The sequence below is a fragment of the Lepisosteus platostomus genome, chromosome 4, assembly GCF_059453375.1.
Source record: "Lepisosteus platostomus isolate fLepPlt1 chromosome 4, fLepPlt1.hap1, whole genome shotgun sequence".
Classification (NCBI taxonomy): domain Eukaryota; kingdom Metazoa; phylum Chordata; class Actinopteri; order Semionotiformes; family Lepisosteidae; genus Lepisosteus; species Lepisosteus platostomus.
Window position 1 is genome coordinate 56,751,976 of NC_142614.1, and position 144,179 is coordinate 56,896,154.

Consider the following 144,179-nt stretch of genomic DNA (forward strand, 5'->3'; position numbering starts at 1 on the left):
GTATTTCAAAAATACGGGAAAGATGGAATATATTGACACATTTAAAAATTAAAAAAGAGCAAATGTACAAGAACGTAACCTAGATTATTCAAAGCTCTGAAACCACATAAAAAGAACCAATAGTATTCAGAGACAACTGACTTCAGAAATCAGTTATAAGCTTACATAAATAAATTGGCAAAAGAAAGTTTGTGTGAAGGAAAAATGGTAGAAGATTCATTTTCCTATTTTAAATAAAAAGTCTATAGTATATTCAATTAAAAGCACACTTGCTCAAAACCATCTCACAAGTCAAATGCTTTCTGGAAGTTTTATGGCTGAAATAAGACGCCTCATAATCTGATCATATCCACACTGAATGATGAGTTAAATACTTCACCTGCTAGCTGTCCTCTAAGTCAGATGTAAGACAGTATGTGATGTTACATAAATATAAATAAATGGAATGCTGATATTAATAGTCTTTTTTTAGACATTTCTGTTTGTTTTTTTCTCTATATAAGAAATAAGAAAGGTTGTTACAAATGGCCAATTAAACGTGTGCAGCTATTGCATGGTTTCATGGAGTTTCACAATGATGTTATTGGAATCAGATAATGCTCACCTTCTGTAAACACAGAATCTTCTGTAGTAATATCATTTTTTTTTAAAGAATAGCCCTCATTTGTTGATTTTCATATTATCACTCTACTCTACTTAGAGATATTGTGTGTGGATAAAATTATTATTGTTTGTAGTAGGAGCTGGCTGTGACCCATCATCTGGGTCTATTCCATCAGCTTTGAGCTGATTATAATTACTGGCAGTTTTGTGTACTCCAGGGAGCAACAAAAGTGCATAATGCACTTTAACTCTAAACCAATTGAAAAAAAAGGGCGATGTTAATATAATATCATTGCATTTCCTGCATTTGCTGTGTCGGTACAGCTATTTCTGTATCTGTATACATGAAGTTTCCAGGTGACAAATACAATTAGAACCCCATTTCAATTAGATAACATTTTAAGCAGACTGAATTATCTACGATATAGATTGCAATAAAACTGTAATAAGAATAAATGTTGTCCCTCTTTGTACACAAATTACATACATTATCCTGCTTTGGATACAAAGAGAGCTTGTGTATTTTTCTTCGATATGCCCACAAGTATTATACAATGAAAAATACGCAGTTGCTGATATTTTGCGTCGCTACCATAAAACTATTAGTCTTTATTAATACTGTATGTAAGGGCATAAAAGAACAGTACTGAAAGCCTTGCTTCCCAAACAGAGGGCTGTGGGAGCAAGTCCCCACTGTAGAACAGTTGTTGTAAACAGAACAACCCCATAGTAGTCATTATTTTGATTTAAACATTTTGTATTCAGAACCCATTCAATGTGACCTGGCTACAATTTTCATCATGGGAGTACTGTACATGCCTCAATCAAAATGGAAAGAGCAAAGCAAAAAATAAGCTAGAATAAGACAAATTCCAAGGCTATCGGTTCCCCATTAAGTCATTAAGTAAGAAACTGTAAGAAAGATCTACAGTATGTTTTAAAAAAAGAAACATTTCAGATTGCTAAATGCTTACAATGTTCATAAGAATGCATAAGGAAGCAATGTGGATAATCAAAATATGGTGTTGTGCCTACAGCAAAATGTGTAAAGTGCGATGTGCAGGTTTGGGGCTGCTTTACTGTTCCACTAATGGAAGCTGTCATCAAATGGGATTTGTAGCTCTTTCATTCTATATTATATTTTTCGTTGGTCAGTTTATGAGTAAATAATTTGCTGTTCAACATGACAAATACCCTAAACACGCAATCAGAACAAGCATACTGTAGCTCTGTCTGTTCAAGGAAAATGCATTGGTTATACTGTACCTCCTGTCTTTGTAATTAATAGCCTGAAGCATCTGTGAGACATGGTAGCCTAACAAAAGCATCCTCAAGGTGAAGATATTTTCACATACTGTACATAACACATCTTAGTAAAATCTTTAATTCCTTTTAACATAGTTATTTCCAGCGGAAAGGTAGATTATTAAACTTCAAAATGACCTTTGCTTTATTATTGAAGTGTTTTCTGTGCTTCTAGACAAAGCAGATGTTGCAATATGGTAATTGTTTGGCTTTCTTCATGTGAAATTTCATGTGAATTCATGTGATAATTAACCCATTAAAAATTATTTCGGCATTTTTTAAATGTATAATTTTTTCACTTTTGTGTCAGGCTAGACACAAAGCACAGTACGTCTCTTTGCCCCTCATCAGACATCAGTAGACTGAATTAAGATTATGATTCCTGTATGAACATATTTTTACCCAAGCAGGACACTAGCATCTTTTGTTGCATTTCATAATATTATTTTCACTTGATTCACTTTTATTCTAACAATACTTAGATGTTTTTATGAACTCTTCAGTAACATTTTCTTCTCATTAAAGCAAGGCTACATTAACCATTAGCATTTGTCTTGATGGAATGGTGCTAAATGAATCTAATTCACGTTACACCATTTAAAGTATACTGTAGAACAGTGCAGCAGAGACTAAGAGTTAATGTGGAGATTCGTTGCTTAAAGAGAGGTCCATGCTTACTGAAAACCCATACTGTGTTTTAAAAATCTACAAGTGTACATCTAAATGACTTACATCAGAAAGAATATTGATCCATGGCCTCCTCAGATCCCTGACCTTGATCCCATTAAGATGTAACAAAATGAGGCTGAATGGAAGATGAAAAACAATACGAGTGTAATCAATGTAAATAAGGTCTAGGTGCTGATTCTGATTTAATGGACAAAATTGATAATGATACACTTCTTAAAAAGAATAACTCCTGTAATTATTAACAAAACAATATAATACTGTTACAACAATACAGTATTTAGCGAAATATGTCCAGCTGTACATTTCATGATTGATTGGTTTATACAATTTGTCTTAAATTTAGATTTCAAAATCAAAACTCTTTCTCATAGACAAAAAGTGTGTTTGAGTGTACTTATCTCTAATACCATAATTTTTTTTTTACCTTGAAGTTTAACCTTCTCTCAAGCTTTTGATTTTGAGTTTAAAATATGTTGCAGCATCTCTCTGTCAAACAGAGATCTTTAATAAAGGGCTACAAAATTGCTTTTATTTGATTAAAAGATGTATGAGTACGGATTCTTACACAGAAGTGCACTACATGATCTTATTTCAAAATCATATTAAACTGCATTTTCAGGAAAATTAAGCATTTGAAATTGACAGCACTTCAATGTGTAAAGATTGGTTTATTAATAGCTTGAGTTAATATTTACGATTTTAAAATAGCTGTCAGATACAGTAGCATTAATGAGTCAAGCTTTAATCGAATATAACACCATTATTTCTGCCCTTATCAAAGTCACATATTACCACAGTTCTATTATCCTGTGACCCACTGTTCTCTGTGTGACAATTTACAGAAGCTTTGCAAATAGACCTTAATTAGGTAGGCACCTGCACATTTTTTCTACATTGATATGGCTATAGAAATAGCGGGTACTACACTTATTAGAGAAATTTGTTCATCTTTGCAATGGCTTATATCCCAAATTCAGGTATTAAGTGCCTTTCTTATGTAAAAGACATTTTACAACAAAGTTCTATATCACGTAACATACAGTATTTACACAAACATATTTCACACATTATTAAGTATGCAGTTGAAATTGTTTTGGTTTACTCATTGATATACATTTTGTCACAACATTAGTTTTTAAATTAGTTCTGTGAAAAGGCAGGAAACTAAAAAACAATTGATCAGTATTCTCAGTCATATTCTTATACAGCTTTCTGAAATCTGGATTTGCACATTTCCTCCTGAACAGAGCTATTATCACAGTCAAGGAACACCTGTTGTATTTTTACAAAAACAAGCGTCAATGTCTTTCCAGCTGTTCTGTTATGTTTTTCTTCTGCTTTCCTTTGGTTCAGCAGAACCTTACATGCTGGAAGCCTATAGTAATCATAAGGTTTTTATCCCACTTCTCATACTGCTCATTTGAAAAACAGCATAGCAACTTCATAATGCGCAATTCTACTGGGATAGATAAGCCATTAATTTGTGACAAAAAAGGGGTCGTTTGACAGACCAAAATGGTAACCTGGCCTAAACATTTGAAAAGTCTTTGAAGACTGTCACGATTATAGTTCCCCCTCCTTAAGTGCGCTCCAGCCCTTTCACTTTAGACTTTATTCTGTGCACCTGATCCCTTTTCCCAGCCCACCTTAAAAGCCAGGCGCTGACGCTCATCCGGGCTCTGCATCTGGTTTCCGCACCATGCGAGTCCGGGACCTGGAAGCGCCTGGTCCCGTTAAGGTTTTAACCTCTGTTCCTGTTCCTAGTCCGCCGGTTCCGACCCGTTTCATGGTTTTTAATTCCTTGTTTTGATGGATCTCCTGGCTTTGAACTTACTCTTGTGTTTTTGGATACCCTCTAAGGATTACTCTCTTGGATTGTTTGCCTCGGCCACACCTCCCCCGTGCACCAGCGCACTTTGGACACGCCCCCCTGTTTTCAGCCCCGTATTCCTGCATGACATTTTCCCAGTGTTTCCCCACTTCTTTGGATTGTGTTGTCCGCATAGGGTCCGGAAAGAACTGTTCGTTACAAAGACCTTCTTATGAATTCTTCTATTTTGACTAAAAATAGATGTGATAGTTTTTTTATAAAGAAATTCAAGTACAGAATTCCATCAGTGTGCAAACCACAAAGGAACAATTACAGTTCAATTATATGTCAAATATTAAATTGAAAAATGTAGAAACATCAGGTGTGAAAAATGCACATATCTTAATCATTGCTTGGTTTTCTTTCAACTTTTTATCATGGAATTAGCCTGAAATTCTTCCTTTCATATTCATTTTGTATATCATTTTGAGAAACATATAAACTGTCCCTATTCAAAAACTGTTTAAGTATAATATTCTAGTATTGTACCAACATGAAAATGCTACATTGTTTGAATCAAAACTTGGCAAATTTCTTGAATAAACAAAGCTGCTTCCGATTTGCACCTCAGCATTGGTTGTGATATTTTTCCACCCACATTGGGTCATCAGCTTCATGGCAAAAATGGCCTGTTCACTTCTCTTGTCCAATAACTGTTTCATCAATTAACAACAAATTTGGAATCATGTTACTATTCAGTAACCGTATTATTACTGATAATAACTTACTGCCAGTTTGTTCACAAAATTCAAGTTACTATTGTCTTGGAAACCAATTGATTTGAAACTTGGCAAGTTTAATCACACCCAGATTGGCTTCAGAACTACAGTTCACATGTGGCTGTTACTTGATACACCACAGAGGTTCATCACTTGGTGAAACGCCCAATCAGAATATCGTTTCTCTTCAAAATGTGCTTGAGCGATTAACTCCAAACTTGGTGGATACCATTCTAGAGACAATATAATTAATTTAGCACAAATTGGGGTATCTGCTTAAACTCAGATGGATACCTGACTGCCATTTTGTTCTCAAACTTGTCATAATATGTCCTTACACTTACAGTATATAGCACTTTTCTGGACACTCCACTCAAACTGCTTAGCAAACTCCCTTCCACCACCTATGTGTAGCACCTACCTGGAAGATACTGTATGACTGCAGCCAAAGTGAGCCAGTACGCTTTGCTCAACACATATCTGCTGTCAGTGGAGAGGACAACAGCAATGAGGCCAATACTATTAGGAGGCCAAGACTGGTAAAGCCAGGGAGTAATGTGGACAGAACACAGGGGGTTAACACTTCTCAAGAAATGCCTTGAGATTTTTAATGACCGCGGAGAGTCAGGTCCTTGGTTTGCTAACCTTTGCTAATTTAGGAACTGCAACATTTAAGTTAAGTATTTACTGTATGTTCTTACTCAACTCACAGGACAAAGAGGAGACAGAAGAAAAAAAAATGTAAGTACTTCCTATGTAAGACATATCTCTCAACATAAAATCTTTTAAAAACACATGAATCTAATATTTAAGCTCCCAAAATGATTAGCAATTCTAAAAAGTCATACTTAGCTTCACCTTTTTATTCCTGAATTACTGGTGGAAAAACATTTAGAGTTATAGTATTTAGTGGAAATATTTTACCTGCTCCCACGTGGTGAACATTTGCTGAAGTTATGATAAGTTAATGGAGGTAACATATTGTAAGCAATAATAAAAGCAAGATAATGAGGTAATGTTTGACAGTTATATACAGCAAAAATAGGATGTGGAAAAATTTAAAAGTAAATTTGGATGATAAAGGCTGAAAGTAGACTCATCACAATAACTGGAAAAAGAAAACTGCAGTCAAGCTTGACTAATGTAGTGAAGTAATATATATTTCTATTTTTATACTCTGACTTAATTGCATCATTCTTGTCAGGCAGTTTCCAAGAAGGTGGTGTATCATTTTGATGGAGTAGTACGCCTAATAATCTCAGACATTAAAAGCAGCGGCAGGAGATTGTTTTTAAGGTACGAAATGGGGGAGCAAAGAGGTCCAAGTCTTTTTTTTTCTTTATGTCATTTATTACGCTTATTATGTGAATATGATAAAGATAAGTGAACCAAGAAGCAGTGAGCCATAAAAACTGTTTCAAGACAATGAATAATTGAAGTATCCAAAATAACTTTCTCATGGTAAGAGGCCGGTTTCTTAAGTGATATACTGTACCACTCTGAGAGGGATATAGTGTTACATAAATTAGAAGTTATCACTTCTCTGAAGTAGCTGTTCAAAGATGGATGTGGGTATTAGGCTACTTTTAAGTACAAGGTTGAAGGAGAGGCCTAAAGAGGATAGTCTAGAGGAGGTGTAGTAATACTTTAACGAAGAAGTGGAGTTATTTTTACTCAGGGTATTTCTTAGCTTTTTAATTCAGTGAAGGAGTTAGACCAAAGATGGCTACAAGATAAAAAAATGATTAAAATGCATGATCCATTATAACAATCAAATCAAGCTTATGTGCTCATTTTAAGTGCATCACGAGTGATGATGATATTATACTGTACTCCAGTGGCCTCTGGCACTGTCAAATTATCTGCACTCGGACACTGTTTGGTGATTCAGGCTGTTTGACTGGACTTTAAGATTGTGGCTGTCAGCCAAATGCTTCATTCCTAGCGTTTTTTTTTTTGTGCATAGTCATTGTCATGTTGACTGTGTGATTACTTTACTTCCAAGTGTAGAAAGTAATTGCTTGCAAGTTAAAAAAAAACTCGACTGCCACTTTTGTCAACCTTGCCTTCGATTTTGAAAACAAACAACTGTTTCTTTTTATGAATAATAAACTACTGTATATGATTAAATTTGCTTTGCTCAAACTTCACCTTGCCTGCTTCTTTCATTAACATACAGTACACATAGCACTGCATTCTACGATTGACTTAATTTATATCCAATTATGAGAGAAGTGTATGGGTTTGTTCTGTCAGTGAACTAATTTTTATATTTACAGTATATATCTTAATTTTCTATCAGGTTCTACTTCTTTTGTCTAGTTTAAAAATAATCTGGGCTTTGGTTTTTGCATGTTTCACAAGCCAGAATGGCACTTTACAAATTTCTCAAGATTAACAGCAAATATTACTAGTTTCAGCGGTTTGTCTAAGGGTTGCCATTTACTTCTTCTCTCAGCATTATGGTAGTCATGATCTGAAAAACGTTTTGCTAAACATTTGCTTGACTGTTTATTAAAATACATTTTTTCAATTTGATAATTGAAAATTAGTATTTTATATCATGTCACAAGCATAAGAAATCCTTTATTTAAAGCAGACAGGTTTTTGTGCTATTGTAATGAGGTCAGCACTGCTTTGTGGCCACTGGGATTATATGTCGGCTCTGAGGCTCAGTGGTATATGCCTTTGCTCCAAAAGATGATGTCCTCTTTCACTGCTGGAGAATTCTTGGGGGCGATGTCATTCTGTAACACTGAACCCTGTTATTCTATACCTACATAAATATTCTGTCACATCTACAGTATGTCCATTGAATTGCTTCTGGGTGGGCTACAGGGATCTACATTAGCCCAAGAAAAAAACAAAGACTCACTTTGCAACAAAATACCCTTATATCTTTATTGGTCAATCTACTGAAGGCCAGTTTTTGTTCAGTTTCAATGATCTTCTCCCCTATTGCTTTTTTCCTGCCACTATGGTTTTTTTAGTGCTCAGACAACCAGTAAAGTAATTGCAACAGCAACAGTCAATCAAACTTCAGTCTGTGCTCAGAGACCTGTCAGTCAGTAAGAACCAACTAAACTGCAAATTGTTTCCTCATATAGGATTCAAACAAATGCAAGCTATGTTTAAAAAGACTAAATTTTTAAGCATTTTTCCACAAGGGAGCTTGTGTTTCTGAAAAATACCCACGTATTTGTTAAAAAACAGCTAGCTTCAAGAATGTTTAAAAAGCATGAATATATCTATCGTCTTCTGCTGCATGTGTTCTGAATATTTCTTTAATGTTTCTTCAACTATCAGTATTACTTGTTTCTTAACTAACTACCAGGGATAACACATCATCTTAAAAGCCTTCTCCAGACAGACTGGTAGAAAGTATTCAGGAAAGGCTAATTAATGTCACACAAAGTTAAAATCCTTGGGTGAGAATAAAACCTTTTGTTAGTGCTGTTCTAATTCTACTTCACAATTGTATCACCCTTGCCTATTTTGAAAAGTCTTTAAGTAGCCTTGTGCAAATCTCATTTCCAGTGCTTGTGCCAGAAAATGAGCCTAAAAGATTACTTTATGTCCCATTTTCAGTGGGTAAAAAACCATGGAAAAAGTTAATCTCTCCAATTAAAATTAAGAACACAGGATATAATACTAATATAAACTTCAGAGCAGTTATAAAATGAGGGGAGCCCCTTTGAATCATCTAGCTTTTTTGATTGCTGGTAGCTAATTCATCCAAGTATCTCATTTGGCGTTAGCTAGAAAAGCAAAAATATTACACAAAGGAATACTGTACTTCTATCTTTCCATTTTCTAGCCCCTCTGTCCAATATAGTGTGGCACTGGAGCTGGAGCCTATCCCAGCAAACAAAAGAAACAAGGCAGGATACACTGTGGATGGGATACCTGTCCATGACAAGTCCAGTATTCAGTATTGTTATTTAGTACTGTTTTGCCTTCACAGTAAAACACGATAGAGACAATGGGAGGAGCACTCTAGTCTCAATGAGTTGAGGCCAATAGTTATGACTGTAGTGATGGAGACTCTTGGAAAAAGTCTCAAGTTACACATTGTGGCTGCAATAGAGTCAGATCTTGACTTTCTCCAGTTTGCCTGCCATCCTGAAATGGGAGTTGACAAACGTTTTCTACTAGATGCTGTTTATAAACATTGAGAGAGGAAGAATTCTTTAGGTACTGCAGACTTCTCTTTGGTAATTTTTCATCAGCTTTAAATACAATGTAGCCTCAGATTTTGGTCGAAAAACTTGTCACACGTTTCAGCTTTCGTGTTTCATCAACTTATTACGTGACTCATTAATTTTGAGACTAATAGAACCCAAAATGTACTTACAGTATGTACATGTGGATTGCCATCTGAACCTGTGTGTACGTCTTCTGATTCAACATGAAGCTGTGTTCTTTGTCCCTCCTTCTTCATCTAATATACTGATACTAGTCTCTCTTCTTTCAGAGACTGGAGAAACACATGGGACAATTCTGGACCAATTTGACAACTTGTGTGATATTTCTTACCTTCAGAGGAATGTGTGAAAAAAAAGAAATGATTGTTGATTTAAAAAATGTAATATAATTCCCACTTATTATTATTATTATTATTATTATTATTATTATTATTATTATTATTCTTATTATTATTTGTCTATAATTCATAGATTTTGTCACAATTTCTTTTCTTCAAGTACAACTGGTAAAATATCACCAGGCCCTCAAACTTTATCTGATTGTAGTACACAAAATACATCTATTTCTTCTATTCCAATACTGTTTGATATCGAAATTTGTCTTTCTTCAGCCCGGTTAACTGAAATAGTTATTCAATGCATCAGCATTTTCTTTTTAAGAGATTCCCATTTATATCTTTGGGACACTTCCTCCTTTACTGTTTTATGATGTTGTAATACTGAAAAACCATTTTAAATGTAGATTCTCTTTATCTTTGTAATTTTCCTTTTCTCCTTCACTTGCAATTGATGATATTCCTTTTCTTTAATTGTATTCCATTATTTTAACAGATTTATCCTCATATAACCCTGGCTACAAAAGTTACATAAGCACAAGCCTCTATATTCTGCTCTGATGCTAATCCTAAATGCAGCCCGCTTACTAATTACATGCATTCAGTAAATGAAAACCCTACATCAGTAAAACATTCCCCTAAATTTTATTGTGTATGTTAAAGTTTGTCTTGGTCACTGCTGGCTATGGAACAAAGTACATAACTTTATCTTTATAAACCATGTTGTCCTGACCTTTTTGAACTAGATCCATACTAATCCATAATTAATCCATGTTAAGTCAATACTAATTGCACTTAAAAGGTATTGTGTAGCTCGTAGCATGGTAAAATGACGAATGGCTCTAAAGTGAGAGCAGAATGTTCACAATCCTCACACTGTCTGTGGCATTTAAAAAGAAAACAAAACAGGGAGAAAATGTAAAATATATGCAAGTTAACACCAAAAGTGTGATTGTGGGACTAAATACGAGACAATGTTATTACCAGATCCCGTCCTTCAGAGATAACATTTGTAAGATCACCCATCATTAGTGTGAAGGTCATCAACGATAAGTATTTGCGTAATTATATTCTTGGAATACTTGAAATGGACCTGAGCAAGGTGGCCATGAGGAAAATCAGCTGACCTATCATAAGGAAGGGCCCTAACCAACAATACAATTGGAAACAGGTGAGCTTTATTAGGAAGCACAATATATAAATGACCCGGAAGGACTGAGTGGGGTGGAAGCCAGTAGGTGGATGCAAGAAATAAGAAGTATTGGGTGCACGGCGAAATTTGTATAGAGTTTAAGGAATAACGGACTGAAACGAAGACGGACTTCGGTTTACGAATTGAGATTCAGGCCAGGTGGCGGACCTTTCTTAAACTGCAAAGGACTTTATTCACCCTGGAAAGGAGAGTGAGGTTGGAGGTGGAAATGAAAAGAATTGAAAGAGATCACTATGGTGTGAGTAATTCAGACATTCTTTTCTTGATTCGGACTGTTAAATCCCCCTGTGACACCACACATTGTTCTTGAGCTGAGAAATAATTTCTAATTGAACAAATTATTCAGTTAATCAGCTAATGTGATTTTTGTCCACATCTTCATCAGTTACTAACTGACAGATATCATAAACTGGAGAAATCTAACCGCATACGATTGGAGTATCCCATTTATTTTCTAGACAGGTAATTCCCTCATCGAGAAAGTTGTCTTCATTCCACCAGTACTGTGAATCCACGGTGCTAATTAATGGGCTTAATTGATACATGTCTTTAATTGATTTTACTTTACACATTTCTGTACTAAGTCCCTTGTTTCAAAAATACTCTAAATCAATTGTATTTTTCCAAGGATTTCAAATTGCAGACCTTATGTAATCTATTTTTATCTTATTTAAGCGTTTAACAGATAACAAATACACTATATGACCATACAAGTGGAATTGACAATGTATCTTTCAGTTACAACTGTTTTGGTAGTGTAGTGGCAGAACAACAGGAAAAACAGCAAAAAAATGTGGAGAGAAAAGTGAAAAAATAATCATATGGTAAAGGGAATGATAGTCAACAAATACATAGTTTTCTTCTTCCTCCATTACAAAAACAAATAGTTTTTAATTCAAATATCCCATGACCAATGATGGCAGACAAGACATAGCTGACGCTTGATGGTGGAGACTCTGCATTGTGAATGCAAAGATAATTCAACCACTGGTCATTGTAATGTCCAGTAAGTTAAAACAAACACAGTGTTAAACATTATATTTACTAATTAATTTGAATTCCTTACACCTGTCTCTACACTTTAATCAGTAGAATGTGTACTAATGTTCTTTTTCCTTCACATGCCTGGTTTGCTGGTGACCTTGTCTCAAGGTTTTGGAATTAGGTGAATAATGCTTTTGTGTTTGTGTGTACATGTTGTGTATGTTCATATAATGAGAGTTCATCATCACAGTAACAATTCTATGATCAGTGGTTTTTTTTTCTGTTTCCCAAGACAAATTTGTTTCATTTCAGCTAATACATACAAATGAGAGAATTTCCAATACCAATTATCAATCCCATTCAACATAAATTAAGAACTCAGCAGGGACAAAGGCTTATGGGTTCCTCAGAATCATTAGTTTAAATTATATTTACCAAAGTAATCAGGAAGGGAATTAAGGTAAAGTGGTCAAATCATGAGAACAACATTCTTATTTACATATCTAAACTCACTCTAAGGACAATGTAAAAATGTAATATATTTTTCCTACTTGCACGTTATCAATAAGTGACACATTCTAACAAATATAAAATGCCATGTTGTTAACAAGGAAAATACTATTATTATGTTAATATTTATTACCTATATATGATAAAATCATATATAATGAAAATAGCAGACATACTGTAGACCAATCTACACCTTTAATACTGTTATTGTGCATCATTGTATTTTGCACTAATTTCTATAATATATTCATATTTACCCAGATCAATGCAGATCTTGTTTTATAAAGTGTATGGCATTAATTTTAAGCCATTTGGAGATAGCTGCCAAAGCTCTCAGTTTTCCACCCTAAGAAAGCAATACATAGCTTTCCCTCAGTCTCCTACTGAACAACATTGGGGGCAGTTCTAGCCTTTCATATACTGTATGTACAGTCACTTCTACAATTATCATGCTTGTTTAAGTCATATACTCCAACACTGGCTTATACTGTACTTACATAGAATATATAGGGTAAATGTAGCCCTCATGTTTTGCTGTACTGACAAATATGACTTTGCTCTGTGCAAATAACATTAAGATTTTTTAAGATAGTATATCCAATCCATGTTTTACCAATATATTATATTTTTAGTTCCTATTTTATTCATAAATCAGCATGCCACTGCAGAGTGTACATCTTAAATAAGGGTATAGTTATCTTACATAGAATTTCAATATGGTACTTCCATTTCTTAAAACGTATCTGCGACCTGTAGCTTTGTCTTTTGCAATAAAAGTGTGTACTAAATGTGTACTAGTATTAATAATTACTGTCACTTGTCCCAGTCACAATATTGTGTCCAGTATCAAAACAAATTCTTAGCACATCACTTGTCACCCTTTCCCTCTGCACAGATGGAAACAGATATTTAAACATCAACAATATTTTCTTCATTTCCACTATTTGGCCTTTTATTCATTTTATTTAAATGTCAAATTATAACTGGGCAGACACATAAGTGATTTTAACCTCTCATATGTACAGTACATGTATTCAGGATAGGTTAGAGTGATCCACTGAGCAGGAAATGAATAACTGTTTTTTGGTAGAATCCAAATGGAGGTATCAGAGTTGCAAAAAATGCAAACTTCAGTATGTCCCACAAAGCAGGGTTTTGTGGTTTGATGTTTTGGCAGACTGTGAGAAAGAGGGTAAAACAAAAAAACATAGGGAAACATACATAAGGTAAACTTCCACTTGCATCTCTTTAAACAAGGGTTTAAATAACCAACTAGTCATAGTTGTCCTTAAAAAATCACATTTAAGCAAGTCGAATTTCATAATATGACATTAAACCAGGACACAAGACAAAACACTCACAGCCAGCCTTCAATAAACAGATACTGTAGTTGGAGGTAAACCTGAAAAAATTCACACTTGGAAGAGTCAATCTATTGTAACAGAATAGCTGGTAGTGACACTGCACCTTTATAATAAAAATAGTTGATCAAGTTCAGATTTTCAGGATATTGTGCAGTTATGGTTAATTTGTAAGGATTAAATATAGCAGTGTTACTACAGAACGGGGGTCTTCTGCCTGATGTCTGTATTGACTCTGTATTAACTGCAAAAATCAATCAAGATTTACAACCTGCAATTTGGCTCAATACTTGATTGTATTCATCAAAAATAATGTAAATCGTAAATCATACATCTTAAAGGATAAAGTGTAATATGTAATAGGTTTATTCCATGCTGGAAAAAAAAAAGAAAGAGAACACAACGTTTCGGCCGTGGAGCCTTCTTCAGGTGTGAGAGAGACAGGGCAGTAGGCAAAGGTAAAGTAGCGGGAGAACAAAGGTTGAGAGGGAGGAGGAGTGAGAGGCGGGAGCAGGGGACAGAAAGAGAGGCCAATCAAGAGGTGTGAAGTCAGGATAGGTGTAGAAAGGTGTGAAATGAAACTTCCAATGAATGGAGAAAATTTAGTAGAATAGTAGTCTGTCGTTAAGAGAAGGGGGAAGGTGTGTCTCCGAGTCTCCTTCCTGTTTCTCCAATGTAGAGAGAAACTGGGCATTTACTGCAAGAGATACAGTAAATAAGGTTGCTTGAGGTACAAGATGCCATCGTGGTGATCCGGAATTGTCCTGAGGGGCCTTGAATGAGTGTGGTGGTGGCTGTGTACTTGCAGGTGATACAGCGTGATACCTGCAAGTATCACCTGTACTTGCAGGTGATACGCTGTACAGTATCTGTCCCCTGCTCCCGCCTCTAACCCCCCCTCCCTCCCAGCCTTTGTTCTCCCACTACATTACCTTTGCCTACTGCCTTGTCTCTCTCACACCTGAAGAAGGCTCCACGGCCGAAACGTTGTGTTCTCTTTCTTCTTTTTTTCAGCATGGAATAAACCTATTACTTGTTCCTTTGCAGCCTACGCATGCTGACGCAGCTACCCACCTAAAGTGTAATATGTACAGTAGGTCCTCATCTTTCCACAGGAGGTTCCATAACATTTCCAGGTAGCCCCGGTGAGGGTACTTATTAAAATAGCAAGGAGCAAGAAGAACATGTTGTGAAGAGAGGGTGCTTGTCCCCGCATCATTTATAATATCTCACAACTGCTTTGTGTTTATTCGTATCATATACAGTATGTTTTACTACCTCTTGCTCTTACTTTACAGTGTGTTCGGGCATGCCTGGGATGAATGCTGCCCAATGGTTTGTTGTTTCTTAATATTTCTTCCTATTGTTAGGTAAGAGTTGTTAGTTGTGACCTGGATTACTTATGTCTATCATAGGAGGTCTAACTCTCTATACGTCTACACATATCAATTTATTGATATTTGTTGTACTGTATGTACAAACCAGAAATATTATCTCTGTTATGAATATGCTTGTGAATAAGAATGTTGTGGATCCATTTCCCTGCCCCAAGAAGGCTTCTGTTTAGGGAGACTTTGTGATCAATTTAGCAAAACAGCTCATGGTTTAAACAAAGGAGACCTATTGCGCACAAATAAAAAACAAACAAACATTAAGCTTAAGTTAAGCTTTAGTTGATTTTCTGTTGTTTGTTGAGAAGGGTTTAGTTGCATTAGTTCAGTATTTTTTTTCTTTAAACAATTTAAACATTATGTTTTTAAATTAATTTAAAAAAAAATTATTTGTTTCTATTTTTTTGTCTCTAGATTCTGGTTTAATAGATACAGCTCCAAAGTAATAAAATAACCAAGGAGATATACTGTAGCACTCTGCAATTTTAATTTACAAGCCGATAGAAATTCTTAAAGCAATCTTTAAGAAAGAATATTTAAATAGCAAAATATGTTCTATAAAAATAACAACAAAAATGCATTTTAAAATATACTCTGAAATCTAAAAGTTAATTTAGTTAAGAGAAAAAAGTTAAAAAGTTAAGAGACTTTGAATGAATGCTTTGCAAATAAAGTAGCACCATGACATTGTCATGCTCTATAAAGTTTATTTTTGCTCAAATGTCTTACATTATCTTCTAGTCTCAGGCTCTTCAAAATAAAATTTGTGCAAAATAACTGCCATACCTGTCAGGTACCTTAGAGACTGCATTTACATAGGGGTTCTGTTCTTGGCTGATTTCTAAGACTTGCTCATACTGTATATATAAAAAAAGAATGTAAATATTACCAAGTTAAAAAAAATCATTTTTTTATGTAACACACATTTCTGAAATGATCAGCAAAAAGCAAAAATATTAATAATAAACATTAAAAACCTTTTTTCAATATATTTTCTATTTACAACAAGCTCTGGAAATACTAGCAAAGTCAATAAAAGGCCAAGAATAGCCTTAGAAATTAAATTTGTTATCAGCACAAGGTGACAGTGATTGAGTGTATCAGGCCCCTTAGTCTTTTGTAGCACAGTATATATGTGGTTTAATCCATCTGGAGTGGACTAAATTGCAGACAAAAAGATTCAACTAACATGGATTAAATTACCCAAATTTACTGCACACAAAACAGGAGAGCTACTGAATCAGTCCAACTGGGTTGAATGAACAGGCAAAATTAGACTAATGAAACATCCAGAAATAATTGTAACGTGCATGTCAAAATATATTAAATAAAAATATAACCCCGACCCAATTGATCAACTTATTTCTAAATTTGTTCTTTCATTCTTTCAGTTTTCTGTCTTCGACTTTGTACTTGGTTTTTGACTCCTAGTTTGCCATCTCTTCGGATTCTATCCCCTTTACAATCTCACTTTACCATTTCTCACGTTTCTTGGTTTTTGTCTCCTTTCCCCCTTCATTCACATATCTTAAAAAATCTGTTTCCACAGCCAACATATTGTTTTTTCCTTTTTTTGAAAAGTTAAAACACTTATCCTAAAAAACTCAGGACGCATTGTACAGCTTAAACTATTTCATTTTTGAGATATTACAGACAGTAGTGTGGTTGTGACTTTGGCACTGGAACATTGTGGAATCAAATCCTGTCTGTGGTTCTATCCTTGAGAAAATTATGTCACTTCAATATGCTTGAGTAAATTACCTGCTGCATGTGTAAGTACCAAATGTAAGTTGCTTTGGATAACAGTGTCATTGCCATTAATGGATCCGCCTTCTCACCAATAGGCAGTATGCGATCTAACAGTTTAAATGAGAAAAACGTTTTAAAGGGATATTTAAGGACAACATCTTTTCCCAGTAGCACCTTATTGATTTATTTTTTTAGAGAGGCTATACACATAACTTCTTGAAAGATACTGTAAGTGAATTTTAAAAACAAAAACCCTTAACTTTCTCCATTTACACCAGAGATCATTTATTCAGAGGGCATCCATCCATTATCATAAAGCTGCTTATTCCATGCAAGAGCTTGCAGCAAAGCTATGCCTGTCTGAGAAACAGTGAAGCGAAGCAGGACTGCACTCTGGATGGGAAGTCAGTGTATTTTAAGAGAGTATTCAGGGGCCAGGTCATGAAAATTAAACTGTAGAACTCAAATGCTTTGACAGTTATACTTATAACTTTGCCTAAATAAAATGTTAATAAAACTTTCAAACTCAATATACAACATTGAAGACATCACTGCAAAGGGAATCACACACACATATATATATACTGTATACATTTATCACTTTAATCAGAACACGTAAAATGAAATACTGTTTTTATAAAAATTATATTTCAGCAGAGACCTAAACGTTCTTCAAAACTTACCCAATATAATACAATATCAAATACAGTAAATGGAGTGAGTTATTCAGACACCTGCAAAGTTTGCATGTGGACATTCAAATCAAGAGAAGTCAGAAAGAATGTTCATGTGATCACTGTTGTCAAGTCTGTTGTTTTTATTTTATGTTTTAGTCTGTTTGATCAAAATAAAATACAAACAAACATGTTGTATACAACATTCCAGCTGTCACATGGACAGCCATTGACATGTTCCCATGACTGCTTGTTTGGAGTCTGGAGTCATTTTTGCAGTATGCCAGTACAACAAGCCATCATGACATTCATCCAGTTTTGCAATCTATCGAACTGAGGACTTAGTGTAAGTATCGTGCAATACGAATTAATTATTGTATTTTGGAAAGCAGGCTCAGAAATACTTAGTTGAATTACTGTATGATTGCTGTAAACAAGCTCTTACTCTGCTGAAGTTTACATGAAATGGACAGTGATCCCCATCACTTTGGCTAAAGGTACTGTACATCATACGTAGGAGTAACACATTGTCCTAGTAATTTAAATACCAACTGTATCTTACCTGGGTAACATGCAGCAGAAATATATATGTTGCTCAGCATTTTTCTATTGGAGACGTAACTTCATTTCTGGTATAAAAAACACACACATAGTTCTATGAACTCTTGACATTCTGTAGAGACTGGGACAAATTTCTTATTAAAAAAAAAACGGTTTGCTAAATGGTACAGATCATTTTTTAAAATTTAGCTGCCACTGTCAGGTTTTTTTTAATCTTTTACAATTTCACCATTAACAAAGTTGTCACAGCAAAGGTCTAATACAAAATTCATTATAGTATTACAGATAATTAATTAGATGATTACAAGTAAAACTGGCTGCACACATGACATTTATTACCTACATATGATCTTTTAATATGTTGTTCAACTAGCTGATGTGAGATCAATGTGAAAATGCAGGTATAAGGTCTCCAGATTGGCTCAGTTCTAGGAACTGTGACCCAGACATTGTGAGCTTGAGCCTTGGGCATGTCACTAGCTGACACCAAAATGCCACCAGCAATAAGGTAGGAATAAGTCAGCCAGGTCCACCTATGCTCTTAGTGAAACAAGGACTCCTGTGATGTAGACATGCAGTGGGGAGAGATTAGATGTGCAGTGTGGTGAGTCTCCTCCAGTACGCACTAATTCGCCGATAAAGTAAAGGAGACCTTGAAGCGTATTTGATTGTTCCGGTGCAGAAAAGGAGTTGTGAGCCAAGACATAAAGAAATAATCAGTGATTCTGAATTGGGTGGCTATAACATGAGAATAAAGACAAAAAATACAATGACTGTGTATTAGAAGATGGATATGTTACACACAAAAGATTAAGCAGTGCAGTAAACACAAAAGTCATTATATATTTTTCTTCATTATGTTCATGTGTCTTTTTAAAATTGTTTTTTGAAATCAAATTGCCAAACATTTCTTTCAATAAAAGCCACCTAGGGAAAAGTACTCTTTGATCTGCATGAAGTGACCTTACGTATAATGTACTGTACATGCTAATCAGCTGTTCCGCACTGTGTAAGTCATTACACATCACTATATTTTACAAGTTGAATTCTATCACAATCTGCCATTTATTTGCAGCAAACCACTGCCAGAAAATCAGGCCCATTAAAAACTGTAACATTTCCTTCAGCTTTGGCTCTAGGATTCAGCTTTCAATTAAGACCTTGATAGTTCATTGAGATGTAAAACAGGTGAAGAAAAATTAATTGCAAAATTAGGGTCTTTTGGGATGACATAATCCTGAAACCTAATACACTATAAAATATTCATGTGTAAAAAAAAAAGTATTATTAAGCAATTTTATGAGTGGAGTTAACTGTATAATATTGTTTTATAATTAAAGATGTTTAAAAACATAGAGTTTCACCTCATATGCATATGACTGTAAATAATCATTGTTCTGTGGCAAAATCTGGGACCCAGAGCCAATTCATTTGAAAGTCCTTCATATTCAGTGCTTGTACTAATTTGCTGTAGAAACATGATTGAAATGTTGGCACTACCTGTAATTACAGTATATGTATCATTATCTCGACATAGGGATGTTCAATAAGTTACAGATACAAAATGCATTTAATTGTGGCGGCACAAAAAACATTTCAGAAGTTATTGTACTATGGCTATGTAAAATGTATTAGACACACATCAGTTGCTTCAGTTACCATTTAAAAAGGTTCTTTTGACTCTTTTGGAAACAGTTCAAATGTTTTTAATACTTCTTCTATGCTTATTCACCTGTGTAAAATTAAAAAATAGTCATAAAGAGTTTTTATTTGTGCAATACTATGTCGTATATGGCAAATATAATTAAAAAAGGATAGGATGAATCACGTGATTAGACCTGGCAAATTCAGGTTTGCTTTACCCATTTTTTTAATATCAGGATGACCTTTGTCAGAGCATATGTTCAGCTCCTCTAAATGCGGTCTTTTGTAATTCACACTGTGCTTACAGCTAGAGTGATGCTACTAACCTTGGCAGCTTAAAAATAAAAATAAAACATCTAATTCCACCACTTTATCATTGCATTTTCCTTTTATTTCTGAAAATTTCCGTGAGTTTTATAAAGTCTTCCATTTCTCTCCTGCCAGGATGTTCCTTTGACATGATAATGAGCACATACTGTATACTTTTCCTCTAAATCTATTCATGCTCTTATTATGCACTCAAGTTCTTAGGAAAGTGTAATGAGAAGTTAATTTGGTAAAGAAAATAAAATTGAGTATTTTACATAAAATGTAGAATAAACAATATACGACAAGGAGGAATTGAAGAACAGAAAGCACTTTTTCTGCAAGCAGAGGCTCTCCATCTCTCTAGGTCGAGTGGCTTCCTCTTATGATCTGTTTTCTCCAATTTATACCAGAAATGTTCTACTGGAGAGTGACAACAAATGAAAAACAGAACAAATTAAAAAGACAAATATCACCCACTGTGAATTAAATTGAGTGTGTTCAGGAGGCCTTTGTTTTAGGAAATAAATGGCTGAGAGCTTCTAAACGTTTGGTTAGACAAATAAAGCAATGAACTGGTGTCAAAGCGCCATCATTGATCTAACTTTAAAACGAGAGCATTTTATAACTGTGTATAAAGGGCAGCAAAATATAAATGTCGTGAAGGCCTAGTTACAGTACTGTATGTAGTACCTTTCAGAATTATTCATACCTTTTCTATGGTGTCCCACTTTGTGAAACTGCAAAATGATGCACATGCATTTTTCTAAAATGAATATTTTAATGAAAACATGACTGCTCAGACCGAAGACAAGTTACAATAAATGTCACCAAAAAGAAAAGATATAATTGTCACGCCCTCTGCAGCCAGAGGGCGCTCCTTCTCTGTCCTGTCCCTAGTTTCCGGTCTGCTGTCCTTCCTGTCCCTCTCTTTCCCTTGGGCTATATATTTCCGGGTCTTGCACTCTGTCCTCGCTCAGCATTGACGTTCGGATGTCCTGAGACCCGCCTAGCACCAGGGCGCCCCACGTCCGCTCCCTGAGGGCATAGGTTTCTATACGGCATTCCTGAACTCTTTGCACTATGAGCCCGGGCCTTTTTCCCGTCTTGCCGCTACGCATATGGATCTTTTTCCGCTCTCCTGCTCACCATGGTTAGTCCCTTTGGACGTCAGTGACAATAATGAAATATTTTATTAGTATTTGGTAAAATATTTAATTGTTTCTGTAGTTTTTTGGTGAAATTTACTGTAACTTGAAATGTTTTGATTGCATAAGTACTCAGACCCATGAACCTTGTCTTTTTTTGATGGAAGCAATTACAGCCACAAGTTTGTTTTGGGTAAGCAAAAAAAAATGCGTAAACTATTTGCTGCAATTTTTGCCTATCCTTCTTGGAGGATGTGCTCAACTTTTCTCAAGTTGCTTGGAGAGTGCTTACAGACAGTACATTTCACAGATTCTCAGTAGAATTCAAGTAAGGACTCTGACTGGGCCACTCAAGGACATTAACTTTCTTATTCTTAATCTACCGCCAATGAAGGTTTGGCTTTGGGTTTGGACCATTTTGATTTGATTGTGTGGAGAAGGCTGAGTGTATGAAAATATGAATTGCTACTTTAAACTGGAATGATTGTAAGCTTAAAAGCATAAAATGTGCAACTGTACAAGGGCCTGAATACTTTTGCAAGGCACTTAATACTCCTGTGCCCAGTTATGGTTGTGGAAGGCTTTAACCTGGAGCAGTTAAATTATTGCCTGAAATGGACCTATTTAGTATCTTTCAGCAATACTTTGGGTCAGGAAGATATATTGTAAAGAGGCAATGATGTTACCCCCAGGACTAAATTTCTACACCTCTATTACCTATGTACTACCCCTAGAGTATGGTTTTATTTGCCCCAGAGTTTAATAAATAAGTTTGCCAGATGCTCTTTACACTGTAAGCATTTTACATATTTAGATGAGCAAATCGTTTTTTTTTTATCAAGAGCCCTGTGTATTCTACAAATTTCCATTAGTTTAGCAGGAAAAGACTACTTTAAATTTTATTGACATCTAACCCATGTCTACAATGTACACATCTTCTGTCTGCCAGTAGACAAATGCCTCAGGCAACAATTTCAACTAGCTGTTTTTGGATACCTGGATATTTGCTAGTGTGCTGAATTATTATTGTAAACAGATTTGAGTCATTATTTAATGTTAAAGTACTATAAAATACATTAAAGTGTGATATATTATCTTAAGCAGCTGATTACCTAGTTTAGGAAGAAACCTAAAAAGTCAAGGATGATGGTATGATCATTGCATTTGCATGATATTCAATGCTGTGCAGTGAAATTATCAACAGGCCAACACCAGAGATTGGCATTAACTGCCCCAAACTATTATGCTGCTGCCATCAAAACAACATTTTACCTTAACATACCTATCAGCAAACTTCACTTTATTTTATTTTACTTATCTATTTTGTTAACATGTACTCTGCCACTGCCAAATGAGACATGAGAAATGGGATTCTTCAGGAAACATAACTCAAAGTGGTGGTCTTGCCCAAGTTGGTGTGCAAGCTCACACCATTACCTGGTTTACACGACGTCCAGTGATGCGTGGTTGTGTTCGCAGCTGTAGCTGTTGCTGTGTGGAAGAGACTTGTCAGGTGGTCCCTCCAAATCGCATAACTCAGTTACAAGCTTTCTTAAACACAGCTAACCAACTCTGTTTCAGTCATCTCACTCCCAGTCCTTTTCCGCTGCAGATGATCATTTTCATGCGTAAGGTATAGCCTGCAAATTTTAGCTCCCAAGCCAATACCCATCACTGGGTATAAAAGTGCTGCGTAATTTTCATAATCCCTTGTTTTTTGTTAGCAGCTGTATTTTTTTCTGTGCAGAAATGACCCCTCAAGATGTTCCCTCCCAGACTGTTACAAATAAATGCTCGGGTGTGGGTGAACACCAGTGTCAGTAGTATGGTTGGAGTCTGTGTCTTTGCATTGATTCTGCCAGCTATTATTATGCTGGTGAACACCCTTTTGCGTGTGCAAATTCAGAAGAACATTCTATGACATTTGTCAGATCAAAGAAAATATCTTCTACAAATATTTCACAACACTTTTAAGTATATTATAAATCTAACTGGTCAGAATTCCATGTTAAATTTAGTGATGAATTCTGTCTATGGGAAACGGATACAACAAAGAACTTACCTGGCTTTCAAATACTGTCAAAAATACTTTCAAATACACATTTGTGTTATTCTCATATTCTCTAGAAAAGACACTTACTGTAGACACTTACTGTAACACACCTACTGTAAGTAGGACTCCTTTGCAAATAAGGAAATGTCATCAGACTTAAAAAAAAACATACATTTCAGAGAAAGAATACAAATTATTTACATCAAATATGTTATTAGACTAAATCAGTGTGAATATTTGTAAAGAGAACAATTTATTTTTAATGTCTTTTCACAGATACATAGAAATATTCATTTTGACATACAATTTACAAAAAAAAGTTGAAAACGTATATTTACAGCTGTACATATAATAAAACAATCAGTATCAAATTTTTTTAACAATAAAAACTCACCAACATTCAGCACCTTAAAGTCGGTATTCAGTCTTCCTATACAAATATTAATTTCATACATATCACAATAGCCATATACATCACAGATGTATCTATGCACATCACAAAAAAAACATTAATACAGTAATACAAAATGATTCATTCTTTGTTAGGTAGAAAATGAGAATCACTAGTTTGGTGAAATTTAATCTCATTGAAGTATAAAGTAACCTCTTACTTTCAAGCTGTGCTTCTAACTGCACTGCATTGTAAATGGTTGCCAGAAGTAGTAATCTTAAAATTACTCAAAGGCCGCATTGCCACCTAAAAAAATGAGTATTTCTTCTCACTTTAGTAAATCTTTTGCATATGCACATTTCCATGGTCTAGCTTGAATGACTTTTGAAAATTAAAATGCCTTTATTTGAAGATGAACACTTTGAGAAGCTATTTAAAGACATCAAAATGGCTCTAGTAAACACCAATTCCATGTGGGCATTCACAGAGAACAATGCACACCAGAGCAGAAGTGATGCTTAAGAGCTGGAAATCTTTGTAATGTGACACTTGATAAATACTGCTTTCCCACTGACTGAGCTCGAAAAGAACCCAGAAAACCCAGCAAAACTTGGCTTGTAAGCCACTAAGTATAGGAACAAAAAATGGTAAACTGAGATGATTTTTTTAAATGGTTGTAAAAATCTTTGAAAATACCATCTTACAGCATACTTCACTCTTTTTCAGTTTTACCCACAAGTACATTCTTCTCTGTATGAGCAGGAAATCTTGAAATATTTTTTACAACTGTTTAAAATGTAAACATCATAATCTCCAACTTCTTTCAAAATCTGTGCTTACCCTTCTCTTACAACCAGACAAATACAATCACTAACTACTAAAAACTATTCAATATGTTAATGGTTTCTACCATTTATTTAAATTATGTTCACAGAACGGGGTCAGGCCATTACTAAATACAGAAACATTTTCAGTTTAAGGTTCTTAGAACCTTAGAACACTTGCTTAAGAACCAGGTTTGTTTTTCTAATTTCATTGGCAGATTTTAAAAGGAAAAATAATTGTATATCTATACTTTGTGCATGATCTAATTTCAAATGTTCTGTCTTGATTAGCTTTTTTTTCTTTTACATAAAACTGCATTCTGATATTTTAAGAATGACATGAAGGAAAAAGGTCTAATAAAATAAGCAGCATTTCAAGATTTATATCTCTTGAACTGAAAAACAGCTTGCTGTTTAGCAATTACTGTACCTCCCATGTATGCAAATAGAAAAATAATTTAGCCCTGAGGCTGCTAATTAGCACAACAGTACAGTACTAAACTTTTCACACAGTATTTTGATTTTAAATTAAGGTCAGTAATGAAACAGCACGTAAAATCTTTGGTACCAATATTAAGGGCACCTATTCCGATTTAAGTACATCCAAAAATGTTTCTCCACTATATATAAAATCCTTATTGAGCATGACTAAAACTTCCTGACCTGTGACTTCCTCCTAGGTTTTATCACACCAAGCTGTCACAGCTGATAAACTCCTTGACAGGTTTATGGATGTGCATAGCTGTGGTGCATTAAGGAAAGAAAGAGCCTTGTGCAGCTTTGTTTTATCAACTTCCCTTTCAGTGACAAGCCTGCCACACCAATCAATCTCTCAAGAAAAGCTGCTTGGGGCCACGGCTGCAAATCCCTTGCCAGAACAACACATTCAGCTCATCAGAAATTCTCATCTCGCCACCATTCATAACTAGAGGACTTGGTACTGTAACTGGGTGTTGGCAGACAGCATATCTTTTGACCTCTTTCTGAAGATCTGTTGCCATTATTTTACAAAGCTCTGAGCAAACTGACAGCTGCCAAGCTTTCCTTTTTATTTGACAACCAGCTTGTCCGCTACACCTTTGACTCTTTTTAGTTCAATCAGTCCGGAACTTATTTTACTTTTCGAATTCAGAACTTCAAAAATCTCATATGCTTGCTTCTTGTTTCATCATAACTTAGCAGGCAAAATGTTTTCTTACATTCACTGACTGTATTTCCTCAATCATTTCAGTTGTCAGTGCAGGTCCCAGACGTCTTCCTTCTACATAATCATCCCAATTACCAGTTAAAACTCTCTGATCCCATGCCAAAGTGATTATATTCCATCATTGAGGCAAACATAGTCCAAAAAAGATCAAGGCTGTGTGCATTTAGTAGTTGTCAATTTGAGAGCACCTTTGTTGTGCAACATCTTCAATGTTTTAAACTCCAGTGGCATTCTATGTGGACTTGCATTTGAGAAGTATCTGTATTTGAGTTCATCATAATAGTGGTATTTAACTGGTCTTCCTTGAGAATCTTTTGGAAAAGGCCAAAATCCATACAGGTGGATCTCGTCACAAAAGCGTGTGGCCAAGGTGTACATCAGAAGTCCAGTGCTGGGTCGTTTGATATTAATTTTGTTTGTCAGCCAGTACCTGTAACAGAAACAAACAGTAATAAGAAAAAGTACACACTAATCTCTAGAGAAAAAGCTACAGGCAATTGCAGAAGAGGCAGAGTCCCACATACTGTACAAATGTACATTTTTGAAAGCGAGCAGTGGTTTTTTTTTATCAGGTTCTGTTTTTGTCACTTCAAGAAACTAGGATAATAATAATTTTTTACAGTGCCTTTAAAAGCCATCTGAAAACATTTTACAATTATACTGTACATACTACATAGTGATTCATCATATGTTAATTTGCAAATATGCTGCAATTTCTTCGTAAATTTGTTGCTTTGATGATTAAACCACAAGGCAGCATTTGATGCAGAGGACAAATTTAAGAAACTACTTTACACTGCATTGTGAACAAAGAATTTTCATTCATTTTAATACTGTAATGCACAATGCACTTATATTTCCATAGTACTGGGTAAACAGTTATTTATAGTGCAATGCCTTTAATTCTGTATTAGATATTTTGCGTGTATCAACAATCAAAAGCATCAGCAGAAAACCCCCAAAAGACAATAAAAACAATAAAAGTATAGACAAGCTAAAAAATAAATAAATAAGAATTTCTTTCTTATACTACATTAACACATTTCTTGATAACTGTTTTATTTAGTTACTATACGAAGACAAAGAATAAATGTCCCCAAACATTTCTTATAGAAGTGTCTAGACTATTTCTGAGTTCCAGAACCCATTGCCATTGTGAGGATGTTTCATTATTCATTGATTCACTATACGGTGACATATTTTAGAATATCAACTGGCTCTTTTTTAAAGAGCATAACAGTGCAATTAAACAAAATTAAATTAAAAATGACCAAACCAAGAAAACCAGGCAAAACAAAACCAATAAAACCAAAACCAAGAAAACACATAAGAAGATAAAACTGTCACAAAAAAGCCTTCTGACCAACACGATTTCTTTGGGGTGTTTTAAGAGCTTTGGAGAGTTGCCACTAAAGGCCTCTGTCACCCACAGAGAGCAGGCAAACAGCATGAACACACAGTAAACCAGCTGAGCAAAGGTCAAGCGAAGGTGAATAAGCAGATAGCATATTGTCACGTTAATGAGGAGCCAAGCCATGTGGAGCCTTCAGCTTAAGCAGAAGGACCTTAAAGTGAACTGGAAACCTGGCAGGAAGCTAGTGCTGAGGGCTCCAAGACAGGTGATGTGACCAGTTGTGCATGACCTAGTGATGTTTTTAGCTTCCTGGACATAGATTAAAATTTAAAAAAAAGTTATACTAAGAGCCTCCTGCAAGTAGGATGTTACGATAATTATCCTTGAAAAAATATTTTTATTCCATCCTCTAATTTTTCCATTAAAAAACAAAATAGCATAGGATACAGACACGTAATAGTGTCCAAGATGGAACAAATTAAGTCTTTAAAAAAAAAAAGTCTTGGCAATTTTGAAATAACGTACCTTCATTAAAATATTTTAATGAATATTTAAATAAGATCAATTAACTACTATAATTAGTTAGGGGGCAGAGCGGTGGCTCTGTGGCTAAGGATCTACGCCGGTGGCTGGAAGGTTGCCGGTTCAAATCCCGCGGCTGGCAGAGGAATCCTACTCTGTTGGGCCCCCGAGCAAGGCCCTTAACCCCAACTGCTCCTGAGGCACTGTAAATGGCTGACCCATCTATCCCACCTATCACCAATTGTGATTATATTCTCACCATTTAATAAATCATTCCACATGCTAATTATTTTAGCACCTCTTCAGAGTGGCATGTTTCTGTTCATAAAAGTGCATTTCCTTTATGAAGCAAGCAGTGAAATATACAGTTGTGGGCTCTGTCTATAATCATCATCATCATCATCATGACACTCAAAGTGTGTCTTTTTATGAGTCAAAGGTGATTGATGAAACACTAAACCTTTGTCTTTTCTTGCATAATTTGGAGTAAATCCAACCTCCCCACAAAACACATTGTTTAATGTTTCCTGATTCACCATAAACCTCCACTTCTCACAGGATATGCCCTGTCAGACAAAGTTAATGTCTATTGATGCTTTATGTAAATTACTTTGCTTTTTCAACAAGATTCCATCAAATTACAAGCCCCATGTAACTTGATAAACTTCAGAAAAGTAATAGGGAAGTTTAACAGTCCTGGTAATGATTGTTATTTGGTCATGGGTTTTGCCCAAACAAGTGCACAGAATGAAGCAATTGAAGACAGACAATGCAGGTGGAAGAGATCAATAAGCAAAACTAAATTCACTTAGTATACAGTATACTGTACAATTTTAAACTCAGTACAATGGAATAATTTAGGAAGTATAGCATATAAAATTTTCTGGTTGGTGCATGATTGTCATTAACATTATAAAGTGTAAGACTAGAAAATTCACAATATTGCGTAGATTGAAGGGATATTAATCAAAACTAGAAATAAGTGTATTTATGATCAGTGCTCTTACATACAAACAGTATTGGGACAATCTCCAGAACCAGCATAAAGTTCAATATTTAAGATGCCATGAGTTTACAACACAAAACAAACTAAGGAAGGACCTCAGTTTTTAATAATTAAAATTGCACTTCAGATGTATAGATTATGAAAAAAGTGAGCAATATAAAGACTCAAATCATCTTTTCTTCACAGACAAAACAAGGTACGACAGGTTCATTTTAGCTGAGGAATCGGACTGTTCAGCAAGACTGACGCGAGAGAATACACTAAAAACAAAACCCAAAGCATCTCATGTTGCAGTGTTCCTTGGCATAACATTGATCAAAGGACATTTGACCAATGGTCCAACATCTTCTACTGAACAACAGACACTAAATGAACTCCTGCCACCTGATAGGTAACAACAGGAAAGCTACTGTTTGTTTTACTTCTGCCAAATGCCGCAGCCAGACCTGACTATGAATCAGCCACGCTGCTGACAGACAGCTGCTACCAATGCCAAACTAAAGTGACTAACCACCTGCACCAGTCAGTAACACTGCTCATCAGGAATCTCTATTTCAAGGTTCACATTCTTTGAAGAAAGCTGGAAACAAATGATAACAAAATTAATAGTTATCTTTTTATTGTTTTAATTAGGTTTTTCCCACAGGAAATGGGTTTAATTATGCCTATTGACATCAAGAGAAAAACAAGTCTAACACAAGTATGCCAATTCCACTTCATGATGAGCCAGAAAATAATTACTCACAAGTATATCTGTAGGTATATGAGATTAGGAGACAACTATTGAGAACGTGCTTTACTAAATGGTGGTAGCAGGATACAGAAGAACAACAGAACTGATTTCTTCTGAGCGTTAATTGCACTATCTACAGTATTCCCATTACCCCACAGAAACAGAGGACTTATCTGGGGGCAAACCGATAGGAGGGAAACTGCTGCTGTTAAATTTCCACTAAAATAATGTCTAGGTATGCAATTTCCATATTCAAGCCAAAATAGCTCATTGGGCCAGGCCTGCTTTCCTGGGCATTTAGTGAACAAAGACCACATGATTCCCCCAAGGATGGGACAACAGCTAAAGGCAGAGCCTACCTCCTAGGTAGACTGGAGAAATCGGGGTCAAGTACCCAGCTCACAGTATAACAGTACAGCACACCAGTTATGAATCTACAAAGTCTTAGCCACTATGCTACGCTGCCCACATACTGTATACAAAAATGTTGTCATGTCCCATGTCTGCAAGACCATTTTCACACATAAATAGCACATTCATACATAATAGTATACTTGCGTTTGCAGTCAATATGTTGACAGGTGCCGTGCTACAATGGCTGCAATGTGGTTCAGGCTGAAAGATGTACAAAATCCAGTGATCTACAGTACTTCACTTTTCTCATTACAGATGTCACCATTGACTTATTAGAAAATTTTAGTCATCTTCTCAACACTATAAACTACAGCAGGCGTCAGCCAAATTACTTGGCAGGAGATCTAAACGCAGGAGTACTGTTACCATATAATCATACTATGACTTCTATTAAAATTCAAGGAATCAGCTTTTACAATTACCATATAATTCTTCCTCTGTTAGAAAGAACACCATCATTCTGAGTGACTATATTCAATGGCTATTTAATATTTCACATAAGTAAACTGAAACAATTATTCTGCAGAAATAAAAGCTTTTAAGAATTCAATGCCAATATTACAAGCAAAGATTCTAATTTTACTCAATTTAGTATGTTTTCTACTCAATGCCCAATCTCTTATCAGTGTATCTGGGTACTACAAAAAGTTTCTCTAGAAATACTTGGACCATGGAACAATTTATCTAGCTGTGTCAGTATTGTATGTACAGTAACTAGTTAAAGAGTTGCAAGTGGAACACAGTGATAGTAAAGATACAAACACATTCCTCATGCAAAACTATGTAGTGCATGTGCGTACAGCGAACAGCCTATAGCAGATAATCAAGAGTAATAAGCTTATAAGGGAGATCAGACAAATGGGCATGAGTGAGCTATAAACACTGAAAACACAAGATGACAGAAAGAGCAAGACCAAGAGCAAGAAAGAAGCAGCTTTTTAGAGGAATACATCTTATCACTAAGTGTTAGTTGCTAAGATGTCTATGAATTACAAGAGTACTGGAAGGTGGAGACTGGGTATTCTTTAAATTGGAGGGAGTTGAAGCGGGGTCAGCTTGTCTGTAGACGGAGGGAGTATGTACCTCAGTAGTAATTCCACTGTAAGTGGGAGGTACTTTAGCTGTCTGCCTAACGCTCGGAGCCCACAAGCGACAAGGGCTAGGGATACTGCAGTGTGCAAGTCCTCAGAGAACTAGAGGTAGTTGGAGAAGGAACACTCTGGCATTCAATTACAAATGTGCATAGCCTGGTGTCCAGCAGGCACTGGTATCACTCCACTCCAGTAGTATGTTAGCTAGGAGTGAGGTACACCGAGAAGTGAAATTGGTTTAGTTCACCGAGGGGTGGCGTAACTTATTGATCACTGAGCCTGGGAATGTGCGAGCGAAGGGCTTGGAGATCCTATAATGTGTTAACACTTGCGTGGAGCGAGATGAGTGACCAAATCTTCAGGGGTAGTAGCTGCAAGTGCACAATTAGCGTACTACTTTTGGCAGAGAATACACCTTGCGCCATCAGGCCGGTTCTTGCCTCTAATGTAATTCCCCAAGGTTAGGGGAGGCTGGTCTTGTAGTGTGCATGTTCTGGGAAAGATTTAGAGACAATAGGAATAGTGTCACCACCAGAGTGGTACAGCAACAGACTTTCTGGAATAAAAACCCAGTGGCAGGCCACAGAATTGCCACAGTCCTGCAAAACGTTGGATCAAACAGCAGCAAACCTCTGGACAGTAGCACGAAAAAAATAGCTGTAGCTCACAAACAAGTTGCAACAAGTTGCAATAGTTTTGACATCAACAATCAACAAAATCTGACTAAATCTCCATATAGTGTATCCTTGACATACATAGGACTAAAAATTGAAAAAAGGACATTTTATTTATTAGAAAAGGTGAATCTTTGAATATTTTTCTATTATAGCTACACAATGTCAGAATGTTCACTTATCTGTATACAGTAACTGATTTATCAGTTTTTGTTAGGGCCAAAGGACATTGTTAACATAGCTGATGTCTTCTCTCAGGAGATTAAAATAGGCTCTTGAATAGACTGGAGTTGAGTGACATTGTGTTTTGCCCTTTAATTTGAATATGCAATCCAATCACAAGAATAAAATCATACCAGAGAATTGGCTCTGAAGGACTTCTCTTTAAGCATCTTGACATGATTGCTTGCTCATAATAAAACCTAAAATGTTCCAGAATGTAATTCTTTAATAATTCAATTAATCAATCTTTCCAATTTAAAAGAATAACCTAAAAAATTGAAATATTTCATTTGAACTGTATTCTAATAATATAGTTATTATGCAGGCCTACCCTTCTACTTTTTCCCAATAAATAATGCTGAAAACAAGAGGAGGTTAGCATGCTTTTAATGTTAGAATTCTTAAACAAAGTCATGTCAACTGTATTACACATCATTGCTCACAGGACAATATTTCTTTCCAAAGAAAACATCAGGAAATGACTTAATAGAATTGTGTAATTAATATGGAAGCACCGAAAACCTGATTTTAATGTATTTGCAAAACCCCCTGTAAACACAAATACAAGCTGTAAATCACAAGTTGTAGATATGCATATTTCTGCAGAAGGTCTTACCTACTAATGTCCATTTCTTACTTTTCCAGAAGGGGGCTGAACTGTTCACAGAAAATATTTTTTGAGAAAAAAAAGACATATGCAGTAATGTCTAAAATGAAGGTCCACACAGCGTCTTAATCATGAATATTGATAAATACATACGCAAATGTACTATAAAGTGCAGTTTTAGTAAAGCCAAAAACAGCACAGAAAGTTTGCCACAATTTCTTCATTGCAAATCTAGCACAAGTATATAATGAATTTAATTACTGGCTTGTGAATCTGTTCACAATAAGAAAGAACCTGACTTGTTTTATGAGTAGAATTGAGCAACTGTGCAGCTAACCTATTAGCGCAGACAATGATTCGTTTCAGTTAATGGCAGCTGTCTAGACAGCCACCCATGAATTGTCCAGCAGAAATTAGGACCATTAAATCGTTCTGACCAATACCTTTTTGATTCTGTGAATAGATCAACATCTTTAGTATGCCATTGAGTGATTAGTACTCAGTGACCTTAATAGCACTCTCATCTGCACTGCAGGGCACAGCTGCTATCGACAGAAGACATAGTTCCTCCCTGCAGCTCACATTATTCCACTTGTCAGATAGGCCGAACTGAAGGCTTGTGTCTGGATACATAATCCCTTGATTTCATGATCACATTCACACTTATCATATTCATCTTAGAGAAATCTATGTTCTAATACTTTACATTTAAGTGGCAAGCAGTTCTGAGATTATGTTGCATTGCAGGTGTTGAGCAGCCCACTTGAGTATTTGGGCATTTCCAGCCATGACTTAAAAACTGTCTAAAATAAAAACAAATTCATTTAACTGACTTACTAATAAAGTTGGAGGTAGAGCTGTCACAATGCAGCCACATCTTATTTAGAAAAACCTTTAGAATTACAATGCTTACAATGAGTTTAATGTGGTTTTTATTATAATACCTGAAGATATACATGATCGATTCATATGGTATCAACAGTGCCTTGACAACTTTTTATTAAATATTGCCAAGGGATATTATATTGACATGAATTTTAGATGAGACATTCTATACAAATCACATCAGATTTGAGAGAGCATGGGTATTTTAATTTATCTTTTACTGCACATTAACGCTATTTCTCTGAAGAGAAATTTACTTGGAAAAATGGCAGTGTTCTCTAAGGTGAAAAGGGAAAATTGACATTTTTCATTGATGGATGCCTTGAGGTAACAAACACAAAATTGAGTTTGGAAAAAGAGATTTGTTGACAAAGAGAGAGAAAAGCTTACTGTACATTTCCTAACAGATTATATGATGATACCCATTGCTTTTTATTACTCTCAGGAGATGTTAAACACTTCCGATATAAAGCTGAGTAAAATGATCTGCCTGATCGAAAGCAATGAAACTGTATACTAACAATGCTGATCCAAGGAGAGTGACGCTTCCTTGTTATACAGTATACACACAACACAGGATTCCTTAATGCACCATGAAACAAAGAATGAGCTACAAATTGGAGTAGAACAGCCCATGGCAGATAGGTATAAGAGCAGGACAGCTATTTCCACAACCGGAAAGCCTTGTCATTAATACTAACGAAGCAAAATAAACTCAGACATCTGAAATAATTCAAGCTTCCTCAACTTATCATGAAGGAAAATGCACCAAATAATATAAAATTAGTCCACCCCAACAATTACACGAAGCTCTGAGGAGATATGAAGAAAAAACACACAAAAGACAGCAATATCCACAACAATCAGATGAATATTATAATAAAAAAGAAGATATTTTCTAATGTCCCTGTATATGTCCATGTATACAATTTCAGTCCATATGCCCTGGTGAGAACTGAGATAAGTTCCGTTCATATGAAAGCTATTTCTGAAAAAAAAAACTATAAAATATGTAAATATTATGGGTGTCTTTCAATAACTCCTTTAGTCATGAGAATCTTGGAAAGTGTCCTTAACCAAATAAACCTGTACAAGCTAATTTAATTTTGTTCATATTTTTTCAACTGAAAAGCAAAAAATACAATTCCCCCGTTTTAAAAAATAGAAAACTTAAAAAGTAATTTATTTTTTCAATCTTTTAACAACCATGAAATGATGAACCCTCCAAAATTCTGCTCAGATGTTCACCCTTCACACAAGACAAAAGGTTGGGGGCTGGGGGACATTTATAAAAGCTATGTTACAGTTCATTTAAGAAAAGGTTCGAAGGCTATATTTGTTCCACTATGGGGGAAAAAAATGATTAATGATCACAACTGAAGAATAACATTTTTTGTATTTTAGTACTGATTGTACTAGATAGCTCCTTATGTACCTAATCTAAACTCTTACAACAAATTTTTGATATAGACAATCACAGATTAAAAACAGGTTTTCAATCTCAATTACAAGCCTGTCCTAGATCATGAATTAAACTAAAAGGTAGGGTTGTCCTTATAGTCATTACCAGGAACGATCCAAATTTAATTTACATTCAGAACAGCTATTTTGGGTTATACGTATTGGTACTTTGTAAAATAATTATCTTCTAGTTGTAACACCTTTCTGATTTTAAGAACTTCTAAAAGAATTGTAACGGTAAAAACAGATTTAGAAAAAAAAGATTACAGGGCTGCTCCAAAGAACATTATCTTGAACTGGTTGGAAGGGATTGCATGTACTGATGAAATCCCAGAGCAATGCGGTCTGGAGATTAGTGCTCTCGGTAGGATCTTCCCTGGTGGAATGCCATGAGATGAGGTCCCAGATGAAAAAAAAGATCCTCCTCAAGAATCTCATGATGGTTCAGACCGAGACTCCAAGAACCTCACAGAGAACATGTATAATGGGATTCCCTGCTGAAGCCAGGCCGTGAAGTGTAAACTTACTGCGGCATGGCTCACCCTGAAAAATCTGTGTGGTCCACATACGTTGTCAGCATGGCAACACGAGTGACAGACAACAACGGACAAGACCTTGGCAAAGGAGAAAGGCTATTCAGACATGGAACGTCACTGCTCTGGTAAGAAAGAGGCTGAAGCTAAAAGGGTGTCAACTAAATATAGCGGGTTTCATCTGCACTAATAGTATTTGTTCTGGAACCAAACTTTACAATTGAGTGTGGTCTTTCTACTCTGGTGTCCCCCCAAGAGATAAAATTGTAAACATAGAGCTTTGTCACAGCTCCCACTTCACATTGCCGACCAGTACAGTGCACACAACACTGTCAAAGGCAGAACAAACTGAGAGGTGATGTGTTCATGCTCCTCCTTGCTGCCTCTCATGAACAAGAAGAGTCTACTCCACAGACTCCACAACAATATACAATGGTGAAATAAAATATCATCACAGGGTCAGCAAAGGGCAATTTGGTTTAATATTCTTATAGTACATAAAGTCTTGATTAATCTTCTCGGGAAATACTCAGCCTGGTATACTGTAACTAGCAGGGGAAATCCAAGCAGAAACTATGAACACTGAGTGATTGGGTTCATGACATGATGCATAATAAGATAAATTGAGGAACAAAAAATGCAATTGTATAAACTCCCTATAATCTGGAAAATTTCTTGTGTATTTCATTTCTTTTTTTTTCAGTCTCAAAAAATTCCCTTAATTACGTGCTACCATCTAATCTTTAACATTCAAACCTTTAATAATACGCAGGGATTTTCAAATGAAGGTTCAACGTGATAAATCTAAATCCTGAAATTAAAGCTGCCTAAAGTTTACTTTTGTAAAATAATGAAGATAGAATTTAACAGATTCCTCATTTGAACTTAGTTACTAAATTGCAATTCATAAATACAATTTTCAATTCAAAATTCAGAGTTGGCAATGGTAACTACTAAATTATAATCAAACTCAATTTGAATTTTCTTATGATTTCACCTAGTCGAATTAATTTAAAATAAAAATATTTTAATTTTAATTTAGTTTTGAAATGGGAAGTCATTCTAGGTCATTCTAGGCCACATTTACCTTGCAATCGCTTCATCCCACAGTACACGAGTGGTGTATTTAATATATTAGAGCCTACAGCGCCATGAAACCTAGCATTCTGAAGTATAATTCAATAATCCACTTTTACATGACTTCAGAAAAATGCACTACTACTCTGTAAAATGCAACCCCAGACATGGCCCTTAAACCAAGTCATAAAGTGCATATAGTAAAAAATGAATGAGAAGGTAACCAGGACTAAGTTTCATAAACATCAGCTGCCTTAAGAATTTATCTTATACTTAAATGATTATACTTAAATTTCTCAACCCAAAATAAGTCATTTTCAGGGCAATGTAGAAAAACTATTAAATTCTCATTAAAGGATAAAGGATTGTACTTTGTTTGACCATGGTGTTTATGATATTTATGTGGGTTTCATGTAGCCCACATACTGTATGACACTGCAGAAATATCCATAATGCTTTATGACTATTGTTTCAAGAGATCTAAGTGAAAAGTAAATGTTTAAAAACAAAGCACATATTACACGGTGATCTTATGGTTAGCATGGAGTTCTGGGTACTTATAAATCAATTATGTTGTTAGGAAGAATGATAAAGAATAAAGAATGGTAAACCCAGGATTATATATGTGATTACATCTAGAGTAGCCTCTACTAGGATATTTTAAAAGCATTAACCAGGTTACATAAAGCTATTTACAAACAAATGATTGCCATGAGAATTTTTGTAAAACTCCTTTATTAAATTGAAATGAACATTTTATTTCTGGAATCTTCAGAGCTTTTCATATTTTTACTTCTTTACACAATATTCTGCTGGACAGACTGATTTAAAATAAAAACAAAGAAAAGGTTATAATGCTAGTTTCAATAGCTTTAGGTTATCACTGGTACTGAGCAGTGCATGGGCAATTTGAGATACAGATCTGGAATCAAACAAATTGGCTGACAGAGTGATTATCCAGATGTTATAAACACCAGTCTGTGAATATAAATTGCAAGCAGTTACTTAAGCTGAATCTCAGGTGTAATGAGCTGTCTTAAATGGTGTCTTAAAAAAATGTAACAGCCGCAAGCACAAAACTATATCCATCTCCTAGCCACCTGGACTTCTGTAAAATATTTAAATTAGGTGATCTTCATATAGAATCTTACTAGAAGAAAATCTTGCAGAATGAATGGTAGATGGATTAATGACACCCACTGCATATGCAATAGGTCTGAAAATGAGAAAGTGAATCCTTTAGGTTTCTTAACAAAAAAAAATAATGCTGAATTCTCCTATGTGTTAAATTGAGTATCACAGACACCTATTTTAAAAAAAAGGCTAAATACATAAGTGTATGTACTGGAACTGCTTTATACACCTACTGTACCTCATTTGCAATTAAAATATAATAATTTGTTATTTTTTTAACCTCATCAGAGATATTTTGATTTACAGTCTGTTTTACTATCGGTTCATTTTTTTGTTACTTCCTGGTATCTACATTCCTTCTCTATAATAGTGCTCCCCTGACAACCTTGTAGTACGAAAACAAAATGGGTCTTCATACAGGCATATTTTCACTCTTTAAAATGTATCACTCAACTGAGTATGTAAATCTTTCAGCTTTCCTAGGAAATACCTTCCTACTTCAAACAGCAGGCAGGTAAACGGCACTCTGCTAGCACCCACAACTAATGTTCACTTTCTTGCGGAATAGGATTTGATTCATGGGTCAGGCATGCTAGAAAAGAAAATAAATGTCATTGTTACTTTGCTTTTATTCAATTCAATTTGTACATAAGGTGTAAAGTCACAGGAGTTCATTTATGGAAAATTGTTATTTATGTACAAAGCATCAAAATCTTATTTATTACTGCAAACAATTCACAGTTATTACTGTATCTGGAAAATCTTTCTGTAGCAGGTGAAATGACATTTTAATGAACAGACATGACATTAACATTTGTCATCAATAGGAGGGCCATTGTGAAAGAAATAAGCGAACAGCATGTGTGGCCAACACTGGAATCAATACAAGCTGTACATCTGTGACACAAGCCCAGTACCACATTGATGCTGTCTTGTAAGATTCTGTGCCATTCCTCTCATGGTACGCGGACAAGCACTGTCCTAGATGCCACACATCATCCTACCTAATAACACAAAAGCTCAAAGGGGCTCATGTCTGGTAAGTAGGGCATAGATTGTCATCTCACAATAAAGCTGTTAGTACATGAGTAGCATTTGGATGTACACTGCACTGCTGGAATGCTGTTACGTCAGGATGAGTCTGCAAGAAGGACAATGAAATCTCAGGAGTTTTTTCATTTTGCTCCACACTGTCATGTTGCAACCAACTGCTTTTAGGCCCTAGATAGACCCTACTTTTAGGTTAGCTGGCTGCAGGGATCTGAGCACATAAAAACCCATTGCATTTATTGTTTAGTAGCTCTTACATCAAAGACTCAATAGAAGCCCCTTCTCTACTACTACACTCTACAACAGTGTCCCTCAAACTGCTTTGTAACATCTAGCCATCCCTAACACACTGATGACAACAATTCCCTGCGAGAATGCAAACTTGTACCCCCCAAATCAATTATTATATTGAAGGGGAACTCCAGCGCTATATTTATATTTCGGGATTAGAATGAATCGACATCGATGATTGCATTTCAAACCACAATAACAGTAAAACGTACACTTGTAAAATATTCTGCAATTCAGAACGATGCAACAAAACTTCCAGTGAGGTGTAGCAACCCTATTACATTGTAAAGAAGGAGGCTTGTGGATATAAAAATATTGCTCTTGATTTTGAGGCAGTTTTGCCAACAAATACTACTTGTTAACTCTGCTTACATCGTGTTGTAACATTTCTGTAGTGAAACGTCTGCTGCACAACCTGTACTTATTTGTTTGTATATCGCATTACATTAGTAACTACAGTGACTAGTGAGCAGGAAGGAGGCACTTCACTTCGCAATTTGTGGGAAATCTAGTTCTCGCTCCTGGCGAGACCAGGGGTTTGTGACACCGTGTTGACCTACAGTACAGTACTTTCACAAAGTTCATGATATTGTGTTTAATTTGAAATTAAACTGCAGTTCCCCTTTAACAGATACCCAGAGAACCTATTTACAAGTGATAAAGGCCTGATGTAGTTTCTACTTGCAGGTCAAATGTTGTGACGACTCCATCAAAGCCTTGCAAAAAGAGAAAATGTAGATGCAGCTAGCTGTCCAGTTTAGTAGAGAATGAAAGGAACCTTTACCCTTTAAGATATAAACTTTACGATTACAATATACAGTGCAGTAATTAAATTAGAGTAACCTTTAAACAAGTGCATAAAAAATGTACATTTTTTAGCCTACACTGTACTGTTCAGTTATTGAACAAAATAAAACACACAGCAAAAAACGCGCGTTCTCCCCTGACATGATTGTAATACAGTTGTTATCCCACATGCACCAAAAATTGACAAACCTGAAGTGTCCAGAGTCCTGGTGGAAATTGGATTACTTGAAGTGGTAAACGTGCAATGATGCCACAGCTAAGTGAAAGAGAGAGCTAATAATCTCTGGGTGTATTACCAGAAGAATCATTACAAATTGAAGCATCTAGGGCACTAACCCATTCACTCACCATCATTAGACTAGGTTGCCTCACTACTTGCTTTTTACACATGTAACAAACGCTCCTTACCTAAAACCTTTATTATCGGACCCACATTTGTGCAAGACGAGTCTTGTGTAACCCATGGAGAAGGTGTATAGTGTATTTTTCTAAAAAGAAGTGAAAAGTTTCTTCTGATTATTATTACTGACTACCTCCGCATATGTGGTGATTAAATGCACCGTTTCATTGCTGGAAGGTTCTTTTCTCACTCCCCCTTTCATTTGCATCATCAGTGATGCTACTGGGGAGACCCACAGTGTCTATTGAGCATAGCAGACCTCCAGTGCTCTGACCTGAACTCTCACTACTGAGTTTACACAAGTCACATGATTTTCATTGTCAGCAAATACAACACGTTATTTTCACCCCTTAATATTAATTATGTGAAGGTTTTATTGTGCTTAAGTATGAGATTATAAGAAGATGTAAAATGCCTGAACTAAGCATTAAGCATTCACTTCCACATTTTGGACGTATCTTTACCTCCTGTATGCAAGATGAAAACATCTGTGATGCATTAAGGAACATGCAGGTCTGCTCTTGCAAAGTCAACATAAACATAGAAAGGAAGTATGCAGATCTGACAGCTTTAAGCAAACATGCAGTGATGCTACAGCTGAGTGAAAGAGCTAACAAGCTCTGCATGTATTAATGGCAGAATCATTACAAACTGGAGCAGCAAGTGCACTAAGAACTCATTTACCCACCACCATTAAACTCCAGATGTGCTACCAAATAGAAGCAGCCTTGACTGATTCAGACCAAATAAACTGTGACCCAATGGCAAGATCATCAATTTCAACAGAAACACCAGAGGGAAGGTTCCTCAGTTATGACCGTGAAAGACAGTATCACAGAAAACCAACAAAATCAGACAAAAGTAATAAGTCAAGCCTACAATGTTAATGCCATTACTCTCATGTCATCAGGTCGCAAAACAGCACTTTTAAATTACGAACCCACCTACATACTGACAAGTGTGGTGTTTTTTTCCAATGAATTACATTTTGTTGTTTTATTTACTAAAGGCTACAGATGTACAAACAAAATCACACATTTTTGCTGAGGTTTGTTTAAGGGAATAATTTTCTTTTGTTGAGATTAGTGGGTCAGAGGCAGAAGGGCATTAATGGAAGTCAAGATTTGGATTGATGTTGTACAGTATTACACTGGAACTTTGAGACTTTGTAATTTAGTTGTTGTTGGATCCAGTTCAGTGTAATTACTTTATTTTGAGCAATAACTTGCTAAAATATAATGGAGCTGTATTACTGTGGTCCACGGCCAACTAAATCTACCAGGTAGTTTGCATGCTTTTGTTCAATTTAATGCTGAACATACCACATTATTGAACAGTGGGGTGTTTTACTAGATGCACATTACACAAAGGATATTCTTATCAGAAACATGTTCACAATGGATTATGTGATATCACAGCCAAAATACACAAAATTACATTAATTTAATTCCAATTAACATTTACCTTGAAAATGAGGCTTTATGTTTAAAGTGCTCCAGTATATTTATCTGTGTATAATACCTTCAACAAATGTCAATAATTATGACTAAATACACTCGGGATTTGGAAATAATTAGAACAACATATTCAAGCCAGATGTTCTTACAATAAAACTGAGGCAAATCCAACCTTTCTTCCGGTAACTGGGTAGACGAACACTGTCCCCCATTTCCCATATTAAACTGAAATCTTAGGTATACCATGGTAAAATCTAAATGTTTCCAAGCTTCAGACTCAATCACTGCAAGTATGCAATCTACAGCTGTATCTGTTGTCCTTGTGAGTTGCCATGGCAGCCGTTACAGTCTTTGAGATTTATCTTAATGTAAATAAAGAATGACTGCAACATACAGTCAAACAAAGAGTAGTCCTGTATGAACCTACAGTGTATCCACTGTAGAAATGTGACAGAGTAATTATTTAGCCCAATATCCAGTATTCGGATACTGGTGATTGGCGATTCATTTCAGAGTTACAATTCTTATTCATCCTCTCTTTGTCCTGGTATTTAATAGGTGAAATACTGATTAATTACTGTTTAACCAATACTGTTCACAGTGTAGTTCTGAAATACCTGAAAATCATGCAAATCTGGATGAAATCAGTAAAAGCAGGAAACTCAAATCATTTTCATAGGGGGAAAATTTGACAGGTACATTTTCTTCATTAATACAACTGTCACAAGAGCTGCTTCTACCCATAAGAGATTTACTGACAGTTGCACAGTATTTTACGAAGCAGCTAACTAAAGAGATAATGTACTATCTGATCATTATATTTTTGCAACTGTGTAGTTCATGGGAGAAAAAACTTATTTCTCAATTCAATCACTGAACCTATGTTTCTAAAATGTGACTGCCTTTACATAGGAGAGGTAATACAAATGTCTTCATGGTACAAGCACCTAATATTGGTTTCAGATATAAAGTCAAACACTGCAATAAAATATAAGAAAACATATGATATGCCAACTTAATCTAATATACAAAAACAAAAGGAAAATGATAAAGATAATTCTGTTCATTTTGCTTGTTTGGTTCATTCTAGTTTATGCCTTATCTCCCGCCAGACCCAACCCAAGTCAAATTTCATTCCCCCTCAAATGAAAGATCAAAACAATTTCACTCTAAAACAGACCTTTCAAAATACTAATTACTAAAAATATCTAAATAATTTTGAAGATTTAAAATATTCTTATGCATAAATATAAAAACTAGCATCATAGTTTAGCTGTTTTTTCATTAGCTTCAATATTGAATGATGAAATAATCAAATAAAAATAAAGTGTTTGTTTTGTTTCTATGTTCCACACTTTCTGACTTTGGTTGTTCTCCCTCCCCATTGGTTCATTAATTCATCCACCTTTCCGTATCACACCATTCGAAATCAGCTTCTCGACCAATCAGAATTCAACTTCTTCGGTATTTAACTTGGAGGTTTTCAGAACGTAGGGGGCCTTTCGCTCAAATTCGGTTCTTCCCGGCTCAGCTTCGGCTTAGTTTCACTTACGTTTTGCTTCGGGTTCGTCTCTCTTCGTTTTTGTTCATTTCGCTTCATGTGTGTGTTTCCGTATAGCTTTGGCTTTGTTGGTTTGTGTTCGTCTCCTCCTGTACTTTCGTTTGTTTGTATTATCCTTTATTTCGGCATTACCTTGCCTAAACATGTTATATCAACCTCTGTGCTCTTTTGTACCCTATTCCTTGTGTCTACTCTCGTTTTCCCTTATTTGTGTACTTGTGTGAACTTTTGTGTAAAGGGTTAGTTAAGGTTGTCAAGTAACATTGTGCACACGTACTTTGTCTTTGTATTAGAAACACTAGTTTAGGACGGGTGAGTGCCTTTTATCTTGAATGGTTTTGGGTAGTCAGTGAAGGTTAGCTAGGGTGTTAGAAGACGCTGAAGACCGGATATTTCAGGTTTTGTTTTGTAGTTAGGTCAGCTTCCCTTCACTTAATTAGCCAGCTCCATTTTGTTTGTTATTTCCGTTCCTTTGGCACCACTCATATTTCCTTTGCCCCCATGCCAGTCACCTATTCAAACTGCATATAATTCACTTCTGTTTATCTATCTGAATTGATTACAACTATCTTTTCCGCACACAAAAGATTTCTCCCTGCACACCTGGAATTCCCTTAATGTTGCACTCCATTTACCTCTAGGCTATCAGGGTGCAGAACAGCATGGTAACTTACACCAGTGATTAAGCCACTAACTAAACTGACGATTTGAAAGTATGATATACATGTACCAAACTTAGGCAGTCCGCTACTTTTTAAAGAACTTTAAGTTTTACTCAAAGGAACATTTTGCCAAAAAATCTGAAAGTTTAAGAAACATTTTCTTACCAACACATTAAATTCCTGAATTTACTGTTTATGTAGTAGAACAGAGTACTCATGAGAATAACCTTCACAGCTTTTCTTTAGCTGGGGCCATGCTAGGGCCTACAAATATGTTCCCATTGCTTGTCACAGTCACTCTGTTAGATCAGCTTTGCTATCTATCTGCTACAGCTGTCCTGGTAAAGCAATACAGGAACTAGTGCTCAACTTAGCAGGGAGGAGTTGACTGAAGAGGAAATAGACAGGAGATGTAAAATACAGAGCTTTTGTTTTTGGTCCAGCATATTGGCTGAAAATATGTTTACGACTGTTACGATTAACTGTGTAAGCTACGCAGTTTTTTGTTTTTAAGCAAATCTTAATCTAAAGTCTAATGCTAAACAGAATTTAGGACTCACTGTCTTAATTAAAATGTAAAATAAAGATGGACTCTTGAAAACATTGTAAAAGCCCCCTTTTTAAGTTACACATTGCTGAGTGGATACTAAAGGATAAGACCTAATGGCAAGACTAAAACAATATTAGGAGATGCACAGTCTCTTTCAATTTCTTGAATTTCTTTTCTGAATTTCTTGAAATTCATTCCAACATTTTTAATATTGTGATGTATATATAATGTATTTGAATTATATTTTTCTAATATTTTCTTAACCTGCATGCAAACCATCAAGTTAATAAACAATCCATACTATTATTATTGTTATAATATAATATAATATAATATAATATAATATAATATAATATAATATGTGTATTAATAATAAGTTCAATTAATTATGATAAAAGTTGAATAAGACCTTTAGTGAGTATGCTTGGGTAAAGATTATATGATTCAGCTGTCACTGAGATACTTTAATTTGAATTGCTGCCTTTGTTGTATCTTTTATAAGAAGCTTTTTCATGTAGATAAAAGTAAATGAATCTTTTGTGTTGTACAGAAGGTTTAAATGATTAAAAACATTTTGTTTCAGGAGGTTTCAGACAAAAGTCTTACTTCAGCTGCTTAGAATGAAATGTTTCCACAGTGCATTACACTTCTGAGGATAATACGGTCATGATGTCAGAATTAACGTTCATTCCAAGATGTTCCAAAGTCCCCACTTTAAATATCAATTCTTGCTCACTTGGTTTGTGGAAAGCATTCGTCTCGTATCACTGACTCACTATACAGTATAGACGGTAAAGTATCTTTTTCTTTAAAAAGTACCCCACACTATGCAGTGAAAAGCACCTGTTAATAATCTGTTGTCATTTTACTATCAAAGCTTTTGTTGATAAATATTTATTAAAGAAATTGTTTTAGTCCTTTTACCTCCCACGTTTGCATTCAAAAGAAACATTAATATGGCACTATGCTAATGGTTTCCTCTTTAACTTTTAAATGTCTTTACAAAAGTGGCAAACCTATATACCCAAGTCTGACTCATTATCCAAGGACACATTTTATTTTAATTCAGCTACTTACCCTCTCACAGCATGGATGAGTCTTAGTGACGGATAGGCAGTTCTCACTTTTAATTTATTTTTTAGGATCAGCTCATTAACACACTCCACATGTTTTTCACCTCCTTTCACCATGAAGGCTGGGATCCAGAGAACACTGTCATTAAGCAATGTCAGCCTTTGGACAAATCTCTCTCGATCGGTCTCATTTTTAAATCCTCCAAATGCTCGTTGTATAACAGAAGGATTCATGGTGATGAAGTCGGACCTCAATCCCACATCCTCAGAAAACTCTGCGAGCGGTGCCAAATTACACCTTTTCAAAAAAACAAAAAAAAAACAAAGCATTGTTTAATAAATAATCTTCAGTCTGGAGAAGAGTCAACCAATTTCATAAAGATAAATGGTTCTGACTGTGGGCTATAATAAATGTAAATGTAAGTCATTGTTATGCATAACTGTCTGACTGGCTTCATAGATTTACAGGAGTCAAAGAAAGTCAATTGTGGCCTAAAGGTAAAATGTAACCTTCACGTGATGTGAAAGCCTGGCAGTGTGCAACTAATCTTTTGTTTCTCTGCAGTTCAAAGAGGGCTTGGACATTACTAAGCCTGATCTTGTATTGCTCGTCTAAAATCGTGGTTCATTTGCTTTTTGCACCGAGATGATCTTTTTCAAAGCAGTATTTAAATCTGCATCAATCTGTATAAAACAAAAGGATTATTGCTTGTTGCACTTTAGTCAAGGTACCCAGAACAAAGGAACAGTTCAGGTATCAGTAGCTTTCCTGGTGTCTTTCTCTACAGCCTTTTGTATTGCTCACTGACACATATGACCAAAAAGGCGTGTAGATAAAATTGATTTTCCTTCAGTTCCCTTTTTTAAAGTATTTCCACAAAAGAAGGTGCATGTTGACATTGTAGTGTCTTCCAGGTGTATTCACACCCCCAGTAAAACAGAGACAAATCATCACAGAGACAAATCATCACATAACAAAGAAAATAAAAATGGTATACTACAGTCTAACTTAACAGCATTGCTACCAATAGCACCGTAAAGTGCAAAGTCATAATTGCTATAATTAATTGAAGTTCAGAAAACACAAGGGGTCCAGTTATGATTCATGGCCACAAATTATGGGTCATATCCCTGTAATTAGTATTTTTAGTCTTTTACAAATCCTCCTTTGACATGGCTTACCCAGACAAGAACCATCCTGTAGTGTGCTATGAGGTTTTGGCATTTCTGAGAGGGAATTTTTACCTATTATTTTAAAAAGAATTCTTGTATCAATTTGACTGAAATATAGAGAAGGCCTGATCAGAGAAGGAGATGGACAGTTAAGCATTTTTTGTATGCTATTATCCATTCCTTCGTTGGTCTGAATGTATGCTTACATTATTGTGGTCATGCTCTCAATATTCATTTTCTGCCAAGCTTGTGCTTTTAGCAGAGGGAACCCAAATGTGCTATATATGTAGAAGTTCACAATTCCCTCAATCTTAACAAGGGTTCCAGGACATATACAGTAGATGTCAAACAAGCCCAAATCATAATATACTCAAAGCTGTCATAAGTGTTGTCTCAACACGAGTTTCACCCTTTTCAGGCCAAACATAATTAAAAAACCTAAATTTTCATCTCGCATTTTCAGAGAACTTGTAGACGTCAATGGCCATTTGTGTGCAGAATCTGGAGAGTTCTCTGATCTTAAGCACAATGATCCATATTACTATTTCTTCCTTTTTATACCCCAGGAAAACAACATCTTTGGAGGGCTTTAAATACTTCCATAGGTTTCAATTGCTCTTCTAAACAGCTGAATGTTATTGGAGATTTATCGGATCACTTTAAAGGAATACTTACATGTTTTAAAAATTTGACCTTTTTGTTTTCTGGAATGAAATTACTTATGACAAATATGACTTTGGTGTGTGCAATGCAATTACAATCACAGTATATTTTTATTTAAGCAAGACATTAATCTATAGGTCATCCTGTCATATAAAGTTTTGTTACTATTTCCTTTGTACTGTAGCAAAAAAAAAAAATTCTAGACAGCACAGGAAATTAGATCATTTTTAGCTATTGCTTCCGAAGAGGTAATTTACACTTCTGCTACATGTCACATTCATAAGAAATTAAATATAGGTTTGTCTGGAACCCAGGGCAGTAAGAGGTTTTGTATACAGCAGTAGGAAATGTATATTTCACAACTACAAAGCACATTTATACAGTAAAAAAAAAACTAAAAATGTACAAGCACAAAATATCAGTCTTGTGCTACAGTACATATCTTTATAAATTTCATCTAAGAATTATTTAGAATATTTTAAAGTATTACAAATCAGGTAAGTTTAGGGATACAAACATCATGAAGACAATTTAAGGAGATATTGGAATTACTTTTTCCATCCACACAGAATTAGGCGTAAGACCACCTTTTTATACTGTTAATTAGTTCTTGCTGAACAATCAGAGTAATCACATCTACGCTGATTTTGAATGAATTCTTCTGTTCGTTTAAAAAGTTAAACGAAATAGCAACATTTGAGAATAATCCCACTAGATAGACATTCATTCCTAAAACTAATTTTAAATTAATATAACAAAGTAAATTCATTACACCAATGTGATTCATGGATTATCTGATTATCTGATATAAAGTGGATACCTTTACTACATGACACTGAGAAAAATGATCCTGTTTCCTTTCTTGAATTACTGACAACTGCTTCAGTGAAGATACATGAATCCCCCCCCAAAAAAAAAATCAACTTTACATTTCTGGTGAAGAAAGATATGAGTTAATGGAACTCCAGAGAGGTCAGCCAAGTTTAAATGCTGCCTCAAAGATGGCCCAAGGCCTGAATGCCCAGCTGGTATCTTCACAAATTATATGATTACTCTGGTTGAAATCTTAGAAACTGAGGACCTTTGCATCCACACAGATGAAAGAGTAGCAGCAAAAGGAAGTCTGCTTGTGTTTGTTTCTTATAATACACAAGCATTTGTGTATGCCCACAGTTCTCTAAGACACGTGCCTCAAAAACACAGCACTCAAGATCGGCATCAGTAGTAAAAAGCTCAACTCATTAGCTCCCAGAAAACTTCACTGAGGATGCAGCCTACTTTCACGCCCATTGGGTTACAAATGGTGATAAGCTGATTCACAGCTGTGTCCCCGAGGTCAAACAAGATTCCACACAACGGGAGCACACAAGATTCTACAGCCCGATACTTTCTGAAGAAGCCCACTGAGGCCTGATTAGATGGGCAACCTGATTAATGTAACTTGACTGGCACAACTATTAAATACTCTTTTCTATAATAGGTTTCACAATAGGTTTCTTCCAGGCTGCTTGAAAGTGGACTAGTGCAGACCTTCATCTAGAGTTTCATTACACTGCAAGTACACAAATAGATATATCCGGCTTCCTTGAAACTATACTGGAGCTAGAGAATATAAATCTTTATTTTAGTACATGAATTAATCATTCATACACTACAGCAATATGTAAAAAAAAAACTGAATAAAAGAAGCAGGAATTATAGTAATGCTAATTATCTTAACACAATGTGTTTTTAGAAATCTATATTTCCTTTAAGTGACCACGTGTGATATTTACCCATGTAATACAGGATATACTGTGAACACAATATGGATAGGAAAGATGTCAGATGACCCTTGAATGGTAAGCATTTATCACAATTTGTCATCTGAAGGTTAGTGTGATCAAAAATCAGCAAAAACTAAAGAGAAGAATAGCCTGCCAGCTACAGTATAACATAACGTAATTTACATGACATTTAGCAGGGACGAATTTCTGCACTTGGGAGACGCACCTTCAAAAACCTCTTTTCTTTCAACCTCCTTATAGAGGAAGTGCCTTTGTTCTTAGAGAGCCCCAGACTTGACTTATGATACAAAAAAATATGAGTTATACTTTCCATTCTGCAACAATCTCTAAAAGAAAAACATTGTTTATGAATTCTTGCACTAAAACATTAAAATAAGGCAAAGAGAAATGTTGCATTTATGATTTTATCTCACTACGCTCATTTAAATCACACCACTATGCAAATTAGACCAATTAGCAAACTCAAAAATTCACAAAATCCTCCATTCTGAAGACCTACCTTATGACAAAATCATGGTTGTCAATTTCCTTTCCACATCCACTGTTAATAAGGATCCCTGAGTTGCCAACCACGGCACAAGTTTTAAACCTCCTGTTTTTCATTGGTGACACCTCCGGCAGCAAGCTGTGTAAATTGTGTGAAATATTGAGTGTTCGACGTCTGTCTAGCACATAGTGAATGACGTCACCTGGCTTAAAACTGCTTTTCACAACTGAGACATCCCTCTCTGCATCCAAGAATCGAAGAATGTCTTTCCTGTTAAGAAAAATAAAGGAATAAATTAGCCTTCAATTTTCATTTTATTTGAAGATAATAACAACACTTCACTACAACACCTCTACTTTTAAAAGTACTATCTCTGTATTGGAAATGTTATTATTTTCCAGGTCACCAAGATAAAATGCATAGTGCTAGACAATAAAAAAAATCCTGAACCAAATTTAAGGATAAATTAATAACACAGTGAGCTACAACTAGGGAGACTTTCTGGTTTCCTAATGATTATTCAATATGTCTGGGACTCTTTCCTTCTAGGAATTATCTATCCTCATTAAGTTAATCAAGATGCTGTATTACTTCAGGCAAGACAAATAAAAAAAACAATATAGTATGTATGTAAAGATTACTAATCGGATTAGAATAATTTCAGTTAACTTTAGTATAACATCCCATTCTTTTAGTGGGCTGTCAGTAATCTCAGTCACATCCAAGTTACTTTTTCTATTGCGTGTATTTTGTGACAATGACTATACATTAATTGGTGTTCCTTTTAACTACAACAAAGTCTTGAGAAAGTAACTGCTTGCAGCGCTCTTTTCAATAAAATAGCATTTTAATCTATTCTCCTACAGCTCTGAACCATTTAAATACATTTTTTTTTATGTATAGCAGACCAATACTGTGGTGTTTATTTTTGCAGAAACATTATTTTTGCCATTTTTATTTGAATGCAACAGTTAAGAAATTTAATGTTATCTGTAATTGCCCAGGGTTTGAAGAGATGTATTTTCAACCAGGTTAACACAGATCATTATCCATCAAGAACATCAAGAACAAATCACATAAACACATTTAAAACAGAACCATGAAATGCATCACTGAGCATTGTGGTATCTTCTCATCACTGAAATATCTGTTTCATTTTATACTTCCTCTTTTAAAGTTAATAATGTGCTTAAAAACTGTAAAAATGTATTTTCTATTAAAAAAACACAACAATGAAGATTATCTCACAAGAAACTATTAGGTGTGTTCTGATCCCTTTATCACTGCAACACAGAAAGGGCTCAGTACCCCTTAACTCTTGTGGTATATAAATAACACTTACAAATGAAATACAACAAATTAGGTCGATCCTCTGAGACTTATTTTGCTTTGAAGACATTTTTTTTCTGTTTAAGACAGTTCCATCTTAACAACATTCCCTATAAGTCTCACACAGTGATTTTTCCATTTGGTACATTTCCCTGTAGTGATTCTTCACACAGCCTGAATGGGAAAAACTACAAATCTAGAGATTTATCACAACCTTCCCAATCCACGACAGATTTGGAAATTTTCTTTCCCTTTAATAACGTTATCAAGTAAATTTCCCTGTGGATGTGGTAGTTCCATTTTACATTGGTTCTTACAGTAATTCAGCCCTGCAAACTACCTAAAGATTATTAAAAATTTAATTATCCAGGGAGATTTATCCCCACACTTGACTTTTTGTCATTTCTGTTGCTAGTCTTGAATGATATCTCTTACATTACTATCTTACTTGATCCATATACTCTAGATGTTCATGGCTTTGTGTGTTTTAATTTTAGACTAAATTGTATTTGAAATGTTTCTACAGATTTATGTTTATCGCTGCCCCATAATTCTCCACATCCTAGATTACTACACACTTGCACTTATTTCCTTTGCAGAAAAAAAAAGAATAAGCTTGAAAAAATGAAATTTTAATAATTTCTACTATTAGAAAATGACACGAATATAACAATTTTAAGCCAAGTTGAGACAGAGTCCTGCTAACTTAGTTTGAAATGAAGCATATAAAGGAGTTTATGTGGGAGACTAACACCTGAGTGCAGAAACAGTTTGATATCAATTGGTTTAATTTGTTAAGAGCCCAGATAGAATGGGGAGCAGAAGAGATAGATACTCCAGGACCAGAACTGGGAAACACTGGTGTATAGCACATATTATAGCATTATCAATATCAATATTGTTATTAATATTGCTACAGTTACTTTAAGTTCCTATTGAGGTGTCTCAAGAAACATCTAACTCGTGTCAACATTTGTAATTTTCAGTAGCTGCGAAGCAAGAAAAGAACTGATTTACCTTTTTTAATTAACTTAATTAACTTAACACTGAGTCATCAACAATTGAGGAACAGGCAGGTATAGAGAGAGAAGTGGATCAGAGAGAGGAGAAGAGACAGTGACAGACTGGGGGGTCCTTGTTCTGATCAGCCTTTAAAGGTGAACTGCAATGCTACTTTGATGTTTCGGGGATATAATAAATTGGCAATGATGAGAGCATTTCAAAGCATTTTTACATCACAAAAGGGACGAAGTTTAAATAATAATTATAATAATTGCTTACACGTATATAGCACTTTTCTGGACACTCCACTCAAAGTGCTTTACAGGTAATGGGGACTCCCCTCCACCACCACCAATCCACCTGGATGATGTGACAGCAGCCATAGTGCGCCAGAACACTCACCACACATCAGCTATCAGTGGGGAGGAGAGCAGAGTAATGAAACCAATTCATAAATGGGGACTATTATGAGGCCATGATTGGTGAGGGCCAATGGGAAATTTGGCCAGGATGCCAGGGTTACACCCCTACTCTTTTCGAGAAACGCCCTGGGACCACAGAGAGTCAGGACCTCGGTTTTACATCTCATCCGAAAGACGGCGCCTGTTTACAGTATAGTGTCCCCGTCACCATACTGGGGCATTAGGACCCACACAGGCCACAGGGGGTCCACACAGGCTTAGCTTCAGTGGGTTACCAGTTGTGAGTTGCAGGGTGATATGGCTGCTGGACAAATGTATAAGTACAGTAGCACCATAATACCATTGTCTGCGATTCAGAATGAGGCAACAAAGCTTCTGATGATGCAAAAGTGCCCAATACATTGTAAACACGCTTAAGACCAAGTGAATTTTGCTACCATAATACTCTTAATATTTATACTATTAATAGTAAATATTTTCATGAAACCAGCACATTCAAGGCAACATGTCTTTTTAGATACTTTTAAAAACTGCAAAAAAAGAGCAACCTACCAACCAACTAAAACATACACATAATAATAAACACGGTCGGGAAACCACGTTTCTCATTTGCTTACAGCAGTGTATGTCTAGTGAGCAAAAAGACTGCTTTCACATCAAAACTTGCATCGCTTGTGGTGCAACCAGCCTGCGACAACATGGCGACCACACAGTACTTTCACAAAGTTCACGATTTTACACCTACTCGGGTGCCTCTAATTATACAAACTGCCCTGGTATATTCTCGGCATATCTTTCGCAATTTATCGGTTATGATTGATCATTTTACTTATTGAGTAACCCACTCTGCCTATTTCTGGTATTCTTTATTTTCATAACCCCTATTTATTAACAATATTTTCAATTGTTTTAAACATTTTTTTCTTTTACTATACCAAAAAACTGTTAATTATTTAAAAATGTATGCAATAAAATGAGAAGTTTATGTATATGTATTTAGATTTAAACAACACTATTTTGTTAAAATAAAAAAGGTGTCCATTATTATATTGACTTTCCAAAACACAATGTAGAACATCCACTTAAGCTCTTGATTAAATAGTGTGATAAAGGCCAGGGGTTGGAGAACCCTAAGATCTGGGGAAGATATTTAATGCAGTTAATGTATGGGACTCCTCTGGTCAGCCATAAATACTGTGCTTCCTGCCAGATGGGTTTATTTCTGTGCACACAGGTGTAGTAAGTGCCCCATTTGTCTCAGAGAAAAATTTACAGCACCACTTTGGAGTCCAATAGATCACTTTACTATACTGTGAAGTGGGAACTATTAAAAAATCTATTTACAAGATATAAATAAGACTATTTACAACTATCATTCCCAGGATTTGCTGAACACATAGAAATGCAGTGAAAGATATACAATATATAGAAAAACCCCATGTACAGGCTATTTATACTTGTATGATGTGTAGTATTAAATCTGGCAAGATTACTTCAGTACACTATTTCTTTACAAATGCAGTCTTCTAATAATATATAGCTCACAAAGGAAAACATTGTAGTTTTCCCTGGAACCATTTTTAAGAAGCAGACAAATATCAAAGAGAAAGAAAAAGGAAACCACTAAAAGCACTTATTGTTTGTAGTTTCCCGAAATGTATCAGAGAAGAATTTAGTATTATACCCTCAATCAGCTACCTGATAAGTAAAACTAGACATTTTTCCTCTGGGTAGGCATGACATTATACAGATTGAAAAACAAAATAATTTCAGCTTCCTCAAGCCAAACTGAACAATAAAAAGACAGAATGTTTGTCATTTTTAACCTAATAAACAAAAAAATATTTCTATCTGCAAGCAATATATCAAATGAATCATAAGGGTACAAGTCTGAAGATAATTTAATAAGATAAAGACTTTTTGCATAGTGCTCCAAGGACCATCCATAATTATTTTCTTCTTTATTTCATTAATTTCCCATTTTGTGAATGAACACGTGACTTCTGATGCAGTTCTTCTAACTAATATGTGCCTATTTTCCAAATGGAAAAAGGGTCTTAAAATTGTTATGCAAGAATTTAGAGGAGGAAGATGTTAGTAGTTCTGTGGACACTGACTCGAGTACAACACATAGCCCTTCTTGAAAACACATTAAGCTTGTAGATACTGTACAACTTCACTAGTTTTTTGCTCACTTCACTGTACCACTGTTCCTTAGAAACACTTCAGCTTTAAGTGTAATATTAAAATGTAATAAAATGTGAATTTTACCTTTGCTTAACACATATGAGCACATAACCTAAATTCTAAACACACCCAACTATTACTTTGTATAATCTCTTTAGGACTATGACTGTTATTCCAGGTAATGATAGAGGAATAGCAAATAAAATTATAGTTATCGGCCATACTCAATTTCTACTTTAAAGAGGGAACTATAACTATGAAATAAAAAAAAAACTTTCATTATTTATCCTTATTTAAGAAATGGCATAATATAAGGATACTGTATCTCCCCCTTCTCCCTAACATTGGGTATTATTGTTCTGTTGTGTTAAAATGCTGCGGACAAGGAGTTAATTCGAATGCGTCTCTGGCAGGGACTAACATTCTCAAGAAATAAACAGTGTTATACTGTTTTTAACACATCAGTTCAGTATTAGTAGTACAAGGAGTATACTCTATTAATCCAAACCTACCTCTGTAATAAGTAAAACAATGCATTCACAATTCCTTCTAACCCCCCTTACAGTGTTCTATAGTTGTTTTTCTCCATCTTGTTTACATTAAAACCCTCTACACAGATTAAAACCAGTAAAGTGATTTTTAACAAAAATTGATAGTGTAAAACTGTATTTTCCTCATTGACGAAATTGCCTGATCATAACCATTTTTTATTTTAAAAATGCTACAATTCATCAGTCATACCAATAAAGTTCTTTGAATTTGGATATTTGAAATTTAAAAATCACCTGAAGTGTGAGAAAAATACAATGCATAAGCACAAAATAAACAACAGATCTGTTTTAATTCTTAATGGTAAACATTAAATAAGTAATGAGGCTTTTATGCAGTTAATACTCCAAAAAAAGCTCAGTGTACACGAGTTGCATTAGTTTTGACTATACAGTTGATTCCTACATAATACATTCTGTTGCAGTTTTAGGTTTTCCAAATGACAGCTATGAGTCTATCATAATTTTTAAGAAGACTGATGATTAAATTATGTGCTAATTCTAGATGTGTTTAACAACAATCTGTGTTAACTATTCAATCATGTCAAACGCTGCAGTGTTTCACATAATCTCTTTCACGAGACAGAATACTTAACATCTGAATTAAGAACACACATACTGTATGCTCCAACCTATTTAAATCTGCTGCAATCGTCCTTTTACAGCTCCTCTCAAGAGTACCCCACAACATTTCAGCAGTGTTAAGGTCAGGAAACCGGTGGCACTAGCATGACAGTTTAAATATTTCTTAATTCTGCATCGGCTTCCATAATCTTGATAAGTGAGGTCATTTTGATAGTATTGCTTAAACATTTTGAAAAGTCTGAAAAAAAAAGCTTCAAGGCATTTTTAAGCAGCTATCTGAATGAACCATTTTTTGTGTGTTGATTACTCCTGCAAGCACATTTATTAAAAATATGGATCCTACTTTCAAAACATGTATGTGTTTAAATTGTTAAAGGAAGCAGTGGGGATTCATGTGTCTGGAATACAGAGCCAAATAAGATTAAGGATGTTTTTTTATAAGCACACCAGTAACTAAACCTGTTAAGAGAAAAAAAAGTGAACAGAATGCATCTGAAGATTTATCGAGAACAAAAATGTCTTTTTTGTGTCACAATAAAGAAAAACAGAGTTTACTATACTATTTAACTGTTTGCAACTGCACCTCACCTCACCTATCAAAATAACAAATGCAAAATTTTATTAAGAATTTTAATAAATAGAATATCAGTCTTTTTTGCTTCTTTAACTTCAGTCAGCAAGTACTTGAGGTGATTGTTAACACTGTTTTCAAAACGTGTTCCCTCGATCAAAAAATAAAAAAACAAAGACAAAAAGCAACCTAAACAAAGCTTGTTTACATTTGTAAGTACCAGTTTGTATTACACCATGTCTTTATCCTGTGAAATATATATGATTTTATTGTGTTGCAAATATTTCCTATTATTCATTAGGGAGAGAAAACAAGTAACATAGGATATAAAACACCGTAACATACCCAGATCCTGTGCCTTAACATTAAGTGGATATTTAGCTTGAAAAATTCTGCTGGGAAAATTCACATAGGTTAAGAATAACACATGGATTTTCACCCTGTTATTAGCTTTATCTTAATTCCAGGATTGTGTCACAAAGCCAAACAGAAATTCATCTTCGTTTATACTTAATACCTATTTGCAGCTCAGTGCAACATGTGCTAGTGCAGAGGTGCAGATGTCAGTTCAAACACCAACAGGAAAGCTCAGATCAGCACCACACACAGAATTCTTGCTGGATACAAAACTGAATTGTATTAGTATTGATAATAGCTCATTGTATTCTGTTTAATGTGGCTACATTACATCATTTTCATTCAGGAATATCCCAAAACATTTCACGAAGAAGTGGGGACTCCCTTCATCTACCACTAATTCCATCTGTGCCTGCTGGTCATGACAGTTGCAAAACTGAAAGCTCTATGTGCTGTATGTTAAGCCGCTAACAACAATTTGAATGCACTGAGATTCTGTGGTAGGAAAAGTGCTATATAAATACAAGGAATTATTTACTGACTTATTTTGAAAGAGCCTCAGGTGTGAAATCTGTCTGAGAGACACTTCCTTTTTTCAAAGTAATCAACAATCAGTGATAGACTTCCGGTGTTAATTTTCAGAAGCTTTGTTCTTTATCAACATAACTAAACTCCTTGTGCATCCTTTTGACCTATATAACTAGACTCTGGCATACAATTAGGACTTTGTGTAAGTGAAAGACCTTTATTTCATTTACTATGTTTTAATTTTCAGATAAAGGTGTGTTCATATTTCTTTTAATTTTAGGACAGCTGAAGATCACTATGAAGTAATTGAATATTAACTAAAATAATGTTTTTAGAAAAGGTTGGAATCCTAAATTAGAAAAATTGATGTTTCGGAAATTGTAATTCAAAATACTGCTATATCCGAATTCTGCACATTGTTCAGTCCACAAGAACATGACAAACAGTGTCAGAGTACTTATTCACTTTAGATCAATTCGTCTGATCTAAAAAAAGCTAAGAGAAGGATTTGGCATTATCTATCAATCTATATTCCCCTCTGCTACCTCTCTTTTTCACATTGTCATACAGACAGGAAGTTTATTGAATTTTATGCTCATGTCAAGTTGTGCAAAACATATTCTTCTAATCCCCTGGTTTTGGAGTCTATTATGAACAGCTCTAAAAGACCTTGAACAATTAGGACTCTTGTATTGGCTATAGAGCCTAGTATTTTTTCCTGTCCGGTTTTACCTTTAAAGTCATTTGTATTTACTCTAATAACTGTTTCAGAAAAAACAGCATGTCTGTCAGTTACACAGAGCAGGTGCTATGTGCTTCTTATAGAGTTATTAGGACACAGTAAATTAATGGATGATTATTGGAAGATGATTAAACATGCTGAAAATCAGTAGGTCTATTTCCTGGAAAATTTTATTGTGTATGAGCCTTAATGCCAAGACGTCCACGACTAATAATAATGAAGATCTTCAACAAAAGCAGGGGTTCTCCCTAAAACAGGGATTAGAAAACTACAGCACATGTGTAATTTTGGCATGCAAAGGGAGTTTAGATGGAATAATAAGTCTAATAAGTCAAGAAGAAATAAAAAAAATGATAGAAACTATGCTCAACTGTTCTGTAATTCTTTACAATATGCTACCCAACGAAAGCACTCTGGCATTGAAAAAACAGTTTGCTTAATAATTATAACAAAATGTTTTTGATGCTGCTTTAAGTGTGTTTTTATAACACTGGTATTTTTAATAAGTAATTTTAATTATATAATGTTTCTTTGCAGTGTAATGTAATTTTAATTTAGTTCGTCCAATCAGAGTGATGCACTGGTGGTTCAGTAGTCGAATTCTTGCCTACCGTGCTGGAGGCCCTAGTTCGTTTCCTGGCCAATGCACAAGTTGTACTTTACTACATTGCCCCATGAGGATAATAAAGATTATTTCTCTAATAATAAAATATAATTTATACAAATCTCAATATAGCATACATATTATTTATCCTATATCACAGTATGTTGAATATTAAATTAATATTAATAATAAATGTAGTAATAATAAACTGAAACACCATTTGATGAGAATAGTAATTGATTAGAACACTTGAATGTTCTGAGGATATGAGTTTATGTTGTTACATTGAACTGCAGGGATAATACACTTTTCTGCCCTGTCTGCTGAAATGGCATCTTTTAAATAAAACAAATAATGGAACTGTAAAGGGTTTGGCTATCTCTTTGCTTTCTTATTCTCTGCAAAGCTCTTCTGAGAACTGCCTCAACATTAACCAAATAGTTGAAGAAAGATGATGACATTTTTAGCAGTTGCCTTATTGGTCTGCGAGTCGAGCTCTGAACCATAAAGTCAGGAACAGTTCAAACTAACCTGTTTGGAAAATTAAGAATAGAGGATACGTTGCTATAGTCACTTAAATCTCAGTAACAAAATAAATTAATTGATGTGTAGTGGAAATGCTTATTAAGTGTTGCTGTGCTTTTCCCAGTGAGGCCCCTCTCTCTCTCATCTCTGTGGTCCAAGCCACAGAGAAGCCATTCATGTTGTTGCACTGATTTAATTATGTTTGTGTTCCTGATATGGAACAGTTCCCAGGATTGAGATGCAACCAGCTACCATGATAGGTGCCCACTCTTGGTGCCTGCTTGTCCAGTGAGACTCTAAGCACATCTGGATTATGGTCCTAGAGTCAGATGTCATGGTTAATCATTCCTCAAACTGACCAACCAATCAGGAACCTACAGGGCGTGGAAACCCCAACTGCCTGGCAACCTCTTGACCAATCATAAACCGTATTGTCCTCTAGAGAAAAGACATTGCACAGAACTCCGAGATTGCTCCCCTGTGCACCTTCACACTCCTTCAGACTCATCTAAGCAACTTGACTGTCTGACAATCACGTAACTGCCAGTGATGTAGTCTGAGTGTCGGATCTTGTAACATTTTCCCAAGTGCCGAGCCAGAGAGAGCCCGTACATAAAGACGGAATTCTGCCCGAGGTCAATCACCTTATATCTGCCTGATCAACGGAGCAATACAGTTGGACTTTTGTCAACATCTAAATTATTTTATTCAGAGGTAGCTGCTATGCCGAAAGCAAACCAATTTTCTTCAAAAGAGGCCACAGGTGAGAGTAAGAGTTTGCGAGAACCGTGACATGAAGTGACCCTTCCTGCTCTTTAGACACCATAGTAACTAATTTAATGTGATCTACTGTATGAGTTAATATGTACAGTCAGTGTAGCAGACATTTCACTGCAGAAACGTTCCAACGTGCGTGAAGAGTTAACAGGTAGTACTTGTTGACAAAACTGTCTTGAAATCTTGTATTCATAAACCTGCTTGTTTTAAAAATGTAATAAAGCTGCTTCACGTCACTGAACGTTCTGTTAAAATGATGTCAAGGTCATTTTACATGATAAAGATGCCTCTATCAACGTTTTGGGTGAGGGGCTAGGAAAAATATTTTTAATGCTCTTGGTTTTGTCTTAATTAAATACACATTTGTATATATTCATGGCATAATTTGTCTTAAATATTTTATGTAACATTGTTAGACTATACACTATCCATCCAAACATTTTTCCAAACATCCAAACTAAAGATTAGAGAAAAAACTAGAGGCCTGCCTTATTAGATTATATCATATCCAGGAGATCTCATTTTTTGGAAAAAACAATTCTTACATTTGGGGATTTTCTTTTCAATAATAGGGTTGACAATCATTTGAAGGACAGCTTTTAAAATCTGAATGAAATGCAGAAAATGTGTTACACTAAAAATATATACTTTGTATATATAATTATTTTATTGAAGTTCATAATATGCACAAAAACTGATTAATTTTTATTAATACCAGAATGTACATATAGTACAATAGAAACATCCAAAAAATACACATTTGAGATGTGACGTGCCTTACTAACTATACTGATAATTTATATTGCATGAATTCATAGTAAAATATTTTCACTAGATATTTTGTAATGCCATTCTGAATTTCCAATATTTTGTTCCAATTTTACACCATTAATAATATGTGTGTTTAATAATATTACTTTATGTTTAATAATATTACTAATATTACTTATATTATAATATTACTTATATAATATTACCATTAATATTACTTTATGTTTATAAATTTGTTATATTTTCAAATCAAATCATGATTATTAGACTAAGAAAAACACTGAAATGGCAGCATTTAATCAATATCTAACGCAACACAAGTGCCACCTATCGATCCGTTTTGAGCAGTGAAAGGCTGATTGCGACCAAAACTATGTTGCTTTAACACAAGATTTGACGGGCATTCTAGATGGCTGCATCAACTGGCATCAAGAATTTTCTGTAAGATTTCAGGATTTGCCTGATGTTTTCTTTTCCGATTAAACAAGACAGCTTTGATATCAGCACCAAGGCTTTTCAGTGTTCAGTGGATGGGTGTTGAGGACTTTGAAATGCACCTTTCAATATTCGTTCAATATTTGTTAATTTCCATTTTTCATTCAATTAGTCAAGCTAATTTAAACTCCTTTTTATTTTGAGACATGATGTTTCAGATGTCAATGACTTTGTGAGGAAAATATACAGATATTAAACTACTGCTAGTTTAAAAATTGTGATTTAGGAACTTTTTTAGCGTTTGGAGCAAAATACCTTTGTGAACGGGTATTTTCATACATGAAGTCATTTCTTTGTCCCTCCCTCAGAGCTGAACACTCAGAGTATTGTTTAATTTGTCAAAAGTGTGATTCAACGGCACGTACAGTAAATCAGTAAAAACAAGTGCGTGAGTTAACTCCAGGCTGCCAACCACTGATCTAAAATAAAAACTTCTATATATACACAATCATAGAGCCTAAGACAATTTAGACTTGCCTGACCTAGGGAGCAGAAGACAGGATTGTAATTACTTAAGAGTTTCAAATACTTCTGAATAAGCAAGAAACAGATTCTTTAAGGCCTCAATTTTAAGGCTTTAAATACGTAAATCATATTTAGTGAGCAGCCATTTTCAGGGAGGACTGTCTCAAAACATAAAATGAGTGGTGATCTAAAAATAGATAAATTCACCCTCGGTTCATTTTTTCTAAGTCTATACTAGGTTGAGGGAATTTACAGTGACAAAAATTAGTCACATACCCACCTCCTTGCAGTACATTACTTTCTACTTAGAGTTGGTAGTTTTACTGTAGCACAATAAGAAAGCTTTCTATTACCTATTAAGTTATCTTCTTTATTTTCTCACAGGTAGCTTACTTGCCATGGTCTGCCAGAATATCATAAGCGTGCATCGCATGAATATAGTTTGTGACTGAGTAGAATAACCACAACTTGATCTCAGAAAAATATAATACATTTAACAGTTTCCGTTTCATGCTGGGGGTTATGCACCCATTTAACATGGTATAGAAATAAACTATATGCGAGATGGAAATAAAAGCTGTAAATATTAAAATATATGTGAGCAGGTAATAAATGTAATACTGAAGAACTTCTAAACCAGGAGTAATTATTGCCACCCAGTCATTCTGTTGATATATCTACAGTAGTTATATTTGTTTCTGCTAAATTATGATAAATCAACTAAGGGACAACTTGCTCAGTAATGTGAATCATGAAGCCATTACTACACTCGGTCTAGAAAACCCAAGGGATTTAATATACTGTACACAGGAGACCCATGGGTAGCACTTTATTTTGTATTGCATAAATTAATGCTAAACAGTTATTCAGTTGCATATAAATTATCATTAAGTGATGTCTTACTGCATTAAGTTCACATCTGAAATACAAGAAATTATAGGATAAGAACAGAAAACAATTTGATGGTCCATTTACACTTTCTTATGTGGATTATGTTAAGGATTGGCTCTGAGCTTGTTTGAGATAACTTACCATACCAAAACGTAATTGATTTTTAATTTTCTCAGGGAGTTTCAAAGCAAGAAAGAAACTGCGGTGTTTACTACAGTGCCAGGCAGGAGGTCCTTGTACCGATCAGCCTTTAAGACCAGATTTGAGTTATGCATTTCAAACTTAAGACAGTTTGCCATTCTGATGTTTTTGGGAAACTTTGATTTTCTGTATGGAGAATCCCTAGGTTAAAAACGACCTCTTCTGATTATTGGATGTATTTTTAGAATAGTGAGATAGGTTCCCATTCATTTTGCAGCATCTAGGTCTATAGGGACACATTTGACTTTAGGTTATATTCTGTTTGGTCCAGAAGGTACTGTAGGTTTATCTCTATTTTTGGGCCTGTCAGTCAGGACTTAGACTTTCAAGACGCTTTGTTTGTAGATATTGTAACTTACTTGTTGTATGTTTATGTTGTGTGATGTTTAATGTGGCACTTTTATTATTAATAAATGTTTCATCCAGTTATGACTTTGTTTTCCAAAAAACTCAGGTACCAACTGCTCGGATATATTCTAGGCAAAATCTTTACAATTTGGAAGTTTTGATTATTTAATTTACTTATTGATTAATCCACTCTACACTATACAATTTCAAACAGGGCATTATACCGGAATAGGCAATGTGAAATTTAAATGAACTTGCAATTGTGTACAAATTACATGTTAATTTACACAGCTCAAGAAAAACTTGGTTAGAGAGATCCGAATACAAGACTTTCCATGGCACGGCAAATTAAATGCTTTTGGTAACTTCATAGAAACAACGTACATGGATCTGGATTTTTTGTGGCATTTTGTTTAGGATGTGACACATTAATAGTTCTGTTTATTTAAAATATTACACTATTTAATATAATCTTATATAGTGTAGTAAAGTCTTGTTCTATTCCCTGCTCTCCTTGGATTATACAAAACTCAATTTAAGCAAACTCAACTCTATGTAAAAAAACTCCCATGCATACCATAATGTTGGAGTCAGTGTTGGGGATTTTGCTCTAATAATGATGAACACTGTGATTAGCACTGCTGCCTGGCAGCGTTAGGGCCCTGGGCTCAGTTCTGGAGCCGGGATGATAACTGCATGGAGATTGTATGTTCTTCCCGTGTACGAATGGGTTTTTGCCAGGTGCTCCAGTTTCCTCCCACAGTCCAAAGGCATGCTGGCAGATTAGGTGGAATCTCTGAGAAAACTGGGCCTGGTGTGAGTATGCGTAATGGTGTCTGCGTGTGTGCCCTGTCACGGACTGATGTCATGTCCTGCGCCTGGTTCTAGCCTTTCCGGCCCTGTACTAGATGAAGTTGGAATATGGATGGATAATGAACCATTAGCCATAATCGACATTCTTTTGCTTGTGAAATGGCAAGTAACTGAATGAAAACCTCTCAGGGCCCTTCCTTCTACAGGGCATATATAGTATTTTGCTCTGCATGACATTTAAACTACAGACTGCAATGTTACAATTCCATTAACATCGAAAATGCTATACAATTAGGCAACCAACTCCTGTTAGGAACTTACATCGGCTGACACATTTTTTGGCAATTTTGTTGTATCCCTTGTTGAATTGTGCTGTCAACACTAAACGTAACATTAGCAAAATGTCTGCAGTCATTTCAGTCTTCATTACTGGTGCACTTGCTGTGATGAGTGTCATTGCTTTTTACTGCTCTGCTGTTCAGTTGGTACTTAATGGTGTGTGAAGTTCAGTCATCTTGGATAGCTTCATCTGACGGACAGTACCTGCTGCTAGTGTTAGGCGGTACCTGCTGGTAGTAATTACTTTTGCCAGGAAAGGGTACATTGATGTGATGTTTTATGATGGTTTACAATACTGTATTAAAAATTCAGTTGTTTGCCATATGTTGCAAAAACCAAAGAATTCACAAATTTTATGTTCCTTGTGCAGAAGAATCCAAAAATATTAACATATTGAAAATGTGTTGTTCAATATGCTAAACATAACATATTTGTTTAATATGTTGTGTATTTCAATATGTTTAAATATCCTGAATCTGGTTTTCTTTCATCCCTCTGCAAACAAATACAGTTTGAGTTGGGAATGCCAGGGTACCCACAGTCACTCTTTAAAAGGTCCAGCTGGCTTCTCATGATTTTAAAGATTTCATAACTGTTTTCAATGTCAGCTATGACAATCAGTAATAATCTTTTTATAAAAATGAGATTAGAATTGTGCAAGAGACATTTTTCAAGTGAAATGAATCTTTGATAGAAATTCTGTTTCTAACCATTTTTATACAGTCATTATGAATGTCATTACTACAAATAAGTTACATTTATTAAAATATAAATGTAATTAATGTAAAGCTGACTGATGAAGCTTTACATTTCATCTAAATAAAATGCTGTGCAAAAAGTACTATATTTTTAATGCATCACACAAGGTAATATATACCGTCTCCATGACAGTACTAACAGACTATCACAAAAATTGTCTGGGGAAAGAGTGCAGATGATGTGTGAGAAAGGATTAAAAGTTCTAATAGTGACGTTCCTCAAAGTATTCTTTGTTAGAACTGAAAACAATGATGAACAGAACAATCTTGTGTAAAAACAGTTGCATTTTATGTTGAGAATTTTTTATACTTTGTAATTGAGTCAATACAATAAACTAGTCATCCTTTCACAGCCACATAAATACTGGAGCTTGGGGTTTTAAGATTATTAGCATTTGCCGCATTATGCCGGGTATAGTAAGTGCCCTCAGAGAAAAAAAAGTGAAGGCTATAGAATACACTTGATCTTGGCACTTGCTATATAACCAAGTTCAGATGTATGGAACAACACACATGGCACCATGCTGGAACACTGTGCTGGAGATCACCAAGCAGAACACTAGTGATGTGAAATGATGCAATATGCTCTGTTCTATTCTGCCTCCTGTTTTACTCAGATTGTACCACCTGGATATGATTGTTTCAGAAATGTTGCTCCACTGTCTGTGGAGGTAACCGTTTTGTACAGCCTTATTTTCTAAGTGTGATTTTTATATCTGAGTACCCATCTCCTGAGTGGCTTGGATAAATATTATATTTAGTTTTACTCCCCATCCTGCTTATTATCACATACTCTAGATGTAAAAAATGCAATATTATGCTTAGGAGTTTATTTGGCAATTTGTTAACCTTTAAATCTGTGTTTTAAATTTGACAATGCTTTATTGCTGGATCATTTTAAGATCCACATTTCAATGTGGCTGTGCAATTTTTAACACATTAGGATTCCACTGGTTTTACACAGCCTGCCCACAATCTAACTTCAAACAACGATCACATTTTTGATTAAGTCGTCTCCCATCTATCTAGTTTTGCTTTATTCTTCTCCAGTTACATGGTTATTCTTTTAAATCTGCAGTTTCCTTTACCTCACAACTTTACGGTCTGTAAACTTTCTTAACTGGTGATCAGTCAACCGAGTTTTGATTGCTGATTCAACTCTCATTACTTTGCTTACTTGTTTTTCATGTGTGTTTAAAGAGAAATTAAGTATACAGATTCTGCATATTGATTTAATGTTTCAGACAGCATTTTGACTAACTGATGAGTGACTTTAATACACTTGAATTAAATAACACTGACTGTCGAACATGTGCTAAATTACATAATTAGTATGATAACTGATTGGGCACAGATGAGGCGATTTGATCAATATGCCCCACTCACCAAGAGTGCAATACCCTTTTGCCTTTGATACATGGTGCACTCCCTACTTGAACCTCATTGAAAATCTGTGGGATCAGTTGGGAAGGTATGTGGTATCTAGAGTCAAGAGACTGGTGAAGAGGTGAACTTGCCCATGCTATACAAGAGAAACAGCCCAGAATGCTCAGTAAGGCAAAATGTACAACCTGGTGCAAAGTATGGATCACGGGTGTATAGCTTATATTCCTTCCATACATATGCGGTGGGCATATATACTACTCGCCTATAACTTTCACTGTAGCGACTTCCATTCGACCAAATCTGTTAATGGCAAAAGTTAACGAGGTTCATCAATGTACCTACATCATGTCTATTTAATAAAATGTCAGTGTGTCTGCTACAAAATGATTTTTCATTTTCCTGACAGTTTTGGAAATTTCGTGCAGTTGAAAGCTATATAAGTTTCTTGTGATGTTCAGTATACATTTGATATTTTCGGTCTTGTTAAAACAAGGAGCCTGCTTCCTATGCTTGCCCTGTTCCAGTTGTGTTTTCTACAAAGGCACTTTCTAGTGAATTGGAGCACAGGTAACGAGTTCTGGGTTTAATGTATAACTTCAATCATATCAGGAGAAACTGCTAGAAAGAAGTGCTAGAACCAATTTTTCCCTCATAGTTTTGTGAGTAATGAAATAGAATTTCGAGATATTCATTTTCCACTATTAGTCATCTGTTATGCTGTGTGTAATGCTGCCCATGGTTGTAGTACAAAGTCCCCTTTATACATTTGTTTTTTTAAGGATTGATTACTGTAAAGATTTACCTGCAGAAGTCCCTAGAATCACGTGTAAATTACTGTATGTCCAATTCTGTAGTTATAATCCTCCATGTGCAAGTAATCGCATCACTTCTGTCTTGGGGTTCTTACACTGACTTACTGTCAGGTCTTGAATTGTTTTCATGTTCAAGGCTCTGTGTAGTATGGCTCCTCAGTATCTAGCTATCATGTATCATGTTTCTGGTTTACTAACACCCAGATTAGACTACCTTTGCTCAGCTAATTTCTGATTTATTATGTGTTCCCACTGTTTATATACACTCTAAGGAAAAAACTCAAGCACTCACCACATCATTTTTAAATGTAGCCCAAAAACTTACTATTGTAGAAAGGCGTTTTGTATTTATTTTCTGCGTTTGCTTTGCTGTCTTGGCTTTGCAATTTTCTTGACTTTTATTGTGTACAGCACTGGAGAAGACTGTTTTTAAATGTGCTAGATAAAATTTAACTCTGACGTCTGTTGTTATTAAATGAAATCAGCTTGAATAAGTGTGATATGGTAGCAGCATAAAGTGACAAGGTTGATTTGCATGTTACGTGGCCACAGGTTTTCCTCTGATTAAAAAAGCATGTTCTGGCAGTTTGTTAATTTTCCGCCTAAAATGGCCTCATCCGAGCAGGTGTCTGCTGCCACAAAGATTTCCTCTTCTTTCACACGTTTCCCAAATTGTTTTTAGCACGCTATGTCTGCTGCTAACAATTCATGCACAGAATGTATTTCATCCACCTGAAAAAATGTAACTAACTGTGCTGTACAGTCCACCAATGAAAAATGCTGGTTAGTACCAGCTACCTTTTTAGCCATCTTGGTCTCATAATCACACTCACTAGAGTGTGGTGATGATGCGAGATGTGACTTTCTGTCGGCATTCACTTTGTACCCTGTCTGAAAGAACAGTCCTTCAGAATCAGAAAAAAGGCAGCTTTATGGTTGTTTCAAAGCATAAGCCAAACGGACTTCTCTCTTTTTTAACCTTTCTCAGGTTACCTATTTTTGTTATATATTTAGTTACCTCACCATGTTCTGCAAGTGAAGCTTTCACATTTTTCAGTGTCATTATGCAGGTAATTATAGGGATGTGTGCACATCTAGCTTCTTTACACATGAAGAGCTCACTGGAACTTACAAGGTACATCTTAGAGTGACTAGATATTTTTTTCTTTGGCTTTCATTGTCCACTTTCCCTTCATTTTTTGCTTTACTTTGATAACATTGTACAGTTGATAAATCACCCCAGGTACAATACATTCACAAAAAAAACTTTGAAAAGTGCTCCAAGAATAAAGCACACCATATACTGGAGCTACTGGTACTTCTGGACTGTAAAAAAGGGAACATTTTGACCTCTAAATGCTCAGAACCTTCAATAGTAATTTGGCATCCTTTTTAGGTAACAGATGTGACCAAAAATCCTACTTTTTCACATATAATGCATAAAAATAGAATGAAAAAAAATCAAATCCTTTAAAAATTGAAAAAGTCAATTTAACATTTTCTAACCTTAAAATTGACAAATTATGTAGACTACATCTAACTGATGTTGCTTTCTATATTGCTTTGTTGTAAGCAGGATTTGCAGCACTAACGTGTTCTGACCCAGTTATAGACTAGCTAGTTAAAATGCAGATATTTATTCAGTCTTTCTCCCCAATTTGAAAGATTAATTATTTATATGGACACAACAAAGAAAAACTGAAGCTTTGTTTAAATTGAATATACAGAACACCTATGAAAACGGATTAAAAAATAATGTAGTGATATTAATAACATAATACAAGTAATCTTGAAATACGAATAATATAAATTCTCAATGAAATAAAAACAGCAGAATTTGTTCAGAAATGCCAGGAATTGAAAACACACTTTACAGGAAACAAAAGGATCACAAGACTAAATTCTTATACTTTTTAACAATTCTTTTAAGGCCCTCCTCCCACTTCCATAACATTGCAGTGACTTGTAAGGCTACCGTACTGCCACACAGTACTTGATCATCCAACCTACTGAACATAAAGGTTAAATAAGCAGAAGCCATTCGGCTCACTTAGTTGCTGGTCGTTTATTGATCCAAAAATCAGATCCAGCTGCCGCATCAAATAAGCCAGGCTTCAGCATACAAGTATAACAATAAAAATATAATAGTTTGTAGAAGCAATCACTGTAAAATTATTTTCTCTCTTGGCCTTTCTAATCAATGATATTTCTTTGTTTATAGATGATATTCATCTTGTTATCCTTCTAACCATTATGTGAAATGCTGTATTTCTCCTTAGATTTTTCCTAACTGATTTAGTAAACAATTTTGGCCGCTGTCTTCTTGACTTTGATTTACTTACTGTGGGATGAATTGGTTATGTGCTTCAAGCACACTATGTTTAAACTGTTTTCATCCATTCTCTATGGCTTCCATTTCTATCCTCTCAAATGTTTTTTTCACCTCCTGCATTCTGAAATATGAGACTTTTATTTTGGACTCTTCCCATACAGTTTCAAAATATAGTCTACTTCAAAGCATACAATAATTCCCTACATTAGATGCTCAGACAAACTGTGTAAGAAAACTGTTTTCAGCTATGATTACCGTTTCAGGTTCAGTTTGTGGAGTCCCTGGTGTTTCTTTCTAATTTTTGTGAGAAAAACTAAAAATCTCCAATTACAACCACTTTTCATTTCATTATAGAAGTGTCAAATATAGAGAGTGGATAAAACATTGGAAACACTTAACAAAAAGTGACTCATTTTGAAGTAACTAAATCACAATTTAAAACCATTCTACACATTTCATATTAATTTCCAGTACCATTATGTTTCTGCTATAAAGACATCTTAAAATCAGCATCTTAATACGCAAGTTTCTAAAATAACATGAGAGATCTAACATTTTGAAATAGGTCAAATAGTTTATGTCTGTATGGCAGGTGCATCAGTTACAGAAATGGCAAAATATTTAATGTGTCAAGGGGAACAGTGTTGAAAGTCATGACGGCATAAACCAAACAAAGAAAAACACCATCAGAAAAGAGGAACAGTGGCCACAAGCTGAACCTCATCAACAGGGATCGACAGACACTTCATAGCATAAGTGAAAAACAAAACAGAAAACAACAGCCTTAAAAATTACCACAGAACTAAATCCAAACTACCATGACCCAGTCTAAACTATAACTGTACAACTTGAACTTCAGAAAGCTGACATTTATGGTTGGGAGGCCATTCAGAAACCATTTGTAATGAAGACTAATGCACAGCAACGCATAACCTGGTGTAATGAGCACAAAGCCGGGACTTCGGAGCAGTGGAAGAAAGTAATAGGGTTTTAATATGATGAAAGTCTGATGTCTGATAGTCTGATGAGTCATCTTTTGCTCTTTTTTACTACATTTGTTGAGTTTATGTTTGGACACAGTGAAAGGAAGCCTTCAGCCCACATCGTCATCTGTTAAAAATGTGATTCTGTTATGGTATCTCATGGTAGTCATGAGAAGGTGATAACATCATGTTCCAAGAGGATATGTCCCAATATACACCTCTAAACAGATTAAAAACTAAAAAGAGTGGTTTCATGAACAACAAGATCATGTCAAACGCCTTCTATGGCTGCCTCAATCACCAGATCTAAACATCATTGAACCTTTATGGGACATTCCATAACACAGAGTACAGAGTATATTTCCACCTCCTTCATCTTTCAAAGGACTGAAGGCTGTCCTTTTTGAAGAATGATCCAGTATCCCACTAGAATGAGTTCAAAACTTGTTTAGCAGTATTCCAAGAAGGACTAAAGCTGTTCTGAAGGCAATGGGCAACCTATTTATTAGCTGATAAATATTCATATTGCTTGGTGTTTCCATCATTTTGTTAATTCCCTTCATGTGCACTACTTTGGGATATCTCAATTTGGTTTATACCATATTCCTAACATCATTCCTTTTGTATCTTTTTTTGTAAGTCTGAGTCATATAGGTTGAGTCCTTTGATGCATAGAGGTTATGTTTATGTGTCTGAATGTTCTTTTTCATGCACAGTTCTATACCTCCACCTCTTTCATCTTTCCAGGCTCTTCAGTAAACTATATCTACAAACAATGCATTTTCCATCTTCACTCCCTGTTAGCCATATTTGTGTGGCTCTAATTACATCACATAATTGCATACTAATACAGTAGCTTCTCTTGCATTTTAATTCTAATAATTCTGACATTTAGGTATAAGCACTTAATTATCTAGGTCTCTGATGTTCGTTTTTCCCTTGAGTTTTCTTGTTGACTCTACACCCTGGGTATCTCTTTGGATTTTCTCCCATTCCATACCAGTTTGAATGTTTTTGAATTTCTCTCTAGATCCTTGTACCTGGCAGACTGGTGCTCATCCTACTTAGATATAAACCATCATGTTTGTACAGACACTGCATTTGCGGGGGTATGTGAGGACTGGTTATTTCACAACATTATGACCCTATGAATCAAGCAGACAAAACCAGTTCTAAAACAGATGGGTGAAAAGCATATAGCTGGAGTAAAGTCTACTTTCCAAGTGTTGGCTGGAGCTCCCACAAATGTATTTTTAATTACTGCACTGTACTTAGGTAGATTTTTCATTTATTTGGAAATGATGCAATAGCACACCTTTACTTGACGTTCAAAGTTTCCCATAAACCAAAAAAGCCCTAAGGTGCTAAATGTGCTCTTTGGTGGACAGGCAGCTTTCCAGATCACGTGTATTCACAATTAAATGTCTTGCAGGCAACACATTTTCTGTTTTATCTTAATTCATTCAGGATGTTCTTTGCAGCATACAGAGCAATGTCCACAGTTTTTCTAGATTATCTGATGTACACTGGTAATTTGTTCAGTAACTCTTCACCGTTTGATTGAATTCTAGCAGGCTCTACTTTATCTTTTCTCTTTTATAACAACCTTGCATTCCAAATTACTTGTTTCATACTTTGTCTAAAGACTTATAATGAATAACCTTCATAATTATTTCTTGATTTCCTATAAACAATGACTTCTTACTCTTGAAAGCTTAATTTCCTAAATGCTGCATTAGTGACAAATCCTGCCTATTTGGGAATTTTGTCAGCTCACACGACTGTGAAATTAGCCCATTTTGTCAAGCTGTGAATTAACAGAGTGTGACTAAAATGAACCCCACAGTACAGAGTGGTTTTAATAGATACAAAACCTAATTCACAAAACAAAGAAATAATTGAAAGCTTTTATTAAGATAAAATATACTTGAAATAAAACTAAAGAATGGCTTAATGGAAGGAGCTAATACCGATTAGACTTTCACTGCTTTATGGAATTCGAAACTGTTATACTGCTGTACTTAACCTACGTGAACACTGCAGATATCTGGCATTTTTTGTTCTACTGGCAAAAGACATTTGCTCTGAAAAGCCTGTGGTTGAAATATGGAAAACACCATTTTTTTTTACTTTTGGCTTTATGTACTTATCCATAGCATCTGACCACATTAAAGTATTGAAGAATGGAAGCCATTTAAGAACTGGTAGGTGGCTCCTTTCCAACTTTGTTGCATGTTAAAAACTAACCTCATCAATGCAACCACTTATCCATTAGCAAGACAGCCTTATGTATTTAGTCCAAAAACCATACACATTTCCAAAGTGCAAGAAAAAAGTAGATAACGTACCTTATTTCTATTACTAATGAAGAATTTACTTTCCAGCCTTCAACTGAATGTTGAAAAAATGCATGTCCTCTCTGTCCAATGATTTTATCAGATGTATTGACCATCCGTCTCGATGAACTGAGCTCACCATCCCTGAAAAAAAAAACAGACATGAAATGTCTGGGAAATCAATAAAATAACTTCCCACAGTTAAGAAATAATGATTCCCATCTGAATAAACTATATTCTTCCACAGCTCCTTTAATGTCTCTTGTTCAGTAAATGGATAGTTATGGATGCACAGCCTGGTAATTTTGCTTAGGGTTGCAAGAAATTCCACAATGTTTCATAAAGACAGAAGTATGAAGACAGAAATGGGACAGCTTAAGAGAAGCAAAAATGGGATAGAATAAAAATAGATGGCCACAGGTTCAAGACTTAAACCATGGATCTCACATGTAAGTCAATCAAGATAAATAAAGGAAATAGTAATGGAAAGCAGTAGTCCAAATGGTTAAATCAATTAAAAAGATCATAAGGAGAAAGAAAGCACTTTATAAAACATTCAAAAGAGAATATAATCCAGTTAAAGAAAAGGTATATATTGAACTGCAAACACTGATTTAAAAAATATGGAATCTTAAGATAAAAACAGAAAACATTTAGATGATGAAAAGGAAGTATAATATGAATATTTCACTCAGGTGTTTACGAAGGAAGGAACATTCAAAATGTCTCAAAACATTCTGAGTAAACAAATATTTAAATAATATTAGCATAGAACAGGCAGAAGTGTTCTAGTACAAAAAGAACTTATACAGTATCTCCAGGGCCTAATACTCTTCTACTAATTGTATTTTAGGAATGGGAAGGCTCTAAGGAATTCTAAAGAATGGATTTAGAAAAGATTTTCTTACATTAACGAACTTAAAATTCTTTAAACAAACAACTATAGTAACGTACAGAAACAGTGTATTATATGGTGCATTTAGATTTCTTGAAGACCAACAATGTTCCTCTTAATTTACAAATTACAGGTGTATGCATTTGGAAAAATGTGTGTGTTTGTAAGGAGAATTGGTTAACAGAAAGCAGAGTACAGATGAGGGTTGAAAGTTCAGATTGCTTACTTACATTTTTTATTAGTGTCATATAAAGTTATTCCTTAACATTACTTGAATATAATTATATAAGTATACCACTTTTATCAATGACAGGCATATTTCCTAGTTAGAAACTTGGGGATCTATAACAAGAATACAAAGGCACTGACTATTTTTAAAACACGACTATTAATTTAATTAGCATTGTTATATTATTTCTAACAGGAGCTATTCTAAATAACTTTTTTTGAGTTTCACACAAATACTCCAGACAGCTTTCATTGTTGAAGTGACCATTTTCCCTCACTAGCAGAAACACATGGTTGACTTTGACACGTCAAACCGTACTACAAAAGACCGAAACCTGTTTTTACCGATTTCTTAGTTCCAGTTTTTGAAACTAACGGTTATATTTGACAGTACAACATGTACTTTATAACATCATATTTTACACACCCACAAAAAAATAACTAGTGATGCAAATAAAGAAAACACAAAATGTATTTTTCTGCAGACATGCAAGCCATCACACTTCATGATGCACTATGTAACTAAGCCTGTATCACAGAATGGGACACATGGTCCTTCAAAATCTGAGGAGGATTCAGTAATAATACTGTATATACTGTATAAGACACCCTAATCTACAAGCTTGTGGGAGTCTGGAATAAGGTGCCCAGTCATGTTGTTGAAGCCAGTGCTTTGGCTTCTTTCAAGATACATTTGGACGAGATCCTTGGATCAATTAGCTACTCACTACTAAATGGGTTAGACGGCCCAAATGGCCTCATTTGTTTGTGACCATTTTTATCACTCAAAGTTATTATCCAACATTCTCTAATTCTTCATGAGGGGTATTTATACAAACAATGTGAAATAAACAGTGAAATAGTTCACCTAACACGACTGCCATGTAATCCTTCAATTAAACAATAAAAGTAACAGTTTTAATCTAAAAACATTTCTAGTATGATTCTATTGGGTTTTTTTTTCATGTGGGAATACCTACTGAAAGGTGAGGTAAAATATCTCTAAAAGACATAGTTTCACAGTTTGCAAAATACAATTTTTAAAGAATTACCAAAAGGTTCTTTTGTTTTTGACAACTGGAGCAAGAACTACAAGGAACACATAACAGTGATTTTACTTCACCCGTGTAACGGTTTTTTCTTGCCGCCACTCGGCAGGGTATGGCTTGCCTGCCCTCTCTGTTCTCCAGTGAGGCGTGTCGCAGTTCGATGGCCGGCGCTCTACCCTGAGGCAAAGCACCCGGCTTCAGTGAGAGCTTTCACTGAAACAGGTGCTCTGAGAGGATTTTAACCCTATTTAGCTTCTCCTCTGCAATCCAGTATTGATGTGTACAGATGCAGCCATTCAAAATGCGCGGTAAAAACCCGAGGTACAGTAACCTACCCGCAGGGCACCGCTGTAAGTGATTGGTTGGCCAAAATGACCGACAGGGGCACTCGTGGTCCATTGGTTGGTAGTGAAACATACAGTACTGTACCAGGAAGAGGATTTCTTTCTGTTCGAAACGTGTAAAAGTTTAAGAAGTAAAAACCTTACAGCGTACACAGATTTCGTTATCTTTGTCTTATGCATAATAATGTTCACTGCTCTGTCTAGCAAATTAATAATAAACTTTATTTTATATAGCGTTTTAAACAAATAAGTAATTAGATTGCTCATAAACCTAATCACTTGCTTTTTCTTTTTATTTAGGCTCAGATTTCAACTATAGACCGTATTATTAATAACCATAATAAGAACCAACCAACAAAAACAACCATATAAACATAATACCAACCAAAAACATAGATAAGGACCACAATACAAAATCAAATATATCAAACCATTATACTCTCGCAAATTCCTCCAATTATCATAATCCCGCCCCTTATGCAAAACCAAACCCTCCTCCCATCCCAGTTTATCCTCTTTATCATCCTCAAAATCCACCTCGATTTTCAACTTAAAGCATTACTGCTTACTGGGTTTTTGAGGGGGGGGGGGAGGTGTCTTTCGCTGGAAATCTCGCCTGCTTCTACTTTACGAGTACAACCCCCTCTCTGCCGGAGTGCTGGCTGTGACGAATTAAACCGGTTTCACAGGTATTTTCAAAGTAGGAAGTACAGTGTTAAGTGGTAGCTGGGCTCCTCAATAGAATCGCTTTAACATGCTAATGCGTTGGTTTAACAGTCCGGGAGTGGCAAGCTTCCAATGTCAACTCGACTCGATTGGAAGACAATGAATGTATTTTAGCCCTAAATGAATTAATAGCAAACATGGTTTACATAAAATACATTTTTCCATGAAAGTTTATAATAATACGATCTACAGTTGAAATCTGAGCCTAAATATAAAGGGAAAGCATTTTCAGAGAGCAATCACGCTGTGTTTATGTAGAAAAAGCGATTAGGTTTATGAGCAATCTAATTACCTATTCGCTTAAAACGCTATATAAAATAAAGTTTATTTAGAGATGAATGATCAGTGTCGCAGTTTAAATAATTTTCGTAGGAGGGCTTGGACAGATTCCAAGTGCATTTTTGCAATTTACGTTGCAATTTAGAGCTTTCTGGCAAGAGGAGACACCCAAATTATAATGTAACATGCCACTGTTTGTGCATGAACAAAGTTATACTGCAATTTTCCTTAGATACGCGATTAAAAAAAAATTTTTTTTGAATCCCCGGCGGAACACACTCCATAAGAATCAGCGCTTTTATACAGTATATCGCTTTTAAACACATATATTTAAACACGCATTTACGATTTAAATCAAAACGCAATTCAAATCAATATAAATGTTTATTTTGTAACGCATAGGTGACTATTCATTGTTATTAAAAAGACTTAAATTCGATCATGTTGTGATATTTAGAAATATAAATTTGTTTGGTGCGAGTGAGGTTTTATTTAATCTCTGACCAAGGGAAACGTTTCATTTTTTCAAAGAAATGTTTGTTAAAAAATAAAGTCATAGTTCCATGGGATTCAATCACAGACCATGTGACATGGGAGTCAGGAAACTAACACACAGCGCCACCAGATTTGACAACGCTATAAAAACGCTATAAAATAATGTGACTAGGTACAGAACAAGTTTACAGCACAGTACAATAATAAATGCTGACCATGACTTTAGAAGCATAAATTACCTTACACTCAATTTAAACACAAGCTGTCTTTAGCCCTCTAAGCTGGTTCATACAGAAATGTAGAGATCCAGGCTCAGAACACACAGCTTCATTAGCGAATACATATGCAGGACAACTAGAGAAGACATTTTACAGAGGATGGATTTTTAGAAACATCCCATCAGTGACATCACTGAAGTCAACTCCTAGGTACTGTAACTGTCGTGTGGATAGTTTCACAAGAATCAGACAAAGGTTTAAGCATCGCTTGTTCTAGATAAAACTGCAAAAAAACAAAACAACAACCCATAATGTACTTCTTTGCGGCTCTGTTTGCCCAAATCATATATTCACAACGTGAAATCTAGAAAATAATATTACGTAACCAAAATCCGCAATATGGAAACAGAACCTGTGTAATTGCTGATAGATGATGTACTCGTAACATTTTTACAAGACGAACTACAACATTTAAAAAATTACTTGTATGTACTTGATATCTCTAATCAATCCACGGCGACATTGTTAAAAGCAGAGTCCCAGCACAAAACGAAACTAAAATGCATACCGTTTCGCGCTTCTTATTAGTTGCTCAAAAGTAATTTGACCGTATGAAATGCATAATATAAACCTAGAAACATATACGTGAGCAGTATTTACGCACTGTAGTATCGGTGTTAAGACATACCACTCAAATACTGTAAATCAAGTTAAAAATATCTCAAGACCGATTCTGGTCATAATGAAACCATGTTTCGTGTATGTTTTCTTTAAAGTACCGAGACCAGCCATATACTGTATGTTTATGTTCCAAAATTAATATCATTTATGGCCTTCACAGGCGTTGCAGTATGCTCCTATTCTTTTTATGCTCAGCTACTAAGATTTCCCTTCAGTGGTAAAATTAGATATGAATATTCAATACTTAAACGGGCACAGTTAAGACATTAAATATACATATACATACTGTATACAGTACAGTTTTCATACGGTAATATGTTTATGTTCCTAAATCAATCTCTTTTATGAGCATGTGAAAGGCATGGTGAATCGATTCTCAAAAATTACTGTACTTTGCATGATTGGAAACAAATGCGTGATTGCGAAATGCTGTGGTGTTACTTTTACAAAGACGGTCAATGAAAAAAAGAATGTTGACCAGGGCAATACTTTGAGTTTACACTTACAGCTTGTCCAAGGTCATTCATTATTAATACTATTAGTAATATCTTCGTTAAAAACTGATGGCCACAGCTCAAACATGAGAGGTGGAGCTTTATTAGCTCCACCTTGCAGAAATTCCGGATACTATTATTTTGCTTGTCATATTATAGGAGAATTTACGGTAACTAGCGGTATTTACCGGTAGCTTGCGGTAGACTGCGTACAGCGTACTGGAAAATAATGCGGTATCGCCCGCGCATTTTGAATGGCTGCATCTGTACATCTCGCTTCTGAGCCACCGTTCCAGCTTCCTAGTGGAGCCATTCCTGTCCCTGGTTTCCAGTTTCCTTGGGCTCCGTCTGCCCATGGCTGTGCTGCCCAGAGGTTTCCAGTGGCTGAGAGGGGACCAGAGGTCGACTTCAGCAGATGGTCCAGACTGATTCGGCCCGTCTCCTGGTGCCCTTCAGCTGGATTGCCCCCTGCCCAGCCAGGAAGGTCAGACCCTTCCACTCTGTGAAGCCCTCTGGACCCAGCACAGCTCTGGATCTTGGCGGCCCATCCCCTCCCTCATCAATCTCCAGTCCGCCTGCCTGCACTCCGAGCGACTCCAGCGGGCTGTCCGCCTCCTCCGTGCGGCCACCTTTTCCTGGAATCCTGACCGCAAGAATGTTCTGCTGGTCGGCAGACCTAGGCCAGCCCCCTTGTGCGCCCAAGGGGCAGTGAGCCAGCCACTGCCCCTTCTTGGTCGCGCCCATGCCCTTGGGTCTAGAACCACTACAGCATCGACCCAATTTCCCGGGGGTGGGGGGCAACGTTGAACATAACAGATTTGGGGTACTTTTTTGAAAGGCTTTCACAGCAATCCTATACTCCATACTTTGGAAACTCTACGATTTAGTACTTTTTATAGCAACTAGCAGTGAATTATTTTACAAAACACTTTGGGTATCAGATCGTAGTATCACTTTAATTTGCAATAGAGGTACTGTAAATGCCTGTTACTATTTCAGGCTGAGGCTGAGAACATTTCATTATGTGCTGAGTATGGTATTAATCAGAACATATTACCACTAAAGCACAAGTTAATTGAACAAATTTGTCTTCTAAATCCATCCATCCATGCTCACAGCAAGCCTGGGCATATTCCTGAAGCACTGGGTGGAAAGCATGATCAAGGGCAGACAAGTGTTCTTTTCCCTGGAATGGATAGAACTCCATTGCAGGGCTATAGATCTGGCAAAGGACTAGACAGTGGAGAACATGCAAACCTCAAAGAAAATGCCAAAAGAGCATGAAACAGTACCAAGAAACATGTTGCCTTTCTCTTAAAGCAGAATACTGAATAACATTTTCATCCACACCCTGTAGTCTCTGTGAGTATACCTAACACACTGAGTGCTATTTAATATTTCATCAATGCGACACCCTTCCCAGCTTTAAAATGCTAACTACAATAATATTACCCAACTGTTTTCTTCTTTTTCAGATCAGGTTAGCACGTTCAGGAGCCTTCCCAGCAATGAAAGTGTAGGTGGTTGCAAGTTACTACTGATCTTTCCACATGCACTGAACCAGAGGGCCTTTACTTTCATACCCTAAAACTACAGAAGCCAGCATATTAAATTACAGTGTTCAACATGTTTTCAAAGACTTGTGTCTATTTCCTGTGACGAGATTAATCTGCAACACTTATCTTTTCCTGGCTAAAAAGATATGTGTACACTAAGATAGAAATAAACACACAGATACATAAATACCTCAAAGAAAATGCATGTTCTCCAGTACGGATGTACTGCACGAAGAATATATTTCGATACAAGAACTCAAAATTTGCTTTTGTGTGCTAATACATGCATTGAATACCTGACGTTTTTTATCAATTGTAAACCTCAAGATGGATTTCTGATTTGTTACTTCTAATTGTAAGAAGAAGCAGTTTAACATATGGTTAATCTTTTTTCCTTTATATTTTTAAACTGAGAGCTGTGGTATTTTCAGACATTTAAAGATACTGTACGTAGAAGAGTAAATGCAGCATTCATCCTTATTTATTCATTTTATAACTCAGTATTCTATAAGCTTATACAGTATACCCATATTAGCCCTGCAGATAGTTCTGAACACACTGTATTTGTTGCTTATCTGTAAACTGAAGGTTATCTTGTAAAGGCATACTGTTTATATATTACCCACAGTTAACACATATTGATACAATTTCTGTACTAAAGCATTTCCATATAAAACATAGATGAAAGCCTACAAACGGGCACTTCTCTTTTTTTCCCTAAATGAAGACTTTTGGAACTTTTATGAAAGAATGAATTACTGTAAAGTAAAATTTATAAAAGTCCTTTACAAAAACAAATAAATTCACTTTACAATGCTAAATAAGAAAACACTTTCCCATACTGAGAACAATGGTATGATCAAGCTGATGTTACTTTAGCTTAAGAATTAAGTTTTCATGTTAAATTATTATATATTGTTATAAAAAAAAACATTTAAATATAGGTAAAAGTTAAAGTTAATTTCATGCTGAAAAACAGAACTTCTTTTCAGTGGAATTAACCTCTAGGCTACTTCTTCAGCCAACGCAAACGTACACAGTTCCCTGCTTGAACCTTACAATTACGAACACAGCGAAGAAAAATAGTTCACTTCATAATTACTTACTATTTTTGTCATTAAGCACTTTGTATACATACCATAATAATCTTTATCATAGAAAGATAATGAAACTGATTTTAAAACTCCCAAGTTATCAATAAGAAGGATTTTTATTGATTTAGGTTTGGATACAGCACAGTTTATCACATCAAATCCATGTGTTAGCAGTACATAATACTCTCCTGGTCTTAAACTCCTGAAGTTTACAAATAAGAGTCTGATAACATGTTCAAAACAGTGCAGTGTTCAAAAATTGTAATAGTTGATAAACTGATTGCTGTAGGTTGCAGCCTGACTCAATATACAGTGCCCTCCAGAATTGTTGTCACCCTAGGTAAAGATGAGCAAAAAAGGCTATGATAAAATGTATTTGTTGTTTATCAGCTTGATCTTACACTGAAAATGTGAAAAATCTAACCTTTCAGTGAGGTAAAATTATTCAAAGAAAAAAATCCTTATAAAAAATAAACATTTTTCTCAAAAACAGGTGTCACAATTATTGGCACCCCTAGAAATTCCTATGAACAAAATCTAATTGACATATATTCCCATTCATATTTGACCTTTTTTTAAGCAAACCTGAGTCTTTAGGAACTCGTGGTCCTTCCTGTTTTACTGGGGTATAAATATGAGGTGACACGCAAGCCAAACACCCTTAGTCATCCATCAACATGGGGAAGATCAGAGAATACACAAATGATATGAGACAAAAGGTTGTTGACCTTCATAAATCAGGCAAAGGCTATAAAAAAATAGCTTCACACCTGAAAATACCCATCTCCCCTATTAAGGCAATAATTAAGAAGTTTCAACAACTGGAGCTGTGATGATCCTGCCTGGAAGAGGACGCAAGTGTATTTTGCGTCACACACAGTGAGGAGCATTGTTCAAGAGGCCTGGAGTTCGCTAAACATCACTGTAACTTTGATTGGAACCGGGTTCTATGGTCAGATGAAACAGAAATAGAGCTTTTTGGCAACAAACACCAGAAGTGGGTTTGATGTAAAAAGAGTCAAGGTCATGCAGAAAGGAACAAAATCCCCACTGTGAAGAATGATGGTTGGTCTGTGATGTTGTAGGGCTGTTTATCTTCCAAAGGCCTTGGGAATCTTGTTAGGATACATGGCATCATGGACTCCATCAAATACCAGGAGATTTTAGATCAAAATCAGGCTGCCTTTGCCAGGAGGCTAAGACTGGGTCATGGTTGGATCTTCCAGCAGGACAATGATCCAAAGCATACCTCCAAATCCACACAGAAATGGCTCACTGACCACAGAATCAAGCTTTTGTAGTGGTAATCCCAGTCCCCTGACCTAAATCCCATTGAAACCTGTGGATTGACCTGAAAAGGAGAGTCCACAAGCGAGGACCAAGGACTCTGAAGGCTCTGGAGAGATTTTGTATGGAGGAATGGTCTCAGATCCCTTTATATGCGTTCTCCCACCTCATCCAGCATTATAAGCGAAGAGTCGGTGCTGTTATCTTTGTAAAGGGAGGGTGCACAAAGTATTAAATGCAGGGGTGCCAATAATTGTGACGTGTTTTTGAGAAAAATGTTTATTTTTTATAAGGATTTTTTCTTTCGATAATTTTACCTCACAGAAAGGTTCGATTTCTCTCATATTTTTAGTGTAAGATCAAGCTGATAAACAACAAAGATTTTTTCATAGACTTTTTTGCTCATCTTCACCAAGGGTGCCAATAATTCTGGAGGGCACTGTATAAATGATAAAGAACGAAATTCGGTTTTGGACAGTTGTTCTTAAATTAGTAACAGTGAATAATGGAAGGTCTATGTAATCTGCCCATCATTACCTATGGCTACATCAGGGAGTGTATCCTTAGAGCCAAGGTGTGAAAATTCCTGTATTTCTCTTTCAAATTTAGCTCTGCAACATGTAGGACTGGTTATATGATGGGAGTGTGGTTTTGCACTTAAAACTGAACCCTGGGGAAAGCTCTGAATAGACTTTTTCTTTATAGCATTAATGAAGAAGTGTCAATGGCATGGCATGGCATAACATGAGCTCACTCCACCAAAAAACAGTGGAGAAACTTGTGAATGACATCATTGTAACAGTCTCTTTCAAACTACTGTATGAGAGGGGGGCAGTATAAACATGTGCCCCTGAAGCATCAACAAACATGATGTGTACATTTAACTTGTTATTTAATTAAATGTGAAATTTACTTCTAACTTCTGCTTGTTCATTTACAAAATAAGACATCTTATACATACACAGGTGTTTTAACAATGTATAACTGTTAAGGTCTTAAAACTTGATAAAACATCTTACTAATTGGATACCAGATAAAAGCTAATCAAGTTGAAAACGCAAGGGTTTTAAAAAAACGTACTCTTTCTTTCAGACTCAAAGAAATGTGGTCACAATTCTTTGTAGATGTAAAAGTAGGTAGCTGCATTAGCATGTGTAGGCTGCAAAGGAAGAAGTCATCTGAAGAAGGTTTCACAGCCGAAACGTTGTGTCTTTTCTTTTCAGCATGGAATAAAGCTTTACAATTCTGTGTACATTGTTAACTCTACTTGGTCACTTAAAGCCATTTGATTCATTGTTTCTGGTTAATGTACTTTGTAGTAACGTCTAGTGCCTAAAATGACTTTTTGAGTTCAGGTACCAATCACAGTGTTGTGTCTCAGATAAAATGGGTTACTGCTTATCAACTACTGAAGTTGCCTTAGGGTTTTGAGGGTCAGAACATGTAATGGGACTTGGTGTTAAAAAAATAAATGTACATTTAAGATTGACACCACTCCCCAGAGCTTTCTGGAAGGTTAAACCTGCGTGAATCAGACTCATGGCCTTTTAGCATCACATAGGTCAAGCACTCAAACGCCTGTGCCTGTGACAGCAGCTCGAATCCGGGCTCTGGCCAGCTACTGTATGCTTCATAAGTAATGCTAATGGCAGTGTATGTTTGGCAGGAAATACACTTATGGGGTCCCATTCTACAAGTACTCCTTTTCCTTCACATATTGTACCAAAACTTCCCCTAATTACCACAAACTATACATTACATGCCATCAAGTCATCAAGACCTCCAATATTTCTGTCTGTACAGCCTGATTTAAGCGACTGAACCATTCACAGACTTATTCCTTCTTCTTTACTACATGGAAAAGATACTATAGTGCTTCAATTAATGAAGCATGATCTTCAACAATTTAGGTTTAGCAAAACTAGCTGTACATATGTTCATAGATCTCATGTTAAGTTATGTGTTTTCCTGTTTTGATGAGCATTTGGTTTGTCTTATCGAAAAAAGGAAACCACAGGTCTTGCTTAACCTTAGAGCTGACAGAGCCAAGTCTGTGTGTGGCTTTTGACCACAGCTCCCCCATCAGCATAAACAGAAGCATCACCAAGACTATCTTCCTGTCTCCAATGAGCACATACCTAACCATAAAGAACTAATAAAAAGATCATGCAGTAACTGAACTGAAATGCAACACGTCTCAGATGTCCTTCCTAAATCTGTATAATATTTACTGCACCTTGCAGGTTAGAGGGGAAAAAAGTTTCTTAATTAACTAGCACTGACCCAAAATATACACTGAACTTTTTCTTCCTGTTTTATGTATGTATGAATGCTTTTACTCCTTGTATAGGTTAACGTTTGCACAGTTTTCTGGAGATGATTTAAAAGCTAAGAATTCATCCAGACATGTCCAAGCTAGATCTACTTACATATTTTCTGCAGACGTCATTTTATTGCCTCAAAGGCCAGCACTTCACATGAGCTAACTAAAACAGCATTACTTTTAATCTCTTACTTTTCGAAGGTCCTTCTTGGAGATACAGTACACACGAATCTCTTCGACAGTTCTGATTAATTAATGCGCATCCTGGCATTTATCTTATAGACGTTTCCTCCTTTAAAGCGATTTTTAAACCTATATTATAATTCTGAGTCTAATTATAAGTCTTCAAGTATATTTTCCCAAGTGAAAATTATGGTAAACTCAACTTAATAACTGACTCATCACTCATCTTTCACGCTTCTGATGTGTTTCATTTCATTTCTATCACTTTCGGTGTCAAGAATTCAAAGGTTTTTACAAAATAAAAAACAGAAATGGAGACAAAGACGAACGTCAAGCTGGAAGGTTGTAAACCGAAGAACCATTGCAGAAATACAAACATTTCACAGGCATGTGAAATATTAATATAGAAATACGAAACAATCGAAGAAAAAACCCTCAGCTCATCGAAAAAGAGAAGGCAAACTGAAACCTTTGAGCAGCGTCCGTCTTACTCAAAGCCGTGATACGAACTTTGTTAGTTTTATAGCACTAAAAATTACAGTAAATCCTTGGCCGGTTGAAAATTCGTCCGAAACTGTACTAACTGGCTGTTTTTTTGGTAAACTAAACCTGAACTTCTGTTTTATTTTGATTTATTTCCAAATATGATTGGTTATATGCGAATTCCACTTTTCCTGAGGTTCATCCCTGACTTTCGTTTTGCTTTCATTAACATTATCTATCCAATATTTATGTATTTACGTCTAATTTAATTTATAATCTACACCTGAAACTAAGTAGAAAACTCCAATTATTTTTACAAGTAAAGAAACAACTGCCTTTAAGAATGACTGATATCCATTGCATTTTTTTCCCGAATAAAAAAAAATCTAAGCAGAATGTATGAAAACAATATGGAACTGCCAAGCATTCAAACTATAATACTTATATGTTAGGAAAACAATTCAGAAATCAATACCTCGATAAAATGAACGGGCTGTTAACACTCCTACACTGAAGACGACTAACCATCAGTGTATCAATTGTAATGCAAATACACAGCAAACAAAGGATAATATAAGCGTCCTCCAAATTGCGATTTCCTTAGACAATAGACAGTACCTCAAAATGGAGAAAAAACATTTAAATCATCTCGTTTGTGTTACCACTCAATACATAGTTCTGAAAGGGTAGATAAAGCTCCTATTCAAAACATATTTCACAGGAAAACATATTCCTTCCTCTAGCTTTCTATAAAAAAAGCTCATCCTTTAGGTGAACTAGAAAAAGCTTATGTAAAAATATTAAAAAATAAGTGCATCCGTACAGTATGTTCAATTTTTATTTCCATAAACGAACGTAACATTACCCGATGAGTTGTGTTTCCTGGTGTTCCTCAGTTCTTGCTATTTCTTTTGTCTTATAGAAAATCAATAGGATGCTTATCGTGCAAATAGTCCACCATTTCCGTGCAGGACGCATGTCTTGAGCAGTGTTCAATTAAATCCTTTGACTCGTTTTGTTCTGTTTTTCCTTAATTTCGAACGTAAATAATTAGCCAGATCCCCCGCTCCGCTATTGCATACACTCCTTGGTGTTGCACACATTACCCGGTCAATTCAGCCGCACATTCACTTTACACAGAGTAGAAACCCGCTTTGTGATTGAAATGTTAGTCCCCCAATCACATCTTTAAATATTTAATTTAATTCAAATGACAACGGCGATATAACCAATAAGATGCGAACAAGGTGTGGTTTCTGTTTGAAGTTTTGTCTGCGGTCAGTCGGGCGCCTAGGACAAGACTGCACGCAGTTAAACCTTCAGCTAAGAGACAGAAAACAGTGTTTGTGTGGTATCCGTGTGTACTAGTATCTAAGCAGTCACTTAAAGTCGTTTTGATTTGGTTTCTTGTGAAACAGAGAATAGCTAAAGACGTGGGCTTTACAATCTCATTACGGCTCTGCCACCTCGCAGAAGCACGCAAATGGAAAGTACCTAGCATGACACCCCTTAGTTGTCCGTGCTAAATACACAGTCGTGAGACACATTTTGTTTGTTTCCTTTTTTGACAATACTGGAACTCACTGATTGGTCACACACAGCAACATTCTTTAGCTACGTGACTACTTTCATGCACGAAATCTTCGTGAAATTTTATGTGCTTTGTACTCTGGTACTTAATTCTTTCCATTTAACAGCCAATGAGCATACTGCATATTTAAAACGGGATTTTCCAGATTTTTAAGGAAATTTTTATAAACTAATATTTGGGCAGAGTATGAGACGAAGTCAAGAAATACAGTTTTACTGGTAGAAATGAATGCTTCTGATATAATTGAAGGAAGAAGACAAACACACTAGTAAATACCTGATAATCATGGTAGGGACAACTGTTTACAATTTAACATCTAAACCTGTAGTGTTCTTTAGAAGGAAAAAACTTCATGCTATTTCCATTAACATGCAAAGTAGAGATTGTGGAGTCCTACAAGTTCCTTGTTGTACATCTGGGTAAGAACCTGGAATGGGGCACAAATTTGGATTTGGAGTGTAAGAAGGGCCTTTCAAGGCTTTTTTCCACTAGATCTTTTAATGTGTGGTCTAAGGGTGGTCTTTTATGCATCTACTGTATGTGTTGGGGGGGAGTAACATGCAGAAGAAAAACTATGCAATGTAATAGGTTTATTAAGAGGGAGAGTGCCATTGTATGATGCATGATGTGATTAGTTGTCAATGTACTGCATTATACTGTATGTCTGTTTTTTGTACAACTGTCATGTCTATGCAGTGTTTCTATTATATTTTACTATACTTTATCTCTATGAATTGTGTTAGCAACTTAATTTACCCCTTGGGGAGTACTAAAGTTTAGTGTATCATATCATATCAAGAAAAGACCATTAGGCCCTGCCAGCTCATTTGGTTGCTAGTAACTAAGTGATACAGTAATCTCTCTTTGCCTTTAAATGAAAGAAGTCAGGGTGTCAGCTTCAATAAGATGGTTATGTAGCTTGTTTTATTCCCTCACAACCTTTTTGAAAAAAATGCCTTCTATTCTTTGCTTTAAAACTTCCACAAAATTCCATTTGTGACTTCTGGTTTTTGTTTTACAATTAATGATGAAGAAGCATAGGTTGACTTTGTCAGTGCCTTTGTGGAGTCTGAATATGTCAATAAGGTCTCCACATAGTCTTCTCTGTTTAAGACTAAAAATGATCAGTTTCTGCCTGGAGTTTCTATGTTCTCCCTGTGTTCACGAGGGCATCCTCCAGATGCTCCAGTTTCTTTTAGATCCTCAAGATCTCCCAGTATGCAGACAACACAACAATGTTTCTGAACTCAGACAGGGAGTTGAAGAGGGCCCTGCAGGTCATGGAGCAATACTCCAGGACCTCGGTATCAAAACTGAACTGCAGAAAGAGCAAACTCAAGTTCTCCGGACTCTGTAAGGACAGGCCGACAGTGCCAGAAGGTCCTGAGTTCTGCACGAAGCCCCTCAAGATATTGGGGGTTTCGTTCCAGAGCCACGATAATGAGACTATCAACTGCACTGAGAGGATTGGTAAGGTGAACACGAAGCTGGGTCTGTGGAAAACACAGTCGCTGTCCCTGATGGGGAAAGTGATGGTGTTGAAAGCAGACATCCTGCCATCTTTGGTATACCTGGCTGCAGTGTACCCAGTGCCGGCCAGACTCAGACGATCGCTGTTCAAAGATATAGGGGTAAGTCCATGGGGAAGAATATGCCCTGGTGTCTGTGTGTGCATGTCCGTATTTGTGTCTGTCTGCTAAGTGATGAACTGGTGTTCCATCCAGGGTGTACCCTGCCTTGCGCCCAGTGCTTGCTGGGACAAGCTCTGGCTCCCCCGTGACCCTGAATTGGAAGAAGTGGTTAGAAAATGGATGGATGGTATAATCAGTTCTTTTAACCCGACAGAGTAGGACATTCCTTAAAGCATAAGAATGTATCTGGTTTGCCTTCTCCATTGCTGCAATATATTTGAGTATCACAATGTCCAACATTTTAAACGTTATATTAAACAAAGTCTTCTCAATATATAGACCTTGTTAGATATCACTACCTTTCTAAGAATATGTTGTGATGCTCTCTTGTCACACATGTTGAGGTACAGTTACTCCACCATCAATCTTGTGACACAACATTGCAGTGAATTGTGAGGGCAGAGGATAGTGAAACCAGAGTTCCAATTTTACTGTTGCTTTTCTGTCTGAATTTAAGTGGTTTATTTTTAATCTGACTGTACTGTACATTTAGGGTAATTATTGTGTTAAAAATGTACTTTTACTGTATGTTCTGTAGGCACAGGGCGGGAGTGTAAATTCATCAAGTCTGTGATCTGCCACAGGGAATACTACCGTTGCACATAAAAAAATCACAGAATTTATGTCTGTGAAAGAAGAAGTTATATAAATGAAAAGGGCAGAGACAGGGAGAGGAAATAATTAAAGAAGAAGTCAGACTGAGTATTCAGACGTCCAGGGCTAACCTCAACCCAGTTTGCTTTTGCAGCATATTTCAATTCCACAACGCTTCTAATACTTCTAATTCTAATTTTGACGTCACTAATACAGGTAAAAAAAAAAAAAAAGCTGTATCTTTGAAAAACAAATATTGTATAATGTGAAGAGCTTCAAAAAACAAAAACATCAAAAATGGGTGCCTAACTATAAAGAGAAAAGTGTTGTAGACACTAGACAAAATGTTTTTTCATCCCAAACACTAAATAGAGTTCGAAAACAAGAATATGTAAGAAATAATGAAAATGTACAGTGTAACACTGGGGTTCCCTGTCCAGCTTGTGGAGGCCCATACCTCCACCACCTGGTTCCTATACCCATCAAGCTTAATTACTTAATTAAAACCTAATTGAAGTAACAGGTTTCTTGATTGGAACAAGATTTCCTTCTATTTCGAAGTTTGAAACTTTATGGGTCAATTGCACTGACCTTGCAGATTAAGTAAGGAGGTGGATACCAAGTTGAGTACTAACTAGTACAGTACTACTGTATATTGGGATCACCCCACCTGCTTGCTCACTTGCAATGAACAAACTTGCAAAACAAAGCTGGAGATCTCCAACTTCTAGCTGAAGCACATCATTGCTGTGCTACCAAGCAGGAACATGAATGGGGCTCTGACTCAGAATATTTGAATTATTCAGACCACAAAGTATGTGCTAATACAGTATGTGGACCGATATAATATGTACATTAACTTCTTTGAGAAGTTATGATAAAGAAGAATGATTGTGATCATTTGTCCGCTGCAATGTATTCAAGACATTTTTTTTTCATTAGGTCTCTCAAGGCCAAAAAGATATAAGTAAATAAAACTCTCTACTGGTCATTTTGTTGACACCTCAGATGCTATCTGTTTCCCAGATGTTTGACATTTTGACTATGAAAATGTTTTCCCTGAATAGTCTCTGGGCATGCAAATATTTCAGTGTTTTGTGCAGATTGAATGACAGTCATTCTCATGATGTTCTGTTTATTTCTTCCTGTATTTTAAGGTGTTTTTGTCTCTTAGGTAAATATATATATATATATTCTGAAGATGAAGTTGAAGATTACCTTAGGTAGGTAGTATCTGCATTCTTGGAGCAGGATCTTAAACCGAACTTATTTATTGGTTGCTCTGTACAAGTTTGTTCAAGTTTGTTTTGTGGAAGCCAAGCATATCTCAATACAAGCAACAGCTCCCAGACAGGCAACCTTCTGTCATGCTAACAGCAATACATTTCCATTATTCAACTATGGTGTTACCTTGTCCTTTTCTTCTTGTTTAATTAAAACAAAAGCTTTTGTGGGCATTACATACACATTCAAATTCCACTTTTGACAAAAGTAAGAATATTAACCTCAGTGTCCTGGCTGAATTCTACTTGAGCCCTGCATGATTTGACCTACAGTACCTTACTGTAGAAATGTGAAGTGACTTCTCACTTCCTGCCAGATTGGGTGTATGCTGTGTGACACCCATGTGACTGCTGTATTCCAGTTTTAGATGAAGAGCCTCTCCTTCTCTTTATAAAACTAAAGCAATTATTATTATTATTTTATTATTATTAACAAATTGTTGCTTTGGCTGAGCTGAACATAGACAATGTGCATAGCAGGACCATTTTGTTAATCACATGACAAGAAGAGTAACACAATTAACCACGGTATTTATCATGTAAGGGAGATTGTAATTATAATGGTGGCTATTACCAGTATCTCTTTACAACAGGATCTTTTTTGCCCAGAACATTGCATACGATGGCACTTGTGAGCAGTGTGAATTATGGAAGTATATGTGTGTTTGAAGAAGAGAAGAAAAATAATTATGCAAAAGGGGTCAATGGCATATCTGTGCTTCTAACCCTGATAAAGTGGAAATGCACATTTTCTAACGATTAATTGCAGATGATTTATGAATTCCATATATGCCATTCATTAATATGACAATTATTATCATCTCCAGATGTGGAGATATATGTATTATGATGTGTGATACTTAATCCTAGAGCTTTTCATACTGAGATTGTACAGTAAGTGTTACAAAGATTAATACAATTGTATTGTGGTGAATTATGTTTATTCATAAGAACATATATTAAACTATATACACACTACAGAGCATGTGAAGAAATACATTCCAAAAAATACAGCTTTAGTTATTAAGAAAAAATAGTTGTACAGTAGTTATCAAAAAGCTATGGCACTAGCATAATATGGTATATGGTATAATATGAACGTTACTAAACAAAGGATACTCCAACTAAAATTCGACAGAAGCACTATGCAATAATACTAAGTGTGATTAAGTGTGAGGCCTACTAATGGTGTGAGCAGGAGGCAGGAGGCAGGAGGCAGGAGACAGGAGACAGCTCAAGTTCAAGTTCAAGTTTATTGTTATTATACTTATAATATATACAGGTATATGGTATAACGAAATTTTGACATGTATGGTAGACGTAGATTTTCAATGTGTGTTTGGGTTTTTGGTAACAAAGAAAGAAAGGAAGAAGGTTCAGATCATAGGTGAGAGGTGAGGTGAGAGTGAGAGTGAGAGAGGCTGGGAGTTTAATAGTTTGATAGTGCGGGGGTAAAAACTGTCTCTGAGTCTGGTAGTCCGGGCCCGAATGCTCCGGTACCGTTTTCCAGATGGTAGCAGATCATACAGTCTGTAGCTGGGGTGTGTGGGGTCTTTGATGATGCTTAGAGCTTTCCTCAAGCACCGTCTGTCATAAATGTCCTGTATAGATGGGAGGGCAACCCCAGTGATGGACTGGGCAGTTTTCACCACCCACTGTAGGGCTTTGCGGTCAGCAGCACTGCAGTTGCCATACTGTACCACACTGTGATGCAACCTGTCAGTGTGCTTTTTGTAGTGCATCTGTAAAAGTTAGTGAGGATCTGGGGACATATCTTAGCCTTCTTCAACCGTCTTAGGAAGTACAGGTGCTGTTGCGCTTTCTTGATCAGACAGGTAGTGTTGAGAGACCATGTGAGGTCCTCGGTGATATGGACGCCAAGGAATTTAAAGTTACAACTAGCCAAGCTGGTGAAAGCGAAACTACTGTCGAAGCCATGGTCAGTTAAACAGAGTTTCAGCCAGGTATCAGAGAAAAAGTATAGGGAAAATCCAAAGATGAGTGCAGTAAGCAGGCAGGGTCACAACATGAAGGTCGGTCCAATCGAAGAGTAGGTAGGCCATGAAAAACAAGTAGGCAAATGAGAGACGTAAACCAAAACTCTACTTACAGTTTGGTGCGATGACTGAGCAAGAGACGTTGTTACTGCTGGACTTTAATACCCAGTGGGACGAGGTAAGTATCAACTTAATAACAGTCTGGTGGTTTCGATAATTGTCCTGCCTTCGTTACCATGGGCACCAATGACTTGGCAGAGCGAGTGGAGACTTGGCTAGTCACCATGTTAGTAGTTGAGAACTAGCTGGTTTTCCATGGGTATGACATTCAGAGCCTCCACTGTTTTATGTCCCACCCAGCACCAGACACTTTGGCACCAAGAAGTAGAAAAAGCTCTAAGACTTGAATGACATAAGGAACCCAAAGGATCCAATAATTCCAAGGGACAGAATGTAAAATTTCACATCAGCACCAGCATCTTTTTAGCTGCAGTCATACCACTCAACCAGATCTGACACATTTTACAACCAGATCTGAGAAGCCCGGATTAGTGCCACCATCTTATATCCAGTGAGTATACGTATATATGGGTTTATATGGGAATATAAACAGATCTGGGCATATCCAATATTATGTAAAAAGGTCCACAATGCCCCCTCAACAAAGTGTTCACAGCATACTAGGCAGTAGCTCCGTATAATATAATCTTTGAGAGGTCAAGTGCACTATGAAATAATTTGGCAGATCATTTGATGAGACAGATGTTATCCTAGAAGTTGTGCCTGGAAATAACTCCTCTAGCATTTGAGTCCCTATTCCAAACACTAACCACTTTTTAAGGATTTGTGTTAAGACTGTAAATAAATAAACTGAGGTCAAACAGATTATGCATTAGCTGCATAGGCAATCTCAACCCCCTGAGCACATCGCAGCCTTGCACTGCCGAACTGAGACTTAAATACAGAAAATAACGGAGACAGGAAAGTTGTATTGTGACTATGAGTCTTGGAATGAAGTAAGACACTAATATTATCTGTTTAAAAGGGGAAAAGAATTATCTCCAAGAATTGTAAGCATTTTATGCATTCTGAGATTTTGGGAACATTTCTGCTGGAGATCGAATCCTAATCAATTGGCTATAGATGAAAAAAATAAAAGAAATCTTGAAATTATGAAGACTGAAGGATAAATTGGACTTTCTTCGTGTGGATGCCAATATGCAAAAGTGTCCGAGTTAAATGAAACACACAATGAATGCAAAACGGAGGAATAGAAATAAAGTAGAAAGACTGGCAAAGTCCAGACCCCTGCAGACCTTTCATATGGTGGAATATATTTAATACATGGTTGCTTTCCTTTCCATTTGACTATTGAAATTCTAGAATGCAATTACTACAATACCTTAAGGAGAGAGAGGGGGGAATCATAGAGCTAGAAATATTCAGGGGAAGAAGCACATTCATTTTAGTTATGGAGATGCAAGACTGAAGAGAATTCAGCAAATGATTCCATTTATTCAAGTCAGCATCTTTTTTGTTTAAAATATTTAAGTTGTTTATTGTGTTTGTGTATGAAGAAGAACAAATGTCAATACCAACATATTTGGAGTGTTAAATGTTTTTGTTACTAGCAGCACTATTGGAAGTAGACTGGCTTTGCTCATTGCAAAATTGAATAGCATTAATAAAGACTTCACTAATTATATACCCCGATAGAGCACTGACTTCAAAAATAGTGAATAAGGCAGGGATATGAGACATTCTGTGCATATAACATATCATCAACCTAGTAATCGAAACTGAAGGAGATGAAAGCCCAATCTCTGACATCCACAGTCCTGACAAATTTTACATCTGTGCGGAAGTGCCTTCTAAAATGGAAGAAAATCGAATCAATAACAACCCCAATCTACTGAAGACCAGAGAACTCAACACTTAGTTAGTGTTCCCATGATTTGAACAGCGAAGGTCTTGTGACACTGACACGATATTTAAAATATGGTCTTTCTCTCTCCCTTCCTGCTGTCCCTCTCCCCTTTCTGTCCTGTTTCGTTGTGGGGCAGCCAACCCATCACACCTTCAGCTCCCGCATATCTCCAGTGTTTCTACCTGTTCTCCTTCCCTTCCTTTTCCCCTGTCCCTGCAGGAGCCCTCCCACTCGCTGATGGCCTCTCCATTCAGTGGACCGAGAGCGCAAAGCAACACTTCACAGTCCCTCTTGCCTGCTCCTCAGTCATCGCCCAGGCAGCAGCAGCGACAGGTCTTCTTCGTAGGGTTTCTTTGATCTCTTTTGGGTTCCTGTCAGCCTCATCTTTACAGTCAGGTTGCCTTTTCCCAAGTCAGGTGAGTTATGCTAAAATCATTTCAACATTATCCAAATGTTCCAAATTAGCTTGTGACTGAACTACTGGCATAGTTTTTTTTTAGGTTAGTGCCTATTTAACAATTAGAAAACTGTTTACAGAAACTTAATTAAGTCATATGACATCACCTGGATATTCCCCAACATCCCCAATTTTATCATTTGTTTGTACTCAGTTGGTGTCAGAAATAACTGACATTTACTATTAAACTCTGTTTTAACAATCTCCCCTTTCATTTTATAATGTAACATTTATTTAACAAGACATTTACTTATTTACTTATTTGTTATATATTAACAAGATATTTATTTAACAAAATAATGTTTTCAATTCAGGACAGCTTGGTGGCAGAGTGGTTAGCATTGGTATCTCGCAGTGCTAGGACCCCTGCATTCAATTCCTGGTTTACTATCTGCGTGTTACTCTCCTTGTGTTTGTGTGGGTTGCCTCCAGGTGCCCCAGTTTCTTCCCACAGTATGTAGTCCATCCTACATACTGGTAGGTTAATTAGCTTCTGGGAAACCTGGCCCTGGTATTCATTTTGGTGTCTGTGTTTGCCCCGTGATGGACTGGCGTTCCATGCAGGGTGTATCCTGCCTTGCATCCATTGCTTGCTAGGATAGGCTCCAGCTCCCCCATTACCCTGTATTGGAAGATCTGATTTAAAAAAAAGGATATTTTCCAATTTTAAGCTACTAAACAGAAACAGACAACCAAAAATGTAATATTACATAGAGCTGATAAAAAGTTAGTTTTGAAAGGATCCTAAATTTAAACTTAAAAAGTACCTAATAAGCAACACAAAAAGGTCAGGTGGAAGACCATTTTCAGGGCAATGAGGCAGTTATGTTGCATAGAGATTAAGCCAGGTATTAGCCACCGTTCAGGCCAAGATCATGAAAATAGATAAAACAGTAAAAACTGCTTCTACGTTGACACATTCTATTGCCAATTACTGTGCAACAGTGGGAGGAGCCGTGGTGAGCACCGGTAAAAGTCGACACCCCCGTCTGAGTGGGCGGTGGCGCCGTTGTGAGGTTGGCGAGAACCAAAAAGAAAACCAAAGGAACAGAAAAATGCGCTGTTGTGTAGAGCGACGCTCATGGTGGACTTACCCTATTTAACAGGGTCCAGCCTGGGAGAACAGGCAGGGAGCGCAAGGCCAGATATAAAAAGCTGACTAGTGAAAAAAGGACAGCCTTCCCCGGTTGAGATGCATGACGGGACAGGCAAAAAGGGGAAAAAAAAGAGAGACAAAAACCAATGGCCTTATGCTCAGGTACAATCCCGGTAGAACTACTAATAGAAGTTCCTCCCCTTCCGGGGGTTTACCGTGTTTGTTTCTTTTTAGTGTGTTTTTAAAAAGCCTTCAAAGCTGTGGCTACTAAGGTTGCATGTTGCCCTTAATCCAGAGCTCCGCCTCCACAGTGAACAGCCCCCCCGCGTAGTTCTACAACTGGAAAACAACTTTTATTTTATTTCAGTCAAATGTAATATCCAGTTTTACTTTCATTTTTTTAAGGTGTCAGACTGTTACACTTATTTCTGAATTGGAAAGCACAAACGTTTTACACATCTGTTTAAGGTTTATGCCAAGTTACCAGCATCTGGCCCTTAAACCACTCCATGTAATCAGTAATTGTGTCTGGGCCAGCTGTATAGCTCTTTATTTATAGGTCCTTACACCTGATCTTTCAATTAACTGTAATTTAAACATTTTTTATGTTTTATTGGCTGATTTTAATATTTCTTGTGTTCAATGTTGGTGAAAATATTGCAAATAATGCCAAATTTACAATAGTGCATTTTGTTTGAGAATTAGATACAAGTCTTTGTATCTGTATTACTCTTGTACTTATGCTAGTTTTAACATTATTTTGGATGGTGTATGGTCTCTGTATATTTTTCATGAATATACAGTGCTTTGAGTAAAAACATTTGCTGTATGTAGAATTTTATATTGCTATTCTTTCAAAATACTGCTGTAAGTCATCTTCAATGTTGCATATGTCTATAGAACAATAAAAATATTAGATCGTTCTTCAGTGAATGCAGCCTCTTTGTAAACCTGAGGGAGAACTTGCACTGAACAGAGAAAATCAAGAATGGATAATAATTTATATAAAAAAATCCCAGATGTCCTTAAAAAATCTTCTGAAAAATGTATCCATCAAGTTATTTTTTTAACCAGACCATCAACTGTAGTGGCACAAATAACACCCATAGCATGAGACAAGGCTCTGTCACTATATTTCTTCTTCTTCCTGTTTCTTCATGTTCTCTTCAGCACTATACTGTATAGTATAGCCCTTTGAATACATACATAATAGTGTCTGATATTTCTCTCTCAATACGTATACTGTGTGTTTGGATGTTGTAAGAGTATAGCCAATCCAGACAAGATGGCAGACCTGTCTGGATCACATTCCCCAGAAACCTCTGGTGCCCTTTCACCAGACTAGCTGGTCAAGAGAATTGGTCAGGAGACTGTCTAAAAAGCTGAGCAGAGGGTTTCTGTGTTGTCACTTGGTGTACAGTATATCTGCTTCCTGGAAGTCAGAGGGCAGATCATTTCTGTGTAGCCTTGCTCACAGGCAAAGAACAGACCATGAACTGTGGGTTTTGTGTGAAGAGTATCAGGGAAAACAAGAAGTTTTGTGAGTGTTTTCGGAGAAAACTGGTAAGCAGCTTAGCTTAGCTTTTTTGGTTTGTGGTGGGTTTTTTATTTTCTCTCTTGCATTGTTTTTGTTTGTAACCTAACGGCAGGGTTTGTGTGTGGCTGTTGTCCTGGACCCACCTATTAATTACGTTTCTGTTACAACACGCCCATTGGGCTGTCACAGTGTACATACTGTATATTGCAATAAATGTTGGTATTTATTGGTAATAGATAAATTAGGCTATAAATAAAGTTGGAATTACAGCCCTGATACCAACTTACAATCATTTGAGCAAGAAAAATGACAAGAGATGATGAATCTTGTCATCAAGAAGTGTCAAGTATGGTGTAGAGGCCTTTTGCTCCTTGGCACAGCGTAGCTAAAGAGCAAATAAGCAGGCAACGATGTAGAAACAAACATCTGTTTATTTACTTAACTAGCAAAGTAAACAAAAAACACAGTACATTCACATCTGAACGGTAATCTTATCAGATAAACACCGCCCCAAGGAATTGAGATGCCAAATGTTTGACAGCTGAACTCAAAACTGAGGCTGGATTCTGACCAGATCTGATCAGCCATGTTAAAGTGGCCAACGCTCTGCTTTAAAAAAACTGTAATACAGGGAGAGTATAGCACAAAGATAAGAGATAAGAATAGAAAATGAGTGATCAACCTCTAGAGCAGCATACAATCTTCAATCTTAGTTGAATCTTTGTATAGGGACCAAGGGTTGTCTTCTTTCAGCATGTGGTTGGTCATGTTTTTTTAGTAGAAACAAGGGTGGCAGAAATTGAAAGATATCTATTCAAAGAAAAATGGGTGACATTGCTCAATGATATTTTATGATAAGATAGGTTAGCACAAGATCTCTGCCTTTTTATGATAACCACCATATAATATAAGGTGGGTAGGATCTGATACCAATTTTCTTTAAGGCAAGGAAGGCAGGGGCTTTCTGTGCTGATCACTTTATACAGACTCCGTATTCCTCGACATGGTTCCTTGTTGGGTGAGTCACTATTTTTAAGGCAAGTGGAACAATGGCTTTCTAGTTCCTCCAGGTTCCGGTCTGTTCTGACACTATTACAAAGGTACGAGGGAGTCGTGTGTTTGTATGAGGCATTATAACGCAGGAAGTGATTTATAAATTTGGATGTGTAAATGATTAAGGGGAGGCATAGTAAAATTTATTTTATTAATAAAAATTCAAATATTTTTCTGGTTGAAGGAAAGAAAATTGTGCTGTAGACTGACTGTTTCCCTTTGGAATTTTGGATTTCAGATAGAAGGTACCGATAAATCAGAGGGAAGATCTCTTCCTAACAGGTGTTGAATATTCAGTGTTTAGATGAACAAAAAATCATTTCAGAATCATATTTTTCATCATATGAATGTGATCATGAAAAATTGAAATGTCCTTATCAATCTTATCCCCGTGACCCTCTGTTGCATAACGTAGCTAGAAAATGGCTGAAATGATAATCATTGTTAATGTTTCAGAATTATGATTGTAATAATTCTAAAAATAATATATTGTCAATGCATTTTAATCTGTTTACTGCAGTAGACTATATGCAGCAAGACTGAGACAGAAGACATTTGAGTAGGTAGCTGCATCTGCATTCATAGGCTAAAAAGGAAGAGGTTCATTCCATGCTGAAAGGTAAAGAAAAGAAACATTACATTTCAGCTGTCGAGCCTTCTTCAGGTGTGAGGGAGAGAGAGAAAGTACTACATAAATAAGGATTGAGGATGGGATCAAGCTATCCAAACATTTTTGTCAGTTGGGTAGAAGATGCTTCTTTGCTTTCTTACTGGCTTTTCCACTACCTCTACAAGTGATAAATCGATGCCTGTGTTAGTGCCACCACATGTTCTGACAGCCAGTTAGAGCATTTCTTCCACCACTTCATCAACTTTCACCCATCCCTTAAGTTTATAGTTAACATATCTTACATTACTCTTTACATTAACCATCCATTATACAAACATACTGACTCACACAGCTATCTCCTGTATAGCTCTGCCCACCCCACACATTCTCTCTAAATTCTCTCTCTTTTTCACAGTTCCTCAGACTCTGACAACCATGCAGAGACGACATGGACTTCCATATCCAAGCCCTCAAAATGCTTTCTTTTTTCATTGTCAGAGGATACCCAACATGTGTTTTTGACGTGGTCTTCACCTGAGCCAGAAAGAGCCTTCAGATAATCAACCCTAAATAAGAGTTCCTTGACTCACAACCAGAATCCACTGGTGCTTCCCTAACATCCTAATATCCTTTTTATTTCCAGGTCCATCAATGACAACTTCTTCAAGATGACCCTTCCACTGGAACCCTCTTTCCTGACCCTCCATTATCTCATATCACCAACCACCAAATCTATGCAACCTTCTTGTTCACAGCTCCCTTAAACGCCAACCATCTCAAACGCTACAACAACCATCTACACAAGGCACTTTCTCCTGCAACAGAATCCGCTGCATCACCTTGAAATACATATCCAATACAATGCACTTTCAAGGCCCCTCCGGACAGTTCCGTGTCACTCAGATGACACCATGTATTTCCAGAAACCTCTTTTACTGCATCTCATGCAGAAAATGTCCAGCCCACTACATTGATGATTGATTATGTCAGAACCTTCATCGTCTTTAGGTGAGCTACTGCATCACCTGGAAACATGTATCCAGTACCTTGCATATACTGTACATCACCACAAAGGCCATTTCAAAATCACCCTAAGAATATCATGTGCATCTAGTTATCTAATTTCCTTCATCTCTTGCAGACAATGCTCTTCCATTTACATCACGGAGAAGAAAAAGAAGACAGGCAGATGTTTCAGGGAACATGTCAGAACTTGAGAATCAAAGATCTTTCCAAAACTATAGTTCCCCATTCTGTAGATTGAAAACGTTTTTTGTTGACAACCGATCAGGTCTGGATAGCCCTATAAAGTCCTGTCAAGACTTGACTTTACCTGTAAAATACTGTCTAGCACTGTTGAGCACTATGATATCCTGTCAAGCATTGTCAAGTCATGTAATACCCTGTGAAGCCCTGTTCATTCCAATGGACTGAAAGCCAAGCCTGACATTTCTACATTTCTACACTACAGGGGGAAAGACTGGGAAAAAAGTGTAACACCTCAGCGAAAGAGGGATGCAGGGAATGAGATCAGATGTTAACTGCTTCTCCCCAAAACAGTCAGTCATCAACCTTCAACCTTCAGTCAGATCAAGAGGCAAGTATTGTGGCATCAGCTTAAATAATATAAAATAAAATAGAACTTAAAAGCCATACAAAAATCCAGCCAATAATTTGCTTGAGGTTTCTTCAGAGGTGAAGACATTTGCACTTGGGAATAAATTATGGATGTTTCAGATCTAGTGCTCAGAATTCAAAGCACTAATTCCAGCACTGACATCAGTTTCTTTCTATGTAAATTGGCCTTCTGTACCTCAGAGATCTGTGTGTTGCATATTTGTAGTTTAAGATATTATCTTTTAAATGATTGCGTATTTATTTCCAAACCACCAAAGTGTTCATAGAAAATGAAAGAAGCTACATGACCCCACTCAATATTTTCTGAGTTATGGGAATGTTTTATTAGTTATCATTATGATTTAAAAAATAACTTAATAATTGAACTCAAACTATGGTGGGCATACCAAAATCAATATCTTGGAACATACTGAAGAAGAAAGGAACCACAGGTATAATTACCAATCAGTCAAGATTGTGTTGGCCAAGAAAAACATCTACTGTACAGTTAAAGACAGAAAAATTATCAAAGCTTTAAAAATAAAACCTGAAACAATTGTCAGTGACATCACAAATAATCTGCACAGCACAAGGGTGAAAGTAACCAAAATCCACATCTCACAAAAGATTGAGACAGCAGAATAACAAAGTCTACACCAAAAGACATAAACCTCTAAAAAGCACCAGGAACTGAAAAGACTGAAAATGATAATTTGCTCAGAAGTACAAAAATTTTGGGGGGGGGTTTGAGGGGAAGACCAAAGTTTTGAAAAGGTTGATGAAAAGTGTGAAGAAAGAAAGGAATTACAGTATAGTTGTTCAACCATACCTCATCTGTGAAGTACTGTATGGTGAAGAAAATTTCATCGTACAGAACTGACTCATCAAGAAATGAAAGTGGCTGCAGCAAAGCTTGGTAAAGCTAAATACTGACATTTACACTCTGAAATATATTTAAATTCAATGTGTTCCAATATTTATGGTGACTTGAAAATACTGTGTTGAACAAAACACACTTTTAAAAAGGTAGACACTGAATTACCCAAATATAAAAATATTAATCTCACGGCCATAAAAATATAATTGTTTGCCTGTTAAGTTTTTACTTTGCTTTCCCAATATTATCGGTGGGCTCTTTATATAGAAAGAGTAGCAGATATGTTTTATTTGTATTCTACCACAGTTGTACTGGTTACATGTTACCTCTTATAATGAAGTGTAATTTTACACTAAAACCATTATATTCAGGTTTTAGAAAGCTGAAGGCAGATTTCAAAAGTAATGCAACACAGATCTGTGAAGGTCTGATAAAAATGAGGATCTAATTCCTTTAAACAAGAAACACAAAAATATGTAATACTGGATGATAGCATAGTGAGTAAATTGCCATGGCTCAGAGAAAGTAGGCAAGTGACGACTGCTTGTCTGCATTTACCCTTTAGAAGGAAAAGTTTTCAATGAAGCAAATTGCAAGATTAGTCAATGTTGTGTGACATACCACAATCAACAGATACAGAGAAACTGGTGGTTATATCATATAAAGGAAAGCAGAAAGAGAAAAACAGCTAAAAGATAAGGCAGACAGATTGTTTGAAAATAGAAGGCTAATCATTTCATATCAGAGGACTCAGCTTTCTGCTGATTTAATTTCCATATCCAATGTCACTGCCAAGATATGGCGAGCAACAGCGCAAAAACCTTTGCTGAAACATGGACACTGTCAAAACAGCAATAGAGAGTACTGATTTGGACTGCTAATGTTTGAGCTTCTCTTGTGCATCAAAATATTCTGTAGTGTCTATAGAAAAAACATTGAGAATGGCATTATAAGGATCAATATTTTGCCACTGAACAAATCCCAGTGAATAAAATATATTTAGAATTCTAGATACAGTTGTAAAGTAATATTATAATTCCATTCTTCACTTTCATTTAATAACCTGAAGAAAGTGATTTAGCACACTAAGATAATTCAAACGGGGCCTAATAGTTTTGCCTGGAAAGCAATTTGCAACCACATATTGACATGTAGAAGGGTCAGACCCATATTTTTATTATTCTATGCTAGCAGTTGCTCTAATCCAGTGTGACTTTCAAGATTTTGGTTTATCAATTTTCACAGAGTCTGAGAAGTGATTTGTTCTACTTACATAATTGGAATACTTACAGAAGATTTAATTTTAACCTCCACCCCAAAATAGAAGGGGTTCTTCCAAAGTACAGTATGTTGCCTTAAGTATTAGATATATTGATACTGAATGTACTTTTGTCCATAGTAGCACCTGATACAGTATGTTTAGTTTACCTTTAATTTTAATAGTAATTTAAAGAGCAAATATAAGACAATTCTGTAACATATTGGGAATACATGTGTATGCAACAAATGTTATCTTTTTCTATGTGCAATAAGATTAAAGATTTTAAATTCTAAAAAATCCGATTTAAGAATTAAAATTTTGGAAGTACATTCGAAGTTCTTTTATACACAAAGGAAAGCAAAGAGCTGACACCTTGCTTGAAGTACTGATGGATTAATTGCACTAAATGTCAGCCATAATAACACATACAGTAAACATTAATGTTTGTATCAAAATTTGCATAGTTCTGTGCTTCAGCACAATACTTAGTCATTGAAGAGAAGATTTAATCAAAACTTTACTTATGTATACAGTATACTTCACATGGAGCATTCTTTATGCTTTAAGTTAGAAGACTGCGAAGCATAGACTAGTTAGCTTAGTACACCAATGTCCTCCCTTGATCTAGAGATGAACAAAGGTGACAATTAACAAATCTAGATTTTTTTCTCCAGAAAAGGCAACACAGAACAGAAAACAAACTCACAAAAGCTAACATAAAAGTGAAACAAAAGTTTCAGTTTCAGAAAAGGAATCCATCTAAGCCAGTACAGTTTAAGCACTTACAGATGCAGCCATTCAAAGTGCGCGGTACAGACACCGCAGTACAGATACCGCAGGTATGATGACACGCGATACCGCGGTACGTGATTGGTTGACCGACAGGGGCACTCGTGGTCCGTTGGTCTGTCGTAGAAAGACTTACCGTAAACGTCTTTACTGTGCCCGTTGTAGATATTGAATTTTACCACTGAAGGGAAATCTTAGTAGCTGAGCATAAAAAGAATAGGAGCATACTGTAACGCGTGTGAAGGCCATAAACGATATTAATTTTGGAACGTAAACATACAGTATATGGCTGGTCTTGGTACTTTAAAGAAAAAAATACACACCAGTATTCCATTTCTCCCTAAACATTGTAAGCTTCGAAGTCTTTAACTAACGTGATACCGGAGTCAACAAGCATACTTTTAGAATTTGATTAAAAGGGAATATAATATGGAATCGCGTATCTAAAGAATTTAATAACGGTATGATTATATCCGTGTACTGCGGCAGGTCTGTGTAGGGCTGTTTCGCCTGCCTGATCATGCGAGCTGTCTTGTAGCCTACTGGTCTAGGTGCGTGACTACCAACTGACAGGTTGTGTGTTCGAATCCAGCTGGTGCTGGACTTTTATTTTAACAAACATTTCTTCGAAAAAATAGGTAAGCGATATTATGGACAATCAATTGACTTTTATATTTCAAAATATCGCAACATGATCGATATTTGCGATATTTTGAACATATCTTCCCTTCTGACAGCGGCTCCTGCTTCTATTTTGTGTGTGTGTGCAACAGTAAATGTTTATAGAGAAATGGAGGCTGGACAGTATGCGTTACAATATAAACATTTATATTGATTTAAATCGTGTTCTGATTTAAATCGCAAACGCGTGTTTAATTATGTGTTTTTTAATCATGATCAGGCTAATGCATTTCTACATTTTCTGTATGAACCAGCTTAGAGGTTCATACAGAAAGACAGCTTGTGTTTAAATTGAGTGTAAGGTAATTTATGCTTCTAAAGTCATGGTCAGTATTGTTGTACTGTGCTGTACTGTGTCACATTATTTTATAGCGTTTTTATTGCGTTATTAAATCCGGTGGCGCTGTGTTAGTTTCCTGACTCACATTATTTAAACTGCGACACTGATCATTCATCTCTAAATAAACTTTATTTTATATAGCGTTTTAAGCCAATAGGTAATTAGATTAGATTATGGAATGTGTTCCGCAGGAGATTCAAATTTTTATTTATTTTTTAATCGCGTATCTAAGGAAGTCTCAGTATAACTTTGTTCATGAACAAACAGTGGCATGTTACATTGTCATTGTTTTTTTTAACAAGGCTCGCCAGCTAATGTGAATCGAAACCTGTCTTGCTAGCTTTTAAAGTCGTGCATGTGTAAACGACAATTGAAATAGAGAAAAAAAGACCTGACTGACAAGCCGATACATACACTTAGAGTTTGATTAATAGGGAATATAATACGAAAAAACCGTAAGGGACTTAAAAGCTAAAGGAGATGCTTCATATTGCTTGACTAATTATAAAAACTAAGTTATAAATGCAGACGCTCCCTCGGTGACGCGCCGGGTGTAAATATCAAAGTATACATTCCCAACAAGAATGGTACCCATCTGTCATGCAAATAAAACACCTTGAATTGAATTGAATTGAGGGAGATAGGGGGACAAATATACTGTAGACAGGCCTCAAGGCAAATAAGATACTTATGGGTACGCAGGCATTCAAGACAGCAACATACAAAACGTTTGCACGTACTGAGTTAAGTTATTACTTGGTTTTCAAAGTGCAATGAAATACAATATTGTTGTTGCTGCTGTTCTGGTTGTTTTTATCCCGTAAAGCGTTTTGAGAAGCCACCTTTAAAGGCGATATATGTTGTAGAACCGCTGATTCTTATGGAATGTGTTCCGCAGGAGATTCAAATTTTTATTTATTTTTTAATCGCGTATCTAAGGAAGTCTCAGTATAACTTTGTTCATGAACAAACAGTGGCATGTTACATTGTCATTGTTTTTTTTAACAAGGCTCGCCAGCTAATGTGAATCGAAACCTGTCTTGCTAGCTTTTAAAGTCGTGCATGTGTAAACGACAATTGAAATAGAGAAAAAAAGACCTGACTGACAAGATTTAATTAATGCAGATCAGTAAATCAAGGGACAAAACAACTATTGCGCCCGGGTCCTCAATGCGCTTTGACGTGCTAATGCGTTGGTTTAACAGTCCGGGTGTGGCAAGCCCCCAATGTCTCCCGACTTCGGCAAAAGGCACCCGCCTTTCATTGGAAGACAATGAACACACTCTAGCCGTACATGTGAATATAGCATAAAAGACACCAAGGGATTGGGTGAGCTCCCATCACAAAAAAAAAACTGCGAACCTGCACTACAGCGACCATAGTACAGTTTGGAGACCAAGACCTTTTACGGGAAGAGACGGGGAGCTTCTGCCGCCCCAGCTTCCAAAGAGCGAAGGGTAAGCAAATACAGCAGACTTAATCTGAAATACGCGATTACAGCGCATATTTCAAGGTATTATTGCCGTTTTGAATTTTAAATTCAATTATAATTATTTCTTCGTAGCCTGTTCTTCAAGAAAACACCGCACGGGCGAAACGATCTACCACCAGGACAGTAAAAAAGAAAGCGGTAAGACAGAAAAAAAGAAAAGTTTATTTTGACTTCTGTTCCGCGACTGATGAATACTACTGTGTGACTGTATTTCTTACATGAATTATGTTATTTTGCCACAGGCCGTGGGTCTCTGCTCTCGGCCACTGGCCAGGGTGCCAACCTGTAGAAGCAGCACCTGTATGGAGACATTTCGGCAGCAGCGGGAGCAGTACGATGCATTACTGGGGAGGATTGGGAGGCTAGAGACACTCCTGAAAATGCAGAGGAAGGAGACAGTATGTTCCAGCAGTCAAACAGTTGAGCAGCTGTCTCCCGAAAAGTGCCTCTCCCCGCCGCGCAGGCTGCAATGCCTGGCGGAAGCTCTGCCCCCCGCAGAGCACACACCGCCTCAGGACACTCCATCCCGGCCTCTCAGTTCACCACCGCGCAGGAATCTGTTGATGCTGTCCCGCCGGCTATCTCCCCCCAGGAAGCACAGCGGAATTCACAGATGCCAGTGGGACGAATAATTCTCCCAGATGTCCAACTGCTACCCATCACCCAGGAGATGGAGGGGGGGTTGTACTTGCAGTGCATCGGCATAGACGGGAAAGCAAGAGCCGACCGCTACGCCGCCCTCGTGTTTCGAAATCTTGTGACTTTTGAAATTTACTGGGGGTGGACCACGTCTGTAAATTTCGATGGGTCCAGAGGCAAAAGTGCCTTGCAATCTCCGGGAAACCATTAGTACGATGGTGAATCGGAGATTCTCAACCCTTGCTGCGTACAACTGGAAAAGAATTTGTGATCGGATCAACGAAATGCTTCGTAGGAGGAGGCGGTCTTTTCCTCTTGTCTAACAGTCTGTCCACAAACAAAACATTCCTGTTAGACAAGAGGAATTGAAAAAAAAACAATGTTGTCAATGAAAACCGGTGTGTGTGTCTCTCCCTGCTGGATGTCCCTCTCACAAACTGCTGAATGAATAAAATAATTTTATTGAAAACGAGTTTGCGATTGTCTGGTCTTTAAATTCTGGAGATACGCGATTCCATATTATATTCCCTTTTAATCAAATTCTAAAAGTATGCTTGTTGACTCCGGTATCGCATTAGTTAAAGACTTCGATGCTTAAAATGTTTAGGGAGAAATGGAATACTGGTGTGTATGTTTTCTTTAAAGTACCGAGACCAGCCATATACTGTATGTTTAAGTTCCAAAATTAATATCGTTTATGGGCTTCACACGCGTTGCAGTATGCTCAGGCACTAAGTAAAAGGAGATGCTTCGTATTGCTTGACTAATTTTAAAAACTAAGTTATAAATATAAAAATTGCAGGCGCTGCTCTGGTGCGTCGGCTCCTACACAGTGCCTGTCTGCCGTAAGCGTTACAATATACTTACAGTACCCAACACTGCTTGTACCCATCTGTCATGCAAATAAAACACCTTGAATTGAATTGAATTGAGGGGAGAAGGGGGGGATACTAAAGCCAATACTGGCTCAATGGGCTTTGACGTGCTAATGCGTTGGTTTAACAGTCCGGGTGTGGCAGGCTTCCAATGTCAACTCGACTCGATTAGAAGACAATGAACGTATTTTAGCCCTAAATGAATTAATAGCAAACATGGTTTACATAAAATACATTTTTCCAAGAAAGTTTATAATAATACGATCTATAGTTGAAATCTGAGCCTACTTTAAAAATAAAGGAAAAGCATTTTCAGAGAGCAATCACGCTGTGTTTATGTAGAAAAAGTGATTAGGTTTATGAGCAATCTAATTACCTATTGGCTTAAAACGCTATATAAAATAAAGTTTATTTAGAGATGAATGATCAGTGTCGCAGTTTAAATAATGTGAGTCAGGAAACTAACACAGCGCCACCGGATTTAATAACGCAATAAAAACGCTATAAAATAATGTGACACAGTACAGCACAGTACAACAATACTGACCATGACTTTAGAAGCATAAATTACCTTACACTCAATTTAAACACAAGCTGTCTTTCTGTATGAACCTCTAAGCTGGTTCATACAGAAAATGTAGAAATGCATTAGCCTGATCATGATTAAAAAACACATAATTAAACACGCGTTTGCGATTTAAATCAGAACACGATTTAAATCAATATAAATGTTTATATTGTAACGCATACTGTCCAGCCTCCATTTCTCTATAAAAATTTACTGTTGCACACACGCACACAATAGAAGCAGGAGCCGCTGTCAGAAGGGAAGATATGTTCAAAATATCGCAAATATCGATCATGTTGCGATATTTTGAAATATAAAAGTCAATTGATTGTCCATAATATCGCTTACCTATTTTTTCGAAGAAATGTTTGTTAAAATAAAAGTCCAGCACCAGCTGGATTCGAACACACAACCTGCCAGTTGGTAGTCACGCACCTAGACCAGTAGGCTACAAGAGAGCTCGCATGATCAGGCAGGCGAAACAGCCCTACACAGCCCTGCCGCAGTACACGGATATAATCATACCGTTATTAAATTCTTAAGATACGCGATTCCATATTATATTCCCTTTTAATCAAATTCTAAAAGTATGCTTGTTGACTCCGGTATCACGTTAGTTAAAGACTTCGAAGCTTACAATGTTTAGGGAGAAATGGAATACCGGTGTGTATTTTTCCTTGTGATATTTTAAGCTCTAGTTGAATGATAGGTGTCGCATTTTAAATCATTTTCGTAGCTAGAAATTATGAAACGCCCTGTTAAAAGCAAGGAAGTTTTTATGCCCCGTTGAAGTAAAATAAAATGCCGGACAAAGTATGGCTTGGACAGATTCCAAGTGCTTGTACAAATGTGCTAAAGAAATTATACTTTGAGTATACAGCTTGTCCAAAGTCATCCATTATTTATACTATTAGTAATATCTTCAGTAAAGGCTTTGATGCATAAATATTTCTGATAAAGGTAGGTTGTGTACTTCTGACCAACTGAGCAATCTTGCTTTCATAATATATACCAACATTTTAATGACTGATGATTAACATGCTGTAATACACAGTTCAAAATTAAAGGCTCAAATGCTGTACATGAGAGGTTAAGCTCCCCCTGGCGGTTTTACAAGGCGACGCCGGATAGTTAGTCACGTGACACGCGTGACACGCGTGATACCGCGTGATACTGTGACACGCCCACCGGGGTATGCCGCGAAATACCTCACCCATTTTGAATGGCTGCATCTGTATCTACGACAAATAAACATACCTATAATATGCACAGAAGAAAGGTTACTAATGAGAGAAGACCAACTGGCCTATCTAGCTTGCCCGAATGTAACCATATATGATTTAGTGAGATCCTGGTCTCCACCCAATGTCTCAGGATATATTTCTTGGCTGCAGTTAGACCCTCAGGGAACAGCTGTCACACCTGTAGATTAACAGTGGCCTAAGAATCCTCGGTGAGCAGGAGGAGTCTGGAGTGCACTGGCACAGTCATACTAATGATATAAGAAATGACAGCAATTCCATACATCCAGATGTCCTTTGCCACAGGACATTACCAGAACATGTGAAGATACAGTAGGTGGCAGATGTATTCTGAGAGCACATGTGGTATATATTCTGAGCTATATAATGTACTACATTATGAACAAAAGAACAAAAACATTTTCTCAGACCACATTTCAGTCATCCTATAATTGTCTCTCTATATGTGATTACCATAAAAGTTTGATTATGATGGCTCTGACCTTTAATTGGTTTAATGTCTCCTCAATCTGGTACTATGAGGATATTGATATTGAGTGGGGAAATACGTCAGTGTGTCTTGGCTGCAAAGGAACAAGTAAAGGTTGATTGCACACTGACAAGTAGAAAGAGAAAACAAAGTTTATTTTGTTGAGCCTTTTTCAGGTGTGAGAGACAGGGGGAAAGGTAGAAGGAACATAAAGTATAGGAGAACACATGATAGAATAATTAAGAATGGGAACAGAGCAGGTGAGAAAGACTGTCCAACCCCATAAAGATCTGAGGGATGAGGTGTGAAAGCTGAAATCTATAAATAAATGAAGAGGTTTAAAAAATAAATTAAGTCTACCATTGAGAGAAAGGGGAAGGTGGGTGATTCAACATTAAGGATAATCTTACCTTTTTGCAATAGGAGTCCTGAAATCTGTAAAAGAATGCAAACGGAAGGGTTGGTGAAATCATTTCTGGGAAAGATGAAATGGGGAACTGTCTTTTCAGAGAGATACTTACTGCTCCGATATGTTCCCTGAAACAGTCAGCTAGTCTTCTTGTTCTTCTCTGTGATGTAAATAAGATAAGATAAGATCACTTTATTAGCCATACACAATTTCTTGCATTAGGAATTCATCTTTTCGTACCCCCCCATGGAGAGGAAGAATGGGACACAATTCATAAAAGCCAAAGTGAGAGACAGTTACAGGAAATGTTTCCCAGTTACTGAATTTAAGGGTTCACATGAGGATATTCATGTTGGATCATTTTGATAATTAAATAATACAAATATATATTATATCTTTGTATTACATGTTTAATCATCTATATCTATATCTTTTATTATTACTTTCATGAAGCATAAAGTAACAGACTTATGGATTGGATCATGTGTCGTGCTTAAACAGTTCTGAAAATATTATACTTTAATCCTAGCCCTGTACAGTCCAATGTAATATTTGTCATAATTAATTAGCTGAAGCCAATAAAACATTAGGGTCATATTTATTTATCTAAATATCCCTTTCAATAAAATTCAACCAAATGGAATGAACAATAACATTCACCTCTTTGAAATTGTAATTGAAACCTTCAGAAGTACAGAATACAGAGGTCTCAAAGGTCTCTTGTTTCTCTGGGGTATAAAAAGAGGTAACATAGAACATGTTCAGTAGTAATGTTACATCATCATGATAAAGGTAAGATAGATTCCCCAAAACTGCAGTCAAGTGGGCATTGACTGTCTCACATTGGCAGATGGCTATTAAAAATGTCATTCATGGCTGGGTTGCAAGAAAGAAACCACTTATGAGGATGAACCACAAAGACATGCAGCTGAGTTTTGCCAAGCTACATCTGAGTGACAACTGGAACAATGTCTTATGAAATATATCCAATATATATGAGGAATGTTCTGGTGCACTATGGTGGATGCTGCACATTGGTGGTGGTGGAGGGCAGTCCCCATTACCTGTAAAGCGCTTTGAGTGGAGTGTCCAGAAAAGCGCTATATAAGTGTAAGCAATTATTATTAATTAGTATTATTACCTGCTATATGATGCTTGGATTTGTTCCTGTTTCTTAGGGGGTCTGAATAAATCTGGAAGTCGCTGTAAAATCTTTTCTTTCATTTATTAAAACTCTTTGTGTTGTGTACTATAGATTAATAAGTGGTCACTATGGTTATACAGAAAATAAAATGTGACATTCAAGTTTGAGACTGATTTTGTGCGCTAATGTATAGTGCGCCAGAAGAATGCAGTTTCTCTTATTATCATTAGTAGTACATTGCATTGTCTATTGTGAAAGTAAAAGATGGAGTTTGACTCTCACCAAAGACATAGCTCTCAAAAGAATGCCAAAATGGGTAATTTCTTCTTGGGTTAAGTAGAACATCATAATCCTTGTTACATAATAAACAATGACAATTTGGTTCAATTAAAAAAAGGCAGACACTGTATTAATGTAAATGTATTGGTTACTGTGATTAAATCTATTGTACAATGTGCTTTTCAAAAAAGGGACAAAATCTGGAAAACATAATGGGATTTTCACAGTTAAAAAATATTGGAAATGAATGAAGCAGAATATCATAAAAAAATAGCAGTGGATCAGCAGATCGCAGTTAAAAACCCCAAATTAAAAGTCATATGTATTAAGCTTGTGTTAGTTTCCTTGTTTGTTTTTTTCACATTTTTTTTTGTGTGATGCCAATTGTTAGATTCTAGGATGCAGTACTGTATGAATTATAATTGTGCAAGTACAGTATGTATATAATGAGAATGTAATAATCAACAATAGTAGTAATAGCCACTACTGTTAATTCTACTCTGGTTACTCATTGTGTGGGTGGGTTTCAGTCTTGAAGGTGTACTCACTCAGAAATTGTAAACTATAGCACTTGCTGAGAAATTCTAAATCATGACACCAACCATTTTGCTAATTTCTGACTAGCAATTTTGATAACTGTGATTCCTGAGCCAGAAACATTAATTAACTATGACATATTGTACCCTCAAATCCTAATAACTGCAATGAAACATGAGATATGGAAAACATGCGGAACCACACATATAAAGTAACGACATTTACTATTAAATATTATAAGACCTTTACGGCAATCTGGAGAATTGAATTAACAGAAGATATACAATAACTATGGGGATTTTTCAACTTTCAAAGTCGTTTCGCCAATATGAAAACTCCAGGTGTTGATAATGATCTGGGTAACTAAGTTTTTAAACATCATTAATTTTTTAGTAACAAACTGAGCAACATTAATTCTAGAAAATTCATGTTTCAAATATGAAGGCACGTTGTAATAAAGTGTGAGTTAGCAAGAAAACATCTTATTCATCTTGTAGGAGTTAAGATCTCCATTGTTTACAAAAGCTACTGCAGGGCAGTTTGTGACAATAAGTATCTAATTTGGATTAATTATGTATGGCAGTGGAGTATCAGAAAGCACATGACCTTTGTGAAACAGTGCCAAAACTGATTTTGCTTAAGCTATTGTTTGGGGTTGGGGTCAGGTGGCAGCTTTCCAGAGAACAGAGTGGTGAGGATCAATATATGGTGATGTGTGGGAAGGTATTTCAGGGAGAAAATGGTAAAGTGAAGAGTTTTCTGCCTTTTGCTTATAAGTGCACTCAAAAGCTACCTGCTTTCTGTGGAATAGAGCATTGATTGATTTTTCCATTGGGTTTTCACTGCCTTTTCCATTTCAGGGAAGGTAGTCTTCTAGACCACCCTTGGTATAGATTTAATCAAGGGAATTACAAAACTTTAGATGAAGAGTAATTCACAGTTTGCGAAAAACAAAAAAACTGACCAACTAAAAACCTTATGCTACATTCACCATCATATTCAGTGTGTTATTGATTCCTTTGTGTTGTTTCACCTTAAATTGGTGATCATTCTGAGTGACTATTCAAATACATATGAATTATTTAAACATTTTTAGCAGATCGTAGCAAAAGTAATTCACATAATTTATTCTGCGGAGCAATCAGGAGCTTTTTGTGATGTGTACTGTAAGTAATATCTAGTTGCCCATTTTCCCACAGCAGGCAGTCAGTGCAGCAATAGGAATTTCTTCTGAGAAAGAAGAAAGAATCAAGGGGACAAAGCAAACTAAATGCAAGTGAATTATTTGTGTAAAGCTACTACATATGTTATCAGTCTATTAATCATTAAAAACAGCTTATCTAAATGTATATAGTAATTTGCCCCATGAATAAAAGAAGTTTCGTTTTATACTCACATTCTCACATTACAAAGAAATAATGTTTTTCATTATAATGTCAGAGCATTGCAAAAAAAGCACATTATTTTCTCAGTTTTAAATGTGCTTTCCCAAAGTTTCCACTTGAGTCCTCTGAATTGCATTTCCCTGTTGATTCTGTCAAACACATTAAGCTTACTTGTCTGCAGATTTTTAATACTCGAATGAGATCCATTTGTTGTCTTATCTGGTCATGATCATGGTCATGAAGATTAAGGTCTTTTAGCCTGTCTAAGCCTTTTGAAATCACATTGTACAACAATTTTAAATTACATTCTATTAAATAACATTCTCTTCTCTTAAATCTCTTAATTCAAAATTTAACTTACATTATCTTAAATTTCTTTCAGCCCTTTAAACAACATATATTAAACCATTCTGTTTGCCTTTTTATTGCTTCCTTATGTTGTCTAGAAGATGCAAATGATGAGCCAAATAAACACCTAAATCTTTTTCATAAATAACTGCTTGTAGCTCAGTGTTTCTCAGCTTACATTTAAAATGTATGTTTTTGCTACCTTTAGTACTCTTAAGTGTCTACATAGAATATCGTTATTACCTAGGACAGATGAAAAGTGCATGTAAAGACATGATGGATTATGTCATAATGAAGTGTGCACCGGTCATTTTGACACAAGAATCCACAGAGAAAATCAAAATCATTTAAACTAGACTGGAAAGAGGAAGTATCCCCCAAAAAACCCCAAAGAGCAACCAAAGGAAAAAAGAAACATCTACTTTGGAGTATTAAAACAATTAAATACGAGATGGGAACTGCTAAATTAGACGGTAATTATAACACGTTTAGAATCAAGGAAATGTGACTAAAGAAGAGCATAGTGAAGAATACAACTTTTGTGGATACCTGGGGCTCTGGAGAGGCAAAAGATGGAAGAGGAGCACTATACAGATGCAGCCATTCAAAGTGCGCGGTACAGACACTGCAGTACAGATACCGCAGGTATGATGACACGCGATACCGCGGTGCGTGATTGGTTGACCGACAGGGGCACTCGTGGTCCGTTGGTCTGTCGTAGAAAGACTTACTGTAAACGTCTTTACTGTGCCCGTTGTAGATATTGAATTTTACCACTGAAGGGAAATCTTAGTAGCTGAGCATAAAAAGAATAGGAGCATACTGTAACGCGTGTGAAGGCCATAAACGATATTAATTTTGGAACGTAAACATACAGTATATAGCTGGTCTTGGTACTTTAAAGAAAAAAATACACACCAGTATTCCATTTCTCCCTAAACATTGTAAGCTTCGAAGTCTTTAACTAACGTGATACCGGAGTCAACAAGCATACTTTTAGAATTTGATTAAAAGGGAATATAATATGGAATCGCGTATCTCAAGAAATTAATAACGGTATGATTATAGCCGTGTACTGCGGCAGGGCTGTGTAGGGCTGTTTCGCCAACCTGATCATGCGAGCTGTCTTGTAGCCTACTGGTCTAGGTGCATGACTACCAACTGGCAGGTTGTGTGTTTGAATCCAGCTGGTGCTGGACTTTTCATTTTTATTTATTTATTTTTTAATCGCGTAACATAAACATATTACCGTATGCAAACTGTACTGTATACAGTATGTATATGTATATTTAATGTCTTAACTGTGCCTGTTTAATTGAATTAAAAAAAAAATATTTAACACGAACATTAAGCTGTTTACATCTTCCGCCTGAGAATAGTCACCCGTTGCTACCCAACGCAGAATGGTGATTGGCTGACACTATCTGACACCCCTCTGATTGGAGAAAAAAGACGTGCTGGTGTGCTATACACACTACCAGGAAGAGGATTTCTTTCTATTCAAAACGTGTATTTTAAAAGTTTAAGAAGTAAAAACCTTACAGCGTACACAGATTTCTAAACTGATCAGGATCGTTATCTTTGTCTTATGCATAATAATGTTCACCGCTCTGTCCAGCAAATTAATAATAAACTTTATTTTATATAGCGTTTTAAACGAATAAGTAATTAGATTGCTCATAAACCTAAGCACTTGCTTTTTCTTTTTATTTAGGCTCAGATTTCAACTATAGATCGTATTATTAATAACCATAATAACAACCAACCAACAAAAACAACCATGTAAACATAATGGTGGTGCTGGACCTTCCAGTTTTATTTATTTATTTTTTAATCGCGTAACATAAACATATTACCGTATGCAAACTGTACTGTATACAATATGTATATGTATATTTAATGTCTTAACTGTGCCCGTTTAAGTATTGAATATTCATATCTAATTTTACCACTGAAGGGAAATCTTAACATAAACATACAGTATATGGCTGGTCTCGGTACTTTAAAGAAAAAAATACACACCGGTATTCCATTTCTCCCTAAACATTGTAAGCTTCGAAGTCTTTAACTAACGTGATACCGGAGTCAACAAGCATACTTTTAGAATTTGATTAAAAGGGAATATAATATGGAATCGCGTATCTCAAGAAATTAATAACGATATAATTATATTCATGTTGCAAAAGAACTGCAACGGACATAAAAACTCCCTTGCATGGTTTCATTACGACCAGAATCGGTCTTGAGATATTTTTAACTTGATTTACAGTATTTGAGAGGTATGTCTTAACACCGATACTACAGTGCTTAAGTACTGCTCACGTATATGTTTCTAGGTTTATATTATGCATTTCATACGGTCAAATTACTTTTGAGCAATAAGAAGCGCGAAACGGTATGCGTTTTACTTTCGTTTTGTGCTGGGACCCATGGATTGATTAGAGAAATCAAGTACATACAAGTCATTTTTTAAATGTTGTAGTTCGTCTTGAAAAAATGTTACGAGTACATCATCTATCAACAATTACACAGGTTCTGTTTCCATATTGCGGATTTTGGTTACGTAATATTACTTTCTAGATTTCACGTTGTGAATATGATGGGATGTCTGATGGGATGTTTCTAAAAATCCATCCTCTGTAAAACGTCTTCTCTAGTTGTCCTGCATATGTATTCGCTAATGAAGCTGTGTGTTCTGAGCCTAGATCTCTACATTTCTGTATGAACCAGCTTAGAGGGCTAAAGACAGCTTGTGTTTAAATTGAGTGTAAGGCAATTTATGCTTCTAAAGTCATGGTCAGCATTTATCTTTGTACTGTGCTGTAAACTTGTTCTGTGCCAAGTCACATTATTTTATTTTTAAAGCGTTATCAAATACGGTGTTACTGTAGTTTACTGAGTCCCATGTCACATGGTCTGTGATTGAAACCTGTAAAACCGGTTTAATTCGTCACAGCCAGCACTCTTCAGGTGTGAGGGTCTTCTGCTCAGAATGAAACGCTAAAATGTTTGTGTATATTCTAATGGTAGTGGGGGCGGGGTGTGTGGGAACAGGTTTGGTTGAAACATTTTCTCTGAAAGCATTTTCTTCGCAGTTTAACCGATCTTGTTACAGCATGTTACAGTTTACTATTATTAACCATATTAATTTTAAGTGCTTAATGTAAAATCTTGTAAAAATATATTTTCATTGTTCAAATATACATTAAGTCTGACTATCATATAATAAGTTAAATACAAAACTAAAGAAAAAATAGGGTTAAATATAATTCAAAATATTTTGCTAACAATGTTAACTGTTTATGAATAATAAAATGTATTAACTAAGGAGTAGGATGGCACAGTTGTTAGTATGTTTTTTGTTTTGTTTCTTTTTCATAAATACAACAGTAGTACCTGATGTCTCAGTGGCTTTCAAAATTAAATTATGCATGCAAACCTGTGAACTAGAAAGATAACTAAGATATCCATCCATTATATTCCATAATATCCATGAAATATATGGCGCTGAAATACAGTATGTGTGACGCATAAAAGACACCAAGGGATTGGGTGAGCTCCCATCATAAAAAAAAAACTGCGAACCTGCACTACAGCGACCATAGTACAGTATGGAGACCAAGGCGTTTTACGGGAAGAGACGGGGTGCTTCTGCCGCCCCAGCTTCCAAAGAGAGAAGGGTAAGCAAATACAGCAGACTTAATCTGAAATACGCGATTACAGCGCATATTACAAGGTATTATTGCCGTTTTGAATTTTAAATTCAATTATAATTATTTCTTCGTAGCCTGTTCTTCAAGAAAACACCGCACGGGCGAAACGATCTACCACCAGGACAGTAAAAAAGAAAGCGGTAAGACGGAAAAAAAGAAAAGTTTATTTTGACTTCTGTTCCACGACTGATGAATACTACTGTGTGACTTTATTTCTTACATGAATTATGTTATTTTGCCACAGGCCGTGGGTCTCTGCTCTCGGCCACTGGCCAGGGTGCCAACCTGTAGAAGCAGCACCTGTATGGAGACATTTCGGCAGCAGCGGGAGCATTACGATGCATTACTGGGGAGGATTGGGAGGCTAGAGTTCCAGCAGTCAAACAGTTGAGCAGCTGTCTCCCGAAAAGTGCCTCTCCCCGCCACGCAGGCTGCAATGCCTGGCGGAAGCTCTGCCCCCCGCAGAGCACACACCGCCTCAGGACACTCCATCCCGGCCTCTCAGTTCACCACCGCGCAGGAATCTGTTGATGCTGTCCCCGCCGGCTATCTCCCCCCAGGAAGCACAGCGGAATTCACAGATGCCAGTGGGACGAATAATTCTCCCAGATGTCCAACTGCTACCCATCACCCAGGAGATGGAGGGGGGGTTGTACTTGCAGTGCATCGGCATAGACGGGAAAGCAAGAGCCGACCGCTACGCCGCCCTCGTGTTTCGAAATCTTGTGACTTTTGAAATTTACTGGGGGTGGACCACGTCTGTAAATTTCGATGGGTCCAGAGGCAAAAGTGCCTTGCCTTGCAATCCCCGGGAAACCATTAGTACGATGGTGAATCGGAGATTCTCAACCCTTGCTGCGTACGACTGGAAAAGAATTCGTGATCGGATCAACGAAATGCTTCGTAGGAGGAGGCGGTCTTTTCCTCTTGTCTAACAGTCTGTCCACAAACAAAACATTCCTGTTAGACAAGAGGAATTGAAAAAAAAACAATGTTGTCAATGAAAACCGGTGTGTGTGTCTCTCCCTGCTGGATGTCTCTCACAAACTGCTGAATTAATAAAATAATTTTATTGAAAACGAGTTTGCGATTGTCTGGTCTTTAAATTCTGGAGATACGCGATTCCATATTATATTCCCTTTTAATCAAATTCTAAAAGTATGCTTGTTGACTCCGGTATCGCGTTAGTTAAAGACTTCGATGCTTAAAATGTTTAGGGAGAAATGGAATACTGGTGTGTATGTTTTCTTTAAAGTACCGAGACCAGCCATATACTGTATGTTTAAGTTCCAAAATTAATATCGTTTATGGGCTTCACACGCGTTGCAGTATGCTCAGGCACTAAGTAAAAGGAGATGCTTCGTATTGCTTGACTAATTTTAAAAACTAAGTTATAAATATAAAAATTGCAGGCGCTGCTCTGGTGCGTCGGCTCCTACACAGTGCCTGTCTGCCGTAAGCGTTACAATATACATACAGTACCCAACACTGCTTGTACCCATCTGTCATGCAAATAAAACACCTTGAATTGAATTGAATTGAGGGGAGAAGGGGGGGATACTAAAGCCAATACTGGCTCAATGGGCTTTGACGTGCTAATGCATTGGTTTAACAGTCCGGGTGTGGCAGGCTTCCAATGTCAACTCGACTCGATTAGAAGACAATGAACGTATTTTAGCCCTAAATGAATTAATAGCAAACATGGTTTACATAAAATACATTTTTCCAAGAAAGTTTATAATAATACGATCTATAGTTGAAATCTGAGCCTACTTTAAAAATAAAGGAAAAGCATTTTCAGAGAGCAATCACGCTGTGTTTATGTAGAAAAAGTGATTAGGTTTATGAGCAATCTAATTACCTATTGGCTTAAAACGCTATATAAAATAAAGTTTATTTAGAGATGAATGATCAGTGTCGCAGTTTAAATAATGTGAGTCAGGAAACTAACACAGCGCCACCGGATTTAATAACGCAATAAAAACGCTATAAAATAATGTGACACAGTACAGCACAGTACAACAATACTGACCATGACTTTAGAAGCATAAATTACCTTACACTCAATTTAAACACAAGCTGTCTTTCTGTATGAACCTCTAAGCTGGTTCATACAGAAAATGTAGAAATGCATTAGCCTGATCATGATTAAAAAACACATAATTAAACACGCGTTTGCGATTTAAATCAGAACACGATTTAAATCAATATAAATGTTTATATTGTAACGCATACTGTCCAGCCTCCATTTCTCTATAAAAATTTACTGTTGCACACACGCACACAATAGAAGCAGGAGCCGCTGTCAGAAGGGAAGATATGTTCAAAATATCGCAAATATCGATCATGTTGCGATATTTTGAAATATAAAAGTCAATTGATTGTCCATAATATCGCTTACCTATTTTTTCGAAGAAATGTTTGTTAAAATAAAAGTCCAGCACCAGCTGGATTCGAACACACAACCTGCCAGTTGGTAGTCACGCACCTAGACCAGTAGGCTACAAGAGAGCTCGCATGATCAGGCAGGCGAAACAGCCCTACACAGCCCTGCCGCAGTACACGGATATAATCATACCGTTATTAAATTCTTAAGATACGCGATTCCATATTATATTCCCTTTTAATCAAATTCTAAAAGTATGCTTGTTGACTCCGGTATCACGTTAGTTAAAGACTTCGAAGCTTACAATGTTTAGGGAGAAATGGAATACCGGTGTGTATTTTTCCTTGTGATATTTTAAGCTCTAGTTGAATGATAGGTGTCGCATTTTAAATCATTTTCGTAGCTAGAAATTATGAAACGCCCTGTTAAAAGCAAGGAAGTTTTTATGCCCCGTTGAAGTAAAATAAAATGCCGGACAAAGTATGGCTTGGACAGATTCCAAGTGCTTGTACAAATGTGCTAAAGAAATTATACTTTGAGTATACAGCTTGTCCAAAGTCATCCATTATTAATACTATTAGTAATATCTTCAGTAAAGGCTTTGATGCATAAATATTTCTGATAAAGGTAGGTTGTGTACTTCGGTCCAACTGAGCAATCTTGCTTTCATAATATATACCAACATTTTAATGACTGATGATTAACATGCTGTAATACACAGTTCAAAATTAAAGGCTCAAATGCTGTACATGAGAGGTTAAGCTCCCCCTGGCGGTTTTACAAGGCGACGCCGGATAGTTAGTCACGTGACACGCGTGACACGTGTGATACCGCGTGATACCGCGTGATACTGCGACACGCCCACCGGGGTATGCCGCGAAATACCTCACCCATTTTGAATGGCTGCATCTGTATTGTACGTGAAAAAAGCATTCGGGTCTCAGAATCTGCACAGGTTAGATTTATAAAGATAAGGATTCAAAACTCAATAGTATGAGTATACTACATGTCACGTGTTTTGGACATTAATTTTAATTAAACATAGCATAATGAAATTAGAGATGCACAGTATGTGCAAAGGAAAAACACTTTTCATTGGAGATTTTAGCTTTCCTCAGCTGGGGAAAACCATAGGAATGTCAGCTTCAATAATTCGAAAGGTACACATTGCTAAAGACTGCTTCCTTACTCAGTTTGTTGGAGCACATTCAAGAATAAATGCTTGTATTAATCTAGTCTTTAAACAATTATGAGAAAAATGACAAAAAACATTAGGGATCTGATAGTCTGCTTTGAAGTATATTTTCTAAACTAAACAGGAACAATCCAAAGTAAAGGCTTACAATTTTAGAAAAGCAGACTATGAAGGAGTAAGGCAAAGCTTACTAAGTAGAATGGGATAGACATGGAATTAGTGGAGAATGGATGTCAAAAAGTTAAAGTTAGTTGTAATTAAATCAAAATTTAGAAATCAGTGGCCGTAACACTTTAATAATTAAAGATGTGAGAAGAAAGAAAGCACTTTACAAAATGATGAAAGAACAACAGGATCCAATAAAGAAGATGAATGTATTGCATTGGAAGCATAGGTAAAACCAATTAAATGCAGGACCTGACGAGGGCTGTGAAAGTCTAGGGTACTAGCCTAAAATAAACATTTTGGCAGTTAGGTGTTGTAGAAAAACCAAACTGCTTTTGATAAAGTGACTCAATAAATTCAATAGTTGAGTAGAAGCCTTTGAGGTGCAAGATACAGAGCACATTGAAAAGTTAATTCCAAAGGCAAGAGACAAGAAAGAGGAGAATCAGCAAAATCAGGCATGAAGGGAGATGTTGTTGTAATGGCAAGAGTGGTGGGGAGTATGTTATGCCAGTTATTGTGGATCTTGGTTGTAAAAAACTAAAAATGTGCTGCAAGATTGGGATGAGGCAGAATAGTCTTGTAAGGCAGTTAGGCTTAAGCAATCGATGGTGGAGAACAGGTATCTAGGATTGTTTTGCTTATTCTCAATGATATAGGAGAAATGGCTGGATCTAGCAGACTCCATTGCAGTCTTGTATTCACCCAAGCACTCCTACAAGTAGTGTAGATGTACATTCAAGTCAGAAAAATGCCACCTACATTCTAGTTTGCTGGAGAATGCCTTCCTTGAACGGAACTGGTTAGTATACCATGGGGAAAAGCGTGTACAGGAGATGGATTGAGTTTTAAGAGAAGTTAAGATATCAAGAATTGTTAAAAGAGACCTATTAAAGGATTCCATCTTGTCATCCAGAGTATCAGAGATTTGAAAGCAAGACAATGAAGAAAGAGCACATTCAGTAAACCTATTCTGGTCAACAGATCAACAAATGTGAAAATGCAAAGTTGGAGAATGTGTGATAGTGAATTTAGAGCAAAGAGAACAGCCAAGTGATCAGAAGGGCCCAGTTTATGATAAGTTAAGTATTAAACAAGAGTCATTTACAATGAGTAAGTTAAGGTGTGGGCCTTTTTGTTAGTTACTTTGAGAACATGCTGTGATGGACAAAAGCTGTCCAACAAAGCTAGAAAATCCTTAGCTAAATTGGAATGCTGTGAATCAATGTGGATATTAAAATCACCCAGAAGAAGAATCTTATTAAATCTGAAACATAGCAGAGATAATAAAAGAGCAAACACACTTAAAAAGCAACATTACTGTATGTTTAGGGGTTCTATAAACCGTAACAATGATTGTGGACTGGGGAACCGAGACATTTACTGTAAATCAAGACACTCAGAAGAATGCAAAGGTACAGTTGAGAGGCCTAGCACCACAAAACAGCTAGAAGATATTGTCAGAAAATGGTAGTAGATGTATGTGATACTGTAGGTTGAAAAATTCCAATATCATGCCAGTACTCAAAAGCAGATTTTTGTAGGAAACAAATACACTTAAATTGCAAAGTACTGCTAGGACTGCTAGTGTGATGAAAGCTCCACACCTGAAGAAGGATCCAACGGCCAAATCGTTGTGTTTCTTTTCTTCTCTTTTCAGCATGGAGTAAACCTTTTCTGGTTCCTTTGCAGCCTACACATGCTGACACAGCTACAGTACCTACTTGACCCACTTACTGTAAGTTGCAGTACAGTAATTGAGACAAAGTGTACCTTACAAGCATTATAGTGAAATCCAGGACAAAACAACAAAAACAGGGTAAATCCAAGATTATGGGATGGCAAGTAGTTTGAAGAACACCTCCAATGAGCAGCACAGCAATACAGCAGGTAGGCAGACAGTGGTAGTGGACAAGAAAAGAGGTGATACTCTGATGGCTGAGAATAAGCAATAAATTAATACAGCTAAACCTAGAAAAAAACATAAACATTTAGTGAATACAAAGGAAAATAAGACTACTATATACTATATAAAGATATAAAACTAAAAACTAAACTAAACTAAAACAGTAAGAGGAGTGGCAACCAAACACACCACTGTTTCCCCTTGACCGGAAGAGGACCACATGGAAACTTTAGAATCAAAAGTGAAACACAAACTTAAGGGCACAAGTGGTAGTTAGTGGAGGCACTTCTTTACACAAAGGGTAGCAGAACTATAGGAGAAGCTATAGGGAGGAATCGTTATTTCTTTCTCGTTCGCTCTTCTGCGTCCAGCGGATGCCTGCTCTTTTCTGTCTTCACCTGCTCCATGACTAGAACACCCCCACTGTAGTGAGAAGGGTAATAAAACTGTCAGTGAGCCTGTAAAGTCTTTTCCTGCCTGTTATTCCTCAAGCCACCGACACAGAATTGGGAGCGTCTGTTGTAAGTTCAGTGTAGTTTTGTAAATACAGTACAATTGAAAACTTTAACATCATATGAACTCATATTTTCAGCGAAATCAAATTTATATGAGGATTGCCAACTAAAACGAGTTAAGTCAACGTAATCTCTTTTTATATGCTTTCCGCAGAACTGTTTCGTGATTGATATACAGTACTGTACAGGTATGTGCACTTTTAAACACTAAATTAAGCCAGCAGCCATGTCACCCTGCAGCTCACAACTGGCAACCCACTGAAGCTAAGCAGGTGTGAGCCTGGGCAGTACCTGGATGGGAGACCCCCTGGGAAAGGGTTGCTGCTGGAAGAGGTGTTAGTGGGGCCAGCAGGAGGTGCTCACCTTGCAGTCTATGTGGGTCCTAATGCCCCAGTATAGTGATGGGGATATTGTAGTGTACAAAAGGCACTGTCCTTTGGATGAGATGAGATTGCCTCTATGTGGCATCCCATCCCATGGCCTCCTAATAATCCCCATCTATGAATTGGCTTCATCACTCTGTTATCCTCCCTGCTAATAGCTGATGTGTGGGGAGCGTTCTGGCACACTATGGCTGTCGTTGCATCATCCAGGTGGGGGCTGCACATTGGTGGAGGGGAGTCCCCTTTACCTGTAAAGCGCTTTGAGTGGAGCGTCCATAAAAGTGGATTAGGAATTATTGTTATTAAATTAAAACCACTAAATTAAAATTTTTAAAATTTGTGCATTTACAATAAGAGCAACATTTTACCTGCAACCACACAAAAACACATTATGCTAAGTGAATGGAGTTTTTTACACAAGTTTGAAATGTTCCCGCTTCTTTCACATGCCCATTGTATCAGCGCAGCAAGTTAAAGGCCCCGAGTCCTCCAAGTGTTTTGTACGTTTCAAGTCTATTTTTAAGCGTCTATAAACATTGGAGTGAAGTGTAAGAACATAAGACAGCTATACAATACAATGCAACAATGCTTTATTTTGTCACGTCACAAAAAATGAAAACAACAGTCAAATGACTAAATAGGATTCAACGAATTCAGGGAAGCTCAACGTACAGTAACATTTAAAGGCTGTAATATGGAATAGGTTGTGCCCACAGTGACCCATTCTCGTTGGGCAATAACATTTACTTGGAGCTGAATTCAGTTTCCCTTAATTTAAAAGTTTTCTTTATGTGTATTTTTTACAAGTACCGTGTGAGCCATGAGCTAAGTGTTATACTCTTAACAGCTCTATATTATACTCTTAACAGCTATGTATTTTAATAGGAGGTTTGTATAGCTGCTGTACAGCATGACATGCCGAGACTGCAAAGACAGAGAATCATGCTTTGAAGTGGATCCACTATCTTATTGAGTATGATGATTGTTATTTTGTTAATCAGTTTGTTGCAAATTATGTTTATATTTGCCTTTGTAAACTGTTTTACACGGCTGCATTTTATTTGAAAATATTTTCAATTTGAGAAACTGTAAAATAGGTTAGTATGTATATTTTTTTAAGTGTAGTTACAATATATTTAGTACAGTACTTTTAACTAAAGAATAGCACTGAATTAATCAGACTCCACTGACTTAAGTCCTGTCATTCAAGAGTTTTGATTAAACAACATATTAGAGCAAAATGGAATACTGAATCTAACAGTCAATGAAAAAATAATAGAAATCAATACAGTAATTATGAAATGAAATTAATTCTGCTAAATTGTTGTTTTCACAAGACGTTTAGTTGATTGCTATTCTTCATATTTTTAATGCTTTTCAAATATTGTTGCTTCTAATACTATATCAAATTAAAAAAACATTTTCAGGTATTTTTCAAGAAGGCCTAGTATGATCAGCAGAGACTATTCAATTCTGTCCTTATTGAGCATCAAAAGAGGTGAAATCTCACGGCTGCTTTAAATTCTGCCTTCGATCTTCACCAAAACTACAAATAATTTGTTGAAGCCTGTCAGCTATGAAAAGCCAAAATGAGAGACGAACAAATTTATAGGTATAAAGAAACTGCAAAAGATTAAAGTTATTTCTTAGCTTGTGAGGTATAGGATGGATTTCTAGTGCATTTGGACATATAAGGTCGGGAATATGAGATCTGGTGCAGTTTCTTCTCTAGAGAATTTAACCACAAATTGGAACACTTGTATGTGTATGACCATGCTGTTGGAGTCTCAGAGTTGAGCGTCATCAGTATCAGAAAGGGAAAGATATATTTAAAATACTTAAATGAATAATCATTTACAGTTATTCACAGTTTTAAAGTTACCTGAATAAATATTTAAAACATTCTTACTTTACTTTGAAAATAATGGACTTTTCACAGTTTCATTCAGAATTAGTTACTTCTGGTTAATGACTCTTAATGACTTAACCATTATTTGTGGAAACCTCAGTCAGGGTAATTTAAGTTTGAAAAATTTAGCAATGAAAAATATTTAGGTTTATTCCTTTAGGCCTGTCTGAAGTTGTCTACTTTTCCTGTTGTAGTATTGCCTATTATATCTTATACCATTCCTTGCAGTGGGAGCATTGTAGAAAAAAGGGAGGATTCAGAGTTTTGTTTTTTCCTTTGACCTTTCGTATTGGTAAAGAGAATTTCTCAGGTGCTAAACAGACTTTTCATGACATTTATATTAAAAAACATCCTCTAGCCCTTCTCTTTATGATGAAATTGTTCAATGTGACTTGAAATGTTTTCCTGCATGGTAAACAACTTTTAAAGTCAGTTGAATTCATAGAAACAATAATACAATTAATAAAGGTAATTACACCATGCCCAGTAAGGCACAACAACAAAGATGTGAATATTCTATTTTTCAAAGTCAAAGTACTTTTGTTATGCTTTTTATTAACCCCATTTCCTCCTGTCACAATGTGGCATAATCCAATTTTCAGTGAATCTACATTTAATGAGTGAATTGTAGTGATTACTTTTTAATGGATGAAGTTTGCTTTGCTGGAAACAGCAATATTGTGAAAATCAGCAAAAACAAAATTTAAATTGAATATGGCAAAAATTAAATATGAATATTTAAATTGAATATGGTCTTTCTGTTGATGACCCCATACTGTAGTTATCTGTACTGTGCATGGTTTCCAATCCCAAAGTGCCACACAAGTGTTCCCTGATATCCTACTATTGGAAGTGGGTTGCATTAACATTGCAATAATTAAGGGTACAGTTCATAAGGTAATGATGATTTATTGTCCTTTCATTCACATTATTACTGTCTTTGTATCATGTCAAAAATTGACTGATGATACTGTTGAAGCTTAAGGCACTCTTACTCAGTCTCTCTAGTTCTGGGAATGACTTATTAACATTCAAATGGTTTCTTCTGTTCATCACACTGTCAGGTGTACTGTCCTTCACCAAAGCTAATTTGTGGCTAACACTCTCCTCATGGTACTGCTGTACACAGATGCCTAAGTGACCCTGAATCTTACTGTATACCCTGCAACAAAATTATTTGCTGCCCTGAGCTATAAAATATTATTTTTCCTGTCCAGTTCAATGAATATGATGTGAATTCTCAAAAAAAGCTTCTGTGTACCACATACCAAAGATATAGTACTGCATATACAAAGCCAAAGATAGAGAAATCCAATCTAATATCCCTGAATTACCACATGGAATTAATTTATTGTATAAATTCCCTGTATACTGTACCTACAAAACTGAAAAAGACATGTTTCAATATTCAATTATTTCACATTCATATATCTCACAGTAGGTTTTTACAAAATTAAAAATTATATGTATGCTGCAGAAATGAAAAACAATAACATAATATACTCAGATCCGCATTTTCTGGACAAATGATCTGAATTTGTCCTTGGAACTTGAATGAAATGTTATGTTACAAAAGAACGGATACTGTGATAGTGCTGGTTGACACATACCAAATAATGCCTCCTATATTTAGCATTAAAAGGAAGCATTACTATAATTAAACATACAGCCAGCAGATGAAATTTGGAAGCAATGTACAGTCTCCATTACACTTTTTTCTCCTGATCATACTCTGCTTAGTATTATGAGATGCTGGTACACCCTGAATTGCTGTTTTATATAGTCATCCTTGAAACTGTTTTCCAGAATAGTCTCAGAGTGGGTATTAGCCTTTCCTGATGTGTTTACCCTATTCCTCAAGGACTGCATAAATTCCTGCAACAAACATGTTTTTGTAGAAATCCTCTTTTTTATATAAAAATACAGTACATTTGCAGTGCCATGATGTAATCGTAAAGATAAGTTATTAAGTTAACCATCTAATTTTCTGTTACACTTCACAAATAAAATGCAGTTATGATTGACAGTTTCTGTTAAAGTACTGTTCAGCTGTTTGGCTCAATTATAGTGAAAGAAAAGAAAATAATAATTAAAAAGACAAATACACAAATACTGAAGGGAAAAACATTTTAAGTATACTGTGAAATTTGTATATCCACTCTTTTGTGTTTTGACAGCACCATCGTTAATGACACTTGTTAAAGGGTGGATCTATAATGTATAGATTTACTGTTACAGTTGTCCTGAACAGAGTTCCAAATGTGCCCATTTCTGCACTTGCCCTTTTTTGAGTTGATGCATTCCCAGATGACCTCAATTGGATTGAGGTACTCCGATAAAGGTTATAGCATTAATTTCAGTTCTCTGTCTTAATATCTTAATTCCCTTACAATTATTGCAGCGTGCTTCAGACCATTGCTGTACTAAAATGTGAAGGACCAATCTTTTAATTTCTTTCTAGATGATACAGCCTGATGGTACATGTTGTTTGACAATGTGTTTCTAACTTTTCTTGTAAACATTTTACAGTACTATTTGAAACATACTGTACCTAAAACATATATTGTATACCAAAAACTGTTTAACTCCTTGGGATCACTGAGATGGGATAAAATGGGCTTAGAACATTTTATGAACATTTGGCCATACATTTTGGAATACATTTACACTTACAATAGATCTATCGGCACACGCAACAATTTTAATATTATTGACATAATCTGTATCGGAATCAATTACGGGCGGTATGTTGGCACAGTGATTAGCATTTCCGCCACGCCAGGCCCTGGGTTCAATTCCATAGCTCCCTCCTATGTGTTCCTGTGGGTTTTATCTGGGTGCTCCAGTTTTATCCCACTGTCCAAAAACATACTGGAAGTTTAATTGGCTTCTGGGAAAATTGGCTCTTGTGGGAGAGTGTGTGCATATCTGTGTGTCTGTCCTAAGAGTGTCGTCCCATCTAAGGTGTATCCTGCCATGCTTTCTGGAATAGGCTCCGGCTCCCCAGCAACCCAGAATTAGATGTAGCGATTAGAAGATGGATGGATGGATTGAGTCAATTACAACAAAGACATTAAACTATTTTCAATTGATAATGCTAAGAAAATTCATCAGAGTCAGTGTGAGATGTAACATTCAGACAGATTTGGATTCTCATTTTTGGAAGCTTGATATACAGTATTTAGGAGAACTACCCGGACAGCGGCACTATAGCACTATTGTGCTATAGTGATTAAAGTACCTCATTCAGCCAGAAGAAAGAAATATAACAACATTTACCTTAATGAAATCTTTCAATTCCAGTTCTTCTCATGATATTTGTTTGCGTTTGCATTTGTCAAAACATGTTGTGTCTTTCATGAACTGGATCTCGATCTAGGTGTTTGATAAATAAAGTCTGGTCTCTGGGACATAAAGTAAAAGTATTTCAAATGTAGGTAATTATACAGCTTTACATAATTTAGCAAACTGCTTAAAGAAGACAATCTTTGATTTCCATTATCTAAACCAAGGGCTTCAAAATAAGTCCCTTGAGGGCCTAGTGTTTTTGGGTATTGCAGCTATGTAGTCAATTAAACAATTAATCTACTTACTTTTCTGATGTATGATTTTGTTAAGGTTTTTTACCATCTAATACTCAAAGATTCATTACAGGCATAGCTGTAAATTCTGGTTCACTGTCTATGCATAACTGAGACCATGGTTGTAAGATAAACCTTATGGCACTAGGCTATCCAGGAACTGAGTTGAGACCCCTGATGTAAATTATGAGACAGGCAGAATATTCTGCCTTTTCAGGTTATGTGTTTTTTACAATGAATTGTACTTTTCACATTGGTACTTTTGTAAACTGCCAAGAACTTAGGTTTTAACACATATGCATTCAAATAGGTAAGACGGTAAGTACAGTACTACTGAATATTCCATTCAATGCTGTGTTTAGTTCTTCTATCTGAATTCCAGGCAAGTATAAAAGTATATCCTGTGTTAATTCTGTTTACAGGGTACACAAGTTGTGGGTATAACAGATGCAGAGGCCAACAAAAAACCTAAATTGATCAAGAACGGTGCAGAGACAGAAGAGGGCAGAGTGATGAACACAGAGTTAGGTACATTACAAGCATGTACAGTAATATATATATATAGTATTATCACAGTATAACAGGGTTCCTTTTTAATCTTATAAGCATAAAATTCATAGTGAATTAACAATAAGCAATTCAAACTCATATTTTATAATAGAACACTTACTATATGTTATATTGTATTAAAAGGTATATTCTACTTTCACAGCAGTTATTTTACCTGCTGTGTTAGAATTCCATACACATGGCTGTAGACATTAGCTTCCACAACTCACTTGATACCATAATCAAAGTTACAAGCCGGTTGTAAACATGCACATGCTCCAGTGGGACAGTTTATGTCTACATGCATTGTATTATTCATCATTTCCTGTTTTAATATTTATTTCTCAAATGATCTATTTGTAGATTTCTAAGCAGGTGCTACACAGCTGTGTTCATCTTTACAAAAAGGAAAGACATCCTGTTTTCTGTAATACCTCTAAAAATTCCAGAGCTCTTTTCCTCAGTTCTTAATTAGCACCTGATGGAAAAGCGTTTTTGAATCTCACCATGAGATTCAATTGCCTTGAAGGTCATTGCATTGTATAAGTTGGCAGTCTCATAAAAAGTTTGATATCTGTCTTGCTGTGTCAGTTTACTCATACCAGTTATTTGATGATCTGTAGTTCATGATTTTGAGCTGGAGAGGCTATTTAAATGTAAAGCATATTGTTTTCTGAATTCATTTGAACTTTTTATTATTCCTTATTTTTCTCCATCACCAAAACTAATGTCTTAGTTTAGAATACAGGTTTAAATATGTACCTGTATTTTTGTGTTAGAGATAAGTTGAAGCTTTCATTTAAAGGATCACCTTAATAATGGTGATCATTCAATTAGTAAACAGGACCTATAGGCAATGATTAAGTGTATGTAGATTCAAATCTTCTTAGACTATGAGGAGCCCTGAAAAAAGTATTCAAAAGGCAACCGACTGGGTTTCTTCTGTATCAACAGTGAAACATGAATCAGATGACACGAGTCTAAACTAGGTGGAAGTGCAATTAAAACTGAGAACAGGAGCCCTTTTTATGCAAAAGGTTGTGAGAGTCTGGAACAAGCTTCCCAGTCATGCTGGTGAAGCCAATATCCAAGCTTCCTTCAAGAAACTACCAAAAGGGCAAAATGGGCTGAATGACCTCCTCTCATTTGTAATCATTCTCATGTTTTTGTTGAAGGTTGCAAGTTAAAGTTATCCATGGAGACTGTAAATTACCAGGAAGCTACAAACCTCTTTAACAACATTTCTGTTTAATACAAATTAGATAATCATCAACATTTGTTTCTAAAATAAATTAAATGCACTGCAAATGACAGTTAAAGTATAGTAAACTATTGATCCCACAGTTTATTTATACATACTCTATATGAATAAGTCATTCTTCACTAATTTAACAGTTTACATACAGTAAAGTTAAGGAAAATAGTTGGTTGTAAATGTATATACTGTGATGTCGCCTGGGGCCCCTGTCAAAGAAGCATCCTGCACACCAGTCTTAAAGTCAAACTGTTCTTTACTAACTGAAGCTATGTACAGTATAATACCAGCTTGTTTCCAGCACAGCAACAGGGAAAGTGAAGGTCTTGTCTGAAGCAGCTGAGAGAGTAGCAGAGGTGTGTGTAGGTAGCTGTGGGATTGCAGTCTTCTTCCCTATGTCTGTGTCTGTGAGGCTGCTGCTTACACTGTAATGTGGCTGATGCATCAATAACACAGTCACCATTCAGCCAAGAGACTGGTGTATGGACTGGTGTAGCCAAAATGCTAGATTATTAAGCCCGGTGGCTGTGTTGTATTAGCAGTCTATGCTGCGGTGGTGAAGCTGGCACAGTGGCAGCCCTGCCCATCTTCACCTCAGAGGCTTGGAAAGCATCCGGGAGACTGAGGTCTGCGGCTGTATTTGAAAAAAAAATGTTAAAGCAGCTGCTGAGATAATAGCACAGCCACCCTTCAGCCCAAAGGCTGGGATTGTAGCATAACAGGAAAGGTCTTATGTTGTTCACACTCCAACTTCTTCTCCTGATCATCACTATTCCTTCCTGATTCGGCGATATATTTATGTGGGCTGGAGCATGGTGCACAGCTGATCCCTGCTCTGGTGATTGCCGGTGTCCAGTCTTTTGAGAGCTTTCGAAAAAATCTTTGAATGGTCGAGGAAAGTAATGCCCCTTGAGGACACAGCCCCCCATGGCATCACAATACATGTACATTATATACAATAAATATTGTACTTTTATATCCCCCTGATTTTGAGTTCTGCTAAATATGTCTTTTTTCCTCAAAGACATCTTCTGTAATCTCTTTTTATTTTCCAGTTTATGAATGTTGAATGGTAATTGAATGTGATCCTTAAGTATGCATATCCAATTATTATAGTAAGAATTAAAGACATGGACAATTAACTAAAATATGTGAAACAGCAACCCTATTCATTGTTAAAAGATCTTGCAGAGATAATATATGGTTATAGCTTAACAGCCTTTTCATTTAGTGTGAGCTTTTAAAATTATGATTACACCAACTAATATTAAAAGGCCTATGATACCGATTTAAATTTAATGAAGAACACCTTGAATATACTTTCTGCAATGAAAACATATGCTATGAAAAACATTACAATATTTAAAAATAATGAAACTAAATAATTATTGGGAAGCCACAATAAACTCATGTATTATTTAATTTTTTATTTATTTATTTTTTTAAAATATTCTAGAATTAAATCATTAGTATGCAAAAGTATTTGTTATTACTGTATTTTGTAAAATAATAACTGACATATCTCATTATTAACTTTCATACTCTTTTTAGTGGGTCAGTTCAATAGGATTTATGTTTGAAAGTAATCTTAGCTTAAAGTAACTGATTCATTTTTGCAGGGATATAAAATATTAAAATACAAAAAGTATTTCTGAAAATAGATAATATTTAATTACTTGGGTAGTTAAGTACAGTCATTAGACAGTCATAAAAAAACTCATTAACTTCTAATTAAAATAGAACATATGGCAATGAAGAACATTGCTTCTACATTCAATCATTGTAATGCTAAAGTATTATTTCCCGAAATAAAGAACTTGTGAAGTTGAAATGTTCCTTAAAATGTTCCATTTCAAGATACTGTAAATATATAACATTTATAATTTTCTATATTCTACAAGAGCAACAGTGTTTTCTATTGCATAGAGGACAAACTGTTCAATACAGGCAAAGATGATGATTCTTACCGAAAAGCCTATTATGTCTACATAATAATGTTGCATTGTAATTATTGTCTCAAAATAATTTAAAATGACTTTCAGTTAAATCATGCCACTTAAGTGTTTAAAACATTAAGCTGTGGTGCATACTGTGCAATGAAGACAAAAAACAGATAAGTGTTGCTATACAGTACAGTATATGAAATCCAGTCTAGGCTTCCTGTTCAAAACGCTATTCAGCAATCTTCAATTTGTATTCATTTTATTATCTTGTATATACAGTATACAGGTCACATAAAGTGTTGAAAAAAATGCTTTTGTTTGTTTTTGTGTTAGATAATTGTAAAACTTGTATACAAGAAACCAGTCACCTCGGAAATTAATAAGGTTTAACTACAGCTTCATTTGTGAACAAGGTGGACAGATGTGGTTATACACTACATTTGACACATATTGTGTGTTTATTTATGGTGTTCTGCGGCAGAATATTCTAAAGGTAATTTCTTTTGGAGGATGTGTTTTAGTTTAGTTCCCCTTTGCTACAGATATACTATAAATGAAAACGATTGTTCTTAGTGGGTAAAGACAGAAATGTACAGATGTCCAAAACTGCAGATACTTCACTCGACATGCAGATAGGAGTATTTTTTTTCCCTATAACGGCGATGCTGTAGTGTTTCGATAGTATTGTGTGGTTTTAAGAGTTACCAGTTACGTTGATTGGGCACAGTGTCATCTCATTTGTTAGGTACAGTATGTTACATACAGTATGTACAGTATGTGTTACAGGAACAAAGGGAGGATACTTAAGGGAAGTGGGCAGAGATGGGTGTTTGTTCAGGGCAGGACAGAGGTTTCCAATCCTGATTCTGCGAGACCACACACCAACTGGTTTTTGTTCCAGCCAAGCTCTCCGTTACACAACTGAACCTTTAAGTGATTTATTAATAGGATTACTATGAACTGATTGAATGTTTTCAGCTCATAAACATGTTGGAGGTTGCCTTTTGGCTGTTGACTTTCATAAGGAAAATAAAAAGCCAAACTCTCAAATAGAATAAAAATGCTTGCAAATATTACCATCAAGAAACAGCTTAGTTCCATTACACCCTTAATTGGGTAAAAAAAGATCAGTAGGAATGAAAACCAGCAGGTGTGTGGCCCTCCAGGACCAGGATTGGGAACCCTTGTCCTGCCCTGAAAGGCGATGAAACAGCTACAATGGTACAATGGTAACAGCGACTCCATGCAACAAGACTGACTGCGCGAGTAGCAGCATTCCAAGCCTCCTCTACACTCACCCGACCACTGGCACCATATATCCTACCAGCTGAAAGCTTTATATATACAATAAATACAGTAGACCAGGATCCAGTGATGGAAAAGCAAGGCAGAGGCTCCTAACTAAAGCTGCCGCCTGGTCCCTTAACCCCTTAACACTATGAGAAAGACTTTAAAGTTGCCCTAAGAGTGCACTGAACTAAGTTAACACATAAATTGAGAGCTTAACTTTTACTATATTTATATTGTAGCTTGATTGCCATGTAGGCCCTCACAATATAACAGTGCCATCACTGATTATTCATTTGAAATATGATATTTTAATGGGTAATAGGAAGTAAATATTTGTAAAGTACTGAAAATGTCAAGTTACCACTAACCCTCTCCCAGACACACAAATAAACAGGGATATAAAGTTACAGAAATACAAATAAAATAATAAAGATCTGTTTCACAGTGGTTGGAGCGTATTTACAGTACTTGAATGAATGCTCATTTCTTCAAAACTAATCTTAGCAATTAAGAGGAGGAAAAAACAAAGGATAGTAAGGTGTCTTTGAGCAGCTCCTGGGAACTACAATAGTGTCATCTTCTGCAGGATCTTGGGGTTCTAGTCCTGGAGACTAGAAAGTTATTGAGGTGCAAGGTGCCCTACCCCTCTGTGCTTTAAAAAAACAGCTCTGTCTCTCTGAGGGGGGATTGCTTCAGAGAACTTTCATTAATTAGTTAAATCGCTTAAAAATTAGAAGGCAGTATCTGGCTATGTTTGCTATGAAAATAAACATGATCGGGTTTTGTTAACATAGACCTCAAAGCTGTCTTCAGTTTTCTAACCAACCATTGTTTGTATAAATGCACACAATCTCTAATATTTCTAATAAAAATACCTCCAGTGTTAAGAGTTCTGGGGGCTGCACATGGGATTTGGAGGAGCACCTACAATAGCCTGCCCTAAAGTACATCTAGTATCTTCCAGCACTCCAAATGGTGTTTGGCTGGCTGATATTGTGTATGGCCTGCGCCCTTTCCTTCAATTTTTAAACCTATAAACCTATAAACTTCCTGTTAAGAATTTTCTTAACAGCATTTCAAGGAAAATTATGAAGGGGAAAAAAGCAGTGGGTGGTGTAGGCCATGATAATAGTCCCTGGGTTCAGAAATGGTGGCATCATATTCTTATAGGCTCCTGGGTTTCTGATGATTCTGCCCTATGTGTTCTTTGCCTCAGGGGCAGTGGATTTATTGAGCTGCAAAGTACTCTTCCCTGCTGTACTAGTGAAGTCTTACGAAGATGAAAGCTAAGAGCTCTGTTTGTCTTAGAGGGAGTTTTGCATTTTGTTTAGAGAGTTGTCAATCTTTAGCTAAAGAAATCCAGGATAAAAAGATTTCATACTTCATTCCCATCTTTATAGGCTCTGTTTGCTATGAAAATTAACATATCCCAGTTGAAGCCTGACTAGCAATCACAAACAATATTTCCAAAACAACTGGTGTTTTTACAAATTCTTGTACAGTATCCTCAAATTATTGAACAGTTTGCCTTAAAAATGTCAGCACCCTAATATGCATTCTTTTCCTGTGCCATAGTTTTTTTTACTGTATATAGACCTGAAGCTTGCCTAGAGTCTCTAAAAGTCCTACAATATGTACAATAGTTTTGTAAATTAAATTGTAAATGAAAGTCTACAGATGCAGCCATTCAAAATGGGTGAGGTATTTCGCGGCATACCCCGGTGGGCTTGTCACAGTATCACGCAGTATCACGCGGTATCACGTGTGTCACGTGACTAACTATCCGGCGTCGCCTTGTAAAACCGCCAGGGGGAGCTTAACCTCTCATGTACAGCATTTGAGCCTTTAATTTTGAACTGTGTATTACAGCATGTTAATCATCAGTCATTAAAATGTTGGTATATATTATGAAAGCAAGATTGCTCAGTTGGACAGAAGTACACAACCTACCTTTATCAGAAATATTTATGCATCAAAGCCTTTACTGAAGATATTACTAATAGTATTGATAATGGATGACTTTGGACAAGCTGTATACTCAAAGTATAATTTCTTTAGCACATTTGTACAAGCACTTGGAATCTGTCCAAGCCATACTTTGTCAGGCATTTTGTTTTACTTCAACGGGGCATAAAAACTTCCTTGCTTTTAACAGGGCGTTTCATAATTTCTAGCTACGAAAATGATTTAAAATGCGACACCTATCATTCAACTAGAGCTTAAAATATCACAAGGAAAAATACACACCGGTATTCCATTTCTCCCTAAACATTGTAAGCTTCGAAGTCTTTAACTAACGTGATACCGGAGTCAACAAGCATACTTTTAGAATTTGATTAAAAGGGAATATAATATGGAATCGCGTATCTAAAGAATTTAATAACGGTATGATTATATCCGTGTACTGCGGCAGGACTGTGTAAGGCTGTTTCACCTGCCTGATCATGCAAGCTGTCTTGTAGCCTACTGGTCTAGGTGCGTGACTACCAACTGGCAGGTTGTGTGTTCGAATCCAGCTGGTGCTGGACTTTTATTTTAACAAACATTTCTTCGAAAAAATAGGTAAGCGATATTATGGACAATCAATTGACTTTTATATTTCAAAATATCGCAACATGATCGATATTTGCGATATTTTGAATATATCTTCCCTTCTGACAGCGGTTCCTGCTTCTATTGTGTGTGTGTGTGCAACAGTAAATTTTTATAGAGAAATGGAGGCTGGACAGTATGCGTTACAATATAAACATTTATATTGATTTAAATCGTGTTCTGATTTAAATCGCAAAAGCGTGTTTAATTATGTGTTTTTTAATCATGATCAGGCTAATGCATTTCTACATTTTCTGTATGAACCAGCTTAGAGGTTCATACAGAAAGACAGCTTGTGTTTAAATTGAGTGTAAGGTAATTTATGCTTCTAAAGTCATGGTCAGTATTGTTGTACTGTGCTGTACTGTGTCACATTATTTTATAGCGTTTTTATTGCGTTATTAAATCCGGTGGCGCTGTGTTAGTTTCCTGACTCACATTATTTAAACTGCAAAACATATCATTCATCTCTAAATAAACTTTATTTTATATAGCGTTTTAAGGGAATAGGTAATTAGATTGCTCATAAACCTAATCACTTTTTCTACATAAACACAGCGTGATTGCTCTCTGAAAATGCTTTTCCTTTATTTTTAAAGTAGGCTCAGATTTCAACTATAGATCGTATTATTATAAACTTTCTTGGAAAAATGTATTATATGTAAACCATGTTTGCTATTAATTCATTTAGGGCTAAAATACGTTCATTGTCTTCTAATCGAGTCGAGTTGACATTGGAAGCCTGCCACACCCGGACCGTTAAACCAACGCATTAGCACGTCAAAGCCCATTGAGCCAGTATTGGCTTTAGTATCCCCCCCTTCTCCCCTCAATTCAATTCAATTCAAGGTGTTTTATTTGCATGACAGATGGGTACAAGCAGTCTTGGGTACTGTATGTATATTGTAACGCTTACGGCAGACAGGCACTGTGTAGGAGCCGACGCACCAGAGCAGCGCCTGCAATTTTTATATTTATAACTTAGTTTTTAAAATTAGTCAAGCAATACGAAGCATCTCCTTTTACTTAGTGCCTGAGCATACTGCAACGCGTGTGAAGCCCATAAACGATATTAATTTTGGAACTTAAACATACAGTATATGGCTGGTCTCGGTACTTTAAAGAAAACATACACACCAGTATTCCATTTCTCCCTAAACATTTTAAGCATCGAAGTCTTTAACTAACGCGATACCGGAGTCAACAAGCATACTTTTAGAATTTGATTAAAAGGGAATATATTATGGAATCGCGTATCTCCAGAATTTAAAGACCAGACAATCGCAAACTCGTTTTCAATAAAATTATTTTATTAATTCAGCAGTTTGTGAGAGGGACATCCAGCAGGGAGAGACACACACACCGGTTTTCATTGACAACATTGTTTTTTTTTCAATTCCTCTTGTCTAACAGGAATGTTTTGTTTGTGGACAGACTGTTAGACAAGAGGAAAAGACCGCCTCCTCCTACGAAGCATTTTGTTGATCCGATCACGAATTCTTTTCCAGTCGTACGCAGCAAGGGTTGAGAATCTCCGATTCACCATCGTACTAATGGTTTCCCGGAGATTGGGTTAAAAAAAACAAAAAACATACTAACAACTGTGCCATCCTACTCCTTAGTTAATACATTTTATTATTCATGAACAGTTAACATTGTTAGCAAAATATTTTGAATTATATTTAACCCTATTTTTTCTTTAGTTTTGTATTTAACTTATTATATGATAGTCAGACTTTATGTATATTTGAACAATGAAAATATATTTTTACAAGATTTTACATTAAGCACTTAAAATTAATATGGTTAATAATAGTAAACTGTAACATGCTGTAACAAGATCGGTTAAACTGCGAAGAAAATGCTTTCAGAGAAAATGTTTCAACCAAACCTGTTCCCACACACCCCGCCCCCACTACCATTAGAATATACACAAACATTTTAGCGTTTCATTCTGAGCAGAAGACCCTCACACCTGAAGAGTGCTGGCTGTGACGAATTAAACCGGTTTTACAGGTTTCAATCACAGACCATGTGACATGGGACTCAGTAAACCGTATTTGATAACGCTTTAAAAACGCTATAAAATAATGTGACTTGGCACAGAACAAGTTTACAACACAGTACAAAGATAAATGCTGACCATGACTTTAGAAGCATAAATTGCCTTACACTCAATTTAAACACAAGCTGTCTTTAGCCCTCTAAGCTGGTTCATACAGAAATGTAGAGATCTAGGCTCAGAACACACAGCTTCATTAGCGAATACATATGCAGGACAACTAGAGAAGACGTTTTACAGAGGATGGATTTTTAAGAACATCCCATCAGACATCCCATCATATTCACAACGTGAAATCTAGAAAATAATATTACGTAACCAAAATTCGCAATATGGAAACAGAACCTGTGTAATTGTTGATAGATGATGTACTCGTAACATTTTTTCAAGACGAACTACAACATTTAAAAAATGACTTGTATGTACTTGATATCTCTAATCAATCCACGGGTCCCAGCACAAAACGAAAGTAAAACGCATACCGTTTCTCGCTTCTTATTGCTCAAAAGTAATTTGACCGTATGAAATGCATAATATAAACCTAGAAACATATACGTGAGCAGTACTTAAGCACTGTAGTATCGGTGTTAAGACATACCTCTCAAATACTGTAAATCAAGTTAAAAATATCTCAAGACCGATTCTGGTCGTAATGAAACCATGCAAGGGAGTTTTTATGTCCGTTGCAGTTCTTTTGCAACATGAATATAATTATATCGTTATTAATTTCTTGAGATACGCGATTCCATATTATATTCCCTTTTAATCAAATTCTAAAAGTATGCTTGTTGACTCCGGTATCACGTTAGTTAAAGACTTCGAAGCTTACAATGTTTAGGGAGAAATGGAATACCGGTGTGTATTTTTTTCTTTAAAGTACCGAGACCAGCCATATACTGTATGTTTATGTTAAGATTTCCCTTCAGTGGTAAAATTAGATATGAATATTCAATACTTAAACGGGCACAGTTAAGACATTAAATATACATATACATATTGTATACAGTACAGTTTGCATACGGTAATATGTTTATGTTACGCGATTAAAAAATAAATAAATCAAACTGGAAGGTCCAGCACCACCATTATGTTTATATGGTTGTTTTTGTTGGTTGGTTGTTATTATGGTTATTAATAATACGATCTATAGTTGAAATCTGAGCCTAAATAAAAAGAAAAAGCAAGTGCTTAGGTTTATGAGCAATCTAATTACTTATTCGTTTAAAACGCTATATAAAATAAAGTTTATTATTAATTTGCTGGACAGAGCGGTGAACATTATTATGCATAAGACAAAGATAACGATCCTGATCAGTTTAGAAATCTGTGTACGCTGTAAGGTTTTTACTTCTTAAACTTTTAAAATACACGTTTTGAATAGAAAGAAATCCTCTTCCTGGTAGTGTGTATAGCACGCCAGCACGTCTTTTTTCTTCAATCAGAGGGGTGTCAGATAGTGTCAGCCAATCACCATTCTGCGTTGGGTAGCAACGGGTGACTGTTCTCAGGCGGAAGATGTAAACAGCTTAATGTTCGTGTTAAATAATTTTTTTTTAATTCAATTAAACGGGCACAGTTAAGACATCAAATATACATATACATACTGTATACAGTACAGTTTGCATACGCTAATATGTTTATGTTACGCGATTAAAAAATAAATAAATAAAAATGAAAAGTCCAACACCAGCTGGATTCGAACACACAACCTGCCAGCTGGTAGTCACGCACCTAGACCAGTAGGCTACAAGACAGCTCGCATGATCCGGTAGGCGAAACAGCCTTACACAGTCCTGCCGCAGTACACGGATATAATCATACCATTATTAAATTCTTGAGATACGCGATTCCATATTATATTCCCTTTTAATCAAATTCTAAAAGTATGCTTGTTGACTCCGGTATCACGTTAGTTAAAGACTTCGAAGCTTACAATGTTTAGGGAGAAATGGAATACTGGTGTGTATTTTTTTCTTTAAAGTACCAAGACCAGCCATATACTGTATGTTTACGTTCCAAAATTAATATCGTTTATGGCCTTCACACGCGTTACAGTATGCTCCTATTCTTTTTATGCTCAGCTACTAAGATTTCCCTTCAGTGGTAAAATTCAATATCTACAACGGGCACAGTAAAGGCGTTTACAGTAAGTCTTTCTACGACAGACCAACGGACCACGAGTGCCCCTGTCGGTCAACCAATCACGCACCGCGGTATCGCGTGTCATCTTACCTGCGGTATCTGTACTGCGGTGTCTGTACCGCGCACTTTGAATGGCTGCATCTGTATATCTGGATACTAGAAACAGGAAAACAATTTGAAAAACTCCTTTAAAAATATATATTTTAAAAGAAAAATATCACTCTAAAAATACTTTAGTGTAAGAGTTTAGATTAGTATATCTGTTACTATTTAACCTACAAACATCGTTCAAAATTGTTTCGAATCAAAATCATGACCCAAATGCAACAAAGGTCATATATAATCCTCCAGCCTTTGGGGTGGCTGAGATCCCCGCAACATGTAATTTTGCTTAAATTTAGACTGTCGTTTTTTTATTTTAAATTTCACACGTCATGGGTAGAATTGCTAACAGTCCTTAAAAAATAAAAAATATGTCATATATTTAAACACAAAATTATCTGTCCCATACTAAATCAGTATAAAGTGTTATTTATCCTGTACTGTATGTCCACATATAAAAATATCTTTACTAAGCAAAAGAAAAAGTAAAAGTTAATTCCAGCCTGAAGAATCCAAGTAAGCAAATCACCCCTTATTTACCGCTTTATTTCTTTTTGTGTTGACTCCGTTACCACTAACCTCTCCCCCACCTCATTTGCTAGAAACCTCTGTATCATTCTTGAAACCTCTCCAGTCTCAAGACATTCATTGTCTGAGTCAGTTCTTCCCGAACAGTTCTTCACCGAGTCTGCCCTACCTGATCTGCTATTCTACAGTGCATCTGATCCAGACCGTGCTACTCTCCCATCTAGACTATTCTAAATCTCTCTTGGTTGACCAGCACCATATGTCCTCTCTTTACCACCCAGAATTCTGCTGTTTCCTTCTTTTTCCTCACTTTCTCATGCTACTCTGTAGCATATATTCAACTCGAAACCCTTGTTATTGCCTTCTGCTATCTCATCCACTGTCTCTGCTCCTGCCTATCTTGAGTGTCTTATCACTCACTACACCTTTTCCTCCTCTCTTCTGTCAGTTATTTTTACCACATATACAGTATATTCTCTCACCTTCAGAGCATATTTATTACATACCTTTGCTTCTCAGTGGTATAATGAACCACCCTCAGAATCAGAGCTGCTTAGTTCCTGACCACCTTTCAACACCTGCTCAAGACTCATTAGTTTAGACAGCACCTGTAACCTCTTAGCTCTCAGAATATCCTCCTGTAACCCTTACAGTGTGCTTCGCTGATATTTTTAATACTGTAATTAATTTCAAACATGGAATACATACTAAAAAAATACATTGCTTCTCTAAATGGTCTGATACCTTAACTGATGATGCTAGTTCACTAACAAACAACTGTGGTTAAATCAACTGCAACATATCATTTGGCTTTCTGAAAAAATTGCAAAAAAGAAATCTACATGTAGTTATATCTTTTCTGGTTTAAAACATATGATTATACACTGTTGTCCTCCCAACCTCTTGGTACACTCCCTAATTCTGTGTGCATTTGTCACCCCAAAACACAAAAATAATACAATGTTGGTTTTAAAAATAGACATACACATATTTAATTTTCTAGTTCTGTTGTATGCCATGATATACTGGAGATAGAATGCTAAAAAATACTATTAAACTGTAAGCTATCCCTGAAACGAAATATTGCTGAACATCTCTCCGTAGTGATACTGTATGCGATAGTGATGTACATTATTGTTTAAAATACTGTATAAATTCTGATCAGTTAAAAAATAGATTGAGGCCATAAAAACCCAGAAGAGGGAACAATTAATAAGCAAGTATATTTATTATGCCAAATACATTATTGAATAATTTTATTTCACATACAAATGCCAGTATCAGGAATTAAAATTCATCCAACTCCCCATTTTCAAACCACTTTATTCACTTCCATGTCACAAGGGATCCAGAGGCTATTCCAGCAAACAACAGGTACAAGGCAGAATACACACCTATCCATTGCAAAGGCACACACAGACACAAATAGCTCACACTCACACCAGGGCCGATTCTCCCAGAAGCCGCTTAACCCACCAGTATGTCTATGGAAAGTGAGAGGAATCCGGACCACCCAGAGAAAAGCCACACAAACACAGGGAGAAGATAAAACTCCAGTCAGATAAAAACCTCAGGTCTGGAATTGAAACCACCTGAGCACCGCGAGACCGCAATAATATTAATCTTAATATTCATTTCAATTTTATATTATTTGTAGTATTATACAGTACAATTCCTTCTTTCTTTATTTTTATCAATCCTTCCATCATTCCAACCATTATCAGAAAAACACTTTTTCTTGGTAAGTGTCATACAGTATCAGATTGGAGACTGTCCCGGAAGTACAGTATAATCCTCTAAGTGTACCATCCATCTATACACCTGGGATGGGATTCCAGTCTATTGCACAACACACACAGTGGCAGGCCCAATTTAGAGATTCCAATTAACACAGCAAGCATACCTTTGGAAAGTGGGAGGAAATCAGAGCTGGGGCTAAGAAAGCCCACACTGATGCAGAGAGAACATACAGATTTCACAAAGCTGTTGCCCCAGGCCATAGACCTACTGTAAAAGTTGTCCAACCACCACATCTCCTTTCTACCTTTTTTATATATTTATATTATAAGTTCATAACATTTTTCTTCTGCTTCAGAAGAAAAACTGCAACTATGGATAATACCATAGGATTATTTAATATATTGTGCATTCATAAGTAATTTTAATTAAGAAAAGCAAGCATGAGATATTTCCAAGAACGTTTGAAAGGTTTTGTATTTTCTATTATCACAATAGTTTCTGGAACTATGGTCTACTATGTCCTCAGCCTATTAGAGAGGCTAAGAGAACATCCAGT

At 36.1% G+C, this 144,179-nt stretch overlaps 1 protein-coding gene across 1 annotated transcript; it reads right to left on the minus strand.

The window, feature by feature from the left end:
* Nucleotides 1-23,555: 23,555 nt before the first annotated feature.
* Nucleotides 23,556-86,045, minus strand: st8sia4 (ST8 alpha-N-acetyl-neuraminide alpha-2,8-sialyltransferase 4). The gene is made up of 5 exons (XM_088629959.1): nucleotides 85,725-86,045; nucleotides 72,537-72,668; nucleotides 49,430-49,687; nucleotides 45,312-45,605; nucleotides 23,556-26,173 (listed from the first exon to the last, which is right to left on the minus strand). Exons 1-5 carry the CDS (start codon nucleotides 85,835-85,837, stop codon nucleotides 25,891-25,893), a joined length of 1,080 nt encoding a protein of 359 aa, XP_088486085.1. The 5' UTR covers nucleotides 85,838-86,045; the 3' UTR covers nucleotides 23,556-25,890.
* Between the last annotated feature and the right edge of the window lie 58,134 nt (nucleotides 86,046-144,179).

Coding starts and splice junctions, on each gene's coding strand:
- st8sia4 (XM_088629959.1), bottom strand. CDS start 85,837: ATGCGTCCTGCACGGAAATGGTGGACTATTTGCACGATAAGCATCCTA. Junction 72,669..85,724: donor CAGGAAACACAACTCATCGG/GTAATGTTACGT, acceptor TTTTTTTTTCAG/GGATGGTGAGCTCAGTTCAT. Junction 49,688..72,536: donor TCATTAGTAATAGAAATAAG/GTACGTTATCTA, acceptor TTTTCTTAACAG/GAAAGACATTCTTCGATTCT.